Source organism: Pongo pygmaeus, chromosome 2 (genome assembly GCF_028885625.2).
Source record: "Pongo pygmaeus isolate AG05252 chromosome 2, NHGRI_mPonPyg2-v2.0_pri, whole genome shotgun sequence".
NCBI lineage: Eukaryota > Metazoa > Chordata > Mammalia > Primates > Hominidae > Pongo > Pongo pygmaeus.
This window is the reverse complement of record NC_085930.1, coordinates 195,840,980-195,973,615: the sequence shown is the minus strand read 5'-3', so window position 1 is coordinate 195,973,615 and position 132,636 is coordinate 195,840,980. Positions and strand designations below refer to the sequence as shown.

At 42.6% G+C, this 132,636-nt stretch overlaps 3 protein-coding genes and 1 long non-coding RNA gene across 6 annotated transcripts; 1 reads left to right on the top strand and 3 right to left on the bottom strand.

Annotated features, from left to right (window-relative positions):
• Positions 1-13,613: 13,613 nt before the first annotated feature.
• On the bottom strand, positions 13,614-40,575 carry KNG1 (kininogen 1). 3 transcript variants are annotated; one of them, XM_054480035.2, is made up of 11 exons: positions 40,197-40,575; positions 37,712-37,822; positions 35,419-35,503; positions 32,378-32,550; positions 30,291-30,398; positions 25,937-26,021; positions 24,892-25,064; positions 18,349-18,456; positions 18,143-18,229; positions 15,970-16,047; positions 13,614-13,863 (listed from the first exon to the last, which is right to left on the bottom strand). In XM_054480035.2, the coding sequence occupies exons 1-11, from the start codon at positions 40,389-40,391 to the stop codon at positions 13,783-13,785; spliced, it is 1,284 nt and encodes a 427-aa protein (XP_054336010.1). In that variant the 5' UTR covers positions 40,392-40,575; the 3' UTR covers positions 13,614-13,782. The 3 variants fall into 3 exon arrangements, with proteins under 3 accessions (XP_054336010.1, XP_054336009.1, XP_054336008.1); XM_054480034.2 differs by having other exon boundaries at positions 15,750-16,047; positions 40,197-40,527; XM_054480033.2 differs by lacking the exon at positions 13,614-13,863 and having other exon boundaries at positions 14,273-16,047.
• Positions 40,576-80,496: 39,921 nt separating this feature from the next.
• Positions 80,497-92,691, bottom strand: HRG (histidine rich glycoprotein). The gene is made up of 7 exons (XM_054480032.1): positions 92,457-92,691; positions 89,585-89,701; positions 88,609-88,699; positions 86,826-86,992; positions 85,752-85,832; positions 83,478-83,579; positions 80,497-81,664 (listed from the first exon to the last, which is right to left on the bottom strand). The coding sequence occupies exons 1-7, from the start codon at positions 92,637-92,639 to the stop codon at positions 80,846-80,848; spliced, it is 1,560 nt and encodes a 519-aa protein (XP_054336007.1). The 5' UTR covers positions 92,640-92,691; the 3' UTR covers positions 80,497-80,845.
• A 348-nt stretch (positions 92,692-93,039) lies between these two features.
• Positions 93,040-116,530, top strand: LOC134739209 (uncharacterized). The gene is made up of 3 exons (XR_010125799.1): positions 93,040-93,095; positions 115,910-116,084; positions 116,416-116,530. It is a non-coding gene; the product is annotated as an uncharacterized LOC134739209 (long non-coding RNA).
• Positions 105,258-118,099, bottom strand: FETUB (fetuin B). The gene is made up of 7 exons (XM_054480031.2): positions 117,359-118,099; positions 116,899-117,009; positions 115,480-115,567; positions 113,122-113,291; positions 111,630-111,731; positions 106,712-106,795; positions 105,258-105,750 (listed from the first exon to the last, which is right to left on the bottom strand). The coding sequence occupies exons 1-7, from the start codon at positions 117,581-117,583 to the stop codon at positions 105,382-105,384; spliced, it is 1,149 nt and encodes a 382-aa protein (XP_054336006.1). The 5' UTR covers positions 117,584-118,099; the 3' UTR covers positions 105,258-105,381.
• Between the last annotated feature and the right edge of the window lie 14,537 nt (positions 118,100-132,636).

Here is a 132,636-nt window from a genome sequence, read left to right as displayed (position 1 = left end):
CATTTGTCTCATGTGAGCAGAGCGATGACTTTGAGTTCAGCCTGTACTTTGTCCACAGAGAATTTCCTGGTGGGCAGATTGTGAGGGAGGTATGTAGCTTTTTAAACTCTTTGTAGCTATCTTATTTAGGAATAGAATGGGAGGCAGGTTTGCCCTACGCAGTTCCCAGCTTGACTTTGATTTTGGGGAGATTTATTTTCCTTCCAGACTACCTAAGGGTTGAATTGGCTTTAGTAATCTAGGGGCTTCATTAAAAAAAAAAAAAAAATATATATATATATATATATATATGAGACAGAGTTTCGCTTTGTTGCCCAAGCTGAAGTGCAGTGGCACAATCTCGGCTCACTGCAACCTTTGCCTCCCAGGTTCAAGCAATTGTCCTGCCTCAGCCTCCCGAGTAGCTGGGATTACAGGTATGTGCCATCACACCCGGCTAATTTTTGTATTTTTAGTAGAGACGGGGTTTCACCATGGTGGCCAGGCTGGTCTCAAACTCCTGATCTCAAGTGATTCACCCTCCTTGGCCTCCCAAAGTGCTGGGATTACAGGCATGAGTCACTGTGCCTGGCCTAAAAAATACTTTTTATTTTGGAATAACTGTAAGTTTGCAGAAAAATTGCCAGGTAGTACACAGAGTTTCTCCATATTCCTTTCACCCATGTTCCCTCACTGTTAACATCTCAGAGTTTAGTTTCTCCTAGGGGTTTAGAGTTTGAATTTTTTTACCTCTGTGTTACCCCAAACTCTAATATGAGAACTTATCGAAACGTGTACAAGCCCAGTGATGTTCCAAGACTCTCGGCAGAAGTCAACAGAGAACAGACGTGCCAAGACTCTTTCTCACAATGAATTCTCTCAGGAAAAAGCAAGCCCTGCTACTGATGAACTTATACTGCAGACATACATGGAAACGACTTACCATGCCTGCGAGTCACCAACAACAAACAGCCGTGTTCATGGTCGTGAATTTCGGATTATGGAAAGACTATCTAAAAGAGAACACGAAATGAGCACATTTAAAATGACTAAAATACGCCGGGCACAGTGGCTCATGCCTGTAATCCCAGCACTTTGGGAGGCTGAGGCAGGAGGATTTCTTGAGCTCAGGAGTTCGAGACCAGCCTGAGCAATACAGCAAAAACCCCATCTCGATTAAAAAAAAAAAAAAAGACGAAGACAGACGAATTGAATCCCTAAAATAATAATAGCATACTACACAAAAAAGAAAAATTGGGCCAGGCGCAGTGGCTCATGCCTATAATCCCAACATCTTGGGAGGCCAAGGCGGGCAGATCACCTGAGGTTGGGCGTTCAAGACCAGCCTGACCAACATGGAGAAACCCCATCTCTACTAAAAATACAAAATTAGCCAGGTGTGGTGGCACATGCCGGTAATTGCAGCTACTCAGGAGGCTGAGGCAGGAGAATCGCTTGAACCCGGGAGGCAGAGCTTGCAGTGAGCCAAGATAGCGCCACTGCACTCCAGCCTGGGGGACAGAGGGAGACTCCGTCTAAAAAAAAAAGAAAACTCTTAGATAAACTGAAATTACACAGAAACCCTGTAAGAACAAGAAAAAGAAAGGAGGGAAATGCATTCATCAAGAAGAGAAACACATTCTCCCAGTGGTCACGGGCTTCCCATTAAGACCTTCACCTGCGCGTTTATCCTCTGGGAGGCAGCAGTTCCCTGCAAAGGACGAAAGCTAAACTTGGGAAGGGGGTTCTGCGTGGAGTCCCTCCATTTCCTATTTTACTAGCAACGAGGAAAATCACTCTACCAGCGCTCCAAGTTCACAAAGAATCCTTACTCACTCGAACAAGATTAAAAATGTAAGTTGAATCACCTCTCAAATGTAGAAACACCTTTTCAGAGAGTAAACACTGTTGGTTCCTCTTGAGTCAGCTACTAATGACTCACAGGTGAGTCTCCACCTATTTTATGGATACACACTTCATGACGGCAGCCACAGGACAGCACAATAATAGCAATGACAAATACCATACTGACTGACTTTTCTTACCCACTGCAGTTTTCCGGCAGTGCGTCATTATTAAAAGGTATTCACATATTTATAATTATAAAATAATTTATAGGAGTCAAATCTAAAGACTTAAAAAAGATTGCAATATATATCAAGTGAAAAATAGAGATTACATATTGTATTTACAGCCTGATTCTGTTTTTGGAATACATGCATACACTTGGAGAAAACATTTCTGGAAAGTCATAACCAAAATTTCTTTTTAATTTAGTTTTTAAATTTAAAAATTTTTTTCTTTTTTTTTGAGATGGAGTTTCACTCTTGGTGCCCAGGCTGGAGTGCAATGGCATGATCTCCGCTCACTGCAACCTCTGCCTTCCGGGTTCAAACGATTCTCATGCCTCTGCCTCCTGAGTAGCTGGGATTATAGGCGCTCACCCACCACACCCAGCTAATTTTTGTATTTTTAGTAGAAACGGGGTTTCACCATGTCGGCCAGGCTGGTCTTGAACTCCTGACCTCAGTTGATCCACATGCCTCAGCCTCCCAAAGTGCTGGGATTACAGGCGTGAGCCACCACGCCTGGCCTTATTTATTTATTTATTTATTTAAATTAGTGGTGAGGTCTCACTGTGTTGCCCAGGCTGGTGTTGAACTCTTGAGCTCAAGCGATCCTCTCACCTCAGCCTCCCAAAGTGCTAGGATTATAGCCATGAGCCACCACACCCAGCCCAAAATTTCAACAGTAGTTTCCTTTGGCCAGTGAGATTACAATAGTTTTTATTTCCTTCTTTGCGTTATTCTGTATTTTCTAAATTTTTCACATTAAACACTAAAGTATATAATATAAACTAGCATATGAAAAGAAAGAATACACATATCAGGAAACTTGGAGAAAAATTAATCATGGATTTTAACACTTAAATGAATAAATATGGATAGCCTCCGCCCTACATTTTCCTGGCGCTTATCTGTGCATATTTATAGAGCATGATAACTAGCATAAAGTTGTTTTCGGACGGATAAGATTTCAGGACCAAGCAGTAGATGTTCGAAAAAGAACTAAATGCTGTAAATGAGCATACGCTCATTATTCTTTCAGGGCAACTCTGAGCAAATGTCAGTGCTCCTATTTTTCTCCTTTTCCTCTTGGTCCCGTGTTAGGTTTCTACAAATAAAGCAGCCGTCAGGTTCTAGATTGCCTCATTCTACAATTCTAGGCTCTTGGAGGAAGGCGGGCCACAGTGATTATCTCCTCCTAACCTCCTACCTAGCTCAGAAATCCTTCCTAGTATACCTCTAACTTCCTGCTGCCTCTCCTTCAGCATCTCCAGAAGTGTGGAGCTCAGTATTTAAATGCTTTTCCTCCTTTGCCTGCCTGGAGAACTTCTACTCAACATTCAATATTCAAATCAGGGGCAGTTCAGGGGCAGTGTTTCTGTGAGGCCCATGTGGTGCTGACATCCGATGGTTATAAGCGTGGACTCTGTTGTCAGAGATACCTCGGTTCAATCCCATCTCCCCTACTAACACGTGCTTATATGAATTTTTGTTGTTGTTGTTGTTTTTGTTGTTGTTTTTGAGATGGAGTCTCGCTCTGTCGCCCAGGAGGGAGTGCAGTGGCACGATCTCGGCTCACTGCAACCTCTGCCTCCCAGGTTCAAGCAATTCTCACCCTTTTGAGTAGCTGGGACTACAAGGCACCCGCCATCAGGCCCGGCTAATTTTTTGTATTTTTAGTAGAGACGGGGTTTCACCGTGTTAGCCAGGATGGTCTCGATCTCCTGACCTCGTGATCCGCCCGCCTCGGCCTCCCAAAGTGCTGGGATTACAGGCGTGAGCCACTGCGCCCGGCCTATGATTTTTTTTTTTTTTTTTTTTTTTTTTGAGACGGAGTCTTGCTCTGTCGCCCAGGCTGGAGTGCAGTGGCGTGATCTTGGCTCACTGCAAGCTCCGCCTCCCGGGCTCAAGCGATTCTCCTGCCTCAGCCGCCCAGCTGATTTTTTATATTTTAGTAGAGACGGGGATTTACCGTGTTAGCCAGGATGGTCTCGATCTCCTGACCTCATGATCTGCCCGCCTCGGCCTCCCAAAGTGCTGGGATTACAAGCATGAGCCACTGCGCCTGTGCCTGGGCGTTTTTTTTTTTTTTGAAATAGGGTCTTGCTCTGTCACTCAGGCTAGAGCGCAGTAGTGCAATCAAGGCTCACTATTGCCTCAACCTCCTGGGCTCAAGCAATCTTCTCACTTCAGCCTCCCGAGTAGCTGGGACTACAGGCACACACCTGTACTATATTGTACATCATGCCTGGCTAATTTTTTTTTTTTTTTTTTTTTTTTTATTGAGACAGGGTCTCACTCTGTTGCCCACATCTTAGTGCAGTGACACGCTCTTGGCTCACTGCAACCTCTGCCTCCCAGGCTCAACTGATCCTCCCACCTCAGCCTCCCAAGTAGCTGGGACCACAGGCACGCACCACCATGCCTGGCTAATTTTTTGTGTTTTTTAGTAGAAATAGGTTTAAAAAAAAAAAAAAACTCGACATTTTTTAGTAGAGATGTTGCCCAGGCTTGTCTCGAACTCCTGAGTTCAGACGATCTACCTGCCTTGGCCTCCCAAAGTACTGGGATTACAGGCGTGAGCCACTGCACCCAACCAGCACCTGGCTAGTTGATTTTTTTTTTTTTTTTTTGTAGAGACAGGGTCTCCCTATATTGCCCAGGCTGGTCTTGAACTCCTGAGCTCAAGTGATCCTTCCACCTTGTCCTCCCAAAATACTGGGATTACAGGTGTGACCCACTGTGCTGGCCTTATATGATCTTAGCCAGTTTATCTCACTTCTCTGAGCCTCAGTTTTCTCACCTGTAAAATGGGGTTCATAAATGTCATAATATGTATTAGATCTTCAAGTGGTGTCTGTTACATAGCAAGCAAGCAAATAATATTAACTACTCCTATTTGTCATATCAGTGGTTTCAATGCTGACCTGCACATTAAAATTACCTTTAATAGGTCTGGGCTGATGCTCCTAGCAAGGTATTTTTTAAGGTTAGGCAAGTGATTCCAATGTGTAGCCAGGGTTGAGAACTATTGCACTTGACCAGTAGCCTGAAAGTATGCAACCCAGACCAATAGCAGCAACATCTCCTGGGAAGCTGTCAGAAATACCAATTCTAGGGCCCCACCACAGACCTGCTGAATGAGAAACTCTGAAAATGGGCTCCAGCAATTGGGGTTTTAATAAGTTTTCTTTTTTGAGACAGAGTTTTGCTCTTGTTGCCCAGGCTGGAGTGCAATTCGCAATCTTGGCTTACGGCAACCTCCGGCTCCCAGGTTCAAGCAATTCTCCTACCTCAGCCTATCTAGTAGTTGGAATTATAGGCATGCACCACCACGCCCAGCTAATTTTTGTATTTTTAGTAGAGATGGGATTTCGCCATGTTGGTCAGGCTGGTCTTGAACTCCTGACCTCAGGTAATCCACCTGCCTCAGCCTCCCAAAGTACTGGGATTACAGGCGTGAGCCACCGCACCCAGCTGGTTTTCATAAGTTTTCTAGAAGATTCTGATGGGTGCTAAAATTTGTGAAGAGCTACACTAGGTTGTAAGCTGAGCAAAGGCGTGAACTGTCTGTTTTTTCGTTTTCATTTTTGTTTCTTTTCAGAGACAGGGTCTTGCTCTGTCACCCAGGCTGGAGTGCAGTGGCATAATCATGGCTCATTGCAGCCTTGTACTCCGGAGCTCAAGCAGTCTTCTCTTCTCAGCCTGCTGAGTAGCTAGGAGTATAGGCACATGCCACCACATCTGGGTTTTTTGTTGTTGTTGTTATTTTTTGTAGAGATGGGATCTTGCTATGTTGCCCAGGCTGGTCTTGAACTCCTGCCCTCAAGTGATCCTCCTGCCTTGGCGTCCCAAAGTGCTGGGATTACAGGTGTGAGTCACTGCACCCGGCTTGTGTTGTTAATGCTGCATTCCTAGGGCTAAACGCTGTGTTGTGAACAAATTCAGTTTAACTCAATTCAACTCAAGAAATATTTATTGAGCACTAATTTTTTGTTAGGCATTGTGCCTGGGCCCTGGGAATATGATGCTGTGTGAGATAGGTCTTTGCCCTCTTAGCTTCTTCAAGCTTTTCAGACTTGATTCTTCCTTCTCTATGCTTTCACTGCAGCTTAAACACACCTCTACTATTGGAATTTTTATGCTGATTTATATATTTTTTAATGTGTCTGTGCTTCTCTATAAAGTGTGACATTGAGGGCAGGAACAGCCTTTAATCATTTTCTTTCTTTTTTTTTGAGATAGAGTTTTGCTCAGTTGCCCAGGCCGGAGTACAATGGCGCAATCTCAGCTCACTGCAACCTCTGCCTCCTGGGCCTCCCGGGTTCAAGCGATTCTCCCGCCTCAGCCTCCTGAGTAGCTAGGATTACAGGCACCCGCCATCATGCCCAGCTAATTTTTGTATTTTTAGTAGAGACGGGGTTTCACCATGTTGGCCAGGCTGGTCTTGAACTCCTGACCTCAGGTGATGCACCCACCTTGGCCTCCTAAAGTGCTGGGATTACAGGCATGAGCCACCGCACCTGGTCAGCCTTTAATCATTTTCTTAGAAGATGCTCAGATGCAGTCGCATTCTGGGCCTGGCGGTGCATTTGAAAGCAATAGAATGTGTTCTCCTAATATACCTCTGAAACTGGTCCAATTGTCCCATAGAACTGATATTTATGGCTTCTTTTGAATAAACATAGAAATTGACCCTCCCAGTCTTGAAACTTGAGGAAGTTACATTTGTCTTTTCAGTTTCTTTCTCAGGCATCCAACCATCAGGCCTCCTAGATAGTGTCAATAAACTGAAACTTACCAGATCACTGCATCTAGACAACAAGACATCAGACTCCTCACCTACCATGGTTGCCTAAGTGGCTACCTGCTTCCTGTTGAACAGCTCCTCTTCCTTAACCCCTCCCTAATTCCTGTTTTCCTGTATGTAGTTACATTTCTTCCCTGCTATATAATCCCCTAATTTTAGCCAGTCAGAGAGATGGATTTGAGACTGATCTCCCATCTCTTTGGCTGCAGCACCCAATTAAAGCCTTCTTAACTGGCAACACTCGTGTCAGTGATTGGCTTTCTGTGTGGCAAGCAGCAGAACCTAGACCTAACCCTTGGTGTTTTGGTAACAAATTGATAGGGTGAAAAAAAGGCTGGTGCATCAGTCAAGGTTTCATCAAGAAAGCAGAACCACTGTGAATCCTATGGCATAGGGGACTTATCTAAATCTAATGCCATTGTGGGAGGAGCTAGGAAAATAATGTCCAGGGAAAGGGAGTTGGAGGATCTGAAGAAGGTTACCCATTAGCCTTCCAAAAGCATTGGTGCTCCTGGACAAGTCAGAGCTTTTAGGGAAAACTGGACAGGCACATTTAGCTGCCAAGGGACTGCACAGGGGAGATAGTGGAGAAATCTTTGGAAGGCTCTTGCACTGTTAGGTGTACTATGGCTATAGGTTAGCATGGCCAGCAGTGGAAGAAATGTTGAGTGCCTAGCAGGGGCAAGGGAGAACAGGCTGGAACCCTTCGGCATCCCTGCATCCATCTCTCACTGCAGCTTTTCTTTTTCTTTTTTGTTTTTTTTTTTTTTTTTGAGGTGGAGTCTTGCTCTGTCATCCAGGCTGGAGTGCAGTGGCGCAATCTTGGCTCACTGCAACCTCCGCCTCCTGGGTTCAAGCGATTCTCCTGCCTCAGCCTCCCGAGTAGCTGGGATTACAGGCGCCTGTCACCACGCCTGGCTAATTTTTGTGCTTTTTAGCAGAGACAGGGTTTCGCCATGTTGGCTAGGCTAGTCTCGAACTCCTGACCTCAGGTGATCCATCCATCTCAGCCTCCCAAAGTGCTGGGATTACAGGCATGAGCCACCACGTCGAGCCCTCTCACTGCATGTTACCCCTACGACTTTCAGAGAATAGTGGCTGCTGCTTCGTTTCATCTTCCAAATCTCATACAAATTTCTCCTTTGGTTAACTCTAACCCAGAACTGTGTGGGAAAGGGGCTCCTTAAAAGCATAATTCCTGCTTAGTTGAGTTGGCACAGAGCAAAATGACCCAGCTGGTAAATATCGCTTACCTAAAAAGCTGCTACCTATGTATTTTTTTCTAAGACCTACTATTTTATCCATTTTTTAATGGATGCATTGAATCGTGTTATTTCTACACACTCAGTGTGGTACTGTCTCTAATTGCCATAAAGAGAAAGGCAATTAGAGACCAAAGACTTTTGCTAGAATCGTATTTCTAATTCAGTAGTAGAGACAGAAGTTAAGATTATTTTCAGAGACTAATTTCTTTACTTTCTGTTCTTTTTGATATGATGAGGAGTCTTGTAATTGCAATTTCCCACATGTTTTCCACCAGCTTAGTTCATGAATATCTAAGGATACTACCTTGTTTGTATGGCAAGTGCCACGGATATCAGAGTTAATGAAATGGCTCTAATCATTAGACTTCGATCATTTGAGCCAGGATGTAGTAGTGTTTTACACTTCATTTGTATATTGATTTTGTATGTTTATGTAGCTATTGAAATGTTTTAAATTATGTGCATTTTAAGTCAGTCTGTTACTTTATGAGCTACTAGAAAGTACAGTTTCCTTGTTTGTGTCAATGTCATCATTCCTGTAGGCAACTGGACTGAAAAACGTATTGTCCTCTTTGATTTATTCCTGTCTTTCATTCTTCATACTCAGTAAGTTATTTATGACTTTTTTCTTTTTCTTTTTCTTTCTTTGAGACAGAGTCTCGCTCTGTCGCCCAGGCTGGAGTGCAGTGGTGTGATCTCAGCTCACTGCAACCTCCACCTCCCAGGTTCAAGCAATTCTCCTGCCTCAGCCTCCCAAGTAGCTGGGACTACAGGCGCGTGCCACCACGCCCAGCTAATTTTTGTAATTTTAGTAGAGATGGAGTTTCACTATATTGGTCAGGCTGGTCTCGAACTCCTGACCTCAGGTCAGAAGTGACAGGTGTGAGCCACCGCACCCAGCTGTGATTTATGTCTTTGAAATACTATTCACACCCATCCTGTACTCTCTGTTTACTGGGACAACCCTAGTACGTGTAATACTTACCATCATCCATTCTTCCATCCATCTCTCACAAGTTTCATAACCCTCCTATTTTCAAAAAGATTTGAAAGTGTTAATCAAGTGGAACAATGTAAAACTGGATAACTACGATTAAAAAGAAGGCCGGGTGCGGTGGCTCACTCCTGTATTCCCAGCACTTTAGGAGGCTGAGAAAAAGGGATCACCTGTGCTCAGGAGTTCGAGACTAGCCTGGGCAACACGGTGAAACCCCGTCTCTACTAAAAATACAAAATTTAGCCAGGCATGGTGGCGTGTGCCTGTAGTCCCAGCTACTCGGGAGGCTGAGGCAGGAGAATTACTTGAACCTGGGAGGCAGAGGTTGCAGTGAGCCGAGATTGCACCACTACACTCCAGCATGGGCAACAGAACAAGACTCCATCTCCAAAAAAAAAAAAAAAAAAAAAAAAAAATTAGCCGGGCATGGTGATGCACACTTGTAGTCCCAGCTACTCAGGAGGAAGCTGAAGTGGGAGGACCCCTTGAACCTGGGAGGGAGAAGTTGCAGTGAGCCGAGATCACACCACTGCCCTCCAGCCTGGGTGACAGAGTGAGACCCTGTCTAAAAAAAAAAAAAAAAGATTAAAAAGAGAACAAAGAGGGCCTAAATCAACTGCTGTCACCCTTGGATGCATTAGAATCAATAGAGAATGTTTGAAAAAAAACTGACACCCAGTCTTACTCCTAGAGATTTGGATTCAAATGATTTGGAGCCTCCTTATTCTAATGAGCTGTCAAGATTGAGAACCTGAGGAGGTGGAAATGAGGCAGTAAATATTACCAGCCGCTTGGTCAGAACTGATTACAACATTTGAATCCTGAATGTGGGTGCAAAGCCATAAAGGGCAGTATGCTGTGTTAAACACATCTCATTGTCTGACAAATCATTTTATTTCCCAGAGCTAAACTATAAAAGTAATGTATTATGCATCTCCTAGTAACGTAATCATAGCTACCCTTTATTGTGTGCTCACTATGTGCTAAGCATTCTGCTAGTTACAGGAATTTATCTTATTTATTTATTTGAGATGGAGTCCTGCTCTGTCACCCAGGCTGGAGTGCAGTGGCACGATCTCGGCTCACTGCAGCCTCCGCCTCCCAGCTTGAAGCAATTCTCCTGACTCAGCCTCCCGCGTAGCTGGGATTACAGGCGTCCACCACCACACACCCAGCTAATTTTTGTATTTTTTGGTAAAGACGGGATTTTGCCATGTTGGCCAGGCTGGTTTCGAACTCCTGACCTCAGATGATCCGCCTGCCTCAGCCTCCCAAAATGCTGGGATTACAGGTGTGAGCCACCGTGCCTGGCCAAGAATTTATCTGTTTTAATTCTCATAACACCCCATGAGGTAAGTATATTGTTAAAGTAATATTTTGCATGGGGAAACTGGGACTTTGAGAATTTAAACTGGGAAGTTAAGCAAATTGGCAGTTTTTAGACTCAGGCTGTAACTACAGAACTCTGGTTTTTAACCACCTCACTATACTGCCTCAAATGTGATACACTGGGCAATACCTCAAAGTTTTGCAAGAGACAGAATAGTGTTCAAATGGAGATTCTTATGAAATAAAAGATGAAAGTATTACTTAAATAACTTTTTGTTGTTTTTTTTTGAGATGGAGTATCGCTGTTGTTGCCCAGGCTGGAGTGCAATGGCGCGATCTTGGCTCACCGCAACCTCTGCCTCCCGGGTTCAAGCAATTCTCCTGCCTCAGCCTCCGAGTAGCTGGGATTACAGGCATGTGCCACCACACCTGGATAATTTTATATTTTTAGCAGAGACGAGGTTTCTCCATGTTAGTCAGGCTGGTCTCAAACTCCCAAGCTCAGGTGATCCACCCGCCTCAGCCTCCCAAAGTGCTGAGATTACAGGCGTGAGCCACTATACCCGGCCAACCTTAAATAATTTAACACAGCATTTTTGCAAGATGTTGAAGTGGCATTTTGCCTTTTGATCATCTAACTTAATATAGAGAGAGAGACACTGGGCTTCTGGAAGAGTGAGTTTTTAATATAGCTACTGGATCCTCTCAAATCTTCTCAGAGGAGCCTTGGGAGGTCTGGGCTTTCCCGCAAGGTGAAGGTACAGAGCATGAGCAGAAGGGGAGCATGGGCGTGGGACAGACTGGGGTGAGGCCGAAAAGCATGTGTCTTCCTGTGAGTTAAGTCCTTTGGAACCAGGCTTAGAAGCAGGAAGTGGAGAGTGGAGTAAAAGCCAACAGGGGTCTCCTGTTTGAGGAACTAGGCCTAGACAATGTGAGGAATGTGGGTTGGACTCGACGAGAGGAAATGCCTGCCCTGAAGAGAAGCACAGAGCGATGTAGCTGTGTGGCCCCAGAGCCAGGGCCAGACACCTGGGGTATGACTTTGGCTTGGTAGTTGGGGTTTGTTTATTTATTTATTTATTTGAGGTGGAGTCTTACTGTGTTGCCCAGGCTGGAGTGCAGCAGCATGATCTCGGCTCACTGCAACCTCCACTTCCCGGGTTCAAGCGATTCTTCTGTCTCAGCCTCCCCAGTAGCTGGGATTACAGGCTCCCGCCACCACACCCAGCTAATTTTTTTTTTTTTAATTATTTTTTAGTAGAGACAGGGTTTCGCCATGTTGGCCAGGCTGGTCTCGAACTCCTGACCTCAAGTGATCCGCCTGCCTTGGCCTCCCAAAGTGCTAGGATTACAGACGTGAGCCACCACGCCCGGCTGGTATAGATATTTAAAAAATAAGAAAGTTAGTTTCTGGGTCACAGGAAACTCATGTTTATGTTACCTAACAAAGGCCTGAAGTGGAAATACTTCATGTTGTTGAGCAAACTGAGAGGTATAGGCTTTATATATCAGCCCTGAGTCGTTATTTTTCTGCTAAAACATGATTGTCAGGAAATACCCGGAACAGAACCCTGACTCCATTCTCTTCCCATTCTGATCCACCCTACCCAGAACCTTCAGAATCATCTATCTCAAACTCTCTCTGAGTATGGCAAAGACTGTAGAAGGAACTCTACTGCATATTTCAGCCTAGACTCCCAACTGGGCTACACGCTACCTTTCACAGCTGATCCCTCTACCTTGTCAACTTCTTCCAATCACATTGGTTCACTCACTGTTCCACAAAAGACTGCAGCCTGGATCAAATCTTTGTTCCATATGCTTTCATCTTGACTTACCAATGGGATTGCAAGATCTTTGAGGGAAAGGATTTATGTCTTTTAAAATTTCTTTCTTTTCCTCTCAGGACCTCATGCGAAGCATATGGTAAATAGTTAGTGACTGCTGCTTAACTCAGTTATCCTGACCAATACTCAGAACAGCACCAGCCACAATTAGGTATTTAATAAGGATATTTTGGATTGAGACAAGGATCCTCTCAGAGTCAGACATTATCTTGGCGTGTCTTTTTTTTTTTATTTTAATTTTTTATTTATTGAGTCTCTGTGACTGTAGTTAGTGACTTGGTGTGTCTTTTGTAATGACAACATTAATAATAAAGGCTTCAGATGACATGGTGTAATGGAGTTCAAAAGGTCTAAGTCTGAATGCCAGCCCTGTCACTTATTAACTATATGACCCTGGGCAGGGCGCTGTGAACTACAGTTTCCTTGTAAAAGAATGATGTTCATGGGGGCCTTAGAGTGGTTGTGAGAATGAAGTTATATGCCAAAAGTAAATTATCTAGCAGAGCAAATGGCTGTAATAGGTATTCAATAAATGTTTTTTTTTTTTTTTTGAGACGGAGTTTCATTTTGTCACCCAGGCTGGATTGCAGTGGTGCAATCTCAGCTCACTGCAACCTCCACCTCTCAGGCTCAAGTGATTCTCCTGCCTCAGCCTCTGGAGTAGCTGGGATTACAGGTGTGTGCCACCACGCCCGGCTAATTTTGTATTTTTATTAGACATGGAGTTTCGCCATGTGGCCAGGCTGGTCTTGAACTCCTGACCCCAGGTAATCCACCTACCTCGGCCTCCCAAAGTGCTGGGATTACAGGCGTGAGCCACCATGCCCAGCCCAATAAATGTTTTTATTACAGAAAATTTAAAATCTCCATCACTTTTTATTTTATTGGTTTTCAATTTGCTTCTTTACTGGGATCAGAAAGATAATTTCAAATTGTTTTGGAGGTTGAGTATTTTCTGATAGTGAGAAGTTGGTAGACATTGTATTAACAGAGATGATTTTTAAAATATTTTTGGTAATTAACTGGACCATAAGAAAACAATACTAAACAAGCCAAATTACTCTTAGCTAAGGCTTGGAAATCTGGAGAAAGAGGAAGAAGAGAAGGAGAGAGTCCTTAGATTACTGGTAGAAGCATGACCTTCTAACTCTTCTTTTAGCACCCGTGGTGGTAAGGAAGTCCCGCCTAAGGACTTCTGCCTTGGTTAGAGAATGTTCCAGTGTTGGGTTATGAGCCTCCATGGCAAAGCCACAGCACTGACTCTCTGACCAGCTGGAATTTGCTGCAGGATGGGTAGGGCTGAAAGGAGACCACTGTGAATTAGAGTAAGAACATCAAGGCTGATCTTTATTTCACCCAGAGGCAGAGTGATAAAATGGCATTCTTCTCTATTTAAATTCTATCCCATCTTTCTTCTTGTCCTTCCTCTCAAGGTTGCTGGCAGAGGTGGTTGGGGCTATGTGCCTGGACTGAAGATTCTGCCCATTGGTCAAGAGACCTCCCTCTCAGATGCTGGCTCTGCCCCTGCCTTTGGGGGTCGACCCTTGTACTCGCAGGACCTTAGGTGACTCTGTAAGTATAGTAAAACGCAGTTAATCTGATGTTATCATTCAATCTTTTTTAAAAAGTGGAGCAACCAGTTGACAGGTAAGACTTTTTCCTGACATCTGTGGTTGTTTATTTAAAAGAACAGACAATATTTAAAATGAAAGACAAACTCAGAGGTTCAAATGCATCCAATAAGTTGAAGCAGCAGTGACATACACATCCAAAGATGATTGTAGCTATTTAAAGCCATATCTTGTTTTTCTAGGCAAAAGTACAACATTGGTTATAAAGCATATACCTTCTTTGCACTATAGGGCAATGAAAGACAATCCTATTATTCTGCTTCTCAAAAATCAATGGTCTTCAAAGTCATAGCAAAAAGACTATAAAGTGAGACTAGAGAATAATTTCCTCGTAAAATTTCCGAACAAACTTTGCATCACATTCCATAATATTCCCTTGTCAATTATTTAAGAAGTTTTATTAGCAAGCCTGCTTCTATATTGCTCCCTCTGCTTTTCATCGTTATCATTAAGCTCGGAGCTTCTGTAAACTAAGAATTACTCAATCTAGGCTCAGCAAAAATAAACAGAATACTCCTATATGAAAGCCTGTTGCAAAGAGTAGTTAATGAGTAAGCAGAAATTGTTGACTTATGAGAGACACTCTCACTCAGAAAGGGCAGTGGGAGTACTTATTTGATATAACTAGCCCATTTTGGGAATAGAAAGTCAATTAATTTATGTCCCCCCTTTCCTCCCTTTGGCCAACCTTTCTTTCTTGTTACTTCTCTTTGAAATCTGGAAGTTTTTCTTATTATTTCTTTTTTTTTTTTTTTTTTTTTTGAGACAGAGTCTTGCCCTGTTGCCCAGGCTGGAGCACAGTGGCATGATCTCGGCTCACTGCAACCTCCACCTCCCGGGTTCAAGCAATTCTCCAGCCTCAGCCTTCTTATTATTTCTATTCCATTAATAAGTTCAGCATTTAATCTCTTGACTTCCCTTATTTTCACAAACACTCAAATACCAGGTGTCACAGTTTATTAAGAATGTCAAGAATCTTTGTGTGCAAATTCATGCCATACGTTGTAAGGTACATATTTGTTATCAAAGAAGCCAATTGTGGCGGGCCATAAGGCACATTAGTTTGTCCGTTTACTGTGCTAGTTTAGAAAACTTGGGAAGAAGATTCAGAAAAGATTTAGAATTGTGGCACACAATTTTATGCAGTCCCTGGAGACTGATGCTGTCCCCATTGGGAGTCTCACCACTTCTCTTTAGACTGTTCCAAAGCTGCACGGTTTTTGGTGCATTATATCAGGATATTTTCATCTGGACAATGGAGAGAGGGATATTGATACTTTAATAAAGTATGAAAGAAATACCCATAGCCGCATAAATTAAGAAAGGGCATCAGCAAGATTGAAATAGGATTCTTTCATTTGTGTGGTTGGATTAATTTCACTAACTGACTTCCAGGGGCGTCCAGGACATTTTGGGGAGGTTGTGTCTGGAAAATCTGATATCGGGTTAAATGAAAGGCCATTTGGGTCTATCTGGATATCAGGGATCCAATCATCATCACTCTCTGTGGGAGGCGGTGGTATAGGAGGCATCATAGTTGCAATGAGATCAGAGTCCTGAAAGTCAGAAAAGGTAACTGTTACACCTGGCTGGGCTAGGGAAGGGATGGGGGTTGGCCCTTCTGTCTTCTCTTGTGTCTGTGCAGAAGGTGTAGTGCTATCTTCAGAAGAGCTTGCCAAATGCTCTGTTTTCCAACCATTGTGCTTTCCATTCTTTTTGCCTTTATTTTTATGTTTTCCATGGCCATGACCATGCTTATGCTTATGTCCATGGTCAAGAACATGGCCCCCTTGGTGTTCAAGATCATCATCAAGTTTGAACTTACGTCCATGACCAAGACCATGCTGTTGTTGGTGTCCACGGCCAAGGCCATGTCCTCTTTGGTGCCCATGCCCTTGGTCACCTTCATGTTTATGGCCGAGGCCAAGATTATGTTTTCTTTGTTTTTCATGGCCCCAGTCATGTCTATGAGTATGCCCTTGTTCTTTTCCTGAATCCCGCTCTTCATCTTGTGCAGGTGCCATGGAAGTGTGGGGTGGACTTACAGTTGTTCCTTCTTTTATTTCCCCTATTTGTGATGATCGGAAAGGTGAAAAACCTGGAGGCCTTTTCATCAGTGAGATCTAAACAGAAAATATTAAGATGAATGTATTACTGCAAAAATCATGCTATCGATGAGGGAAAAAAACAGAGATCCGGCAATGCTATCTTAGTTTACAATGGGGGAGGTGTTTGCCAGATTTTAAATACTATATTAACATTCCAGAAAGGATGAATAATTTTTTTTGTCTTTTGATTGATCTTAAAATTTGTGGACATTGATTATTGTTCTTAATAATGCTACAAAATGGCCAGGCATGGTGGCTCATGCCTGTAATCTCAGCACTTTGGAAGACCAAGGCGAGCAGATCACTTGAGGTCAGGAGTTTGAGACCAGCCTGGCCAACATGGTGAAACCCTGTCTCTACTAAAAATACAAAAATTAGCTGGGCGTGGTGGCACATGCCTGTAATCCCAGCTACTCAGGAGGCTGAGGCAGGAGAATCGCTTGAACCCAGGACGTGGAGGTTGCGGTGAGCTGAGATGGCGCCACTGCACTCCAGCCTAGGCGACAGTGACTCTGTCAAAAAAACGAAAACAAAAACAAAACAAAACAAAAAAACAGCCAAACAACAACAAAAAAAACTGTAAAATAAGCTGGAGTGTTTTTGCTTCATCTGGGTGGTTGAACTAGCTAATCTCTAGGGTAGCTTCTAAGCCTATGTTTATGTAAGCACAGTATTTAATTATTGATACTACTGTTATTACCACCATCACTGCTTCTATCCTAAAAGGCCCTAAGTGGCTTTATGAACTGAATATATAGGGAGCATGTATCCATGATCACTTTGTTGTGCTGAAGCACATTAGGACATATTCGCAAGCTTGAAATGCAACCTGAGGACAATGTTTGTGTTACACCATCTACATACCTACACACGACAAAAGACCAAATCAGAAAAGAGGGAGATGAGGCAACTTGCTTCGAATATGTCAATTTGTGGATTAATTCTACCTACACTTTTGCTACCTGTGAGAATGTGTTAATTGGAAGCAATGTTTGGTGATGCAAAGAACATGGTCATTGGAGTCAGGCCAGACCATACTGGTAATCAGCATCGTGATGAAAAGGGTAGACTCTGAATTGACCAAGATTTGAATTCAAGTGCCATCAGCTTCACTTTTCCCTTCTGTAAAATAGAAATAATAACAGCACCTGCCTCACAGAGTTATAAGGAGGACTCGAAAATGTGGGTGAAGCCTTCAGTATAGTGCCCGGGACAGAGGAAGCATTTGATAATGTCATTATTCACTCAGGACCTCAGAGTCTTTCTAATTTTTACTGTCGCATCCTCGACAATAGGGAAAGTGTTACTATCTCCCCGAGTTCTTTTAAGACTTAAAAACGAAAGATGACATCAACGAATGCTTTTCAAACTTGATTCATGCATATGAATCCCCTGGGGATCCTGTTAAAATTCGGTAGCTGTGAAGTAGGGTTTGCGAGTCTGAATTTTTCTTTTCTTTTCTTTTCTTGTTTTTTGAGACAAAGTTTCGCTCTTTGTTGCCCAGGGTGGAGTGCAGTGGTAGGATCTCGGCTCATTGCAACCTCCACCTCCTGGGTTCAAGGGATTCTCCTGCCTGAGCCCCCTGAGGAGCTGGGATTACAGGCGCCACCACACCCGGCTAATGGTTGTATTTTTAGTAGAGATAGGGTTTCACCATGTTGGCCAGGCTAGTCTCAAACTCCTGACCTCAGGTGATCTGCCTGCCTCGGCCTCCCAAAGTGCTGGGATAACAGGCATGAGCCACTGCGCCCAGCCGTGCATTTTTCACATGGTCCTTGCGTGTCAGCAGAATGCAGTGGAGTGCTGTATCTGGCCTCAGGTACGCCTGGCATAGCCAATGTTGCTCCCCCACAGCAGGACTGCAGTGCACTAGGAGAGAGTCTATAGAAGCTTCACTGAGACACTGACAATGTGTGAGAAGTGATCAGGAGGATTGTTACTCTCCTTTCTAGCCATTAAACAGAGATCAGCACAGAAGTGTGAGAGTTACTCCCCATTTAAAAAAGATAGCTCCCCAATTCATTTCAGTAATGGTTCATTTTCAGCCCCCAAATATGGATTTTCAGAATGAGCAGAACTGACCCCACGCTGACTGTAATTAGAATCATACCATTCCCAGTGGTTGACAGTTGACAGTAGGGTAAATTTTTTTCTCCCAGGGTACCACATAAACTTCAGCATTGCAATCTAGGCTTTGCTATCCATGAAAACAAGTCAAAAGAGAGACAGTGTTATTCACGAGATATTTAAACAAATGATTCTAAAAACATCAAATAGGCTTCCAGTGAAAAAGTAGACAGGTGCATGACTACTCACGCCAAGTTTTTTGGTCTCACAGCTTTCGGTCAACTCTTCATTACTTTCCTTGGAACACGTGGTTTCCCTGGCCACGAAGTCAATAAAATATTTCTTGCCAGCCACCACCTGAAAAATTAATTAGTACAAAGTAAACGCTTAAAAATATTTGCATAATAAATCATTTATCTTTAAGAAATGTTAAAGGAGAATCTTGAAATTTTAATTGACCAACTTAGAGAGTTACATACAAAAAAGTACACGTTTGGCATTAAAGCTTGGCATGCATATTTAAAATATTTGGCTATCGGTTGGTCCCATTTCCTTTTCTAAGTGGGGGAAGAAATAAGCAAGCTATAATTTTTTTTTTTTTTTTTGAGACGGAGTTTCGCTCTTGTTGCCCATGCTGGAGTGCAGTGGCACGATCTCGGCTCACTGCAACCTCCGCCTCCTGGATTCAAGCAATTCTCCTGCCTCAGCCTCCTGAGTAGCTGGGATTATAGTTGCCCACCACCACACCTGGCTAATTTTATATTTTTAGTAGAGATGGGGTTTCTCCACGTTGGTCAGCCTGGTCTCGAACTCCCGACCTCAGGTGATCCACCTGCCTCGGCCTCCCAAAGTGCTGGGATTACAGGCATGAGCCACCATGCCTGGCCTATAATTTTTGTTTATTTATGTATTTATTTGAGTTTTATTGTCCAACAGCTGTTAAATTCACTAGTAATTCAAGGGCTCAAGTTGTAATATCTAAGAATCTAACAGGAATAGGAAGAAAAACTTAAAATGTTTTTAAATATGCCTTATTGTCCTGCCAAATCTTGAATTGGTGAAATACTGAGTTAGTACTACTATAGAAATTATGTGGATTAAATTTTGTAATTAGAAAAATTATTTGGGGTTTTTATTGTTCTCTTACTATTTTTAATATTAAGAAATTATTTTAGGCTGGGCGTGGTGGTTCATGCCTGTAATTCCAGCACTTTGGGAGGCTGAGGCAGGTGGATCACTTAAGGCCAGCTGTTCAAGACCAGTCTGACCAATGTGGTGAAACCCCACCTCTACTAAAAATACAAAAATTAGATGGGCTTTGTGATGCACACCTGTAATCCCAGCTATTTGACAGGCTGAGGCAGGGGAGTTACTTGAACCCAGGAGGCGGAGGTTGCAGTGAGCTGAGATCATGCCACTGCACTCCAGCCTGGGTGACAGAGTGAGACTCCGTCTCAAAAAGAAAAAAAAAATTATTTTAATCTCTAGCAATAGTTTTAATCACTACTCAACACTATCTTCCATTAAATATTTTGTGGCCCAATTTCTCAACCAAATTATTTAGTATTAAATCGTAGTATTTAAATGTGTTGGCCGGGAATAGTGGCTCCTGCCTGTAATTCCAGCACCCTGGGGGCCTGAGGCGGGCAGATCACCTGAGGTCAGGGGTTCGAGACCATCCTGGCTAACATATAATGAATCCCTGTCTCTACTAAAAATACTAAAAATTAGCCGGGCATGGTTGCAAGCATCTCTAATCCCGGCTACTTGGGAGGCTGAGGCAGGAGAATCGTTTGAACCTGGGTGGCAGAGGTTAGAGTGAGCCAACATCGTGCCACTACACTCCAGCCTGGGTGACAGAGTGAGACTCTGTTTCGGGAAACAAAACAAAACAAAAACAAACAAACAAAAAAAAAACAACGAAACTAAAACAAATAAATAAATATTCACCAAAACCCAGGATGAGGAAGGCCTTTCTTAGGTGAAAAGCAGAGGAAAGAAATCTAAAGGAAGGGGAAAATATTAAAACTTGGCTAGAGAAAAATGAAAACTGCTTCTGAAAAATCACAATAAGCAAAGTAGAAAGGCAAGCTGGGAAAACTATGATATAGAATCAATATCTGTATGAATATAAAGCCCAACACTAAAAAATGGACAAAAGCCATGAGCAGGTATTTCAGAGAAGAAGTTAAAATGGTCATTAAGCCTAAAAAAAAGTTTAACTTCATTAATAAACAAAAACATGCACATTAAAAAAGCAATGAGACATCATCGTTAGCCTTCCCTGCAGGCAAAGATGAAAACAAAAATTGATGATACGTAGCATTGGCCAGACATAGGAATCAAGCAGCCTCAGTCACTGCTGGTAGGAAGAGAATTCAAATTAAGATCCTCAACTGGTGTCTTTTTTCTTTTATTTTTTGAGACGGAGTCTCACTCTGTCGCCCAGGCTGGAGTTCAGTGACACACACTGCAACCTCCACCTCCTGAGTTCAAGTGATTCTCCTGCCTTAGCGCCCCCAAGTAGCTGAGATTACAAGCAAGTGCTACCACGCCCAGCTAATTTTTGTGTTTTTTTGTAGAGATGAGGTTTCACCATGTTGGCCAGGCTGGTCCCAAACTCCTGACCTCAGGTGATCCGCCCACCTCGGCCCCTACAAACTGCTGGGATTACAGGCATGAGCTACCACGCCTGGCCTCAACTGGTGTCTTACATGCAGGTGATGTGAATGTAAATTGGCATCATTGCAAATATTTGGTGATTCTGGCAATTTGCATCAAGTCTTAGATATATACATATTCTTTGACATTTCTAGGACTTTGTCAAAGGAAAAATTTCTGCATGTGCACACACAGATCTTGGAAGTTTATTCATCTCAGCAGAGGCAGACAGGAGCATCAACAGCCTTGGGGACAGCAGCAGTGGTGGCAGGGCAAAATAAAACTTATATGAAACTGCAATCACTAACGTGTGAAAATGGAAGATTCAGGAAGTGTTTCGTATCTGAAATATGAACCAAGGTGGAATCAACATGCATCCAAACAGGACTAAATGTGCAAACCCAAGGCAAGCTTAAAACTATAAAGTAAATATTTAGCAATTTTGCAAATTGGTCATTTGGAGACTAGCTTTTAGCAAATTCATCATATGTTTAATTGTTTTCCACCAAGGCTGCCTTGGGTGACTATGTTCAAGCAACCAAATTGCTCTCTTTAATGCAAAAATCAGTAAAGATTCATCTCTCTAAAGTAAGTTTGAAATTCTTGCAATATTCAGACTGACTTGGCAACTAACTGATGGGTTACCTCTTTGTGTCCCCCTGGCATCCTATCCTTAATGTAGACATATATGCATAGTAGAATGTTGATTCGTTAATCCACAGAGGAAACTGTAACTACTAAGAAGACTAGATATTCATGCTTGAGAATGAGTGGTTCTGTTTTTGATGGCAAACCTCTGACATACAATACAAGGTGGCCTATTCCTACAACATTCAGGATAAAGAATAAGGGAGCTGGGTGCATTGGTGTGTGCCTATAATCCCAGCTACTTGGGAGGTTGAGATGGGCACATTGCTTGCTCCCAGGAGTTCGAGTCCAGCCTGGGCATCACAGTGAGACCCCCATCTCTCTCTCTCTCTTGCTCTCTCTCTTTTTTTGTTTGCTCTGTTGCCCAAAGGGTCTTGTTCTATCACCTAGGCTGGAGTGCAGTGGCACAATCACAGCTCACTGCAGTCTCGACCTCCCAATCTCAAGCAATCCTCCCACTTCAGCTTCCCAAAGTAGTTGGGACTACAAGCACATACTACCATACCCAGCTAATTTTTTAATTCTTTTTTTTTTTAATTATTTTTTGAGATGGAGTTTCACTCTTGTCACCCAGGCTGGAGTGCAATGGCATGATCTTGGCTCACTGCAACCTCCGCCTCCCAAGTTTAAGTGATTCTCCTGCCTCAGCCTCCCGAGTAGCTGGGATTATAGGCACCCACCACCACTCCCAGCTGATTTTTGTATTTTTAGTAGAGATGGTTTTTCACCATGTTGGTCATGGCTGGTCTCGAACTCCTGACCTCAGGTGATCTACCTGCCTCGGCCTCCCAAAGTGCTGGGATTACAGGCATGAGCCACCATGCCTGGCCTTTAATTCTTTTTTTGTAGAGACAGGGTCTTGCTATGTTGCTCAGGCTGGTCTCGCTCCTGGGCTCAAGTGATCCTCCTGTCTCAGCCTCCCAAAGTACTGGGATCACAGGCATGAGCTACCATGTCTGGCCCCTGTCTCTCTTAAAAAACAACAACGAAAAAAGAATAAAAGAATTTCACAAGAAAGAAAAAATATAAAGTGAGAAGTTAAAGCTGACAAAAGCATGAATAGTATAGATTGGCGTCCCTTTCAAGTAAACCTAACGTGGTCATATGGCAATGAAATCAGAGAGAGAGGGTGGTCGTGTCTGGGATAGAAACAAGTGCTCAAGTAGCAGAGAGATCAAAGTGTCAGTTTTGATTTACTTTAATCTAGTTTGTTTACTTTTTTTCAGTTACAAAAGTAACACAGAAAATTAGAAAGATTAAAGTAGTGTTATTCCATCACCTAAAAATCACCACTATGACTATGAGGCATTCATTTTTTTGTTTGTTTCCAGGTGGAGTCTGACTCTGTCACCCAGGCTGAAGTGCAGTGGCACAATCTTGGCTCACTGCAACCTCCGCCTCCCAGGTCCAAGCCATTCTTGTGCCTTAGCCTCCTGAGTAGCTGGGATTGCAGGTGCGCACCACCACACCCTGCTAATTTTGGAATTTTTGTTAGGTTGGTGCAAAAGTAGTTGTGATTTTGCCATTACTTTGGCAAAAACCACAACTACTTTTGCACCAACCTAATAGTATAGAGGGGGTTTCACCATGTTGCCGAGGCTGGTCTCAAACTCCTGACCTCAAGCAATCCACCCACTTCAGCCTCCTAAAGTGCTGGGATTACAGGCGTGAGCCACGTTTTTTTTTTTTTCACATTATTTTCTGTACTTTAAAATAACACAACTGATAACATCATGTATATTCAATTTTATGCCTCCTTTTTTTCACTGAATATTATAACACAAGATATTCCCCATATCAAGAGCTCCTCACAAAGATACTTTTAAATTGCTGCTTAACACTCTATTCTGAGGATATGCCAGACATGATCTAATCATTCTCATATTAATCATTTTGACAGTTTACTATTTTTGCTGTTATACTTAAAACTACAGTGAATATCGTTGTATATAAAGACTCCTACTTTGGATTCCTAGAAATTCAGTTCTGAGCCAAAAGTATGAACTGTTTAGTGAGAATTTTTTCACCAGATTATGAGGATTATGTTGGCTTGCTAACAATATGGCTCTATTTTGATTATTTATCTTTAGCTTGTATTTAGGGAAGCCAATTTTTAGTCTCTAAAATAGGGGTCTGTCCATAATCACATCAGTCAGAGACTATTGGAGTTGCTAGAAATGTAGGCTCTTCTCTTTTTTTGAGACGGAGTTTTGCTCTTGTTGCCCAGGCTGGAGTGCAATGACACGATCTCGGCTCATTGCAACCTCCGCCTCCCGGGTTCAAGTGATTCTCCTGCCTCAGCCTCCCGAGTAGCTGGGATTACAGGCATGTACCACCACGCCCGGCTAGTTTTGTATTTTTAGTAGAGACGAGGTTTCTCCATGTTGGTCAGGCTGGTCTCGAACTCCCAACCTCAGGTGATCTGCCTGCCTCGGCCTCCCAAAGTGCTGGGATTACAGGCATGAGGCACTCTGCCCGGCAAAATGTAGGCTCTTCTAATACAGTCACTCATTTTACAGATGGGGCCACAAAGGCTTAGAACGTTTGAATGACCACCCAGAGTGATCTGGGATGTGAGCGGCAGATGCTATGGTGGAACTGAGTCTCCTGACTCCCAGAAGACACTCCTGTCAATCTTCTATTGACAGGGCATGAAAGGAGAGATGAATCCCCAGAGGGTACATTTGCAGGAGAGCGGGATCCCAGGCAGAGAGAACAGTGGGTGAAAGACATGGAGGCAAGAAAGTGTGGAGCCTGGGCAATGATGGATTGACTGATATGGCTGAGCCCAAGACATTATGTGATATTATAATGAGAGATGAGTCCAGAAAGACATAGAGTAAGTCTTGCTGGCCCTAGCCCTGAATTTTATTAATTATATCATGGTTGCTATTGTATTTATTTATTTATTTTTTTAGACAGAGTCTCGCTCTGTTGACAGGCTGGAGTGCAGTGGCGTGAAATCGGCTCACTGCAACCTCTGCCTCCCAGGTTCAAGCAATTCTCCTGCCTCAGCCTCTGGAGTTGCTGGGACTACAGGTGTGCACCACCACGCCCGGCTAATTTTTGTATTTTTAGTAGAGACAGGGTTTCACTATGTTGGCCAGGATGGTCTTGATCTCTTGACCTTGTGATCCACCCGCCTTGGCTTCCCAAAGTGCTGGTATTGCAGGTGTGAGCCACCGCGCCCAGCCGCTATTGTATTTATATAGCATTTTAGAGTTTGAAAAAGTGATTTGACATATATTAACTTATTTGATCCTCACCTCAGTCCTTTACATATAGAAAACAGAGAATGTTGTAAAAGACTTGTCCAGGATGAAGCATACAGGGAGATTGGCACTTAATTTACCAAATCTAATGCACCAAATCACATTATCAAATGTATGGTTTCCCAATCCAGAGCCAAGATCAGTGGCAAAATTAGTCAGCAATTTGCACATAGACTATAGTGTTACTGCTTTTGTAGTATAGTTTACACACCTGTACTCTCGCTTTTTTCACATTGTCAATCTTGAAATAGAAAGTTGCGTTATTCTCTGCATTAAGCTTTGTGATGGTGTGAGTCAGTGTCTCCTCCAGCTCTGGGCTGTTGGTGGGTATATCTCTGGGGCAGCCCACGCAAATCTTGGTAGGTGGTTGTACAAAATCCTCCCCTGAAAGGATCAGGTTTTAAGTCAGCATGTACACTGAAGTAGCAGCCTGGCCTAGCATCCCTCCTGCACAAGAACCAGCATCCACATGTATAAGGGGCCACATGGGAGCCCAGGCCCAGTAGTGAGTGGGTGAAGGTTGTCTGTCTGACTTTCACTTCCTGCCTCTCTTCTTTTCCCCTCCTCAGAGCACAGTGTACTTAGGGAAACATTTTCAATAGGAAGGTGAGAGTAACTCAATCAAAACGCTACACTTTTCCTGAATTTTTGCATTTTTGATGGAAACTGTAAAAAGCAATGCTTAATTTAAAGGAGTGACTCTCATGAGAAAAGTTTAAGTGCTGTGGTTCTGATGAATAGGCAGCTTCAGACTACTCATGGAACGCATACAAATGTTTTCCAAGTATGAGAAAAGCACACCCTTGTTATAAGAAACACTGACCTGACCACAAACTCACACTATCTCCATTTCTTCCCATTATAACATGCAGGAAAAAACCACCTTAATTGAAAGGGTTTTGTTCTGAGTGCTTAGAAATAAAATACAGGTCTCTTCAACTTACAACATCTGACTTAAGGACAACTTACAGAGAAGAGAGACCAGATGGCATTGTACCCAAAGGCCAACTTTGCCCAGGGGTCATAAATTTCTCTTCTGTCTTCATAAACCATTCTGACCAGAACAGTCTGAGCTGCAGCACAACTGGGCAGGGAAGGGGTACAGTGTTCTCATCAAGGGGTGCATCTGTGTCTGCAGGTTACACAGACTTTGGAGTACATCACGGGAACCAAAACCCAACTTATAGGAAAAGACCCAGCCAGTTGTCTGGGACCACTATTCCTCTATTGCGGTGCCAACATGTGTTATTCCTTACCTGGATAAATGTCACATTTCTGTGAGAAGGAAGCAATTCGTAGCTGAATATCGATGTATGCATTATCTGTACATTCACCGGTATCCTGGTTTTTCAAAAGCATATAAGTGCTCAGTTAAAAACATTTTTTAGAGTCTTAAAAGTAAACAACTAGTAAAATTGAAAAATAGGACGTGTACTTTCCAAATTATTGCACAGAAAAAAAAGAAAGAAGCAAAACATAGTCTTACTGCAAAAGAGATACTAAGGTAATAGTATCAATAGCATCAACAAATACATGCATATACATAAGCACATGGAAAGCAGGAAGATCTAGTACAGAAATAACAGCCATGTAAGTAAAAAGGTAAATTTCTAAAAAAATAAGGTAAGACTTTCAGACTGTTAAAACACCAAATCAATGTATTACAGTTTCAAGAATCATCTTATAATAAAAACAATGTATAAAGCTTAAAAATAAAAGATGAACAAAGCTACATGAGACAAATATAAACATAGCAGGAACTAGAATATTAGTAATATTGGACAAAGTAAAATTCACGATAACAAAACACTCATTCATAAAGGTAGTAAAAATGATAATTTTATTTTTCAAAAGCATAGACTGGAAGGCATGGAATCAAAATACATAAAGTAGAAAAAAATTACACATGTGAATAGAAATGGATAGAAATAATCATGGTGGGAAAATTTAGTATGCAATTACAAATCTAAGACAGGGCAAGTGAATAAAAAATAAATAAGACCATAGAAGATTTGAATAACATAATAAAGATTTATTTAAATGGTATTTTCATATGTAGCGTATGAAATATGCTTATTTCATAAGTATCATACAAATTTGTATGATATGTAGCATATGAAATATCATAAGTAGCATATGAAATATACTTATTTCATAAGTATCATACAAATTTGTATGTATTTGTGTGTGTATGTATATATATGTGTATATATGTATATATGTATATATGTATATATGTATATATATGTATATATATATGTGTGTATATATATATATTTTTTTGTGATGGAGTCTCTCTTTGTCGCCAAGGCTGGAGTGCAGTGGCGCAATCTCAGCTCACTGCAACCTCTGCCTCCTGGATTCAAGTGATTCTCCTGCCTCAGCCTCCCAAGTATCTGGGATTACAGGCGTGTACCACCACACCCAGCTAATTTTTTTGTATTTTTAGTAGAGATGAGGTTTTGCCATGTTGGCCAGGCTGGTCTCAAACTCCTGATCTCAAGTGATCCACCCACCAAAATGCTGGGATTACAGGCATGAGCTACCGTGCCCGGCCAGTATCATACAAATATTTTTAATTGTTTTTACACCAGGTCACAAAAAGATCCAATAAATTTTACAAAGCAGAAACAAAACAGGGTATATTCTTTCACCTCAGCACCAAAAAGAAAAAATAATCTCTAAAAATTCATAACATGTTTAAACAAACAAAAACAATATACTTGGAAATATAAACATGCTTGCCAATAAAGTTAGGGTCTTTCTTGGATAAGGAAAAAAAACCCAACAAAATAACAGAAATGAGAATTCCATATAATGTTATTAGAACAGCATTCTAAGTTAATTTTTGACTTGACATGATTTCGTAATTTAAAAACAGAGGGAGAAAAATAAATAGAACAAACAAATAGAAAAAACAAATAGAAAGACCTATGCCTAGGTCTCCAGAAGTGAGGGGAAAAAAGAATAATAAACAAACATAGCCAGGTGCTGTGTGATAAGTCACTTTGGAAGGCTGAGGCAGGCGGATCACCTGAGGTTGGGAGTTCGAGACCAGCCTGACCAACATGGAGAAACCTCGTCTCTACTAAAAATACAAAACTAGCCAGGCGTGGTGGCACATGCCTGTAATCCCAGCTACTCGGGAAGCTGAGGCAGGAGAATCACTTGAACCCGGGAGGCGGAGGTTGCAGTGAGCCAAGATCGCGCCATTTTACTCCAGCCTGGGCAACAAGAGCAAAACTCCGTCTCAAAAAAAAAAAAAAAAAAAAAAAAAAAGAAAAGCCTACATTTCTAGCAACTCCAATAATCTCTGACTGAATTTGCCTATTCTAGATGTTTCATATAAGTGGAATCATACAATATTTTGTGTGTGTGTCTGGCTTATTTCACTTAACATAATATTTTCAAGCTTCATCCACATTGTAGCATGTATCAGAATTTCATTCTTTTTAAAGGTTGAACAGTATTTCATTGTATATATATAATAGCACATTTTGTTTATCCATTCACCTGTTGATAGACACTTGGGTTGTTTCGACTTTCTGGCTATTATGAATTTTGCTGCTATAGAAATTCACATATAAGCATGTGTTTGAATATGCGTTTCCAGTTCTTTTGGGAATATACCTAAGAGTGCAACTTCTGGGTCATATAGTAATTCTATAGTTAAGATTTTCAGAAATTGCCAAATTATTTTCTATAATGGCTGCAGCATTTTACAGTCCTACCAGCAATGTACAAAAGTTCTACTTTCTCCATGCCCTTTCTAATACTTGTTATTTTATGAACAAAAAGAGGTTCTTTATATATTCTGCATGTTAAACTCTTATCAGATACATGATTTGCAAATATTTTCTCTCATTCTGCAGGTTGTATTTTTACTCTCTTGATAGTGTCCTTTTTACTTTTTTCTCCAATTATGAAATAAATGCATGCTCAATTAGAAAACTTGGGAAGTATCAAAAACTTCCAAAAAATATAAAGAATCAGAAAAAGCGGCCGGATGCAGTGGCTCACACCTGTAATACCAGTACTCTGGAAGGCCAAGATGGGTGGATCACCTGAGGTCAAGAATTCGAAAACAGCCTGGCCAACATGGCAAAACCCCCATCTATACCAAAAATACAAAAATTAGCCTGGTGTTGCAGTGGGCACCTGTAATCCCAGCTACTCAGGGAAGCTGAGGCATGAGAATTACTTGAACCCGGGAGGCGGAGGTTGCAGTGAGCCGAGATCACACCACTGCACTCCAGCCAAGGTGACAGAGCAAGACCTCTTCTCAAAAGAGAAAAAGCACCCACAATTCCAACTGAAAGTTAACTACATTCTATATTTTGTCATAATTTGTTTTCCATCGCTTTTTGTATTTACATTTATTTTACATATTTAAATAAATCTGTATGTATAATTTTGTATCCTACTTTTTTTGTTTTTTACTTAACATTGTAACCATTTTCCTATGTCACTAAAAACTAAAAATTTTTGACAGCTGTATCATATTCTACTGTATGGATATACTGTAATTTACTTAACCATTCTCTAATGTTGCATAAACTATTTGTTTACAATATTTTTCTATTAAAAAACAACTGACATTAACATCTTATGGTCTGGATTTCCCATATAAACGAATTAGAAGCAGAATTACTAGATCAAAGGACTTGCAGCATTTCCTTGGCTAAAGCACAGTCTTCTGCTCAAATGCAAACATCCCTGGGCACATATCATGTCTTAGCCATCTTAACATTCGCTAGCTACTACTACCTTGAGATACACCATTTTAATATAATTATGGTTCAGATAACAAGATACGATGCTAGAAAGGACCACTAAGGGCTAGAGACTCAGGGTCTGTTTATTAAAGATAAAGGTAGGGAAGGGAAGATGAGAAAACAGAGAAAAGTTTGACATGAAGAATAACCCTGGGTAGAGCAAGGGAACACCATATGGGCATTGAGCACCTGGGGAAGAAAAGGAAATAGGAAAGTGTGGAGACGTAACAAAGATACACTTGGCAGTTCAAGCATTTTGTCTATTCGTAGTCCCTGGTTATACTCTGTAAATACTTATTGCTGGCCAGGCGCGGTGGCTCACCTGAGATCAGGAGTTCTGTAATTCCAGCACTTTAGGAGGCCAAGGCGGGCGGATCACCTGAGGTCAGGAGTTTGAGACCACCCTGGCCAACAAGGTAAAACCCTGTCTCTACTATAAATACAAAAATTAGCTGTGGGTGGTGGTTGGCACCTGTAGTCCTAGCTACTTGGGAGGCTGAGGCAGGAGAATAGCTTGAACCTGGGAGGCGGAGGCTGCAGTGAGATGAGATCGCACCACTGCCTGGGGAACAGATTGAGATCCTGTCTCAAAAAATAAATAAAGTAAAATAAAGTTACAAAAAAATACTTATTGCTAGCTGTGCAGATTCTTTGGCCAGTTAGGTAAGGCAGCTTGACCAGTAATATGAGCTTGAGGCTTCCCACCTGAGTGTGAATGTGAATTGTTGAATGTCATCTAAACTTTTTGTGACGGTCTTCCCACCCAGCTTGATAGTTACCATCAAAATGTAAACAAAATGCTAAGAACTTTATCATTAAATTTTTGCCTACTTACACCATTCCAAAGGGACTTGCAGTCTGGAGTTAAGAACAGAAAATTCTCTTTGGAACAATTCGTTTGCACAATTGAGTAGGTAATTTGAAAGTTCAATCCAGCCACCACCTGAAACAATTTCAGATTGAATATTTAAAGGGCAGTTTAAACATTATTCGCTGTGGGATATGAATGTTATGAGGAGTTTAGAAAACAGTGTGGCAATATAATAAGTGCCCAAGAAATATAAATTATTATTATTACTAGGCAAAAAATGCTGAATAAACATTGAGCACCTTAAGAGTCTCACATCTCTCACACAAACACACACACACACACACACCGCTAGCCATCTGAAAATGACAAGCAATATATATATTTTTCTATTTTTCAGCCAGTTTTGGAACATGGATTTCCTTAAGTAAATCCTAACAATATTTCCTCTGCCAGGCTGCAGAGAGAAATGTTTACTGAATTTCATAAAATAATAATGCCCTTCTAGACGGATAAAGAAAACTTTGGAGGGGCGTGGTCTTTACTGTTGGGTCCTCGGGCTCCCAGGTTACCAAGTAGTAAGATTTCTCCTACTTTATTCTGGGCCTCTCCCACCCTGATAGCTCTATACGGACATAATTGATAATTGAGTAAAGCATGCTCGCATGAAAGCAAGTTGTAAGATTTATTAAATGCAGAGAATGTTACTGACCAAAGGGAATCACTCATAATAAGAGGCTGAAATACGAGAGACCCAGTCAACTATCAGAAAAGTCTGGGAGGGCTGGGCGCGGTGGCTCATGCCTGTAATCCCAGCACTTTGGGAGACCCAGATGGGAGGACCACCTGAGGTCAGGAATTCAAGACCAGCCTGGCCAACATAGGGAAACCTTGTCTCTACCAAAAATACAAAAATTAGCCAGGCGTGGTGGTGGGTGCCTGTAATCCCAGCTACTCGGGATGCTGAGGCAGGAGATCTCTTAAACTTGGGAGGTGGAAGTTGCAGTGAACCAAGATGGCACCACTGCACTCCAGCCTGGGCAACAGAACAAGACTCTATCTCAAAAAAAAAAAAAAAAAAAGAAGAAGAAAAGTCTGGGTGTACTGAATCATTAAGAAGATTTGTAGCTGAGTGCAGTGGTTCAGGCCTGTAATCTCAGCACTTTGGGAGGCCGAGGTGGGAGGATCACTTGAGGTTGGGAGTTTGAGACCAGCCTGGCCAACATGGTGAAACCTCGTCTCTACTAAAAGTACAAAAATTAGCAAGACGTGGTGATGAGCCCTGGTAATCCCAGTTCCTTGGGAGGCTGAGGCAGGAGAATTGCTTGAACCTGGGAGGCAAAGGTTGCAGTGAGCCAAGATTGTGCCACTGCTCCAGTCTAGGGAACAGAGTGAGACTGTCAAAAAAAAAAAAAAAAAATTTACGGATATGTACTTTTTTTTTTTTCTGATGATATGGGAACTCTAACTTAGCGGGTACCCAGAAAGCCATGCCGACCATTTTAGACACAATTTAATATTTTGGAGCTGTGTTTAACTCATGATGGCTAGGTGATAATATAGTTTTCTTAAAATCCTAAGGCCAGGAGATTGAGACCATTCTGGCTAACATGGTGAAACCCCGCCTCTACTAAAAATAATAATAATAAAAAAAATTAGCCAGCATGGTGGTGGGCGCCTGTAGTCCCAGCTACGCAGGAGGCTGAGGCAGGAGAATGGCGTGAACCCAGGAGGCGGAGCTTGCAGTGAGCTGAGATCGCGCCACTGCACTCCAGCCTGGGCAACAGAGCGAGACTCCGTCTCAAAAAAAAAAAAAAAAAAAAAAAAAACACCCTAAGGCCGGTATGACTTTTCCTTTTCACCGTCTCTAGGAAGAGCCTGTAATGACGATTACCCATCTGTTAAAATCAAACATCAAAGGAAGGGGGTCTGATTCGACATCTTTTCTCACTTTACATATTGCACTATCCGACTCACTTCGACTAAGGAGAAAGCTTTTCGCTTCCTGTGCTAGTCACATGAAAACACCACCAGCCATGCAATCATACATTTTAAATGTAAAGATCTAACAAATTTTAGTAATACTGTGCTCCTTAGAGAATTAAAGAACAAACCTGTCTTTGGGCCCGTTTTACTTCATTAAGCGTGAAGAGGGAGGAATGTTGAGTGTTGTTGTTAAAGTACTGAATGCCATGTCTCAGAATGGGCTCCAGGTCTGGGCTCTGCGTTGATACAGGATGCACACAGCCGAGGCAGTCGTACTGGGCTGTCACCACAGGGCCCTCGGCTTAACAAAGAGCAGACAAAAACACAGCATTAATGATCGCAATCAGCATTCGCATACATTGCCCTAAATAAAGAAGAGGCTGGGCATGGTGGCTCATGCCTGTAAACCCAGCACTTTGGGAGGCCAAGGCGGGCAGATTGTCTGAGGTCAGGAGTTCGAGACCAGCCTGGCCAACATGGTGAAACCCCATCTCTCCTAAAAATACAAAATTACAAAATTTAAAATACAAAAATTAGCTGGGTGTGGTAGTCCCAGCTACTCGGGAGGCTGAGGCAGGAGAATCACTCGAACTCAGGAGACAGAGGTTGCAGTGAGCCGAGATCATGCCACTGCACTCCAGCCTGGGCGACAGAGCAAGACTCTGTCTCAAAAGGAAAAAAAAGAAAGAAAGAAAATATTTGCAAACCATGCATCCCACAAGGGACTAACATTCAGCATATACAAGGAATTCAATCAACTCACCAATAAAAAAAACAAGTAATCCCTTTAAAAAGTGGGCAAAGGATCTCAGTAGGCGTTTCTCAAAAGAAGACATACAAATGGCCAACAGGTATGTGAAAAAATGCCCAATATCACTAAGCATTAGGGAAATGCAAATCAAAACCATTATGAGATGAGATATCATCTTACCCCAGTTAGAATGGCTATTATTAAAAAGAGTTTGTATTAAATTACCAAGTAATGTTCATAACAGATAGCCCTAACCTACTGGTCAATAGAGGCAAAGTCCATAAAAAGGGAACGTAGCTGCAGAGTGAGTGGCACATCTGGAAGGACACCCTGGGAGCCTGGACTTCTTCACCCACCGAGCTCTCGCTGCCTGCCATGTAAGCGGCAAACACAGCCAGGAGGATGTGGAGAAAAGGGAACTCTTATGCACTGTTGGTAAGAATGTAAATTAGTACAACCACTATGGAAAATAGTATGGAGATTTCTCAAAAAACAAAAACACCAAATACCATATATCCAGTAGTCCAGCTACTGGGCATCTACCCAGAGGAAAATAAATCAGTCTATCAAAGGGGTACTTCCACTCCCAGGTTTTTCACAGCAGTATTCACAATAGCAAAGATATGAAATCAACTTAAATGTCCATCAAAGGGTGAATGAATAAAGAAAATGTGGGGGACCAGGCGCAGTGGCTCACACCTGTAATCCCAGCACATTGGGAGGCCGAGGAGGGCGAATCACCCGAGGCAAGGAGTTCGAGACCAGCCTGGCCAACATGGTGAAACCCTGTCTCTACTAAAAATACAAAAATTATCTGGGCGTGGTGGTGATGCCCATAATCCCAGCTATTCAGGAGGCTGAGGCTGGAGAATTGCTTGAACCCAGGAGGTTGCAGTGAGCCAAGATCGTGCCACTGCACCCCAGCCTGGGCGACAGTGCGAGACTCTGTCTCAAAATGAAAAAAAAAGAAATTGTGGTATATATTCACAATGAAATAGTATTTGACCGTAAACAAAGAATGAAATCATATCATTTAAAGCCACACGGACAGAACTAGAGGTCGTTAAGTGAAACAACTCAAGCACAGAAAGACAAACTTCACATTGTTCTCACTCATATGTGGAAGCTAAAACAATCACATGGAGATAGAGAAGAGAAGAGAACGACAGATACCAGAGGCTGAGCGGGGTAGGGGGTAGAAGGGGGAAATGGAGAGGTTGGTGAATAGGTACTGAATTATAGTTAGATAGAAGAAATACATTCTAACGTTATATAGCAGACTAGGGTGTCTGTAGTTAGCAACAATATAGTGTATATTTTAAAGTAGCCAGAAGAGAGGACTTGAAATATTACCAATTCGTAGAAATGATAACTATTCCAGGTGATGGATACCCCAAATACCCTGACTTAATCATTACATGTTCAATGCATGTAAAAAACACTCACATGTACCTCATAAATATGTAAAATATTATGTATCAGTAAAAGAAAAAAAAAGAAAAATAAGTTAATACATGCAAGGTGCTTTGAGTCATGGCTGGGACATAAGGACTCAATACATCTTAGCTATTACTTTTATCCTGATTGTTGCTAATATGTTATTATGATTAATATGTTAGTATGTTATTATGATTGTACCTCCAGGCATATCATCTCATTTCAGCCTCACAACAGTCCTGTGAAGTGGGAAGTACTCTTACCTCCCTTTTCTAGACAAGGAAAAGGAGAGCCAAGAAGGCAAGGAACTCTGAAAGATTCCAGGCCAGATCTGCCCTCAAAGCCTATGCGCTCCTCACTCTGGGATGCTGCTTGCAATGGAGGGCAGGTCTTATGTCTTCTGGTCCTTCTACTGAGCTCTTGCACACACCGGGTACAATGCAGCACATGGGAAGAGTTGGGATAGTCCTAAGGGGATGATGGTCACGAGCCTGGCTCAACCTCCAGGCTCTGCCGCTCCACCCAATGCTCCCTAACTCTTTTTTTTTTTACTTTATTTTTAATTTTTTATTATTATACTTTAAGTTTTAGGGTACATGTGCACACAATGTGCAGGTTAGTTACATATGTATACATGTGCCATGCTGGTGTGCTGCACCCATTAACTCGTCATTTAGCATTAGGTATATCTCCTAATGTTATCCCTCCCCTCTCCCCCCACCCCACAACAGTCCCCAGAGCGTGATGTTCCCCTTCCTGTGTCCATGTGTTCTCATTGTTCAATTCCCATCTATGAGTGAGAACATGCGGTGTTTGGTTTTTTGTCCTTGCGACAGTTTACTGAGAATGATGATTAACTCTGCAAATGGCTTTACTACTGCCACCCTCTGGGAGCAAGCAGAGCCTGGTCAAGATCGTGTTCCTGGCTCACAGAAATGGTTAATTTCCCACCAGGGCAGTGCCAGAGGATAAACCAGCCACCTGGAGTCATCCGGCAGGTCTGGGTAGCCACGGAGAATTTCTTGCTGCCCCTCTTCGCCACAGTTGCGGTGCACTCTGCAGTGGCCTACACGGAAAAGAAAGAGACCACTGATCCTGATCTTTCAGATGGGAAACGCTACCTAGTACTGTTGCTAAATATGGCTTTCCTTAACAAGCAAAACAAAACAGCACTTGTGAAGATTTTACCAAAAGAGTTTTGAGACATGAGAATACATTTTTTTAATAGCCTAATGATTACTTTATATAAGCCACTGATATTCATGAGATGCTGGAGGAAAGACAGTGTAAATGGTGAGGTTTTAAAGCTTGAGTCTTTGTTTTGAGCCCTGGAGGTATTTCTTTTTTCTTTTGTTTTCTGTTTTTTTTTTTTTTTTTTTTGAGACAGAGTGTCGCTTTTGTTACCCAGGCTGGAGTGCAACAGTGCAATCTCTCGGTTCACTGCAACCTCTGCCTCCCAGATTCAAGTGATTCTGCTGCCTCAGCCTCCCAAGTAGCTGGGATTACATACACGTGCCACCACACCCAGCTAATTTTGTATTTTTGGTAGAGATGGGGTTTCACTGTGTTGGTCAGGCTGGTCTCGAACTCCTGACCTCAAACGATCCAATCACCTCGGCCTCCCAAAGTGTTACGATTACAGGCATGAGCCACTGCACCTGGCTGAGCCCTGGAGCTATTTCTTTCTAACCAAGATGGACGCAGAGGTCTAGAACCAGCCTGCTAAACACTCCTCTTATCTACCTCTCAACTTCAGTGAGTTAATACTGTTCACATAAACTTCAGTTTAACTTAATAGAAAGAGCAGGGACCTTGGCATCAAAATGTTATTCAGTTCCAGCCTTGTCACTTGCTAGCTGTTACCTCTGTCATGTCCCCTTGACTCTCGGAGTCTCAGTTTACCCATCTTGTAGGAGATGGGACACATCTATCTCTTAGAGTTGTTGTGAACAGTATGTGTGCAAACACACACAAAATGCCTACTAGAGGCCCGCCACACAGCAGGCACTTAAAAATAGGCAGCTGTTTAATTGTTACTGTTGAACAATGTTTTTGTTTTGTTTTGTCTTTTCATTCTTCAGTCATATCCATTGGATTCTAAGTGACAGATACTATTCCATCAGGATAAAGCACACCTCCCTTTGTCCACACAGCCCCTAGAAGCAGGCAGTACAGGGCACAGCAGCTACTTATCCCCACCTTACAGATGAGATGATTGAGAAGGGAGAACTAGCACTGCAAAATCCCAGACTCCTGACTTGGAGTTCAGTACTATTTGGTAACGGCAGATGACTGGCAGTCATCTTTTACGTTCTGACGTAAAAGAAGGGAATCAATCCATGAAAAGAGAGGCTTGCTTCCGAGGCAGATACTGTCTGAAATCTTTCTTAATTAAAGCAAAACAACCATGGCTGGGCGCGGTGGCTCATGCCTGTAATCCCAGCACTTTGGGAGGCCGAGGAGAGTGGTTCACCAGGTCAGGAGATTGAAACCATCCTCGCTAACATGGTGAAACCCCGTCTCTACTAAAAATACAAAAAATTAGCCAGGCGTGGTGGCGGGCGCCTGTAGTCCCAGCTACTCAGGAGGCTGAGGCAGGACGATGGTGTGAACCGGGAAGGCGGAGCTTGCAGTGAGCCGAGATCGCGCCACTGCATTCCAGCCTGGGCAACAGAGCGAGACTCTGGCTCAAAAAAAAAAAAAAAAAAGCAAAACAACCAGCTATGGTGTGCCAGGCCTATATGTTAGGCATTTGGTTAAGATAGCCATTGTTATCAAAGTTATTTGCATAATTCATCTAATTTCATCCTTCAACAACCTGATGAGGTCAATATTATCTCCCATATACAGCAGAGAGTACCAGTTCTGAGAGGTCACAGCTCACCTGCTATTACACAGCTAATGGAAGGCAGAGTCAAGATTTGCACTCAACGTTGTGTAATGGAAGCACCCAAGCCCTCCCCTCGCCAGCTCTTTGGCTTGGCCCAAATGTCGATCTGTTGTCTCTCTGGAGTCTGAGCCACATGTTCTGGCTGGACACTAGAGCCCCCTTCTCATGGAAAGGCTTTCTCCATGTTTAACTGCTGGCTTCTCCATGATTTTTCTATCTATACAAGAACACAGATATAAAGCATCTGACTTTTCTACACATTGGAATGTTTATTTGCATTTCTCATAAGCAGGCTCACCAGTAGTCATCATTTCTGCATCAGTAAAAAAATCTGGTAGGGTCAACAGAGAAAACAGAAGGCCCAAGAATGGCCAATACACTTACTGCTTCTGCAGCATCCTTGTAGTCACAGTCCTGCCAGGTTTTGCCACTTTGAACAGGACAATCCCCCTCCTTGATTTCGTACTTGAAGGAATAAAACGTGTCAGAGCCAACCTGAAAAGCAGCCAAAGATACTTAGGGTTCATCCAACTGACCCAATAGCAAATAATTCTAGTGGGTTCCAGTAAAGTTAGGAATATTGATCTTTGACTTGAGAGGAAAGCATTCACTTAAAATATATTTATATTTCTATCATAAACAGTTATGTGAAAGAATGTTTATAATATACTCACAATGTACTTTTAAAGGTTACAAAGCAGTATGCATAGTATTAGCCCATTTTTGTCAAAACTGGTTTATATATAAATCTATGTCTTTTAAAAGTCTGGAAAGATACACAGCAAGCTGTTAAAATGTTTAAAATGTTTGTCTGTCAGTGGTGAGATTATAATTATCTTTCACATTCTTCTTCAAGCAAACATTTCTTTTTTTTTTTGAGACGGAGTCTCGCTCTGTCGCCGAGGCTGGAGTGCAGTGGCGTGATCTCGGCTCACTGCAAGCTCCGCCTCCCGGGTTCACGCCATTCTCCTGCCTCAGCCTCCTGAGTAGCTGGGACTACAGGCACCCTCCAGCGCACCCGGCTACTTTTTTGTATTTTTTAGTAGAGATTGGGTTTCACCATGGTCTTGATCTCCTGACCTCGTGATCCACCCGCCTCGGCCTTTCAAAATGCTGGGATTACAGGCGTGAGCCACCGCGCCCGGCCCAAGCAAACATTTCTAAGTGGTCTTTTTCCCCTAATGAACATATATGACTTTTACAAATTAGAAAAAGCAAACAAGAAAACCTTAAACAAATGTTAACAGTTATCTCTGTATGGTGGAATTAGTTATGGGCGATTTTAGTACTTTTATTTGGTTTATTTTGTTTCCTACTTTTTCTTTTTTAAACAGCTTTATTGAGATATAATTTATATGCCATAACATTTACCCACTAAAGGCATACAATTTAATGTTTTTTAGTGTATTTACAACCATACCCACAATCTACTGGGTACCACACCACCAATAAACTGTTGCTTGAGATCACCATGAAGCAGAATTTCTCACATGACTGTACTAGATTATGAAAGAAAATGGCTCGATTTTACTTTCAGAAAAAATAACATGTCCACTGTGTTTATTTTCCTTTATCCCCATGTTGTCACATGGCTAGTTTTTTTTTTTTTTCCTGCTAAAGTAACCAATTGCTTGACATTCCCAGAGATATAGTCTTTTATAGTGAAATTTGTTTAAACATACTCTTGAAAGATTGGTATTTCTTTGAACCATGCATCCTGCTAGGATTTGTCTCCTGCTGGAGTGCCTCATTGCAATAATATCAAAAGCTAACTAAAACGTTGCTGTTAAACCCGGTACATTCAGCCATACAGGCTTCTGTCTAATTCCGTAGAATCACATTAACCTCTTTCCTCACTCCTCTTAGATATGCCCCATGAAGTACCCCCTCCCATTTAAGGTTTGGAGTTCTATATTTTTCAGCCTAGGGCCAGAGACCCAGTGAATTCTTTTGCTGCTGTCTAACTAAATTCCTAACTTCTCCCACTCTACTTGGTCCTGTTCAGATTTCTCCATCTACTTTTGTTTCATTTCACCCTAGATTCTACTTCTCTGATCATCCAGGAAACCAATCTGCCTGAGGACGAGTCATACTCTGTCCTCCCACCCCAGGCTAGAGAGTGGTATCTGTCTTTCCACAAGTTGTAAGCTTCTACCTTTGATGATCACATATTTGGTGGTGGTGGTGGTGGTGGTGGGTGGTGGGTGGCGGTGGTGGTGGGTGGTGAGGGGTGGTAGTGGTGGTGGGTGGTGGGTGGTGGTGGGTGGTGGGTGGTGGTAGGTGGTGGTGGGTGGTGGTGGTGGGTGGTGAGGGGTGGTGGTGGGTGGTGGGTGGTGGGTGGTGGTAGGTGGTGGTGGGTGGTGGTGGTGGGTGGTGGGTGATGGTGGTGGGTGGTGGTAGGTGGTGGTGGGTGGTGGGTGGTGGGTGATGGTGGTGGGTGGTGGGTGATGATGGTGGGTGGTGGGTGATGGTGGTAGGTGGTGGTAGTGGGTGGTGGGTGATGGTGGTGGGTGGTGGTGGTGGGTGGTGGGTGGTGGGTGGTGGGTGATGATGGTGGGTGATGATGGTGGGTGGTGGGTGGTGATGGTGGGTGGTGGTGGTGGTGATGATGATGGGTGGTGGTGGGTGGTGGTGGGTGGTGGGTGGTGGGTGATGGTGGTGGGTGGTGGGTGATGGTGGTGGGTGGTGGGTGATGGTGGTGGGTGGTGGTGGGTGGTAGTGGGTGGTGGTGGTGGGTGGTGGTGGGTGGTGGGTGGCGGTTGTGGTTGTGGGTGGTGGTGGTGGTATGTGTGTATGTGTGTGTGAGGCCTGGGCTCCTAGTGATAGTACAAATCCCAAGTGACTTCAAGGTTAAACACAATTCACTCACCGTCTTAGTGACTTCAGTTATGCGGTACAATACAAACTGGTTGTTACTTTGGTTTTGACTGTTATATTTCTTCAGAGCAGCATCCACAGCTTTAAATAAATCCTTATCATTGCAGTCAATTTCCTCGGACTGTGATTCCTGGGTTAAACTTAGTAGCAGCCTGGAGCAGAGGAAAAGGATGGTAATTAGTTTCATGATCTAACAATCTCCCTCTAGGAGCTGTGGGATGGTTTCACCAAGAATCAAGAGCCAACTGGAATACTGAATTTGACAATCTCCAGCCTCTTGTTTCTTCTGTCCTCCTCTCTGCCTCAGCACTCAGGGCACCGGTTGGATTCCTGCTGCCATACGCTAGTTGCCTTGTTCCCAATGGTTAAATGGCTCTGCTGGGTTATCCAAACATATTTACAGCTAGAACATTGCAACACTGGGGTTGTTAACCTGCTTATTTGCATTTGAAAATCACGTGGGAGCACAGTGCATATTTCCAGGTGATTATACAACTTTATGTAGCAAATCAGAGCAGAATCTGATGAAGGAGGGGGAAAAAGTGCCTACTAACTTGGTTATTCCCCTGTGACTTTCGCAAAGCCATTTCTGAAGGTCATTACATGGGTAAACAATGCAAGAATGAGTACAATGTGCAGACATATTTCATACAAAATTTCTTTGCAGGATACCTACCTGCGTAGAAGCAGACTGCTATTAATTCTATTACATGCCTAAGAAGCTCATGCACAGGGGCATCCAGTGAGTTCCAGGAGTCCCATGCAGGACATTCGCACAACTGAAAATAAAATATGGGCGTCCTATCTGCTCTCTGGACAGGCCAGCCTTTCTCTGCTCAACTGCATTAGTTCTGTAAAAGAAAATTGCTCCCAGGGTGGAGATAGAGAAGAAGCATAGGAAGGGACGGGTTGAGCGAAGCCTTGGATTGCCTATGCTTGCTTCTTTCTGGTTTGGTGTTGTTGGTTTGGCACAGAAAAAGATAGCCCCAAATATGGCTCTTTGGCATGCCGAGTACTTTGAACTGAAGGACATTAAAAAGGCTGCAAAAGCAAAGTCTCTTTCTTGCTTTCTCCTGCCTGTCTTTCTCCTGCTCCACTTCTTCTCTCAAGGCAGGTCACAGAAGCTAGAATTTCTCTTCCCCAAGGCAGGTCATAGACCCCTTCTCCCTCAAAACCAGCAATAAAACGTTATTATTCTTATTTTCCTCACATCAACACAGAGTGGGGAAACTATATTACAGAATGGTCCCCACCTGTAGGCCAACATTGGAAAACTACAGTTGATAATCTCAACAGAAGTGTGAGGCTTGATGGTATCAACATCTTTACTCCAGTAAAAACTGGCCGGGCACGGTGGCTCACGCCTATAATCCCAGCATTTTGGGAAGCCGAGGCGAGTGGATCACCTGAGGTCGGGAGTTCGAGACCAGCCTGACCAACATGGAGAAACCCCATCTCCACTAAAAATACAAAATTAGCCGGGCATAGTGGCACATGCCTGTAATCCTAGTTGCTCAGGAAGCTGAGGCAGGAGAATTGCTGGAACCTGGCAGGTGGAGATTGCAGTGAGCTGAGATTGCGCCATTGCACTCCAGCCTGGGCAACAAGAGCAAAACTCTGTCTCAAAAAAAAAAAAAAAAAAAAAAAAAAAAATCGGCCTATTCACTCTGCTCCTTGTTCAGACTTTATTTTTTAAAAAAGTCTATAGAGCCATGTTCATGAGGACAAACCTAATTTTTCTTTTTCTTTCTTTTTTCCTTTTTTGGACACAGGACATAGATGTTTGGACTATTTTCAAGCTTTTTTTTCTGATAAAAAATTATGTAAAGAAAATCTCTGTGCTCACCTATAAAACAGAACAAGGATTTCTTGGAGAGATGTAAAACATGATTTTGCATCTTATTTTATATACACTTATAAATTTCAGGTTAAATTTATTCTTAGATTCTATGCCTAATTTTTTTTTTTTTTTTTTTGAGACAGAGTCTTGCCCTGTGGCCTAGGCTGGGGTGCAGTGGTGCGATCTCAGCTCATTGCACCTCCCGGGTTAAAGCAATTCTTCTGCCTCAGCCTCCCAAGTAGCTGGGATTACAGGGACCTGCCACCACGCCCAGCTAATTTTTGTATTTTTAGTAGAGACGAGGTTTCACCATGTTGCCCAGGCTGGTCTCGAACTCCTGACTTCCAGTGATCTGCCTGCCTTGGCCTCCCAAAGTGCTATAATTACAGATGTGAGCCACCGCACCCAGATGCTATGTCTAATATTAAAAGCTAGCAATGACTAAACCTCAGCACTGGAGTCCTAACTACAAGGAGCATCTTTAAATTCATTCAAGGTTGATTGAACTGGATATGACTTACTTTTCTGCCAAATTGTATTCCTCCCTAATTCTTGGAAAAGTTTTCATACTTTTTGTGTGATACTAGCAATTGCACTCCTTTCCCCAGGAGTGTTGTATCTCTTCCCCTGCTCCTCCCTCACACACACAGACACACACACACCCAGAGCCATAAGAACCAAATAGATTATGTGTGTGCAAATACCACTTAGTCTGGTACTGCTCATAACAAAACCTACTTAGAAAACCAACCTGAGGGTTGAAGACTTCACAGTTTATGACATCATAGGACAAATCTGCTCTGCAGAATCCAAAGACATTCAAAGAAGAGAGAAGCCTGTGTATGTGTGTGTGTGTGTGTGTGTGCGTGCACACACATGGGGAACTGAAGATGCCCAGCCAGAGTTGTGAGCTTCCAGTCATTCAGCAAAGGAAGAAGAGCTTTAGAAAAATCAGAGTAATATGATCAGATCGCCCCACCAGTGGCTCAACACTCTCTCCTCATGTACACTTTGAAGAAAGCACAGGTGGTGAAGGGTCTCATTTCAAGTTGTGGTTTTCTGCCATGGAGGAAAGTGTTGAAAAAAAGGGAACCTGTACAGCATAAAGAATGGGGTTTCACAGATCCTGTCAAGGTAAGTGTCTTCTGGCTCTACCCTAAGTACAAGGGCTACAACTGGCTGGCATTCCTGTGCTCTAGAGGCCCCTAAACCCAGCTGTGAAAGGTGACCTAAGACAGGAGGATGGCTGTCTGCTAGACATGAGCAGGCACCAGCACTGGGCTTCCCCATGAGTGGTGGTGAGGAAAACCACATCATTGCTGCCTTGCCCTTAGGCCACCCCTTCTGCCCTGGGAACCTGAGTTGCCTGTGCTTCAACACTATTCTTCATTCTGCCTTTCACAAAATGTACCACCTAAGTGATAATGTGAATACCATTTCACTGAAAAGATTCAAATGATAGGAATATAAGAAGAATGTGAAAAATCACCCATCCTGCACCCCAGCTTCTTCTCAGAGGTATCACTATCATTCATTTTATATGCTTCTCCTTCTAGCCTTCTATTCACTTCATGGCCTGTATACATTGCAATCTCTTTAACTTTGCATTTTCTTTCTTTCTTTCTTTCTTTCTTTCTTTCTTTCTTTCTTTCTTTCTTTCTTTCTTTCTTTTCTTTCTTTCTTTCTTTCTCTTTCCTTCCTTCCTTCCTTCCCTCCTTTCTTTTTTCTTTCTTTTTCCTTCCTTCCTTCCTTCCCTCCCTCCCTCCCTCCCTCCCTCCCTCCCTCCTTTCTTTCTTTCTTTCTTTCTTTCTTTCTTTCTTTCTTTCTTTTCTTCTTTCTTTCTTTTTCCTGATGGAGTCTCACTCTGTGGCCCAAGCTGGAGTGCAGTCGCATGATCTCGGCTCATTGCAACCTTCACCTCTGGGGCTCAAGCGATTCTTCTGCCTCAGCCTCCCAAGTAGCTGGGATTACAGGTGCGTGCCACCACACCTGGTTAATTGTTTGTATTTTTAGTAGAGACAGGGTTTCACCATGTTGCCCTGGGTGGTCTCAAACTCCTGACCTCAGGCGATCCACCCACCTCGGCCTCCCAAAGTGCTGGGATTACAGGCGTGAGCCATCATGACTGGCCTAACTTTGCATTTTCTAAATGCATGACAAACATCAACCAACTGGCAGTATCTCTCATGTCTATTCCTCATTCTCATTGCCCTAATTTCCACTGCCTGGGTCTGGCCCTCATTCCTGCATACATAAAGTAACTTCCAAGTTCATGTCCCTGTCGCCTGCCTCAGTTTCCCCAGGCACACTGGAGCCTCTCCCACTCACCCACTCTGTATGCTAGCTCTCAGAGGCACCTCTGTGCTGATGCATGCTGTGCTATAACCTGGAGCAGAGTCTGGAATGGGAGTAAGGGTCACTGAATGGAATTCCAAGTTCCAGCACTCCTGTTCTCTGCAACTTGCAGTGCTCCCTCTCTGATACATCAAGAAGGGTACATTGCTTTGTAGTACTCCTGTGGTACTCTGTAGTACTCCTGGTCTGTCCTCCTGATTTCAGTTGTTTCACCAAAGAGGGAGTAGTTTATTTTGGGAGAGAGGAGGGAGGCTTCATGTCTTTCCATAATGTCTATCAGCCACTCAAATCCACTCCAGGTAAGCAAAGAATCGAAGTGAGAACAGTAGCCTTGCTTTGCCTTAAGATGAGCCTACAGGCTCATCTCCCAAATAATGACAGCTCCAGAGCCCACATAGAACTTCTGGAACCCCCCTGCTTATAGTCAATTGTTCCCCAACACCCTTCTTTCTGATTCCCTACCCACCTGGAAGTAGTGGTGCCAGGAATTCACCAGGAATGCCTTTACCCAGACCCTCTTCCTATGCAAATCCTACCCATGCATCACTACAGAGCTGAAGCCTCTTCCCATGCAATCCTAATAGATCCGCCTTCATTACATAGCCCCAGTACGTTTACCACTCCTGTGTTCACCTGAATATTGTTGGGACCCAGAACACAATGTTCCAAACTGTGGTGCCTTGATATGCTGAGTCTTTTGAACTGAAGGAAACCAAAAGGGCCTCAGAAGCAAGATCTGTTTGACTTTCTCCCACTCTACTTTCTCCCTTAAGGTGCTCTCCTTTCTCCCTTAAGGTGCCATAGAAACTAGAATTCTTCTTCCCCTAGGCAGGTCCCAGAAAGTGAAATACCTCTGCCCCCAAACAGCCATAAAACCTAAAATATAGCTCTACCTTCCCCCCGGGTCTTTATATATAATAAAGAAATTCTTATTTTATATATATATATATAAAATAAAGAATATATATTTTATATATATATAAAATAAAGAATATATATTTTATATATATATATATATATAAAAGAAATTCTAGGATATACCCAATCTGATAATAGGTCCTCAGATCCACGTTCCAGAGGGATTGGGCCCTATACCCAGAAGCAAGAATTGCCACACAGAGGGGCCATGGAGAACTCAAACTGAAGGCCTTGCTAGGTTTCCCCTGACCGTCTATTATTATGGGATCTTTCCCTATTAATCCGATCACATTTTATACTGTTGTACAGTCTTCATCGACTTAAGCCTAATAATGAACAGTGTCACTTGTGTGTTTGGGTCTTCATTCTGAAGATTTCCATGCTATAAAAACTTGGATTAAATGAATATGCTATGCTTTCCCTTGTTAACCCTTTTTGTTGTTGTAAGAGTCCCAGCTGTGACCCTTATAAGGGTCACATCTGTAAGGAAAGGCATCACACCTTTTTGCCCCTACGGTGGATATCGTGTTTTGCATTCACAAAGCCTAAGCAAACTTTTAAATAAATTTAGACTATTCAGAGAGAGGAGTTTTAAAGGTAGGTTATAGACATGGGTTTGTCCTTAGCAAATGTATTATCTTCAAGTCTTGCAAACATAAAGTTTGAAGTTTTGTTGTGTTAGGATGTCTAACTTGCCAGTTGATTCTCCCTGGAGTCCCTGGAGAAGGGTCAGTGGGAGCAAATGGGGCCTTTGTAGGGGTGGAGCAGGAACCTGAGCTCGGCAGTAAGTCCAACCTGGATTCCAATCTAGCTCTGCTACTTACCTATGTGATCCCAAGCAAGACAGGGTCGCATAACCTTTCTGAGCCTTAGGTTTCTCACCTGTAAATGGTAGAAAATCATAATATTTTAACAGTGTTTTTGAGAAGTGAATGAGGTAATATTAATATATGTGCAGGGCATGGTGATTAGTTCTTATAAGCTATCTCTAATGCTAGGGAAAGGTGTCTAAGAATCCCTGCCTGACTCAAATAGCTTCGGGTTCATAGTCATGGGACAAGGCAGATTGTAATGGGGAGTTGTGTGGAAAACATGAAGAGTGGAAGAGATTTTGTGAAGTTCTGAGGCAGAGAGGAAGGAAAAGAAGTAGAGATGCGGTAGCTGAACGCTGGGAAGTTGGGGAAATGCATGAGGAAGCACTGTCCAGGGGGAAGTGGACAGGAGTGGTCGAGGCTGACCAGAATGTGTGTTTCCAGTGAAGGCTCACAAACAGGCCAGGCACGGTGGCTCACACCTGTAATCCCAGCACTTTGGGAGGCAGAGGCAGGCGGATCACTTGGGGTCAGGAGTGTGAGACTAGCCTGGCCAACATGGCGAAACCTCACGTCTACTAAAAATACAAAAATTAGCTGGGCATGGTGGCGGGTGCCTGTAATCACAGCTACTTGGGAAGCTGAGGCAGGAGAATCTCTTGAACCCAGGAATGGGGAGGTTGCAGTGAGCCGAGATCACACCACTGCACTCCAGCCTGGGCGACGAGCTGGAAACTCCATCTCAAAACAACAACAACAAAAGAAACAGGCCTGGGCAGTGTCTGCCGGCAATGTCATCAAGAAGACGGCATGTGGCTGTGGCGGAGGCCTCTCGAAGTTCTAATCCCAGTCCCACATTTTCTGACTGTAAGATCCTAAGTAAGTAATTCGACCTCTTTGGTTCTCCTCTTTCTTCCCTAAGAAATAGTGATTGTACAGCCCATTTTCCCTGCCTATGTCCCTTTCCTCCTTGGAGTACAGGCAGACTTCATTTCCCCATCTCCCTTGCATTAGGAGAGGCCATATGACTGAGTTCTAGGCAGTGAAACGTCAGCATGAATCATGCATGCGCCTTCCAGGCCTGGCCCACAGAAACCCCCTTCATGATCCTCCACTCTCTCCCCATGTGGGCTGGATGCAGAGGATCCGAGAGACAATTCTGAGGCCTAGGGGAAGGCAGAGCCACAGACAAAAGGAGCCTGGCACCCCGAATCACCATGTAGATGGCCGCCTGCTGATAACTCGTATTGACCTGTAACATGAGAGAGAAATCACATTCTCCATCATTAGGCCACTGAGTTTGTTTGTTCCAGCAACTGACCTATTTTGATACAATGATATTTTCTGTATAAGGGACTTGTTGGTAAAGATGAAATTACAAAATAGAAAAATCTTCAGAGTCATAATAAATGTTTACTATACCAGGTCATTAAATAAACATTTCTTGAAGCCCTAGTGTTTGGGAGGCGCTTTAGTGAACAAACCAGACAACGTCTGTGCTGTTATACGGATGAAGAAAAAGAGAGAATCGATAAGCATTTCTCTCCTGTAGGACGTAAAGAATGGTTGTGCCACTGACAGCAAGGGTGATGGTAGGAAGTGGGAGAAATTTTCCAGAGAAGAGTGAGGCGATTGGGCTTTAGATATTTGAGGAGACAGTCATATTCCCTCTGTGAACATCACCTGTGAAAGTTTACAGAATATTTGCAAAGATTCATAGGCTTTTTGGCCATGATGACATAAAAAGTCTAGAAAGGCAAGGACACATGGTGTATCGTCTAAAGCCAAGGACACATGGTGTATCGTCTAAAGCCTCTAGTAGAATGTATGCTCTCAGGGTGGGAATGGTTTCTTTCTTTTCTTTTTTTTTTCTTTTTGAGCCGGAGTCTTGCTCTGTCTCCCAGGCTGGAGTGCAGTGGTGCGATCTTGGCTCACTGAAGCTCTGCCTCCCGGGCTCACGTCATTCTGCTGCCTCAGCCTCCCGAGTAGCTGGGACTACAGACGCCTGCCACCACACCTGGCTAATTTTTTATGTTTTTAGTAGAGATGGGGTTTCACTGTGTTAGCCAGGATGGTCTCAATCTCCTGACCTCGTGATCTGCCCACCTCGGCCTCCCAATGTGCTGGGATTACAAGCGTGAGCCACCGCGCCCGGCCCAGGAATGGTTTCTTATCCCATTATTCCCCTGCAGTATCAGGTGTGCATGTGAAGAATGCATTTAATTGAAATGAATTGAGAGCTTCAACTCCTGTGTATTCAAGGTAATATTGTCATTAATTCAAGCAATGTTTATGAAAGTACTTCGTAAATTATTGAACCCTATTCCAGTGCTTCTGCAGGAGGATACATTCTGAGTTATTAACCTCTGTATCTTTTGTCCTCCCTGGTTCTCATCTTTCTCTTCTCCCCATTCAAGCAGCTGACCTGGTGTCCATGCCTCCAGGAGGAATGTTATTCTGCAGGGCCACATTCAGCTGCATCTGCCAGTGTGGCCACACTGGTTGTTTATGGATGGCGGCTGTTCTGATTCGTTGTTTTATCTGGTCTGATTGGTCAGTGCTTGTTTCATATTGGTTATGCAATACTTTGAGTATCACCATTGTAGTTGGAAGGTGTAGAGAATCTGAATTCTTTTTGCTTGTTTCAAATGATTGAGCCCTGATTTGAGAAGGAAAAAGAAAGAAGATTTCAGCATGGAAAAAGAGTCTTCTGGCCCTAAAAATATATAAAGCGAACTTGCCTGAGACTAGAAAGAGAGCCTTTAGCTGAGGAAGAAGATATAAGAAGAGCAGCGGGGCCTGGGGTCTTTGAAGCAGAGGACACCTCTGTCCTGCTTTCTGGGCCTGTAGCCAGGAAAGCAGCAAGAAGCCAGGGAGAGAATTGTCACATGCCTTACCTCAGCAGTCCTGTCCATTGCTAGTTACAGACACTCCTGCATCCACACTTTGCTACAGAAGTAGCAGGTAAACCAGACTCAGAGTGATGTGAACAGAGTAGTGACTATCCCTTAGCAGGGGTGACTGTTGGGCTAATGATCAAGGATCGGACCTCCTTCTGGTGGTCACTACCCAGACAGCTTGGCACTGTGTGAGATTGTAGAACTGTGGCCCAACCTTGTGTGGAAAATAGCAGGGCCGGGCAAGGGTACTCCAAGAAGGACTGGGGCTAAATTTCCCACTAGGCCAGTAGGATGGCAACATGAAATTGAAATAAATTTGTTCAGAACATAAAGTGATATTTCTTTTGAACATGAATTTATGATCATGATTTATGCCAGCAAACTTCTTTGCAATTTATAGCCAGAGGTTTGTTTGCTTCATGATTGAATTTAGAACTTATTTTTCCAAGAGGAAATTTATGTAACTAGAAATAATCACTAGGAGAGAATTTGCATCATTTTTATAATAATAATAATAGTCATCATCATCATCACTATCATCGTCCATCCTTTAAGTACCATACCTTCTTGGTATGCCCAGATATAGCCCAAGCAGTAATAGAAACTGTAGAATTAGAGTCATGAGGGTGATTTGGGGTCCTGTTTGTGCCAGAAGGGGTGTGATGACCTGTTGACCAAGAAGGGGGCAATTGTGAAGGAGCCCTTTTGTTGAAGTGGAGGTCTGTCCGAGTGATCTTTTTCATCTGCGGGAGGTGGGAATCCAAGTTCTTGTGGCTTGTGGGGATGATGATGATCTCTGGACCCATGGGGTTTAAATGGAAGCTTAGCAGTAGGAGAATGCTCATGACCACCAGAGTGAAAAGGATAGCCCAAATGGGAAAAAAGGATAGCCCAAATGGGAAAAAAGGATAGCCCAAATGGGAAAAAAGGATAGCCCAAATGGGAAAAAAGGATAGCCCAAATGGGAAAAAAGAATAGCCCAAATGGGATTTACACCATTGGTGATTCTATATTCCTGGTACAGAACACAGAAAAGTGAATATCATCATGTAACATGCAATGAGAAGTTAGACATTTAACTGGATTTAGATCAATGGCGCCCAGATCTTGGGTTCCACAAATGAATTTGAAAAGTAGAATTTAAAAAAGGGGTCTGAAATTGTCATCTAACCCAGTTGATATTTAAAATATAAACAACTCTCATCTTTCATCATCATTTTACAAAAGGGTCAGAAATACAACTTCAGAGTAAAAGATAGTCCTATAGAAGGATAAATGTTAGATATAAAAAACATTGTTATCAGCCGGATATGGTGGCTCATGCCTGTAATCCCAGCACTTTGGGAAGTCTAGGTGGGCACATCACTTGAGCTCGGGAGTTCGAGACCAGCCTGGGCAACATGGCGAGACCCCATCTCTGTGGAAAAAAAAAAAGAAACATTATTATCCTTATTTTTCTCATTTTAACAGACAGTGGTGAAACTATATTATGGCCTGGAACCCATGTGTGGACCAACGTTGGGGAACTAGTGCCTTATAACTGATTATTATTATTTTTTTTGAGACGGAGTCTCGCTCTGTCGCCCAGGCTGGAGTGCAGTGGCGTGATCTCGGCTTACTGCAAGCTCCGCCTCCTGGATTCACACCATTCTCCTTCCTCAGCCTCCTGAGTAGCTGGGACTACAGGCGTCCACCACCTCACCTGGCTAATTTTTTGTATTTTTAGTAGAGATGGAGTTTCACCCTGTTAGCCAGGATGGTCTGGATCTCCTGACCTCGTGATCTTCCCGCCACGGCCTCCCAAAGTGCTGGGATTACAGGCGTGAGCCACGGCACCTGGCCTTATAATTGATATTCTTGATAGAGGTCTGAGGCTTGATGGTATCGACATCCCTTACTCCCCAAGGCTGAACACTTAACCTCTTCCCCCTCTTCCTTGTTTAGAGTTTAATTTTTAAAAATATCTATAGAGTCATGTTCATGGTGACAACCCTGCTCTTTGTTTCTCTTTCTTTCTTTTTTTAATTTGGGATGTGGATGTTTGGAGTATTTTCAGTTTTGTTTCTGATATAAAAAATTCCATGAAGCAAATCTTTGTACTCATGTAAAAAATAGAACTAAGATTTCTGGGACAGATGTAAAATATAGTTTTGCATCTTATTTATATACATTTATATAATAAATTTGAGGCTAATTTATTCTCCTTAGATTCTGTGCCTAATAATAAAAGCTAGGAATGACTAAGTCTCAGCACTGGAGTCCTGACTGCAAGGAGCATTTTCAAATTCATTCAAGGTTGATTGAATTGGACATGATTTTACTTTTCTTCCAAATCTTGTTTCTCCCCAATTCTTGGAAAAGTATTGTACTTTTTGTGTGATAATAGCAATTGCACTCCTTTCCCCAGTATGGGGCATGCTATCTCTTGTCTTTCTCTTTCTCTCTCTTTCACACACAATCTCTCTTACAGAGCCATAAGAACCAATTACACTATGTGTGTGCAAATGTCACTTAGTCTGGCACTGCTCATGACAAAGTTTGCTTAGACAACCCACCTGAGGGTTGAAGACTTTGCAGATTACGACAAGATCTTTTGGGCTTTTCAAGTCCAAGGCTCCTGCATCATAGGACAAATATACTCTGCAGACTCCATAGACTTTCAAAGGAGAGATAAACCTGTTAGTGTGTGTGTGTGTATGTGTGGTGTATATGTGCACACATGGGGAAGTGAAGATGCCCAACCAGAGGTGTGAACTTCCAGACATTCAGGAAAGGAAGAAGAGCTTTAGAAAAAATAAGAGTAATATGATTAGATATCCCCACCAGTTGTTCAGCAATCTTTCCTTGTCAACACTTTGGGGAAAGTGCAGGTGGTGAAGGGTATCACTCAAGTTGCTGTGGTTTTCTTCATGAGCAGGCACCAGCACTGGGCTTCCCCATGGGTGGTGGTGAGGAAAACCACATCATTGCTGCCTTGCCTTTAGGCCAACCCTTCTGCCCTGGAGACCTGAGTTGCCTGTGCCTAGAAACAATGAAGAATGGTATTGAAGAGGGATTTTTGCAACTTCGGCTAGTCCCTTGGAGGAAAGTGTTGGACAGGAGGGAACCCATATAGCATAAAGATGGGTTTTCATGGACACTGTCAAGGCAAGTGTCTGCTGGCTCTACCGTAAACACAAGGGCTTCAACTGGCTGGCACTCCTGTGCTCCAGAGGCCCCTAACCCCAGCTGTGAAAGATCGACTAGGACAAGAGAACGGCTGTCTGCTAGAAGAAACTGCTAAGCATTGAGGTTCTGAGTACCGTTTGGGAATTGGAGAGACCTGTGTTAATCCTGGCTTCTCCATTTCCTAGTTGTGAGTTTGGGAAAGTTACACAAAATTTCTGAAAGCCAGCCGTTGTAAAATGGGTATAATAATATGTACTCACAGGTGTAGGAAGGCTCTATTATTATTATTATCATTATTATTATTATTACTGAGACAGAATCTCACTCTGTCATCGAGGCTGGAGTGCAGTGGTGAGATCTCAGTTCACTGCAACCTCCGCCTCCTGGGTTCAAGCGATTATCCCACCTCAGCCTCCCAAGTTCCTGGGACTACAGGAGCCTGCCACCACGCCCTGCTGATTTTTGTATTTTTTGGTAGAGGCAGGGTTTCACCATGTTGGCCAGGCTGGTCTTGAACTCCTGCCTCAAGTAATCCGCCTGCCTCTGCCTCCCAAAGTGCCAGGATTACAGACATCACGCCTGGCATTGGAGGGCTCAGTTAAATGAGAGTATGCTGTAAAATGCTTAGCCCCGAGCCTCTTCTCCAGCTTCCATGGTTCACCACGGGGCTTACATTACCCACACCAAACTCATGAAGAGTTAGTTGGGGATGGGGATAGGGGAAGGAGGTGTCTTTTCTGGTGGCCACTAAGCAGAATTCTACAACTGGTTCAGGCTGAAAATTTCCACAACCTGAAAAGGAACTAATATATGATTCCTTCCTTCCAGCAACGAATGATATGTTGTCAAACCTCAGAAAAATCCTCAATGTGAAATCAGAATTAAAATTGTGTGTCCTAAAACTTTCTAGATAATTGCCCTTTGGTAAGTGTTTAAAACTCTAGGCCACCTTTTCCCAAGGAAATGGAGGCAGACACTTGCTTTTCCTTGTCAGTGGCATTATCTTGAGGTTCTGAAATGGCAGTAGTATATGTGACAGTGTTTTGTAAACTGTAGGTCACCATGCAAATACCAGTTATTATTAGCAATAATTTCCTGCAGGTACATGGGTATCAGTTTGTAAATAATCAGGTGAAAAATCTCACAGGACTATACATGAAAAGAAATGGATTTTAATCTCAGCTTGGTTGTGAATGTCGGCAAGACCCTTCATTAGTTGAGCATCAGTTACCTCCTCATTTATCAAATGGGATTTTTGTGGGTGTCAATCAGTTGGAATGAATAAAAATACTTGCTGTGTAGGGTCTTAATAAAAGCTGGTTATAAACATAGGAAAAAAGCTCAATATCACTAATCATTAGAGAAATGCAAATCAAAACCACAATGAGATACCATCTCATGCCAGTCAGAATGGCAATTATTAAAAAGTCAAGAAATAACAGATGCTGGCAAGGTTGTGGAGAAATAGGAACACTTTTACACTGTTGGTGGGCATGTAAATTAGTTCCACCATTGTGGAAGACAGTGTGGTGATTCCTCAAAGACCTAGAACCAGAAATACCATTTGACCCAGCAATCCCATTATTGGGTATATATTCAAAGGAATATAAATCCTTCTATTATAAAGATACATACACATATGTTCACTGGAGCACTATTCACAATAGCAAAGACATGGAATCAACCCAAATGCCCATCAGTGATAGACTGGATAAAGAAAATATGGTACATATACACCATGGAATACTATGCAGCCATAGAAAGGAACAAGATTATGTCCTTTGCAGGGACATGGATGGAGCTGGAAGCCATTATCCTCAGCAAACTAACACAGGAACAGAAAACCAAATACCACATGCTCTCACTTATAAGTGGGAGCTGAACAATGAGAACACATGGACAAAGGGTGGGGAACATCACACACTGGGGCCTCTAGGGGGGTGCGGGGGAAGGGAGAGCATCAGGAAAAATAGCTAATGCATGCTGGACTTAATACTTAGGTGATGGGTTGATGGGTAAAGCAGATCACCATGGCACACATTTACCTGTGTAACCTGCATATCCTGCACATGTAGCCAGAACTTAAAATTAAAAAAATAAAAAATAAATAAAAGCTGGTTATTATTTTTAGTGGTCTTTAATCTGATTCATATGATATATGAAATTATATGAAAATTATATGATTTTATAATATATATGATATATACCTAAACTTAAAACTGAGTTTTTTTTTTTTTTAATTCTTTCCTTAGAAGGGAGGAAGCATGATTCACATAACTTCTCTTGCCTCAGGTTTCCCATCTGCAAATGTGATAAAAATAGTATCTATCTCAGTATCTCGGCTGATCACGGTGGCTCACGCCTGTAATCCCAGCACTTTGGGAGGCCGAGGCGGGTGGATCAAAAGGTCAGGAGTTCAAGACCATCCTGGCCAACACGGTGAAACTTCGTCTCTACTAAAAAAAAAAAAAATTAGCTGGGCATGGTGGTGGTGGCACACGCCTATAATCCCAGCTACTCAGGAGGCTGAGGCAGGAGAATTGCTTGAATCCGAGTGGCGGAGGTTGCAGTGAATTGAGATCGGGCCATTGCATCCAGCCTGGGTGACAGAGCAAGACTCCATCTTGGAAAAAAAAAGTATCTATCTTATAGGGTGGTGGGAGGGCTAATAATTTACCATATATGTAAAGCACTTATAAGAATGCCTGGCAGATAATAAGTGCTCTCAAGATAATTTTTTGGCTGAGACATATTTTACACTCACATTGGGATGTCTGGGAAAATGGTGCCTGGAGCAGTTCCTCACAGAGAAGTCCACATAGTAATTGGCTCGTTTCTCTCCTCTCTAGAACAGGTGGGAACAAAACAGTTTCAGGAACAAAACAGTTTTCAGTTTTCAGTGAAAAGGAAAAAATAAAGCAGCAGATACCTACCATCCAACATATTGTAAAGCACTAGGAGGATTCAAAACCACCAATATGTGCATTTTTCTTATGGATTCTGCCCTCTAAAAATATATAGCACCTAAGTGATAAGGTGAATACCATTTCATTGAAAAGGCTCAAATAATACGAACACAATGAAGCAGGGTGTGAAAAAAAAACACACTTCCTGCACCCCAACTTCTACTTTTCAGAGATTTCACTCATTCAGTTCATGTGTTTTTCCTTCTAGACTTTTCCTAGATATGTACCACATATACAAGTAGACCTAAGTAATTAATATAAATGGGTTAATTTTCTGAATATTGTTCTGTAACCTTTTCCCATAACAATATGTCTTGAAACTCTTTCAAATGCACATGAGTTCAAACATTCTTTGAGCAACTTCACTGTCTTCATTTCTTTACTTGTATGCAGCACAATTGATTTAGTGTTGCATTTTCTGAATGCATGACAAACATCAACCAGCTGCTCTGAAAACAGTTCTGGGTGGGAGCAATTGAGTCCCTGTAGAGTGAGCAGGGAACTGTCTAATTCCAGCCACACCACTGGGTGCGGTGAAGTAGTTTCTCTGAGCCTCAGTTTTCTATCATAGTGCAAGGAGGTTAATATTGGATGATTTGTAATGACACAACCCTCATACGCTCTTGTCTTTCTCTATTTCCTCTTTGGATTGTCCTTCCTTTCTAACAGATATTCACTGCCCCCACACCCTCCAAAAAATTAAAAGACTTGCAGGAGAGCAGTTCTTCCAGGAGAGCAGTATCTGCTGCCTGACTCTTATTCCTCCAAATGCTACAATGGAGGCCTCAGATGAAAAGGCAGCTGGTCCAGTGAGGCAGGTGGAGAGGGGGTGTCGTTCAGTTCCTGCTGCCGGGTTGGAGCCTGGGCCCTCAGACTCCAGCTGGATATTAGTGGAGACTCAACACTCTTGCAGTTCTCTGGACTTGGTCCACTCTGAAAGAGAGAAAGTCATCATTCTCTCCTTTGTACTTCGCAAGGGCTTTGTTGGCTTGTTTTCTGTAGAGCTCGGTATCCTTGAGGGAATCTAAGAGGATGGGACTATCCTTGGTATTGGCCAATGCTGAAGAGACTAGAGAAAGAAGATGGCAGTGTCTCAGTTAAGATTTGAAAATGGCAATGGGGGCTCAGTGGAAGGAAGGACAATAACTTTCATTTTACAGATGGACAGATGGAAGTTTGGGGAATGTAAGTGACTTCTTCACGATGTATCAGTCAACCAGCAACAGAGCTGAACTGCTGATCCTTCCTTCCTTTCCTGTGATGCCCGAGTCTCAGTTGTTACCCCTACTCATGATGCCTCCACCACTGCCACTCATCAAGTGCTAATATTTTTAAAAAGTCCTCCTGTGTTTGCCAAGGAGGAAGAGATATTATCAACATAAAGGTTTGCGCAGAGAGCAGAGAAGATACAGTTCGACCTTTCTTTAAGGCAACCTCCTTCAGCAGTAGCTTGCCTACTGAATTTTTATATATAGAATCATGGTGAAATTTGCCATTAAACAAATTCTGTGATAATTCTTTTTGAATAAGTAAAGAAAAAGAGCATGGAAATTAGTGTCAACACTGTTAGTATAGAGTCCTATCTTCATTGCGCCTTGGCTGTGTTCCCAAGGGCAAGTCATTAAACCTCTTCCAGTCACAATTATTTTATCTCTTAAGTTGACAGTATCATAATCTATATTTTATTGCCTTGTTGAGACATTAAACGAGATAACAGGTATCATTGCTTTGTAAACTGTAGAGTAATTAATGGCATTTAAATGTTGACATCAATACTTACTGAGTGCTAAGAATAATCTGCAAAGTGTGCTACATAGAGCATGTTATTTAATTCTAACAAGAATTCAAAAAGCTAATGATGTTGCTATCTTATTTTACAAGTGATAAAAGTTTAAAAAGTTTGAGTTAACTTCTGCCTTGTGTAATTTTACATAACTCCTAAGTAATGAGGTTCAGATTCAAAATAAAGCAAGTCTGGCTCCAGAGCCTATTTCTCTGTGATGCTACCCTACCTGTCATAAGTCTCTATTTTTATGTCTTGAATTCCTTTAGAGGAAGGTGTACCAGTACCAGTGGAACCTGTCTCCCTTCTGTTCTCTGGAGGGTGAGTAATGAAGTCCATGAGGGCAGGGATCCTTTCTTTCATGTACATCATGGCATTATGAGATGAATACCACTGTATGATTGAATTTATATTAATCAAGAATTAATTGGCAATTTAACAGATTACCACACCACAACTTGTGGTGCAGTCAAAGTTACTCTGAGATCCTGAGATTCATGGGAATGTCTTGTAGCCATTACCTTACATTGTCTGATCACCGGTAAGAAAGAGGCTCTTGAGGCCGGGCGTAGTGGCTCACACCTGTAATTCCAGCACTTTGGGAGGCCAAGGTGGGCAGATCAGTGGAGGTCAGGAGTTTGAGACCAGCCTGGCCAACATGGTGAAACCCCGTCTCTACTAAAAATACAAAAATTAGCAAGGTATGGTGGCATGGCCTGTAATCCCAGTTACTCTGGGGGCTGAGGCAGGAGAATTGATTGAGCCCAGGAGGTAGAGGTTGCAGTGAGCTGACATTGGACCACTGCACTCCAGCTGGGGCGACATAGCAAAACTCCATCTCCAAAAAATCTAAAATTAAAAAAAAAACAAAAGAGGCTCTTGAGGCCTTGCTGAGTCATTGTGTCCTGCCTTCCTCAGGTCAGATGTGAGAGAGCAAAAAGAAGCAACAACCTCCTACTGTCCATTTAAAATGCATTTGGGGTTTCCTTCATCAAAGCTTGTCTCAAAACCTGCATTTTTCTTAGTCAGTCTGTGTGCTGCATCCTGTTGGCACCAAAAATTCTCAGGAGAACCAACGAGAAACTATTTAAAGCATCATGGCCATACCCCGAACATTTTCAAGGGAAAAAGTGGTGAAACTCCTAGGAGTGTGAACCTCTCATTTTCTGGAAATGAAATCTTGAATCTTTGCTTATTCATCTTCATGTTCTCCAGCTGTGTCAGAGAGCCTGGCATTTGAGTACCCACTTCCCACATGCACAATGAAACCCTCTTCCTCAGTGTATGTGCAAGGCACAGAAGCAGACCCGAGCCCTCACACATCCCCTCATAATTCGCAACATATCCCTTGGGCCATTCCTGAAAATAGGACCAGTGTTCATAGGACACAATTACAAGTTCATAGATTCTTTTTTTTTTTTTTGGCTGAAAAGATATCATCAATCTTTTATTTAACGAAGCACTCCCCTTCATTTTGAAGGAAATGATAAATTCAAATTGGAACTTCCTTCTCAAGAAGTGATAAAATAATGTAATATTGATTTAACATACAACCTTCAATAAAAATAAAGTTTATACAATTCACTGGGAAATAAAATGCATGTGGAATTTTATCCTGCTTGTTAACATAATTCTTCATGAATCACAAGTATTATAGCCAAGAACAAAACAACCTAATGAAAAGCTGAATGAATCAGTTTATGGTTACTCTGATTTAAAAAACATTTCACAAGTAAGAGGTAGCTTTCCAAACAAATCCATTTGATGACCATGATCACAACTAGATTTTATTTTAATTTATAAAACAAAAAATGGCTAGACAAGCACATGCTATCAAGAGTCTTCAACCTAGTGGATTCCATTTCATTAAGAAAAAAAAAGAAAACAAGTAGTCCTTAAATTTTCTTAGCTCTGTATAGCATACGTTATATAAAATTAAAGTTTTGCTTCCAAAAATATGTTTCCATGTGGTTGTGGTGTTGTCCAGCACTATTAGGGCCAAAGCACCAAAGACATGAGAAGTTTAACCACTGACTTGTCATTTTTCATAAAAACTAAACGTTTCCTTATAGGTCTGGAGCAAAATCTTCTAGGCATTTTAGTGCTAAAAGTCATTTTAAATTAAGTGTGAAATAAAAGCTACAAAAAGTATGAGTTCTTTCAATACAAAAAGCTGTGTAACTGAAGTTGTGGGCTCCTTTGATATATATAAGCAGTTTCAGTAAAATATTTGCTCAGGTAAGGAAATAGAATTTGTCTGCTGTCATTTAGCATATGTTCCAGTCCATGTCCTGCTTATACCTGCCAGAGCTTCTAAAGAACATTAGAACATTAGAATCTAAAGAACATTAGAATTGATATTTCTAAAGTCTTATTCCTGCTCCCTCTGTCAGATTCTTATACTCATAGACAGTCAGGAGCAGAAGGCCTTAGAGTCCGTGAACTCCAAACCCCTCTTCCTATTTTACAATAAAAAACACTGACGTGAAGGGGTGTTATTAGGTGATTTGCCCAAGGACTCACAGCTGGTCATACTGTTTCATGGGCTCACAGCCCTCCTGAGGTATCTCAAACTGGGTTCCCAGGAATGACTCTCAATAGTATTATTCAAGGTCAGTATCATCTTCATGAATCTCAACGCAAAAGCTGCCCTTTCTCTTCTGCTGTGTTAGCTCAGTCATTGGCTGCCCTGAGTGAGCAGAGTAGATGGAAAGTAAAAACGATAAGAGCATGGCAAAGGTGCCCTGTCACTTAGCATATCAGATGGATGTCTGAAAACAGCTGGCTCACAGTCATTCCAGTGTTTCCTGGATAGGACCGAATAGTCAGATTCTTGCACATCTAAGACTAATACACTGTGATGGTTAGTACTGAGTGTGAACTTGAATGGATTGAAGGATGTAAAGTATTGATCCTGGGTGTGTCTGTGAGGCTGTTGCCAAAGGAGATTAACATTTGAGTTAGTGGGCTGGGGAAGGCAGACCCACCCTTAGTCTGGTGGGCACAATCTAATCAGCTGCCAGCGAATATAAAGCAGGCAGAAAAACGTGAAAAGGCAAGACTGGCCTAGCCTCCCAGCCTATGTCTTCCTCCCTTGCTGGATGCTTCTGCCCTGGAACATTGGACTCCAAATTCTTCCATTTTGAAACCTGGACTGGCTCTCCTTGCTCCTCAGGCTTGCAGACAGCCTATTGTGGGATCTTGTGATTGTGTAAGTTAATATTTAATAAACTCCTATATATATATATCCTATTAGTTCTTTCCCTCTAGAGAACACTGACTAATAAAACACAGCTGTAGTTTCCTGAAAAATGCCAAAAGCAATACGTGAATAGCATGCAGCAGTCCAGAGGTTTTTTTCTTTTTTTTAAATAGAAGTAATATCTACCTTTATATCTTACACGGAATTCTCACTGCTCTCCACATCTTTACAGATGTCCTACCTTTATGTCATTTGATGCGTTAATTTGAATAAATAGCTTCAATGAGTTATTTCCAAATCTTCTTTTTATGTGGTCATGATGTTTCTTCTGCCCCTGAGCTTTAAGAAGCTATCACTAAATGGCAGTGGTGGTTTGGTGGAGGTGTTGAAGTGTTGAAGGGACACGCTGAGAAGTATAAGTGATGACAGCCACATCAAGGCCTCCAGTCTGTACTTGTAGTTGTGTCCTGTTGCCCAGGTCTATTCCTGAACACGAATTTCCTGCTTTGATGTCACTTTGTCCAAAGCTAAATCCCCTCTCTTCTCTTACAAACCAGCTGCCTCTCAATATGTAATTAGTGGTGCCACTGACAAAGACTTCCCTTGTCTTTGTCAGTGGCACCACCAATTACATATTGCCTTAGACTCAGGGGTAAAACATGTAGACCTACCAGATGTCTTACTTGACCTTGCTTTTGTTATCCAGTACCAGGCCCTGAATGGTCTTTCTTGACAATGTCTCTCTTGTCTATTCCTCATTCTCATTGCTCTAATACCCACTGCCCAGGTCTGGCCTTCATTCTCTCACAGCTGCATACATAAAATAGCTTCCTAGTTCATGTCCCTGTCTTTTGCCTCAGTTTCCCCAGGCACACTGAGTCCTCTCCACACCCACCCACTCTCTACGCTAGCTCTTAGAGATAGCTCTGTGCTGATGTATCCTGTGCCTTAACATGTGACAATGAGCCTGGAATGGGACTAATGGTCACTGACTTACTGGTTGAATCCTAAATTCCTGCACATGTGTTTTCTACAATCTACAGTGCCCCCGTCTCTGATACTTTAAGAAGGGTAGAAGGGTGAATTGCTCTGCTTGTCCTCTAGTACTCCTGGTCCGTCCTCCCGATTTCAATTGTCCCACCAAAAGGGAGGGTAGCTTATTTTGGGATAGAAGAGGGAGGCTTCAGTTCTCTCCATAATGTCCATCAACCCCTCAAATCCACTTCAGGTAGGCAAGTAATCTAAAAGTGAAGACAGTAAGCTTGCTTTCCCTGAAGATAAGCCCAGTCTCTCCTCCCATCTGGTGGCATCTCCAGAGCCGACATAGATGCAGCCCCTCTGTGTATATTCAATGGCTCCCTAGCACCCTTCTTCCTGATTCTCTACCCATCTAGAAGTGGTGTGCCATGAATTCACCAGGAATGCCTTTATGCAGACTCTCTTCCTATGCAAATCCTTCCCATGCATCACTACCCAGCTGAAGCCTCCTCCCACACAATCCTAATAGATCCTCCTTCATTAAATTGCCCCAGTACATTTACCATTCCTGTGTTCACTTGAATATTTTAGGGCTCAGAACAGGATACCCCACAGTATGGTGCCTTGGGTGCTGAGCCCATTGAACTGAAAGAAACCAAAAGGAAGCCAAATCTGGCCTCAGAGGCAAGATCTGTCTGACCTGCTCCCACTCTTTGTTCTCCTACTCTCCTGCCTCCCCCAAGGCAAGCCATAGAAATGAGAATTCCTCTTCCCACAGGCGGGTCACAGAAAAGGGAATCCCTCTACCCCAAAGCAGTCATAAAACCTAAAATATGACTCTCACCTTTCATCCAGGCCTTTCTGTGTAGGAGCTGGCCATAAAATAAATTCTCTAACCTACTCTGTCTGATAGCAGGTCCTAAGATCTGCATGACAGATGGGTCCGGCTCCACACCTGGGCGCAGGAAATGCCACACAGAGGGGCCATGGAGAACTGCAACGGAAGGCCTACGGAGTTTCCCTGATAGTCTATTACTATTGGATCTTTTCTTTTTCGTTGGATCACGCTGCTGTCTAGTCTTCATGGAATCTAAGCTTAGCAATGGACAGTTGTCCCTTGGGTCTTTGAGCCTTCATTCTGAAGGCTCTCATGTTATGGAAACTTGGATTAAATAAATATGCTCTGCTTTCTCTTGCTCACTTGTCGTTTGTTGTAGGTAAGTCAGCTGTGACCCTGAGGATGGGTGAGGAAAGGCATTGCACCTTTTGCCCCTACAGTGGATATAGTGTTCTGCATTCACCAAGCCTAAGCAAACTTTTTCATAAAGTTAGACTATATGGAGAGAGGAGTTTTAAAGGTAGGTTAGAGACGTGTGTTTTCCTGTAGTAAATGTGTGTCTTCAAGTTTTACAAACATAGAGGTTGACTTTTTGTTGTTGTTAGGATCTCCAACTTGCTAATTGATTCTCCCTAGAGTCCCTGGAGAAGGGTCAGTGAGAGTCAATGGGGCCCTTGTAGGGGTGGGGTAGGAACATAAGCTTGGCAGTAAGTCCAACCTGGATTCCAATCTAGCTCTGCTACTTACCTATGTGATCCCAAGCAAGACAGGGTCACATAACCTTTCTGAGTCTTAGGTTTGTCACCTGTAAGTGGTGGAAAATCATGATATCATAACAGGGTAATTTTTAGAAGTGAATGAGGTAATATATGTGCAGGACCTGGTGATTAGTTTTTATAAACTACCTCTAATGCTAGGGAAAGGTGTCTAAGAATCCCTGCCTGACTCAAATAGCTTTGGGTTCATAGTCATGGGAGAAAGTAGATTGTAATGGTGAAATGTGTGGAAAACATGTAGAGTGGAAGAGATTTTATGAAGTTCTGAGCAGAGAGGAAGGAAGAGAAGTAGAGATGCAGAAGCTGAACCCTGGGAGGATGGGGAAATGCATGAGGGAGCACTGTCCAGGGGGAAGTAGACAGGAGTGGTCAAGGCTGACCAGAATGTTTGTTTCCAGAGAAGGCTCACAAACAGGCTGGGCGTGGTGGCTCACACCTGTAATCCCAGCACTTTGGGAGGCAGAGGCAGGAGGATCACTTGGGGTCAGGAGTGTGAGACTACCCTGGCCAACATGGTGAAACCCCATGTCTACTAAAAATACAAAAATTAGCTGGGCATGGTGGTGGGTGCCTGTAATCGCAGCTACTCAGGAAGCTGAGGCAGAAGAATCTCTTGAACCCAGGAGAGGGAGGTTGCAGTGAGCCGAGATTGCACCACTGCACTCCAGCCTGGGCGACAAGGGCGAAACTCCATCTCTTCAACAACAACAAAAGCAACAGGCCTGGGCAGCGTCTACCAGCAGTGTCATCAAGAAGACAGCATGTGGCTGTGGCAGAGGCTAATCAAGGTTCTAATCCCAGTCCCACATTTTCTGACTGTAAGATCCTAAGCAAGTAATTTAACCTCTTTGGTTCTCCTCTTTCTTCCCTAAGACATGGTGATTGTACAGCTCATTTTCCCTTCCTATGTCCCTTTCCTCCTTGGAGTACAGGCAGACTTCATTTCCCCATCTCCCTTGCATTAGGTGTGGCCATATGACTGAGTTCTAGGCAGTGAAACGTCAGCATGAATCATGCATGCGCCTTCCAGGCCTGGCCCACAGAAACCCCCTTCATGATCCTCCACTCTCTCCCCATGTGGGCTGGATGCAGAGGATCTGAGAGACAATTCTGAGGCCTAGGGGAAGGCAGAGCTACAGACAAAAGGAGCCTGGCACCCCGAATCACTATGTAGATGGCCGCCTGCTGGTAACCCATATTGACCTGTAACATGACAGAGAAATCACATTCTCCATCATTAGGCCCCTGAGTCTGTTTGTTCCAGCAACTGACCTATTTTGATACAATGATGTTTTCTGTATAAGAGACTTTTTAGTAAACATGAAATTACAAAACAGAAAAATCTTCAGAGTCACAATAAATGTTTACTGTACCAGCTCATTAAACAAACATTTTTTGTATCCCTAGTATGTGGGAGTCACCTTAATGAACAAAGCAAAGTCTGTGCTGTCATAGAATTTATTGGGGATAAAGAAAAAGAGAGAATCAATAAATATTTCTAGCCTGTAGGATTTAAAGAATAGTTGTGCCACTGACAGCAAAGGTGATGGTAAGAAGTGGGACAAATTTTCTAGGGAAGAGCGAGGAGTTTGGGCTTTAGACATTTGAAGAGACACTCCTATTATATTCTGTCTGTGAACATCACCTGTGAAAGTTTATGGAATAATTGCAAACAAGATACATAGACTTTTTAGCCATGATGACATAAAATGTATAGAAAAACAATGATCCATAGTGTTTTGTGCAAAACCTCTAGTATAGAACATATGCTCCTAGCGCAGGAATGGTTTCTTATCCATGGATAAGTTTGGGTGTGCATGGGAAGAATGCACTTAATTGAAATGAATTGAGAACTTCAACTCCTCTGCATTCCAGGTAATATTGTCATTAACTCAAGCAATGTTTATGAAAGTACTTTGTAAATTTTTAAACTCTACTCCATTGCTTGCGTGGGAGGATATATTCTGAGTTATTCACCTCTGTATCTTTTGTCCTCCCTGGGTCTCACCTTTTTCTCCTCCCCAGGACTCACCTTTCTCTCTTCCTCATTCAAGCAGCTGACCTGGTGTCCATGCCTCCAGGGGGAATGTGATTCTGCAGGGCCACATTCAGCTGCATCTGCCGGTGTGGCGACACTGGTTGTTTATGGATGGCGGCTGTTCTGATCGATTGTTGTTTCTGGTCTGATTGGTCAGTGCTTGTTTCATATTGGTTATGCAATACTTTGAATATCACCATTGCAGTTGGAAGGTACAGAGAATCTGAATTCTTTTAGCTTGTTTCAAATGATCGAGCCCTGAGTTGAGACAGAAAAAGAAAGAAGATTATGCAGTGAAAAAAAGAGTCTTCTGGCCCTATAAATAAATAAAGTGAACTTACCTGAGACTAGAAAGAGAGTCCTTAGCTGAGGGAGAAGATATAAGAAGAACAGTGGGGTGAGGGGTCTCTGAGGCAGAGGACACCTCTGCCCTGCTTTCTGGGCATGCAGCCAGGAAGGCTGCAAGATCCCAGGGAGAGAGTAGCCATGTGCCACACCTTGGCAGTCATGTCCATTGCTAGGGTACAGACACTCCTGCATTTACAGTTTGCTACAGAAGTAGCAGATAAACTGGATTCAAAGAGTGATGTGAACAGGGTCCTGACTATCCCTCAGCAGGGACGACTGTTGGACCAATGATCAAGGATCTGACCTCCTGATTCCACTACCTGAACAGCTTGGCAACTGTGTGAGATCCTAGAACTGTGGCCCAACTGTGGAAAGTAGCAGGGCAGAGCAAGGGAACTCCAAGGACTGGGGTTAAATTTCCTGTTAGCCCAATAGGATGGCAACCTGAGATAGAAATTAATTTGTTCTGAACATAAAGTGACATTTCTTGTGCACCTGAATTTATGGTCATGATTCATGCTAGCAAGCTTCTTTGCAATTTATAGCCAGAGGTTTGTTTGCTTCATGATTGAATTTAACTTACTTTTCCTAAAGGAAATTTAGATGACTAGAAACAATCACTAGGAGAGAATTTAGGTCACTTTAATAATAATAATAGTTTAAGCACCATATTTTCTTGCTATGCCCAGGTATAGCCCAAGCGGTAACAGAGACTCTAGAATTAGCATTAAGTCCAGGAAAGAAGGAAATTCTGAGGGGTATAGATTTCCTAAAGTGATATAGTGGTGAGTGACAGAATTGACTACTAATTGGCAGCACTGAGCTCTTTCCTCTCCTTTCCATTTGTTCTATTATCTCAGGTCATGACCTCCCCCATCCATATTTTGCTTCATCCTGAGTATGCAAGTAAGGTGAAAGGAACAGTGATTTTCATGAGTGTTGGTAATTTAATTTATGATTCTAATTCAAACTATTATACATTTTTCCCCATCAAAAGAATTGCATTTTGTTTGGGAAATGTATGTCCAAAAGCCTTGAATGCTTCTGGAAACTCACTCTTGAACTTCCCTGGACATGATTCAGAGACAGATTGAGGGAGGTCAGAATGTCTGGCTTTAGAGGGTTGTTATCATGCAGCAATGGGAAGCTGGGAAAATTGGCTCCAGGAAGTGGTAGCACCTCACCTTTCCTTATGGGAGGGAGTCCGTACACAGATCCAGTTTGCAATGGAAGGCACAGTGTCCTTTACCTTGACTTCGTCCTTCTGAGTGCCCAGGTGGTGGGCCATGGCAATGGCAATGGTGACCTTGGGGACCTTGGCTATAGGGTGGTGGGTTACAGGGTCCATCATCAAAGAAATCACGGCCATGGTGGTGTTGTGCATAGGAACAGTGTCCTTGGAGATGGTGTCCATGGGGATGATGGTCATGAGCATGAAGCTCACTGGAGTTATGATTATGGGAGTAACTTTGGGTTCCAATCGTGCTAGAAGAAACATGGTTGTATCTGGACCCTGAGGGGCAATAGTGGAGGGGCCCCGCCCTTGAAGTGGTTAATGTCCGAGTCAACTTTTTCATCTGCTGGAACTGGGCATCATGTTCATGTGGCTTCTCAGGATGACGATGATCTCTGGATCCTTGGGGCTTATATGGAGGCTTGCCATCAGAGAATGTTCACACCCACCAGGACGGAGGGGATAGGCCAAACGGGGTTGCATGCAATTGATGATCGTACATGTCTGATGAAGGACACAGAAAAATAAATATTATCATGTAACACACAAAGAGAAGCTAGACTTTCAACTTCTAAGAGAAGTTAGACGTTGGATTTAGACCAATGGCACTCAGATTTTGGATTCCACAAATGAATTTGAAAAGTAGGATAAAAAAAGGGTTCTAAGTTGTTATCTAGCCCAATTGATATTTAAAATATAAACAACAACTATCACCTGCCACCATCACTGTTTGACAAAATGAGTGATAAAAGATAACAAAGGTGAGGAAAACCATAGAAACCTCAGAAGCACCATGTGACAGTAAAGAATAGTCCTTAGATGGAATAAATGCTAGATACAAAAATATTACAGGAGGGAGTCAGTACACAGATCCAGTTTGTCTGCAATGTCTGAAAATCCTTGTTTTTCCATTTCAATACAGAGTGGCAAAAGTATATTATGTAATGTCAACCATCTGTAGCCCAACACTGGAAAACTGGAAAACTGGTGATTTATAGCTAATATTTTCGACAGAGGTCTGAGGATGTTGATGGTATCAACATTTCTTACTCCTCAAGGCTGAACACTTAACCTCTTCCATCTCCTCCTTGTTCAGAGTTTAATGTTTAAAAATCTGTGGAGCCATGTTCATAGTGACTTTCCTGCCCTTTCTTTCTTTTCTTTTCTTTTCTTTTTTTTTTTTTAAACTTGGGACATAAATATTTGAATTATTTTCAGTTTTGTTTCTGATATAAAAAATTCCATGAAGCAAATCTTTGTACTCACGTAAAAAATAGAACTAAGGTTTCTGGGACAGATGTAAAATATAGTTTTGCATCTTATTTTATATACATTTATATAATAAATTTGAGCCTAATTTATTCCCCTTACATTCTGTGCCTAATAATAAAAGCTAGGAATGACTAAGTCTCAGTGCTGGAGTCCTGACTACAAGGAGCATTTTCAAATTCATTCAGGTTGATTGAATTGAACATGATTTTACTTTTGTGCCAAATCTTATTTCTCCCTAATTCTTGGAAAAGTTTTTATACTATTGGTGTGATATTAGCATTTGCACTCCTTTCTAAATATTGTTCTGTAACCTTTCCCATAACAGTATGTCTTGAAACTCTTTCAAATGCACATGAGTTCAAACATTCTTTGAGCAACTTCACTGTCCTCCTTTCTTATATGCCTCACGATCGATTTAGTGTTGCATTTTCTGAATGCATGGCAAACATCAACAAGCTGCTCTGAAAACAGCTCTGGGTGGGAGCACTCGAGTCCTTGTAGAGTGAGCGAGGAACTGTCTAATTCCAGCCACACCACTGGGTGTGGTGAGGTAGTTTCTCTGAGCCTCAGTTTTCTATCATAGTGCAAGGAGGTTAATATCGGATGATTTGTAATGACACAACCCTCATATGCTCTTGTCTTTCTCTATTTCCTCTTTGGATTGTCCTTCCTCTCTAACAGATATACACTGCCCCCACACCCTCCAAAAAATGTAAAAAAATTGCAGGAGAGCAGTTCTTCCAAGAGAGCAGTACCTGCTGCCTGACTTTTATTCCTCCGAATGCTACAATGGGGGCCTCAGATGAAAAGGCAGCTGGTCCAGTGAGGCAGGTGGAGAGGGGGTGCCATTCAGTTCCTGCTGCCAGGTTGGAGCCTGGGCCCTCAGACTCCAGCTGGATATTAGTGCAGACTCAACACTTTTGCAGTTCTCTGGACTTGGTCCACTCTGAAAGAGGGAAAGTCATCATTCTCTCCTTTGTACTTCGCAAGGGCTTTGTTGGCTTGTTTTCTGTAGAGCTCGGTATCCTTGAGGGAATCTAAGAGGACGGGACTATCCTTGGTATTGGCCAATGCTGAAGAGACTAGAGAAAGAAGATGGCAGTGTCGCAGTTAAGGTTTGAAAATGGCAGTGGGGGCTCAGTGGAAGGAAGGACAATAACTTTCATTTTACAGATGGACAAATGGAAGGTTGGGGGATGTAAGTGACTTCTTCAAGATGAATCAGCCAACCAGCAACAGAGCTGAACTGCTGATCCTTCCTTCCTTTCCTGTGATGTCCGAGTCTCAGTTGTTACCCCTACTCATGATGCCTCCACCACTGCCACTCATCAAGTGCTAATATTTTAAAGAAGTCCTCCTGTGTTTTTAAAAAGGGAGGAGGCATCGTTAACATAAAATTTTGCCCAGAGAGAGGAGAAGATACAGAATCTTTCTTTAAAACAACCTCCTATAGCAGTAGCTTGCCTATTGAATTTTTGGGTATAGAATCATAGTGAAATTTGTCATTAAAAATTCTGTGATAATTATTTTTTTAAAAAGTTAAAAAAAAAAAGGAGTATGGAAATTAGTGTCAACACTGTTAGTATAGAGTCTTATCTTCATTGCACCTTGGCTGTGTTCCTGAGGGCAAGTCATTAAACCTCTTCCAATCACAATTACTTATTTCGTAAGTTGACGGTATCATAATCTATATTTTATTACCTTGTTGGGAGATTAAATGAGATAACAGGTATCATTGCTTTGTAAACTGTAGAGTAATTCATGGCATTTAAACATTGATGTCAGTATTTATTGAGTGCTAAGAATAATCTGCAAAGTGTGCTACATGGAGCATCTTATTCAATTCTAACAAGAATCCTGAAAGCTAATGCTGTTACTATCCTCATTTTACAAGTGATAAAAGGTTAAAAAGTTTAAGTAACTGCCCTCTTGTGTAATCTTACACAGCTACTAAGTGATGAGATTCATATTCAAACTAAAGCAAGTCTGACCAAGCCTATGTCTCTGTAATGATGTCTGTAATGATGTTCTCCTACCTCTCATAAATCTCTCTTTTTTTTTTTTTTTTTTTTTGAGATGGAGTTTCGCTCTTATTGCCCAAGTTGGAGTGCAATGGTGCGATCTTGGCTCACCATAACCTCTGCCTCCCGGGTTCAAGCAATTCTCCTGCCTCAGCCTCCCGAGTAGCTGGCATTACAGACATGCACCACCACGCCTGGCTAATTTTGTATTTTTAGTAGAGACGGGATTTCTCCATGTTGGTCAGGCTGGTCTCGAACTCCCGACCTCAGGTGATCTGCCAGCCTTGGCCTCCCAAAGTGTTGGGAGTACAGGCATGAGCCAGCGCGTCCGGCCGAATCTCTAATTTTATGTACTGAATTTTCTTAAAGGAAGGTGTACCAGTACCAGGGAAACCTGTCTCCCTTCTACCATCTGAAGAGTGAGTAATGGAGTCCAGGAGGGCAGGGACCCTTTCTTTTGTGTACATTATGGCATTATGTGATGAATACCACAGTATGATTGAATTTGTATTAATCAAGAATTAATTAGCAATTTGACAAATTACCATACCAGAACTTGTGGTGCAGTTAAAGTCAATCACTCTGAGATCCTGAGATTCATGGGAATGTTTTGTAGCTATTACCTTACATTGTCCAATCACCTGTAAGAAAGAGGCTCTTGAGGCTTTGCTGAGTCATTGCATCCTGCCTTCCTCGGGTCAGATATGAGAGAGCAAAAAGAAGCAACATCCTCCTACTGTCCATTTAAAATGCATTTGGGGTTTCCTTCGTCAAAGCTTGTCTCAAAACCTGCGTTTTCTTAGTCAGTTTCTGTGTGCTACTTCCTGTTGGCACCAAAAATCCTCAGGAGAACCAGAGAGAAACTATTTAAAGCATCATGGCCATACCCCAAACATTTTCAAGGGAAAAAGTGGTGAAATTCCTAGGATTGTGAACCTCTCATTTTCTGGAAATGAAGTCTTGAATATTTGCTTGTTCATCTTCATGTTCTCCACTTGTGTCAGAGAGCCTGGCATTTGAGTACCCACCTCCCACACACACAGTGAAACCCTCTTCCTCAGTGTATGAGGAAAGCACAGAAGCAGACCCGAGTCCTCACATGTCCCCTCAGAATTCGCAACATGTCGCTTTGACCATTCCTGAAAATAGAACCAGTGTTCCTAGGACACAATTATAAGTTCATAGATTCTTATACTCATAGATGATCAGGAGCGGAAGGCCTTAGAGTCCATGAACTCCAAACCCCTCTTCTTATTTTACAATAAAAAACCCTGACGAGGAGGGATGTTATTAGGTGATTTGCCCGAGGACTCACAGCTGGTCATGCTTTTTGATGGGACCACAGCCCTGCTGAGGTATCTTGAACTGGGTTCCCAAGAACAACTCTCAAGGGTATCACTCAAAGTCAACATCATCTTCATGAATCTCAAGGGAAAAGTTGCCCTTTCTCTTCCGCTATGTTCACCCAGGCATTGGCTGCCCCAAGTGAATGGAGTAGACGGAAAGTAAGAATGAATAGAACAGTGCGATGGTGCCCTATTTACTTAGCATATCAGATGAACTCCTGGAAACAGCAGGCTCACAGTCATTCCAGTGTTTCCTGGATAGGACCTGGCAGTCAGATTCTTGAACATCTAAGGCTAAATAATACACAGTTGCATTTTCCTGAGGAATGCAAAAAGCAACACATGAGTAGCATGTGGCAGTCCAGTTTTCTTCTTTTCTTTTTTTTTTCCTTTATCTTTTTCTTTTTCTTTCTTTTTTTCTTTTTTTTTTTTTTTTTTGAGACAGAGTCTCACTTTGTCGCCAGACTGGAGTGCAATGGCGCAATCTCAGCTCATTGCAACCTCCACCTCCTGGGTTCAAGCGATTCTTGTGCCTCAATCTCCCAAGTAGCTGGGATTACAAGCACGTGCCAACACTCCTAGCTAATTTTTGTATTTTTTAGTAGAGATAGGTTTTCACCATGTTGGCCAGGATGGTCTCGATCTCCTGACCTCATGATCTGCCCGCCTTGGCCTCCCAATTCTTTTTTTTTTTTTTTAATAAAGGTAATGTCTATGTTTATATCTTACACAGAATTCTCACTGCTGTCCACATCTTTCAGATGTCCTACCTTTGTGTCATTTGATGTGTTAATTTGAATAAATAGCTTCCATGAGTTATTTCCAAATCTTCTTTTTATGTGGTCATGATGTTTCTTCTGCCCTTGAGCTTTAAGAAGTTATCACTAAATGGCAGTGGTGGTTTGGTGGAAGTGTTGAAGGGACACATTGAGAAGTATAAGTGATGACGGCCTCATCAGGGCCTCCAGTTTGTTCTTGCAGTTGTGTCCTCTCACCCTGGTCTATCACTGATCACAGATTTCCTGCTTTGATGTCACCTTGCCCAAAGCTAAATCCTCTCTCTTCTCTTACAAACCAGCTGCCTCTCCACTTCCCTTGTCTTTGTCAGTGGCACCACTAACAACATATTTCCTTAGACTCTGGGTTAAAAAGTGTAAACCTATAAGATGTCTTCCTTGTCCTTGCTTTTGCTATCCAGTACCAGGCCCTTTATAGACTTCTTGGCAATGTCTCTCTTGTCTATTCTTCATGTTCATTGCCCTGAATCCCACTGCCTGTGTCTGGCCCTCATTCTCTCACACCTGCATACATAAAATAGCTTCCTAGTTCATTTCCCTGTCTCTTGACTCAGTTTCCCCAGGCACATTGGGTCCCCTACCCACCTACCCACTCTCTATGCTAGCTCTCAGAAGCAGCTCTGTGTTGATGCATCCCGTGCCCTAATATGTGTCCACGAGCCTGGAATGGGACTAATGGTCACTGACTTACTGGTTGAATCCTAAACTCCTGCACTCTTGTTTTCTACAACCTTCAATACCCCCCTCTCTGATACTTTAAGGAGGGTAGAAGGGTGAATTGCTCTGCTTGTCCTCTGTAGTACTCCTGGTCTATCCTCCTGATTTCAATTGTTCTACCAAAGGGAGGGTAGCTTATTTTGGGATGGAGGAGGGAGGCTTCAGTTCTCTCCATAATGTCCATCAGCCCCTCAAATCCACTTCAGGTAGGCAAATAATCTAAGTGAAGACAGTAAGCTTGCTTTGCCTGAAGATAAGTCCACAGTCTCTCCTCCCATGTGATGGCAGCTCCAGAGCCCACATAGACCTTCTGTAATCCCTCTGTGTATATTCAATGGCTTGTAACAACCCTCTTCCTGATTCCTTGCCCTCCTAGAAGTGGTGTGCCATGAATTCACCAGAAATGCCTTTACCCAGATCCTCTTCCTATTGCATTTCCCACCATGCATCACTGCCTGGCTGATATGGTTTGATTCTGTCCCCACTCAAATCTCATCTTGAATTCTTATGTGTTATGGGAGGAACCAGGTGGGAGGTGATTGAATCATGGGGGCTCTCTTTCCCATGCTGTTCTTATGATAGTGAATAAGTCTCATGAGATCTGATGGTTTTCAAAAGGGAAGTTTCCCTGCACAAGCTCTCTTCTTTTGTCTGCCACCATGTGAGACGTGCCCTTCACCTTCCACTATCACTGTGAGTTCTCCCCAGCCACGTGTAACTGTAAGTTCAATAAGCCTCTTTAATTTTGTAAATTGCCCAGTCTCAGGTATGTCTTTATCAGCAGCATGAAAACAGATCAATACAGTAAATTGGTACTAGTAGAGTGGGGCACTGCTGAAAAGATACCCAAAAATGTGGAAGTTACCTTAGTACTGGGTAACAGGCAGAGGTTGGAACAGTTTGGAGGGCTCAGAAGAAAACAGAAAAATGTGGGAAAGTTTGAACCTTCCTAGAGACTTGTTGAATGGCTTTGCCCAAAATGCTGATAGCGATATGGACAGTAAAGTCCAGGCTGAGGTGGTCTCAGATGGAAATGAGGAACTTGTTGGTAACTGGAGCAAAGGTGACTGTTGTTAGGTTTTAGCAAAGAGACTGGTGGCATTTTTCCCCTGCCCTAGAGATTTGTGGAACTTTGAACTTGAGAGAGACGATCTAGGGCATCGGATAGAAGAAATTTCTTTTTTTAAAATTTTTATTTTACTTTAAGTTCTGGGATTCATGGGCAGAATGTGCAGGTTTGTTACATAGGTATACATGTGCCATGGTGGTTTGCTGTACCGATCAACCTGTCACCTAGGTTTTAAGCCCCACATGCATTAGTTATTTGTCCTAATGCTCTCCCTCCCCGTGCCTCCCACCTCCCAGTAGGCCCCACGGTGTGATGTTCCCCACCCTGTGTCCATGTGTTCTCATTGTTCAACTTACATTCATGAGTGAGAACATGCGGTGTTTGGTTTTCTGTTCTTGTGTTAGTTTGCTGAGAATGATGGGTTCTGGTGAAAGAAATTTCTAAGCAGCAAAGCATTCAAGAGGTGACTTGAGTGCTGTCAAAGGCATTTGGTTTTTTTTTTTTTTCACATGGAGTTTTGCTCTTGTCACCCAGGCTGGAGTGCAATGGCATGATCTCTGCTCACTGCAACCTCTGCCTCCTGGGTTCAGGTAATTTTCCAGCCTCAGCCTCTGGTGTAGCTGGGATTGCAGGCACCTGCCACTGCTCCCAGATCATTTTTGTATTTTTAGTAGAGACGGGGTTTCACCATGTTGGCCAGGCTACTCTCAAACTCCTGACCTCTGGTGATCCACCCGCCTCAGCCTCTCAAAGTGCTGGGATTACAGGCATGAGCCACTGTGCCTGGCCAGCATTTAGTTCTATAAGGGAAGCAGAGCATGAAAGTTTGGAAAATTTGCAGCTTGACAATGCAATAGAGAAGAAAATTCCATTTTCTGAGGAGAAATCCAAGCCGGCTGCAGAGCCGAATGTTAATCCCCAAGAAAATGCGGAAAATGTCTCCAGGGCATTTCAAAGGGCTTCACAGCAGCCCCTCCCATCACAGATCTGGAGGCCTAGCAGGATAAAGTGTTTTCCTGGGTCAGGCCCAGGGTCCCCGTGCTGTGTGCAGCCTAGGGACTTGATACCATGCATCCAAGCCACTCTGGCTATTGCTGAAAGGGGGCCAATGTAGAGCTTGGGCTGTGGTGTCAGACGGTGGAAGCCTCAAACCTTGGAAGCTTCCATGTGATGTTGAGCCTGCAAGTGCACAGAAGTCAAGAATTGGGGTTTGGGAACTGCAATCTAGATTTCAGACGATGTAAGGAAATGCCTGGATGTCCAGGCAGAAGTTTGCTGCAGGGGTGGGGCTCTCATGGAGAACCTCTTCTAGGGCAATGCAGAAGGGAAATATGGGGTCAGAGCCCCCACACAGAGTCCCTACTGGGACACCACTTAGTGGAGCTGCGAGAAGAGAGCCACCATCCTAAAGACCCCAGAATGGTAGATCCACTGACAGCTTGCACCGTGTGGCTGGAAAAACCACAGACACTCAATGCCAGCCCATGAAAGCAGCTGGGAGGGATGTTGTACCCTGCAAAGCCACAGGGGCAGAGCTGCCCAAGACCATGGGAACCTACCTCTTGCATCAGCGTGACCTGGATGTGAGATATGGAGTCAAAGATCATGGAGCTTTAAGATCTGACTGCCCTGTTGGATTTTGGACTCGCATGGTGCCTGTAGCCCCTTTGTTTTGGCCAATCTCTCCCATTTGGAATGAGTGTATTTACCCAATGCCTGTAACCCCATTGTATCTAGGAAGTAACTAACTTACTTTTGATTTTACAGGCTCATAGGCAGAAGGGACTTGCCGTGTCTCAGATGAGACTTTGGACCTTGAACTTTTGAGTTGATGCTGAAGTAAGTTAAGACTTTGGGGGACTGTTGGGAAGGCATGATTTGTTTTGAAATGTGATCACATGAGATTTGAGGAAAGCCAGGCGCAGAATGATATGGTTTGGTTCTGTTTCAACCCACATCTCATCTTGAATTCCCATGTGTTGTGGAAGGGACCCAGTGGGAGGTGATTGAATCATGGAGGCAGGCCTTTCCTGTGCTATCCTCATGATAGTGAATAAGTCTCATGAGATATGACGGTTTTAAAAAGGGGAGTTTCCCTGCACAAACTCTCTTCTCTTGTCTGCTGTCATGTGAGGCATGCCTTTCACCTTCCGCCATGATTGTGAGGTCTCTCTAGCCATGTGGAACTGTAAGTCAATAAACCTCTTCCTTCTGTAAATTGCCCAGTCACAGATATGTCTTTATCAGCAGCGTGAAAACAGACTAATACATTGGCTGAAGGCTTCTCCCATGCAATCCTACTAGATCTCCCTTCATTAGATGGTTCCAGTACATTTACCACTCCTGTGTTCACTTGAATATTTTAGGGCTCAAAAAAGGATACCCCACAGTATGGTGCCTTGGCATGCTGAGCCCATTGAACTGAAGGAAACCAAAAGGACCTCAGAGGCAAGATCTGTCTGACCTGCTCCCACTCTTTGTTCTCCTACTCTCCTTTCTCTCCCAAGGCAAGCCATAGAAACTAGAATTCCTCTTCCCACAGGCAGGTCAGAGAAAAAGGAATCCCTCTGCCCCAAAGCAGCCATAAAACCTAAAATATGACTCTCACCTATCATCCGGGACTTTCTGTGTAGGAGCTGGCCATAAAATAAATTCTCTAATCTACTCTGTCTGCTAGTAGGTCCTAAGATCTGCATGACAATTGGGTCCTGCACCGTAAGTGGGAGCAAGAAATGCCACAGAGGGGCCGTGGAGAACTCCAACTGAAGGCCTTGTGGGGTTTCCTTGATAGTCTATTACTATCAGATCTTTTCTTTTTTGTTGGATCACGCTGCTGTCCAGTCTTCATGGAATCTAAGCTTAGCAATGGACAGTTGTCCCTTGGGTCTTTGGGCCTTCATTCTGAAGGCTCTCATGTTATGGAAACTTGGATTGAATAAATAAATATGCTCTGCTTTCTCTTGCCTACCTGTCGTTTGTTGTAGGTAAGTCAGCTGTGGCCCTGAGGATGGGTGAGGAAGGGCGTTGCACCTTTTGCCCCTACAGTGGATATGGTGTTTTGCATTCACCAAGCCTAAGCAAACTTTTTCATAGTGTTAGACTATTTGGAGAGAGGAATTTTAAAGGTAGGTTAGAGACATGTGTTTTCCTGTAGTAAACGTGTGTCTTCAAGTCTTACAAACATAAAAGATTGAAGTTTTGTTGCTGTTAGGATCGCTTGCCAATCTAATTTGCCAACTGATTCTCCCTGGAGAAGAAGGGGCAGTGGGAGCCAATGGGGCTATTGTAGGGGTGGGGCAGGAACATGAACTTGGCAGTAAGTCCAACCTGGATTCTAACAGAACTCTGCTACTTACCTATGTGATCCCAAGGAAGACAGGGTCACATAAAGTTTCTGAGGCTTAGGTTTCTCACCTGCAATAGGTGGAAAATCATGATATCTTAACAGGGTGTTTTTGAGGAGTGAATGAGGTAATTATTCACTCCTGTGCAGGACCTGGTGATTAGTTCTTATAAACTATCTCTAATACTAGGGAAAGGTGTCTAAGAATCCCTGCCTGACTCAAATAGGTTCAAGTGCATAGTCACAGAAGAAGGCAGATTTTAATGGGGAGTTGTGTGGAAAATATGAAAAATGGAAGAGATTTTGTGAAGTTCTTAGGTTGAGAGAAAGGAGGAGAAACAGAAATGTGGAAGCTGAACACTGGGAGGATGAAGAAATGCATAAGGGAGCACTGTCCAGGGGGAAGTAGACCAGAATGGTAGTGGCTGACCAGCAAGTGTTTCCAGTGAAGACTCAGAAACAGGCCTGGGCACCATCACCGGCAGTGTCATCAAGAAGACGGCATGTGGCTGTGGCAGAGGCCAATCAAGGTTCTAATTCCAGTCCCACATTTACTGACTGCAAGATCCTAAGCAAGTAATTCAACCTCTTTGGTTCTCTTCTTTCCCTAAGAAATGGTTGATTGCACAGCCTATTTTCCCTACCTATGTCCGTTTCCTCCTTGGAGTACAGGCAGACTTCATTTCCCCATCTCCCTTGCATTAGGTGTGGCCATATGACTGAGTTCTAGCCAGTGAAATGTGAACATAAATCATACATGCGCCTTCCAGGCCTGGCCCACAGAAACCACCTTCATGATCCTCCACTCTCTCCCCATGTGGGCTGGATGCAGAGGATCCAAGGGACAATTCTGAGGTCAAGGGGAGAGCAGAGCCCCCAGACAAAAGGAGCCTGGAACCCTGAATCACCATTTGGATGGCCATCTGCTGAGAACCCATGTTGACCTGTAACATGAGAGAGAAATCAAATTCTCCATCATTAGGCCACTGAGTTTGTTCCAGCAACTGGCCTATTCTGATACAGTGATATTTTCTGCATGAGAGAGCTGTTGGTAAAGATTAAATTACAAAATATATTAAACAACTTAATTTTAATTTTTATTATTTATTTATTTATTTGGAGACAGAGTCTTTCTCTGTTGCCCAAGTTGAAGTGCGGTCATGGGATCTTGGCTCACTGCAACCTCTGCCTCCCGGGTTCAAGTATTTCTCCCACCTCAGCCTCCTGAGTAGCTGAGACTACAGGCGTGAGCCACCATGCCCAGGTAATTTTTGTATTTTTTGGTAGAGATGGGGTTTCACCATGTTGGCCAGTTATCCACCTGTTTCAGCCTCCCAAAGTGCTGGGATTATAGGCGTGAGCCACTGTGATCGGCCGTATCTTCAGACTCATAGTAAATGTTTAATGTACCTGCTTATTATACAAACATCTCTTAAACCCTTATTGTGTGGCAAGTGCTTTAATGAACAAAGCAAACAAAGTGTTTTCTGTTATAGCATAAATTGGGGATGAAGAAAAAGGGAAAATCAATAAATATTTCTAGCCTGAAGGATTTTAAGAATGGTATTGCCACTGACAGATGTTAGGAAGTGGGAGAGCTTTTCTGGAGAAGAATGAGGAGTTTGGGCTTTAGACATTTGAAGAGGCATTAATTATGTTGCTTCTGTGAACATCACCTTTGAAAGTTTATGAAATATTTGTAAACAAATATTGACACACTTTTTAGCTGGGATGACATAAGAAGCCTAGAAAAGCAGCCGGGCGCGGTGGCTCACGCCTGTAATCCCAGCACTTTGGCAGGCTGAGGCAGGTGGATCATGAAGTCAGGAGTTCGAGACCAGCCTGGCCAATATGGTGAAACCCTGTCTCTACTAAAAATACAAAAATTAGCCAGGTGTGGTGGCACAAGCCTGTAGTCCCAGCTGCTCGAGAGGCTGAGGCGGGGGAATCACTTGAACCCAGGAGGTGGAGGTTGCAGTGAGCTGAGATCGCGCCACTGTACCCCAGCCTGGGCGACAGAGCAAGACTCTGTGAAAACAAACAAACAAAAAGAAGTCTAGAAAAGCATGATGTATTGTCTAAAACCTCTAGTAGAACGTACCGTCCCAGGGTGGGAATGGTTTCTTATCCCATTATTCCCTTGCAGTGTCGGGTGTGCATAGGAAGAATGCACTTAACTGAAGTAAACTGAGAGCTTCAACTCCTCTGTATTCCAAGGAATATTTTCATTAACTCAAGCAAAGTTTATGAAAGTACTTTGTAAATTATTGGACCCTACTCCAGTGCTTCTGTGGGAGGATACATTCTGAGTTATTAACCTCTGTATCTTTTGCCCTCCATGGGTCTCACCTTTCTCCTCTCCCTGTTCAAGCAGCTGACCTGGTGTCCATGCCTCCAGGAGGAATGTCATTCTGCAGGGCCACATTCAGCTGCACCTGCCAGTGTGGTCACGCTGGTTGTTTATGGATGGCAACTGTTCTGATAGGTTGTTGTTTCTGGTCTGATTGGTCAGTGCTTGGGTCATGTTGATTATGAAATACTTTGAGTATCACTATTGTAGTTGGAAGAGAGACAGAATCTGAATTCTTTTAGTTTGTTTCAAATGATTGAGTCCTGATTTGAGGAGGAAAAAGAAAGAGGAGTACAGTGTGGAAAAAGTCTTCTGGCCCTAAAAATAAATAAAGTGAAGTTACCTGAGACTAGCAAGAGAGTCCTTAGCTGAGGGAGAAGGTATAAGGAGAAGAGTGAGGTAAGGGGTCTCTGAGGCAGAGGAGACCTCTGCCCTGCTTTCTGGGCATGCAGCTGGGAAGACAGCAAGATCCCAGGGAGAGAGTAGCCGTATGCCATACCTTGGCAGTCATGTCCATTGCTAGTGTACAGACATTCCTACACCCCCAGTTTTCTACAGAAGTAGCAGATAAATCAGACTGAAAGAGTGATGTGAACAGGGTTGTGACTATCCCTGAGCATGACAGCTATCACTCATGATGATGATCATTGGACCAACAGTCACCCTGGCTGAGGGATAGTCACTATCCTGCTTCCTACCACCTGGACAGCTTGGCACTGTGTGAGATTCTAGAACTGTGGCCCAACTTTGTGTGGAAAGTAGCAGGGCAGGAAAAGGGGACTCCAAGAAGGACTGGGGTTAAATTTCCCACTAGGCCAGTAGGATGGCATCCTCAAATAGAAATTAATTTGTTCTGAGCATAAAGTGACATTTCTTGTGCACATTTCATGATTCATGCTAGCAAGCTTCTTTGCAATTTATAGCCAGAGGTTTGTTTGCTTCATGACTGAATGTAGAACTTATTTTTCCAAAAGAAAATTTAGATGCCTAGTAATAATCATTAGGAGAGAATTTAGGTCACTTTAATAATAATAAATAGGGGGAGGGTGGGAAGCAGGAGAGCATTTGGAAAAAGAACTAGAGCATGCTGGGCTTAATACCTAGGTGATGGGTTGATAGGTGCAGCAAAGCACCATGGCATGCTTTTACCTATATAACTAACCTGCACACCCTGCACATGTGCCCTGGAACTTAGAAAATAAAATGAAATAAATGATAACAATAGTTTCAATACCATACTTTATTGGTATGCCCAGGTATAGCTCAAGCAGTAACAGAGACTCTAGAATTAGAGTTAAGTCCAGGAAAGAAGGAGATTCTGAGTGGCATAGATTTGCCTCAAGTGATGTAGTGGTGAGTGACAGAATTAACTACTAATTGGCAGCACTGAGTTCTTTCCTCTCCTTTCCATTTGATCTCTCTTCTCAGGCCATCTCTTTTCCCATTCACATTTTGCTGCATCTTCAGTATGAAAGTAAGTCAAAAAGAACTGTAATTTTCACAATTACTGGTCATTTTATGTATGATTCTAATTCAATGTATTCATTTTCCTCTTCAAAGGAATCACGTTTTATTTCGGAAATGTATGTGTAAAAAACGTGGAAACTTGTGGAAACTCACTCTTGAACTTCCCTGGACATGATTCAGAGACTGATTGAGGAAAGGGCTGAATGTCTGGTTTTCGAGGGTGTTTGTGGTGCGGCAATGGGAAGCTGGGAAAATTGGCTTCAGGAAGTGGCAGCACCTCACCTTTCCTTAGAGGAGGGAGTCGGTACACAGATCCAATTTGTCTGCAATGGAAGGGACGGGGTCCTTTACCTGGGCCTCGCCTTCTTAAGTGCCCAGGTGGTGGGCCGTGGCCATGGCAACAGTGACTTTGGTTATGGGGTGGTGGGTCACAAGGTCCATAGTCTTGGAAATCATGGCAGTGGGGATGGTGTCCATGGGGATGGTGTCCATGGGGGTGGTGTCCATGAGGGTGGTGTCCATGGGGGTGGTGTCCATGGGGATGCTGTCTATGGGTATCATGTTCATGAGGATGGTGTACATGGGGCCGGTGTCCATGGGGATGTTGTTCATGGGAATGATGCTTATGGGGATGAAGGTCACTGGAATTATTATTATGAGAATGTCTTTGGGCCCCATTTGTGCCAAAAGTGGCATGTTGACAACTTGAGCAGGACATGGGCAATAGTGGAGGAGGGCCGTGTGAGTGATCTCTTTCATCTGGAGGAGGTGGGGGTCCACGTTCATGTGGCTTGTGGGGATGATGATGATCTCTGAATCCATGGGGCTTGAATGGAGGCTTGGTGGTAGAAGAATGCTCATGCCCACCCCCGTGGAAGGGATGTCCCAAATGAGGCGGTACACCATAGATGTTCTCATGTTCCTGGAAAAGGTCACAGAAAAGTGCCTATCATCATGTAACATAAAAGAAGATGTTAGATACTTGACTTGATTTACACCAGTGGCTCCCAGATCATAGATTCCACAAATCAATTTAAAAAGTATTATGAAAAAAGATTCTCAAATCGTTATCTAGCCCAGTTGATATTTAAAATATAAACAACTATCATTTACCACCATCATTGTTTCACAAAAGAAACGATTTTTTTTCTGAGACTGAGTCTCGCTCTGTCACCCAGTCTGGAGTGCAGTGGTACAATCTCTGCTCATTGCAACGTCCACCTCTCAGGTTCAAGCAATTCTCCTGCCTCAGCCTCCCAAGTAGCTGGGACTACATGCCCAAGCCACCATGCCCACCTAATTTTTTTTTTCTTTTTTTGAGACAGAGTCTCACTCTTTTGCCCAGGCTCCTAATTTTTGTATTTTTAGTGAGACAGTTTTCACCATGTTGAACTGCTTGTTTCAAGTAATCCACCCATCTCAGCCTCCCAAAGTGCTGGGATTACAGGCATAAGCCACCACGCCCAGCCTGGCATGAAATTTTGATTAAAAAAAAAAAAAAGAGCCAGAAACACAATATCAGAGTAAAGGATTGTCCTTTAGATGGATAAATGTTAGATATAAAAAACTTCATTATCCTCATTTTTTTTTTCATTTTCACTACACAGAGTGGTGAAACAATATTATGACCTGGTACCCATCTGTAGACCAACACTGGAAAACTAGTGCCTTATAACTGATATTCTTAACTGAGGCTTGATGGTATCAACATCCCTTACTCCTAAAGGCTGAACACTTGACCTCTTCTCTCTCTTCCTTGTTCAGAGTTTAATTTTTAAAAAATAGCTACAGAGGCCGGGCGTGGTGGCTCACGTCTGTAATCCCAGAACTTTGGGAGGCTGAGGCAGGCGGATCACCTGAGGTCGGGAGTTCGAGACCAACCTGACCAACATGGAGAAACCCCTTCTCTACTAAAAATGCAAAATTAGCCAGGCATGGTGGCACATGCCTGTAATCCCAACTACTCAGGAGGCTGAGGCAGGAGAATCACTTGAACCCAGGAGACAGAGGTTGCGGTGAGCCGAGATGGCACCATTGTACTCCAGCTTGGGCAATAAGAGCAAAACTCCTTCTCAAAAAAAAAAAAAAAAAAAGACAGAGCCACGTTCATGGTGACAATCCTGCCCTTTGTTCCTTTTTCTTTTTTTTAAACTTGGGATTGGATGTTTGGATTATTTTAAGTTTTGTTTCCAATATGAAAAATTTCATAAAGAAAATCTTCATACTTATGTAAAAAATAGACCAAAGATTTCCGAGACAGTTGCACAATATGGTTTTGCATCTTATTTTATATACATTTACATAATAAATTTGAGGCTGATTTATTCCCCTTAGATTCTGTGCCCAATAATATAAGCTTAGGAATGACTAAGTCTCAGCACTAGAGTCCCGACTACAAGGAGCATTTTCAAATTCCTTCAAGTTTGGTTGAATTGGACATGATTTTAATTTTCTGCCAATTGTTACCCCTCTCCAATTCTTGGAAAAGTTTTCATACTTTTTGTGTAATCTGGCAATCGCACTCCTTTCCCCAGTTGTGGGATACTCTCTGTATCTTTTTTCTTGCATGTTTGTCTGTCTCTCTCTTTCTGTCTCTCTCTGTCTCTGTCTCTCTCTCTCTCTCTCTCTCACACACACACACACACACATAGAGCTTTAGGAACCAACAACACTATTTGTGTACATATGTCACTTAATCTGGCACTGCCATGACAAAGTCTGCTTAGATAACCCACCTGAGGGTCGAAGATTTTGCAGTTTATGACAAGGTTTTTCGGGCTTTCCAAGTCCAAGGCTTCTACATCATAAAACAAATCTGCTCTGCAGAATCCAAAGACCTGCAAAGGAATGAGGAGCTGTCCAGGTGTTGTGAAGATGACCAGCCAGAGTTAGCTTCCAGACATTCAGAAAAGGAAGAAGTGCTTTAGAAAAATCAGGGTAATATGATCAGATATTCCCACCAGTCGTTCAGCAATCTTTCCTTGTTAACACTTTGGGGAAAGTGCAGGTGGTGAAGGGTATCACTCAAGTTGCTGTGGTTTTTTTCATGAGCAGGCACCAGCACTGGGCTTCCCCATGGGTGGTGGTGAGGAAAAACCACATCATTGCTGCCTTGCCTTTAGGCCAACCCTTCTGCCCTGGAGATCTGAGTTGCCTGTGCCTAGGACAATGAGGAATGGTGTCAAAGAGGGATTTTTGCAACTTCAGCTGGTCCCTTGGAGGAAAATGTTGGACAGGAGGGCATCTGTATAGCATGAAGATGGGTTTTCATGGACATTGTCAAGGCAAGTGTCTGCTGACTCCACCCAGGTACAAGGGCTACAGTTGGCTGGCACTCCTGTGCTCCAGATGCTCCTAAACCCACCTGTGAAAGATCGACTAGGACAAGAGGATGGCTGTCTGCTAGAAGAAATTGCTAAGCATTGAGGTTCTGAGTACAGTTTGGGAATCAGAGAGACCTATGTTAATCCTGGCTTCTCCATTTCCTAGTTGTCTGAGTTTGGGAAAGTTACAAAAGATTTCTGAAAGTCAGCCATTGTAAAATGGGGATAATACTATGTACTCACAGGCTGTGGGAGGGATTAATTAAATGAGAGGATGCTGTAAAACACTTACCCCTGAGCCTCCTCTTCAGCTCTGGGTTTACATTATCCACACCAAGATCATGAAGGGTTTGCTAGCCATAGGAGTAGGGGAGGGAGGTGTCTTTTCTGGCGGCCACTAAGAAGGATTCTAGACCTGGCTCAGTGTGGATATTAGAACAGCTAACAAAGGTACTAATGGATGGTTTCTCCCTTTTGACCAGGGAGAATGTGTTGTTAAACCTCAGAAAAATCCTGGATTTGGCATCATAATTAAAATTCCATTTCCTAACACTCTCTAGCTAAGTGCCCTTAGGTAAGTGGTTTTAATTTTAGGTCCCCTTGTCACAGGGAAATGTAGGCAGATACTTGCTTTTCCTTGTCAGCAGGATTTTCATGAGGCTCTGACCTGGCAATAACAGATGTGGAGGTGTTTCTTTAACTGTAGGTCACCATGCAAATGCCAGGTGGTATTAATAATGACTTCCGGCAGGTACATGGGAATCTATTTGTAAATGATTCGAGGAAAAATCCCACTGGACTTTCTATGAGAATAACTAAGTTTTAATCTCAGCTTGGTTGTGAACATCGGCAAGACCTTTCCTTTGCTGAGCTTCAGTTACCTCCTCATTTGTCAAGTGGGATACCTGTGAGTGTGATGATGTGGAATTAATAATACCACTTGGTGTAGGGTCTTAGTACGAGTTGCTATAGTTCTAACTAAGCCTTTAATCCTAATGAGTTAGAAACTTAGTTTTAAGTTTAGGTATATATCATGTATATTATAAAATCATGTACTTATGGTTTGCTTATGTGCTCTGTGCCTCAGTTTCCCTATCTGTTAATTTGGGATAAAAATAGTATCTATCTCATATGGTAGTGTGAGGGTTAATAAGTTATCATAGGCCGGGCATGGTGGCTCACGCCTGTAATCCCAGCACTTTGAGAGGCCGAAGTGGGTGGATTACCTGAGGTCAGGAGTTTGAGAGCAACCTGACCAACATGGTGAAACCCCATCTCTACTAAGAATGCAAAAATTAGCCGGGCGTGGTGGTGCATGCCTGTAATCCCAGTTACTCAGGAGGCTGAGGCAGGAGAATCACCTGAACCCGGGAGGCGGAGGTTGCAGTGAGCCGACACCGTGCCATTGCACCCCAACCTGGGCAACAAGAGCGAAACTCCATCTCAAAAACAAAACAAAACAATAAGTTATCCGATGTGTAAATCATGTAGAAGAGTGCCTGGCAGGTGCTAAGTGCTTCCCAGATGATACTTTGTATTTCACAGACATTTCTTCCTCCTTCTCCTCCTCCCCATTTTCTCCTTCTCCTTCCTCTTCTCCTTCTTCTCCTTCTCCTTCTCCTTCTTCTTCTCTTTCTTTTTTCTCTGTGACTCTAGTCAACGATCACAGACATTTCTTATACTCACATTGGGGTGTCTGGGGAAATGGTGTCTGGAGCAGTTCCGCACAGAGAAGTCCACGAAGTAACCGGTTCCTTCCCCTCCTCTCTAGAACAGATGGGATCAAAATGGTTTCAAGAACAGAGAAAGAAAAAGGAAAAGAAAAGCAGTAGATAACTACCATTCAATATTTTTTAAGGCAGTATGAGAATTCAAAATCACCAGTATGTGTCATTTTTTAAAACGGTTTCTGCCTTTTAAAAATGTGTCACCTAAGTGATAAGGTGAATACCATTGCACTGAAAATGTTCAAATAATAAATTCATGATGAAGTAGAGTGTGAAAAATCACCCCTCCTGCACTCCAGCTTCTTCCCAGAGTTTTCATTCTCATTTATTTGATGTGTTTCCTCTTCGAGTGTTTTCCTAGATGTGTTACACATACACAGGTAGATCTAAGTGTTTCTTATAAAAGGGTCCGTAGTCTAAGTCCTGTTCTATAACCTGCATTTTCCTGTACCAATATGTTTTCAAACTCCAGTGTGCATGAGTCCAAACATTCTTTGAGCAACTGCATGGTACTCATTTCCTCACTTGTATGCAACACAATCTATTTAACGCTGCATTTTCTGAATGCATAGCAAATGTCAACCAGTTGCTCTACAAGACAGCTCTGGGTGAAAGCACTTGGGTCCTTGCAGAGAGAGCAGGGAACCGTCTAACTATAGGCACATTACTGGGTGTGGTGAGGTAGTTTCTCTGAACTTCAGTTTTCCATCATAGTACAAGAAGGTTAGTATTGGATGATTTTGTAATGACACAACCCTCATATGTTCTTTCTTTCCCTGTTTCCTCTTTAGATTTTCTCCCTCTCTGTCAGACATCCAGTCCCCTACCCACCCTTTAAAAATAAAAGTGTTTGAGGAAGTCAATTTTTTGGTATTTTTTTAATACCTGCTGCCTGTCTTTTATGGCCCCAAAAGTGACAAATTAAAAGGCAGCTGATCAACTGAGGCAGGTGGAGAGGGTGTGCCGTTCAGTTCCTGCTGCCAGGTTGGAGTCTGGGCCTTCAGACTCCAGCTGAACCTTAGTGGAGACTCACCACTCTTGCAACTCTCTCGATTCGGTCCACTCTGAAAGAGGCAAAGTCATCATTCTCCTCTTTGTACTTCCCAAGGGCTTTGTCGGCTTGTTTTCTGTAGCGCTCAGTATCCTCAAAGAAATCTATGAGGACCGGACTATCTTTGGTATTGGCCAGTGCTGAAGAGACTGGAGAAAGAAGATAGCAGTGTCACAGTAAAGGGCTGGAAATGTTAATGGTGGCTTTGTGGCAAGAATGACAATAACTTTCATTTTAAGGATGGGCAAATTGAGGGTTGGAAGAGCTAAGTAACTGCTTCAAGATCAATCAGCCATTTGGCAACTGAACTAAACTGCTGATTCTTCCTTCGAGTCTTTCTGATCCCCATGTCTATGTTGTGACCCCTACTCATGATGCTTTCACCAGTACCACTGATAAAGTGCTAACATATATATATATAAATATGACAACTACGACATTTGTTAATATATAAATATATGTTACCTATTATATAATATCTATTATATATTTATATATTATATAATATATTGTATGTTTTTATATTATATAATATATCATATATTTATGTATTAATATGATATATATATATATTAACATATATATTAAATAATAGAGATGGGGTTGAGTCACATTGCCCAGGCTAGTCTCAAACTCCTGGGCTCAAGCAACCCTCTGGCCTCAACCTCCCAAAGTGCTGGGATTATAGATGTGAGCCACTGCCCTAGGCCACTAATATTTTAATAAGTTCTTCCTGTTGTTGCCAAGGAGGAAGACAGAGCATTAACATAGAATTTTGCCCAGAGAGAGGAAAAGATACAGATCATCCTTTATTCAATGCAAACTCCTGTAGCAGTAGCTTGCATTTTTGTATATAATATCATATTTGGACTTGCTATTTTAAAAAGGAAACCTGTGATAATTCTTTTTGAAAATGTAAATTAAAAGGGTATGGAGGCCGGGCATGGTGGTTCACACCTGTAATCCCAGCACTTTGGGAGGTCAAGGTGGGCAGATCACCTGAGGTCAAGAATTTGAGGCCAGCCTGACCAACATGGAGAAACTCCATCTCTACTAAAAATACAAAATTAGTTGGATGTGGTGGCATATGCCTGTAATCCTAGCTACTTGGGAGGCTGAGACAGGAGAATTGCTTGAACCCGGGAGGCAGAGGTTGCAGTGAGCCAAGATCACACTATTGCACTCCAGCCTGGGTAACAAGAGCGACACTCTGTCTCAAAAATAAAAATAAGTAAATAAATAAGCTATGGAATTTAGAGTTAATACTTCTGGGATAGTGTCACATCTTCACAATATCTTGGCTTTGTTCTCAAGGCCAAGTCATTTAACCTCTTTGAGAGTCAATGAGTCAATTATTTTGTCTTAAATAGAAAGTGTCATAATCTTTACTTCATAGTCCCAAGACTTTACTTCCTCCCAAGACTATACATACAACTGGCAGATGATGACTCAAGCTAAAGCAAGTCTGACTCCAAAGCCTATATCTATAATGATGCTAACCTACCTCTCCTAAATCTCTATTTTTATGTGTTGAATTTCTTTAAAAGAAGGTGTACCAGTACCAGGGAAACTTGTCTCCCTTCTATTCTCTGGAGAATGAATAATAATGGAGTCTATGAAGGCTTTTCTTTCATGTACATCATAGATGTACATGAATACATCTGAATATATATGAATACATATGTACATAGATGAGACAAATACCACTGTATGATTGAATTTGTATTAATCAAGAATTAATTAGCAATTTAACAGATTACCATACCAGAACTTGTAGTGCAGTTAAAGTCAATCACTCTGAGGTACTGAGATTCATGGGAATGTCTTGTAGCTATTACCTTACATTGTCCGATCACCTGTAAGAAAGAGGCTCTTGAGGACTTGCTGAGTCATTGCATCCTGCCTTCCTCAGGTCGGATATGAAAGAGCAAAAAGGTGATGCAACACCCTCCTACTGGTCATTTAAAACACATTTCTTTCATCAAAGCTTGTCTCAAACCCTGCATTTTCTTAGTCAGTTTCTGTGTGCTGCATCCTGTTGGCACTCAAAATCCTCAGGAGAACCAGTGAGAAACTATTTAAAGCATCATGGCCATGCCCCAAACATTTTCAAGGGAAAAAGTGGTGAAAGTCCCAGGAGTGTGAACCTCTCATTTTCTAGAAATGAAATCTTGAATCTCTGCTTATTCATCTTCATGTTCTCCACCTGCGTCAGAGAGCCTGGCATTTGAGTACCCACCTCCCACATGCAAAGCCAGATCTTATTCCTCAGCATATATCCTAGGTGCTGAACAAGACCCAATTCCTCACTGCAAGTAATTCCTTCAGCTGTTCCTGAAAATAGGACCATTGTTCATAGGACACAATTACAAGTTCATAGATTCTCATACCTGTAAACTGTCAAGAGTGGAAGGCCCTTAGAGTCCATGAATTCCTAAACCCACTTCTTATTTCACAGTCAAAAAACACCAAAGTGGAGGGATGTTATTAGATGATTTGCCCAAGGACTCACAGCTGGTTATGCTCTTTGATGGGACCACATGCCCTGCTGAGTTGTCTTGAACTGGGTTCCCAGGAAAGACTCGCAAGAGTATTGCTCAAGGTTAACATCATCTTTATGAATCTCAAGGCAAAAGCTGCCCTTTCTCTTCTACTGTGTTAGCCCAGGCATTGTCTGAGTGAACAGAGTAGATGGAAAATAAGAATGATAAGAGCAGAGGGAAGGTGCCCTCTTTACTTACTATTTCAGATGGACGTCTGGAATCAGGTGGCTCACAGTCATTCCAGTATTTCCTGGATAGGACCGAACAGTCAGATTCTCGCACATCTAAGGCTAAGTAATACACAGTTGTATTTTCCTGAGGAATGCCAAAAGCAACATGTGAGTAGCACATGGAAACCTAGCGGGTTTATTTATTTATTTATTTATTAAAGCTATATATTTATTACTTAAACAGAATTCCTGTTCCTCTCACTGTCTTTGCAGATGCCCTACCTTTGTGTCATTTGATCTATTGATTCCAATACATAGCTTCAATGAGTTATTTCCAAATCTTTTTAAGTGGTCCTGATTTGTCTTCTGACCATAAACTTTAAGAAGCTATCACTAAATGGCAGTGGTGGTTTAGTGGAGGCGTCATCACCTATACACGCCTAGAAGTATAAGTCATGACGACCTCATCAGGGCCTCCAATCTGTCCTTGTAGTTGTGTCCTCTTGCTCCCCTCTATTACTAATCATGGGATTTTCTGCTTTGATGTCGCTTTGCCCAAAGCTAAATCCTTTCTCTTGTCTTACAAACCAGCTGCCCTCTCCAATTCCCTTGTCTTTGTCAGTGGCACCACTAACAACATATTGCCTTAGAATCTGGGGTAAAACATGTAAACCTACGAGATGTCTTACTTGTCCTTGCTTTTGCTATCCATTACCAGGCCCTGAACGGTTTTTCTTGGCAACGTCTCTCATGTCTATTCCTCAGTCTCATTGCCCTGTCTCCCACTACCCAGGTCTGACCCTTGTTCTTTCATTCCTGAACACATAAATAGCTTTCTACTTCATGTCCCTGTCTCTTGCCTCAGGTTCCCCAGGCACATCAGGACCCCTCCCCATCCACCCGCTTTCTACGCTAGCTCTCAGAGGTAGCTCTGTGCTGATGCATCCTACACCCTAACGTGTCAACGAGCCTGGCATGGGACTAATGGTCACTGAGTTACTGGTTGAATCCTAAACTTCTGCACACCTGTTCTCTGCAACCCACAGTGTGTCCCTCTGTGATACTTTCAGAAGGGTAAATTGTCCTCTGTAGTACTCCTTGTCTGGCCTCCCTAATTTCAGTTTTTCCATCAGAGGGAGAGTAGGTTATTTGGGGAGCTTAGAGGCAGGCTTCATGTCTCTCTATAATGTCTATCAGCTCCTCTAGTCCAGTTTAGGTAGGCGTGTAATCTAAGTGAAGACAATAAGCTTGTTTCACCTCAAGACAAGGCCACAGGCTTGGCTCCCACCTGATGCCTGCTCCAGAGCCCACATGGAACTTCTGGAACCCACCTGTTTATATTCAATGGCTCCCTAACACCCTTCTTCCTGATTCCATACCCACCTAGAAGTGGTGGTGCCAGGAATTCACCAGGAACACATTTACCCAGACCTGTTCAAATCCTACCCATGCGTCATTACACAGCAGAAGCCTCTTCCCATCCAGTCTTACTAGATCTCCCCTCATTAAACTGCTCCAGTACATTTACCACTCCTTTGGTCACTTGGCTGTTGTTGGGGCTCAGAACATGGTACCTCAAAGTATGGTACTTTGGCATGCTGAGTCCTTTGAACTGAAGGAAATGGGAAGGGCCTCAGAAGCCAGATCTGTCTGACCTTCTGCCCTTTGTTCTCCTACTCTGCTTTCGCCCCCAACGCAAGCCATAGAAACTAAAATTTATCTTCTCCAGGGCAGGTCACAGACGGTAGAATCCCTCTCCCTGAAAGCATCCATAAATCCTAAAATATGAATCTAACCTTCCCCCTGCATCTTTCTTTGTAGGAGCTGGCCATGAAGAAATTCTCTGACCTACTCTGTTTGGTAGTAGGTCCTCAGATCCGCATTCCAAAGGGATCCTGTCCCATACTTGGGAGCAAGAAATGTCACACAGAGAGGCCATGAAGAACTCAAACAGAGAGGCCTGGCTGGGTCCTTCTTTCAGTCTATGATTCTTAGATTACAGCCTTTTGTCCCATCACACTTCTGTATTCTGCACAGCCTTAGTGGATTCTAAGTATGCAAGTGGCCAGTTTCTTTGGATATCTGAGTCTTCATTTATGAAGACTCCAGTGTCAGGTAAACCTTGGATTAAGTAAATTTGTATGTTTTCTTCTATTTTTTTTTTTTTTTTTTTTTTGAGATGGAGTCTAGCTCTGTTACCCGGGCTGGAGTGCAGTGGCGCGATCTCAACTCACTGCAACCTCTGCCTCCCGAGTTCAAGTGATTCTTCTGCCTCAGCCTCCTAAGTAGCTGGGATTACAGGCGCATGCCACCATGACCAGCTAGTTTTTGTATTTTTAGTAGAGACGGGGTTTCACCATGTTGGCCAGGCTGGTCTTGAACTCCTGACCTCATGATCCGCCCGCCTTGGCCTCCCAAAGTGCTGGGATTACAGGCGTGAGCCACCGTGCCTGGCCTTGTCTACCAGTTTTATTTCAGGCTCAGTTAGGAGCCTTAGGAAGGTTGAGAAAACTTTTCCTTCTCTCTAGTTTATCCTAGTAACTTACACTGTTTGCCTGTATGTGCCAGCATATTATTATTTCCTGGAGGCCAAGACCCATAGTTTGTTCTAATGTTTCTCTGGCAGTAACTGGGCTCAGCAGCATTAATGTTTCTCTGGCATGTAACTGGGCTCAGCATAAATGCTTATACGTACCCACAAATCGAATCATAGTTGAGGGCACACTAATAACAAATGTTAGTTTGAAGGAAAAAAGAACAATTTAGAGCAGCCACAGAAGCCAAACAAAAAACTCTGACCAAAGCCATTCATTGTGCAAAGCAGTAAGCCTAGGGGGTAGAGTCACATTTGCCCCCGTGCATAATCTCCCAACTCAGCTCTGCCATTGGCAATTCCTCACCACTCTGTCCAAGTGGGCATCAGCAATCCGCAGCAATTGGAAAAGGTAGCCATCCCGTCGCCTTTTATTGATCAGGTCTAGAGCTTTCTCAGCCTCCGGCTCAACAGCACTGCAGTCAGTGGGACTCACGGCACACGAATACTGCAGTGTGATCAAAAGCAGTGCTGCAATGAGCGCCTTCATTTTGTTAAACCATCCCTTGCTATGATCTGCCACTGCAGAGAATTTTATACAGACTTTCTGAAACACATGCAATTGATTAAACAAAACCTTGATACATTTTTGTTGTGTAACTGGGGGTGTTCACCTTGACCCTGGGTTCAAATAACCATCAACAAGCTGTAAATGATTAGTGGGTCCTGGGGACAGAAAGTTGAGAAATGCTGCTGATGAGTGGGTGGAACTGTGATCTGCACAAATCTGGATTTTTCTAGTAGATAGCAGATCTAAAGTACGTCTTTGAACATAAGCAGTGCCTATGTTGGTGTAGGGGGTGGGGCTAGGGATAATTTTCCTCCGTCTGCCTGTCTGTCTCAGCTGGAAATCTCCATCATCAGTCAGTGGACTGATGGATCATGGCACTAAAACTCCTCAGTAGAAGGCAGCTGCATTATCTAAGGGAGGGAACATGTTAAACAAGTACCATTATAAAAGGAAGTGACTTCAGGTAAAATAGAATAATGAAGAGGCTATCGTTTTGAAGTCAGATCTGAATTTCTAACCTGGCTCTATTACTTTCTTACTGTGTAATGCTGGGTAAGCAACAAAACTTCTCTGATAATTAGTTTCTTCATTTATGAAATATGGATTGATACTTCTTGCCAGGCTTGTGTGATAATTAAATAAGAAAACAGGCTGGGCACGGTGGCTCATGCCTGTAATCCCAGCACTTTGGGAGGCCGAGGCGGGCTGATCATAAGATCAGGAGATTGAGACCAGCCTGGCCAACATGGTGAAACCCTGTCTCTACTAAAAATACAAAAAATTAGCTGGGCATGGTGGCGGGTGCCTGTAATGCCAGCTACTTGGGAGGCTGAGGCAGGAGAATCACTTGAACCCGGGAGGCGGAGATTGCAGTGAGCTGAGATCGCACCACTGCACTCCAGCTCGGGTGACAGTGTGAGATTCCATCTAAAAAAAAAGAAAGAAAAAAAGAAAGCAACCAATATAATTCTTGGCATAGAGTAGATGCTGAATAAGTGATGCTATTTATTATTATTAGTGTGCCTGTGAAGAAGTTGGGGATACCTCATGCCATCCCAATTCCCTGCAAAAAGAATTGGTTCACGTGGAAGAGGATGGTGGTGAGAGTAAGAGTCAAATAGTTGGATGCCTGTCCCACTGTGAGAAGGGATGAGCATTGGGGGACTGGGCTATGATACAGCTGATCCCCTACCTTCACCCTTCAGAAGAAACCCATATACCTATATGCAACCCTCAGATCAGCAGAGCCAGCAGCATCAGAAGGGACCAGAGGGAATCAGCCTAGGTTCCGTCCTCACTGCCAACAAAGAGCCAGTTAGGCAGCATCTCCATTCCTCCCTGTTCTGTCTACAGTGAGTGTCTGTGAGAGTCTGCAGTAATGTCTCTCAGACTTGGCTTCATGTTAGAAACACCCCAGGAGCTTTAAAAAGTCCTGATGTCAAGGACTCCCTGCAGGACAATTTAGTCAGAATCTCTGGGAGTGGACTTTGGTATTGGTAGTTTTAAAACTCCTAGGTAATCCAGTGTGTGCAGTCAAGGTTGAGAATCACTGGAATTCTAGAGTGAACTGAAGAGAGGGAAAGGATTTGAAGACAGAAAGAAAAGGGAGGTATATGAAAAGTAGATCTCATTTCCACAAGTCACAGGGTTAATGAGTGCAACATGTTTTGAATAATGTTTGCAACTGAACTTTTAATGTCAGTAACCCTGATTTTTAAATACCTAATGGGACCAGTCCAGTGTAACGGAGAATGACAGGAATGTATGAAATCTGGTCAAGGTGTTAAGAGGCTCCAACCCAGTGGGGAAGGGGAAAGCTATTGGTTAAAACAAAAACTGTTTTGGGTTTTTGTTATTATGAGTTGAGCTCCTTAATGAAGTTTTTCTATTATGGCTGTATTGGCTGCACCCTAAATGGGGTGTCCTGGGTGAACCAAATATTGGTGTAGGGAAAGGAATGGGAATGTTGAGGGAATGGGAAGAGGCATCAAGAGCAGGAATATAATTTTCCTACAGTACTGTTCTGCTGACACTAAGGAGTACCTCAGGGAGTCATGCATCCTCTTCCTCTTGCTTTATTGAATCTTAAAGAGCAATACAGTATTAATGATGCCATTCTAGCAACTGGAGCAGCTTCACGGGAGAGAGCACATTAAGGGTGCTGGGATGGTAATGGTGGGGAGGAAGCTGGATGGTAGTAAGAGAGACATTCTGTCCTGAGAACTGTGATCCAGGAAGTGATATTTGGCTTTGGGGATGGTTCCTATTAGCATGATGGGAACTAGAGAGTAGCCTCAGATGGAAGTGCTGACTTTACACAGATGGTATCTTTCATGCGCGTCCGTGTGAAGAGACCACCAAACAGGCTTTGTGTGAGCAATAAAGCTTTTAATCACCTGGGTGCAGGCGGGCTGAGTCCGAAAAGAGAGTCAGTGAAGGTAGATAGGGGTGGGGCCGTTTTACAGGATTTGGGTAGGTAAAAGAAAAAGGGGGGTTGTTCTCTGGCAGGCAGGAGTAGGGGGTCACAAGGTGCTCAGTGGGGGAGCTTTTGAGACAGGATGAGCCAGAAGAAGGAATTTCACAAGATAATGCCATCAGTTAAGGCAGGAACAGACCATTTTCATTTCTTTTGTGGTGGAATGTCATCAGTTAAGGTAGGAACCGGCCATCTGAATGTGTACGTTCAGGTCACAGGGGATATGATGGCTTAGCTTGGGCTCAGAGGCCTGACATTCCTGTCTTCTTGTATTAATAAGAAAAATAAAACGAAATAGTGGTAAAGTGTTGCAACAGCGAAAATTTTGGGGGATGGTATAGAGAGATAATGGGCGATGTTTCTCAGGGCTGCTTCGAGCAGGATTAGGGGTGGCGTGGGAATTTAGAGTGGGAGAGATTAAGCTGAAGGAAGATTTTGCGGTAAGCGGTGATATTGTGGGACTGTTAGAAGAAACATTTGTCATTTAGAATTATTGGTGATGGCCTGGATACGGTTTTGTATGAATTGAGAAACTAAACAGAATAAGAGAAGGAGAAAAACAGGTATTAAAGGTCTAAGAATTGGGAGGACTTAGGACATCTAATTAGAGAGTGCCTAAGGAGATTCAGCATAGTCCTGCCAGCAAAGATTATTTATTTACTTCAAGAGTTAAGAGTGGCAGTTTGGGGATAGCAGCAGGAGATATCAGCTATGATGGCTTGGAGAAACAGTGTAAACTGGCAGTGTAAACAAGAGCAGGGCATGTATGAGTAGTTGAGAACAGTGAATAGGAGTATGACTAGACAGAAGATAGTAGGGATGACAAGTTTTTTGGGGCAGAGTCTAAGTTGGTCTGGTGTCTGGAATGAGACTGGGGCTTAATAAAAAGGAGCATCTATACAGGAGCTTAAATGGGCTGTACCTTGTAGCATTCTGAGGACAGGCCTGAATTCTGAGAAAAGAAAGAGGTAAAAGTATTTCTAGCCCCTTTTAAGTTGGTGGCTGAGCTTGGTGAGGTGTGTTTTTAAAAGACTATTAGTCCGTTCTACTTTTCCTGAAGACTGAAGACTGTAAGGGATATAAAGGTTTCACTGAATACTAAGAGCCTGAAAAACTACTTGGCCGATTTGACTAATAAAGGCCGGTCTGCTATCAGACTGTATAGAGGTGGGAAGGCCAAACCGAGTAATTGTGTCTGACAGAAGGGAAGAAATGACTGTGGTGGCCTACTCAGACCCTGTGGGAAAGGCCTCTACCTATCCAGTGTGGGAAAGTCCTCTGTCTATCCAGTGAAAGTGTCTACCTAGACCAAGAGGTATTTTAGTCTCCTGACTTGGGGCATGTTGAGTAAAGCTAATTTGCCAGTCCTGGGCGGGGGCAAATCTCTGAGCTTGATGTGTAGGGAAGGGAAGGGGCCTGAATAATCCCTGAGGAGTAGTAGAATAGCAGATGGAACACTGAGAAGTTATTTCCTTGAGGACAGATTTCCACGATGGAAAGGAAATTAGAGGTTCTAAGAGGCGGGATAGTGGCTTGTACTATAGCATAGCTTGCCTTTGCTGGTGTGTGGTGATTAGGCCTGGTGGAACTACCATCAATAAATCAAGTGTGATCAGGGTGAGGAACAGGAAAGAAGGAAATATGGGGAAATGGGGTGAATGTCAGGTGGATCACAGAGATACAGTCATGGGGGTCAGGTGTGGTATCAGGAATAACGTGGGAGCCTGGATTGAAGTTCGGGTCAGGAACAATGGTAATTGTGGGACTTAACAAAGAGTGAGTACGGCTGAAGAAGCCAGGGAGCAGAAAGTATATGCGTCAGGTATGAGGAAGAAAATAGATTTTGGAAGTTATGAGAAATGTAGAGAGTGAGTTGAGCATAGTTTGTGATTTTTAGGGCCTCTAAAAGTATTAAAGCAGCAGCAGCCACTGCACGCAGACATGAGGGCTAGGCTAAAACAGTAAGATCAAGTTGTTTGGACAGAAAGCTGTAGGGTGCGGTCCTGGCTCTTGTGTAAGAATTCTGACCGCACTAACCATGCCTAGGAGGAAAGGAGTTGTTGTTTTGTAAGGGATTGAGGTTTGGGAGATTAATCGGACACAATCAGCAGGGAGAGCACGTGTGTTTTTATGAGAATTATGCCGAGATAGGTAACAGATGAGGATGAAATTTGGGCTTGACTGAAGTAATGGGAGCTCTCTGTGAAGCCTTGCGGCAGTACAGCCCAGGCAATTGGCTGAGCCTAATGGGTGTCAGGGTCAGTCTAAGTGAAAGCGAAGAGAGGCTGGGATGAAGGGTGCAAAGGAATAGTAAAGAAAGCATGTTTGGGATCTTGAACAGAATAATGGGTTGTAGTGGGAGGTATTGAGGATAGGAGAGTATATGGGTTTGGCACCATGGGGTGGATAGGCAAAACAATTTAGTTGATAAGGTGCAGATTCTAAACTAACCTGTAAACCTTGTCTGGTTTTAGGACAGGTAAAATGGGGGAATGGTAAGAAGAGTTTATAGGCTTTAAAAGGCCATGCTGTAACAGGCGAGTGATGGCTTTAATCTTTTCAAAGCATGCTGTGGGATGGGATATTGGCATTGAGCGGGGTAAGAGTGATTAGGTTTTAATGGGATGGTAAGGGGTGCATGATCAGTCGCTAAGGAGGGAGTAGAGGTGTCTTATATTTGTGGGTTAAGGTGGGGAGATACAAGGGGAGGATGTGAAGGAGGCTTTGAACTGGGGGAAAAGGCGGCAATGAGGTGTGGCTGTAGCCTAGGAATAGTCAGGGAAGCAGATAATTTAGTTAAAGTGTCTCGGCCTAATAAGGGAACTGGGCAGGTGGGGATAACTAAAAAGGAGTGCTTAAAAGAGTATTGTCTAAGTTGGCACCAGAGTTGGGGAGTTTTAAGAGGTTTAGAAGCCTGGCTGTCAATACCTACAACAGTTATGGAGGCAAGGGAAATAGGCCTTTGAAAAGAAGGTAATGTGGAGTGGGTAGCCTCCGTATTGATTAAGAAGGGGACGGACTTACTTTCTACTGTGAGAGTTAATTCAAGCTTGGCATCCATGATGGTCTATGGGGCTTCCGAGGCGATCAGGCAGCATCAGTCTTCAGCCGCTAAGCCGAAAAAATGTGAGAAGGAGTCAGTCAGACAGCCTTGGGCCAGAGTTCCAGGGGCTCTGGGAGTAGCTGACAGGTGAGTTGAACAGTCTGATTTTCAGTGGGGTCCTACACAGATGGGATACAGCTTAGGAGGAATCCTGGGCTGTAGGCATTCCTTGGCCTGGTGGCTAGATTTCTGGCACTTAAAGCAAGATCCTGATGGAGGAAGTCTTGTAGGAATGCTTGACTGCTGCAGCTGAGGCATGTGCGGCTGAGGCATTTTGAAGTTCTTGTATGCTGGAGGTGTGGCTGGGTTTTGTCTCATAGCAGAGGCAGGTAATTGTAACTCAGAAACGCATTGCTGTCTGGATGCTTCTTCTCTATTATTGTACACCTTGAAGGCAAGGTTGATTAATTCTTGTTGTGGGGTTTGAGGGCTAGATTTTTGAAGTTTTTTCTTAATGTCAGGAGTGGATTGGGTGATAAAATGCATATTAAGAATAAGGCGGCCTTCTGGCCTTTCTAGGTCTAGGGCGGTATAGCATCTAAGGGTTGCTGCTAAGTGGGCCATGAACTGGGCTGGGTTTTCGTCTTTACCTTGGGTAGTCTCTTTAAGCTTGTCATAATTAACAGCTTTGTAAGCTGCCTTTTTAAGCCTTTCAACTAGGCAGGAAATCATGTAATCTTGCCTAGCTATACCTGGGGAATTTGCCTGATAGTTCCATTGGGGATCTTCTCGGGGAACTGCTCTAATGCCTTCCTGGAGGTCTGGCTTGTGAAGCTGATGGTTATCAGCGTGAGATTGGGCTAGAGAAAAAACTCTTTCCTGTTCATCTGGGAAGAAGGTAGAAGTCAGGATGACATTTAAGTCACTCCAGGTTAAATTGTAGGACAGAGTTAGATATTGGAATTCCTGTATATATTTAGTGGGGTCTGATGAGAAAGAACCTAAACACTGACTGATCTGAGAGAGGTCTGATAGAGAAAAAAGTACACGTACCTTGACTATGTCTTCAGGTCCAGCCACTTCTCTAAGAGGAAATTGTTGGGCAGGTGGTCGCGGAACTAAACTGTAAGCTGGACCCGGTGTGAGGAGAGGAGGTGGTAGAAGGATTATAGGGTGGAGGAGTGGAGGCTGAGGAGGAATTGGGACTTAGCTCGGCCTGGTGACGAGCAGCCTGGGGAGGAGGAGAAAGGTCAGATGGGTCTGTAGAAAAGGAAGACTGGAAAGACTCAGCGACGCTTGGGGTTGGGACTGAGGGGACAGGTGGGAGGGAAAGAAGGAAGATTTGGGATGAGTTGCATTGGGAACAGAGACTAGGGAAGGACCGACGTGCAAAAGAATGCCTGGACATCAGGCACCTCAGACTATTTGCCTGTTTTATGACAAGAATTATTTAGATCTTATAGGATGGAAAAATTGAAAGTGTCGTTTTCCGGCTATTTGCAACTACTGTCAAGTTTGTATTGGGGTCAAGCGGCATTGCAGAAGAAAATAAGATGCTTAGATTTTAGGTCAGGTGAGAGTTGAAGAGGTTTTAAGTTCTTAAGAACACAGGCTAAGGGAGAAGAAGGAGGAATGGAAGGTGGAAGCTTGCCCATAGTGAAGGAGGCAAGCCCAGAGAAAAGAGAGTAGAGACATGGAGAAGGGGTGGGGGATTCTTGCCCTCCAGAAAAGCAGAGAAGGGGTCAGGGCACGGAAATAGGGAGTGGGGCGCAGAGATAAGAGGTCAGGGCACGGAAATAAGGGATGGGGTGCAGAGATAAGAGGTCGGGGTTCCTGCCCCTCCCCTAGAAAAGCGGGACTTGCCGCTAAGGGTGAAGGACGAAGGCAGGTGTCCTTGCATGGTCTGACACCTCTGAAACCTGAGTGAATAATCAGAGAGGCATCCCCGCAATGATTAAACACCAAGGGAAGGCTGCCTTCCTTAGTCCATGACTGGCGCCAGAGTTTTGGGTCTATGGATAAAACGTGTCTCCTTTGTCTCTACCAGAAAATGAAAGGAACTGAAATTAAGAGAAGGGAGAGATTGAAGTGTGGCGCCAAGATTAAATGGAGAAAGAGGTCGAGGGATAGTGAGGGAGGTTGGAGAAGAGAGTAAAAAGAGGCCGCTCACAGCATTTGAAATTGGTGAGATGTTTCTTGGGCTGGTCGGTCTGAGGACCTGAGGTCGTAGGTGGATCTTTCTCATGGAGCAAAGAGCAGGAGGACAGGGGATTGATCTCCCAAGGGAGGTCCCCCGATCTGAGTCACGGCACCAAATTTCATGCGTGTCCGTGTGAAGAGACCACCAAACAGGCTTTGTGTGAGCAATAAAGCTTTTAATCACTTGGGTGCAGGCTGGCTGAGTCTGAAAAGAGAGTCAGCGAAGGGAGATGGGGTGGGGCCTTTTTATAGGATTTGGGTAGGTAAAGGAAAAAGGGGGGTTGTTCTCTGGCAGGCAGGAGTAGGGGTCACAAGGTGCTCAGTGGGGGAGTTTTTGAGCCAGGATGAGCCAGGAGAAGGAATTTCACAAGATAATGCTATCAGTTAAGGCAGGAACAGGCCATTTTCATTTCTTTTGTGGTGGAATGTCATCAGTTAAGGCAGGAACCAGCCATCTGGATGTGTACGTGCAGGTCACAGGGGATATGATGGCTTAGCTTAGGCTCAGAGGCCTGACAGTATCTGGGCAGACTGGGCAGGTAGAATCTTCATCTTCACCTTTTCTTTTTTTTCTTTCTTTCTTTTTTTTTTGAGACAAAGCCTTGCCAGCTTTGTTGCCTAGGTTGGTGTATAGTGATGCCATCTCAGCTCACTGCTGCAACCTCCACCTCCCAGGTTCAAGCAATTCTTCTGTCTCAGCCTCCTGAGTACTGGGACTACAGGTGCCCACCACCACGCCTGGCTAAAATTTGTATTTTTAGTAGAGACAAGGTTTCACCATATTGGTCAGGCTGATCTCGAACTCCTGACCGCAGGTGATCCACCCGCCTCGGCCTCCCATAGTGGTGTGATTATAGGAATGAGCCACTGCGCCCTGCCGTCTTCACATTTTCATTCCGCATTTATGTTATTTCTGTGTGTCCTGGCCATTTTATCAGAAAAAAGAGTTAGCTAACAGAATTTTTATTCTTTAAACCTTTTTGACTTATAATAGAACACATGCTCTTTGCAAAAAATGTGGAAAATACAAAAAGCATAAAGAAAATTCACCTCTAATTCTACAACCATAAGGAAAACCAACTATTTATAATGCATAATTGCTTCATACACTTTTTGCTATTTGAATATATGTAATATATATGTTTTGCATCATTAGAATTATTCTGTACATACAGGTGTTTCTTTCCCTCCACTGTAGTTGAGTATGTATTTACTTATAACCTCTATTTTTTTCAGGTACTAATAGAAACCATATAAGCTTTATAAATGTTTTTGTGCTTTTATATGATTTTAAAATTTTGAGTTATTTTAAGTATACAATTTTTAGATATAAACACAATCCCTGCACAAAGTAAAAAAGCAAACAATATTTTAGAATATTGTAAAATAAAAATTAAGTCTCTTTCCTCCATTCTTCACCTCCCAAACTCTTTCCCAAGAGGACTTTTAACAATCCCTTGTTATATATGGCTTAAATATTGTATTTTCCCTTAAGGTTGTACCATTAGGACTTTCTCAGATCATTAAATATTCTTCAGAAAGATTATTTTTGAGATTACATAATATTGGATGTTATATATGTGTTAATGTATTCAACATTCCCCAATTTTTGGCCATGTATATTGTTTCCAATTATTTGTTCTTATAAGTAATGCTACAGTGGACCTCTTCGTAAATCTCTGACTATGTCCTTGAGAATCACTAGAATTGTTTTGCCTAAGTTTGTTGCTTCCCAATTTTAGCAATTATGAGCAGATCTGCTGTGAATATCCATGTGTGGGTTTTTGTATGGACATAAGTTTTCAGATCATTTGGGTAAATACCAAGGAGTGTGACTACTGGATCATATGATAAGAGTATGTTAAGTTTTGAAAGTAACTGCCAAACTGTCTTCCAAAGTGGCAGTACCATTTGCATTCCCAGCAGCAATGAATGAGAAGTTCCTTTTGCTCCATATCCTTGCTACCATTTAGTATTGTCAGTGTTCTGGATTTTGGCCATTCTGACAGATATATAGTGATATCTCATTGTTATAATTTGCATTTCTTTGGTGACATATGAAGTTCACTGAAGTTCAGCATTTCAGATGTTCACTTACCATTTTTTTGTTTTGGTAAGGTTTAAATCTTTTGCCCATTTTTATTTTTATTTTTTTAACTTCTATTTTAAGTTAATGGGTACATGTGCACATTTGTTATATAGGTAAACTCATGTCACAGGGGTTTGTAGTACAGATTATTTGTCAGGCAAGTACTAAGCCTACTACCAAACAGTCATTTTCTTCTGATCCTCTCCCTCTTCCCACCCTCCACCCTCGAGTAGGCGCCAGTGTGTGTTGTTTCCCTCTATGTGTCCATGTGTTCTCATTATTTAGCTCCCACTTATAAGTGAGAGCATGCGGTATTTGGTTTTCTGTTCCTGCATGAGTTTGCTAAGGATAATAACCTTCAGCTCCATCCATGTTCCTGCGAAAGACACGATCTCATTTTTTTTTTAAATGTTTTGCCCATTTTTAAATTGGGTTGTTCATTTTCCTATTGTTGAATATGTTCATTTTAAACATTCAGCTGAGGTAACTCTTAATATTATATAACTAGAAATACTCAGCTCCTGAAATTTTGTTGTAGAAGATTAGTGTTAGCAATTTGCAAACTACTGATGACTTGAACACAAGAGCCTCAGATCAGTAATAAATGCAGCATTTTGCAGCTATTGACAAGGATGCAGATTAGCTTGTCTGCATGGAGTCTGCAGAGTAAGAAAAAAAGATCAAGGACTGAAAGCCAGAGAAACAGCATCTAAGAGATGAGCGAGAGAAGAGGAGCCCAAGGTAGGATATGAGGGGGAGTGGTCAAAAAGGTAGAAGAAAAACCTGGAGGCTGTGGGACAAAATCGCCTTGAAAAAGTCTGAAGAGCAAGCAAAGTCAGCATTGCCAGATGCTTGAAAGTGTAAGTAAAAGTGAACATAATTTTTTTTTTATTTAAAATAAAAGATTGTTAGGGAACACCAAGTCAGTGGGTTATGTGAAAAGATATGGATTCACATTACGGTGACCTAAGGAATGAAGAGGTGGTGGGGAAGTGGCAAGCATGGGAACAATCTAGTTTTTCACGAATTAAGCCATGGAAAGAGAAAGGAGGTGGTAGATAGAAGGAGAAACAAAGTCTGAGGCCATTCCCCATCCTTTAACAGTAGAGAAGGGCCTTATAGAACACCCCTTGGGAAACCCCAGTTGAGGCTCCTAATGGTTTCTCTCTGTTTGCCTCAGGGCCATCATTTGACTTTCTCTGCCTGGCCTTGTCTCCCAGGCTGACTCCACGAAATTGAATGACCCAGGCTCTGCCTGCTGGCTAGTTTACCATCGAGTTCAAACAGCCATTGGGAGGAGATTGGAAGGAAGCAGGAAGGGAGGGAGAGGGGAGGGTGCTTATTCCCTGCTCCTTCTCGCTCCAGCACCGGGTTCTGCAGGGGCTGCATCCCTCCACCAGGGTGGCTCCTGCAGGGTGGCTTCCCCACAGGATAGTTCCAACAGAGCGGGGAAGCCAGCCTCTCCTGCTCCTGCTCAGCCTCGGTGGCAAAGGCTCCCTGCTGATGCTGCTGTCCAGGTGCCTCAGCATCCCTTGGCCTTCCCTTCGCCTGAGCCACAAGCCTTCACTAAAGGTCCCTTCACTGAAGTCCTTTTCTTTTTTTGAGACGAAGTCTAGCTCTGTTACCCATGCTGGTGGCATACAGTGGCATTATCTCAGCTCACTGCAGCCTCCACCTCCCAGGTTCAAGCGATTCTCCTGCCTCAGCCTCCCGAGTAGCTGGGATTATAAATATGTACCACCATGCCCGGCTAATTTTTGTATTTTTGGTAGAGACAGGGTTTCACTATGTTGGCCAGGCTGGTCTCGAACTCCTGACCTCCAGTGATCTGCCCGCCTCAGCCTCCCAAAGTGCTGGAATTACAGGCGTGAGCCAGTGCGCTGAGCCAACTGAAGTCTTTTTAGTTGAGCCACCTGAGTACAATTCTGCTTCTTTCAGACCCTGCCCAACAGGGTGTAAGACCCCACATGACACCCCCACATAATCACTTCCTTCTTATGAGAAGCAGATAAGAGGAACAGAGTGTGAATATTGTCTACTTCTCTTATGCAAATTATGCCGAGGCCTGTGTGCCTCTTCTAACAGCCACCAGGGTAGAGGACAATAGCTGCATCTGTAAATTATCTGTCAAAATGTCCAAAGTCTTATCTGCCGTGCATGTGTGCATGTGCACATATGTATTACTGAATGAGGGGAAATTGGTCCTGCAGTGTTTGAAAGAAGGAAAACGTAGACTGCAATTGAATGCTGTGATGGGCCCTCCTCTAACTGTCATAAAGAAATTATAACAGTGATGAGAACTGTCACGGTCTGCTGCTCCCACCGTGTCTAGCACAGGCCACATGTGCACTTCTCTTCTATGTGCCCCCAGCTCTACGTGAATTACCCCACTGTTGAGACCTGGAGACTTCCAGACAGATGAAAAGAGGTAGGGGGTTGGAAATGGTATGGGCCCTATGCAGCTAATACCTGTCCTGGAATTAAAGGGAATTTAGGGACTGAAACTGTGCTGGGCATTAGTTGCTCATGCCTCCTGGTGTTAGGGAAAGTATCTTTACTCGTGCAATGCTTTCATGCTGAGATTTCAGCACATATATACTGCTGAAAAGATAAGTATCTTTATAAGTGAGTGGCTGAAGACATAAGAGGGGCATCTCTCCATGGTATGAGACTGCTCAATTTAGGAGGGGATGCAGCCCAGGGTACAAGGCAGTGTACAGGGTAGAGTGCAGCCCAAGCCGAGGGCTCAGTCTCGTTATTTCCCATCCCAGTCAACATGCTGAGACCAAGAAGAGTCAAAAAGGCGTCCTTCATTAGCCACGCTACGTGTGCACGCTCTGTCTCTGTCCATCGTCCCCCTCACCTCCCATCTCATTCGGCGCACCATACCCCTACAGAAGACTCTGTGTGATTCTCACGGCGGAAGGACAAGAGGGCTGGCATTCTGGACTGGCCCTGGGCACTCAGCAGTGCGTGCTTTTTCTTTGGGGAAAGGCAGGACAACCAGCTTCTCCTCCATAGGCTCCAGGAAGAGGAAGGAAAGATCCAGGGTTTCTCCCTGGGGATTCGTGGTTAGGTCCAGATGCACAGGAAAGGCCTCCTGAGGGCCCTTTTCCTGGGAATTTTTATCATCCAAGTCAGGAAGATATTGGACAGATCCTCTTGGCCCAGCTTTGGAGCGGGAGTCTGTAGGGGGTGTGTTTTTCTGCTGGGATTCTTCCACCTTGGGAAGGTTTGTAGGTTTCTGGTTAACAGCAGAGTTTTCACTTCCAGTGGCTGGAGCCTGGAATGAGAACATTTTTGAATGCAGAGTTCCACAGGGAAGGTCCGCCCATGCCTAGTACCAGCCTAAGCTGATTTGTGCCTTTCTGTTGGAACATTTCAAAGGGAGACTAGGTAGAGGGATGGGCCTCCTGGTGAAAGGGTTAAAAAACAAAACAGATAAGGGCCAGGGGGAACCAGGACCTGTAGAAGCTTGACTGTGAGACTGTGAGTCTCACAATTTCAGAGCTGAATAATGGCCCAGAGAGGTTCAATGACTCACTCGAAGTCTCCAGCAAGCTATCTTTCTGTTCCCAGTAGTGGAAGCAGCAGGTGCCTTTCCTTGCTTGTTTATTCTGCACCAGGCCTTGTACCGCACCCTTCATTCAGGTCCTTTCATTTGCTTCTCACAGGGATCTGAATGATGCAGTGTTGCAATCCCATTTTATAAATGAGGCAACCAAAACTCAAACAGGTAAGTATGTGCCTGTTACACAGCTCACAGGTACCAGAGCAAAACTGGATCCCAAGTGTCCTGTTTCAACTGCCTCAAATATACCAGGCACAAATATACCTCAAATATAAACTGCCTCTCAAATATACCCGGCTACCTTATAATAAGTGCACAATAAACACTTCTGGAAAGGGATTGAATATTTTCATGGAAATAACTTCTCCCTGTGGCTTGAGGTAAGGTTTCTTTGGGACACTGAATTTAATGTCTCAGAGGCTTGAATCACATCCAAGCCAGCAGTTCCCTGTTTCTGAATTTGTCTTGCTTATTCTGCAGGACCATATTGTGACTGAAACAAGGCATAACAGGTCTTTGACTAGCTATCCTGTGGGTGTGGCCTCAGGGTAGCCTGCAGAAAGTGGTGAGCAAGGTGGTTGGGAAAATCAAAGGAGGGGGTAAGGTAGTGGCAGGTAACTATCGATAATCTGCTCTTCTTCACAGAAAGACAGGCAATTAGATTGAAAAATACCTGTGATTCAAAGAAGTCACAAGTCACAGAGACGAACTTTTCCCAGTGTGTTCGAGTCAGAGAACCTTTGCAAAGACCAACAGGCTAAAAGAGAAAATACAGTGTCATATGAGTACTACCAGTGATCACAGATGGAAATCAACTAGCTTTCTACTTGTGTAGATACACAGCCAATCAACATTTTTATGCTTCTACTATGTAACAGGTAGACTCTGAGTCAATTCTTTCTAGATCACCCCTACTAAGAAATCATCCAAATTAGGCTAAATTGCCTCCAATAATAAGAAACTCAGTATTTCTTGAGGAATGAAACTCTGTTTATTAAAAAAAATTCTTTGTGTTGAGTGGAAAGTTATGTCTATACAACTTCTACCTCTTGGCCTTAGTTCTACCCTTGGGTCAATTAGAAAACGTGTTTTCATCTTTTATGTAGCAGCCCTTTAAGTGTGTTCCACCTGAGATTTCTCTTCTCAGACAAAACCACTCTCAGCTCCTTAAATTTCTCTTTACTTAAAAGTAAAGTAGCTTTATTTCCTTATTACAAATGTAATAGTTAGAATATAGATAAACAAAAGAAAATAAAGACCTGTAAATTGCATGAAATATATTTGTTACCTGTAGTGATTTGATTTCTTTTCTTCCTATGCATATACATTTTTCTTCTACAAAATAGAGTCATATTATATATATATATTACTTTATTTTGTCACTTAACAATATATTATAAAAACCCTCTTATGGCATTGAATGATCTTCTAGGGTTTTTAAAATAATGGCTACCTAGTATTCCTCTGTGATGTTTAACAAGCTCTCTTTTGTTGGACGGCTAGATTGAATCTAATTTTTCTATTGTTTAAACATCGAAGTTATATCTTTTCATGTATTCCTAGTTACTTCCTTAGGATAAATTCCTAGAAGAGGAATTTTAGAGTCATACCGTATGTACATTTTCAAGCATAAATAGAATGTTATAATAAAATGTTGCCTCAATTTCTAAAGAAGAGCTCTTAAGTATATCCACATAAAATTTACTAAATTTGTCTAAAAATAAACTAAAAATGGAACTACCATTTGATCCAGCAATCCCACAACTGGTTATCTACCCCCCCACCCCTGCCAAAAAAGCAACTACTATAAGAAAAAGACAACTGCGCTTGTATATTTATCACAGCACTATTCATAATAGCAAATATGTGAAGCCGATGTTGTGTCCATCAATGGATGGTTAGATTAAAAGGTGATGTGCATGTGTGTGTGTGTGCGCACACACACACACCCATGGAATACCACTCAGCTATAAAAAAGAATAATATCATGTCTGTTGCATCAACATGGATGGAACTGGAGGCCGTTATTCTAAGTGAAATGACTCAGAAACAGAAAGCCAAAAACCACATGTTCTCACTTAAAAGTGGAAGCTAAAGAAAGGGTATACATGGACAAAAAGTGGAGTAACAGACACTGAAGACTCCAAAAGGTGGGAGGGTGGTGAGGGATGAAATACCATCCTGAGCTGGGTGCGGTGGCTCACGCCTGTAATCCCACCACTTTTGGAGGCTGAGGCAGGAGGATCACTTGAGGTCAGGAGTTCGAGACCAGCCTGGTCAACAGGGTGAAACTCTGTCTCTACCAAAAATACAAAAATTAGCCAGGTGAGGTGGCAGGTGCCTGTAGTCCCAGCTACTTGGGAGGTTGAGGCAGGAGAATCGCTTGAACCCAGGAGATGGAGGTTTGCAGTAAGCTGAGATTGCGCCACTGCACTCCAGCCTGGGCGACAGAGCAAAATTCTGTCTCAAAAAAGAAAACAAAAACAAAAACAAAACACCCTGAATACAACGTACACTATTTGGGTGATGGATACACTAAAAGCCCAGACTTCACCGCTATGCAATATATTAATGTAAGAAAACTGCACTTGTATCCCTAAATCTACAAAAAGAAAAAAAGTGTCTAAACAGATTGCCTAAATATCACTCTGTCACTCAGCTCCAGAGCATATTAAAAAAAGACTAGAAATTCCTTAAAGTGGGAAAAGCTATTAAAGTATGAACTGTCTGGGGAATGGTGCTTCAGCCTTTTCCTTCTTTTCATCACCAAGTCACAAAGAGGAGGGGCTCTCAGAGAACCTTCTGGAGAAACTGCAGTTACTTGCATCAAGGAGATCTGGCCACTCCCACCCTAGCTAGGATTTGCTGAGCTACCAAAGTTCATAGGCCTACCTGGCGCTGACACCAGAGTGGATCACAAAGGGACTTTATGAGTGTGCTGAACATGTGAGCCCTAGAGGCTGGGAACACATGTGGCATCCAGATTTAAAAGGGAGAAGTAAAAAGCTATCTATTTTCAGGTGACATGATCATATAGAAAATCCTAAGAAATCCACTAGCAAACTATTAGAACTAATAAATGAGTTCATCAAGGTTATAGGATATAAGATCAATATAAAAAATCAATTGTCTTTCTACACACTTTCAATGAACAATCCAAAAATGAAATTAAGAAGACAGTTTCATTACATTAGCATCAAAGAGAACAAAATATTCGAAGAGTAAATTGACCAAAATAAATGAAAGTTTTGTACACTGAAAACTACAAAACTTTGTTGAAAGAAATTAAATGAGTTCTAAACAAATGGAAAGATACCACATATTCATGGAACTGAAAACTTAATATTGTTAAGATGACAGTAATTTCGACGTTGATGTACAGATTCAATGCAATCAAATGTATCAAATTTCCAACTGCCTTTTTAAAAATAGAAATTGACAAACTGGTCCTAAAATCAGCATGAGAATTCAAGGCATCCAGGATACCCAAAGCAATCTTGAACAAGAAGGACAAAATAAGAGGACTTAAATGTTCCAATCTCAAAACTTACTACAAAGCTATGTAGTATTCAAGACAGTGTTATACCGGTATAAGCTTAGAAGTGTAGATCAATGGAATAAAATTGAGATTAAAGAAATAAACTCTTACATTTATGGTCAATTGATCTTCAAGAAGCATGCCAAGACAACTACATGGGGGAAAGAATAGTCTTTTTAACAAATAGTGCTGGAAACATTGGATGTTCACATGCAAAAGAATGAAGTCGAACTCCCTGCCTCACACCGTGTACAAAAACTCAAAATGTGTCATAGGCCTACATATAGGGGCTTATTTCTTTACTTTCAATTTTATTCCATTGATCTACATATCATTCTTATACCACCAAGACACTGTCTTAAACACTGTAGCTTTGTAGTAAGTTTTGAGTTTGGGAAGTATGTCTTCTTATTTTGTTGTTGTTGTTGTTGAAGATTATTTTGGCATTCTGGATCCCGTGCATTTTTACACATGTAAATTTTGGTGATTATGGATTAGGCAATGGTTTCTTAGACATGACATTAAAAGCACATTCAAAATAAGAAAAAATATATATAAATAGAACTTCATCAAAATTTAAAACTTCTGTATTTCAAAGAACGTTGTCAAGAAAGTGAATAGACAACCCAGAGAATGAGAGAAAAATACTTAAAAATATATATCTGATAAGGACATTGTATCTAGAATATGTAAAGACTCTTATTATTCAACAATGAAAAGATAAGCAATTGGATTTTAGGTGGGCAAATGATTTGTGTAGACATTTTTCCAAAGAAAACGTACTAATGGATAATAAACACATTAAAAGATGCTCAGCATCATTAGTTATTAGGAAAATGCAAATAAAAATCATGATGAGGTATCAATTCATGCCCAGTAGGATGGCTATAACCAAAAGAAAGATCATAATAGGTGTTGGCAAAGATGTGGAGAAATTGAAACCCTCATACATTGCTGATGGGATTGCAAAACTGATGCATTCACAGTGGAAAACAGTATAGCAGTGAAAGGGTTAAACACGGAGCGTTTTTTGTTGTTGTTGTTTTTCATATGACAAAAACTCCACTCTGAGGTATATACTCAAGAGAAATGGAAACATATGTGTACATAAAAACTTGCACACTTGCTCATAGCAGGAAACAACTCAAATGTTTATCAACTGATAGATGGATAAACAATAAACAATATCTATGCAATAAAATATTATTTGCTAAGGAAGAGGTAAAACTACGTCTATTTATAGATGGAGAAGCTTTGAGAACACAATGCTAAGTGAAAGAAGCCAGACACAAAAGACCATATGCTGTATGATTCTATTTATATGAAATGTCCAGAATAGGCAAAGCCATAGAAACAGAAAGTAGGTAAGTGGTTTCCAGGGGCTTGGTAAGGTGGCAATGGGGAATGACTGTTAGTGGGCATGAGGTTTCTTCTGAGGCTGATGAAAATATCCTAAAATAAGAAAGTGGTGATGGTGGCACAACTCTGTGAACATACTAAAAACTACTGAACTGTACACCTTAAATGGATGAATTTTACAACATATGAATTATTTCTTAATAAAGCTGTTACTGTAAGTAAATGAGAGGAAAAGTATTTTGGTGCATTTTGCCCAGTTGCACTCCAACACATCGTGCCAAGTTAAATTCCCACCAGGTGTGTTCCAGATGGCTTCAAGGCACACTTTCCTTGGATGCCTCTTTGAATGAAGGCCTATTTGACTTTGTCCTTCTTAAAGAGTGGTCCAAGGAATGGAACACCATGCTGTATTACAAACGTAACTGGATTGTGTTAGACTGAAGCAGGGCCATTACCCATCACTGAAATGTCTATATTTTACAGCTCTATATAATCACTTTTGCAACTACTGATGAAAATTGCACTTACAATTGAATGCAGTCTGGATCTGTCTAATCTCTAACTAGTCAGATGCTCCTTGAGGGGAAGAAAAGCATCTCATGCCTTATGACACCTCATATGTAATTTATGCTCCACAAACACTTAGAGATGATCTGTGAACACTCAAATTATGAAGACATTCAGAAAAACTCACCACAGAGTCGGAGGACTGAAGTGAACAGCTGCTGGCCTGGGATTTGGTACATGGTGATTCTTTAATTAAGTATTCCACAAAGTAAGAAGGGCCAACCACCCACTGTTATGAGACAAGAGTTGAGACATAAAAATCAAACATTTCTGCCTGGGGAAAAGACTCAGGTTTGGCACCATTATATCTACAGAAACAATATGTCACCAGAGGCATTGTCAAGGCACATATCTGTTGTTCCACAAATCCCCACACTGATCAAACCATGTACCATGATTTAATTATTAAGAAAACATAATCTCACACCTTTCTTCTCTTCTTTAAGATTTGAGGCCTGGCATGGTGGCTTACACCTGTAATCCCAGCACTTTGGGAGGCCAAGGCGGGCAGATCATGAGGTCAGGAGATCAAGACCATCCTGGCCAACATAGTGAAACCCCATCTCTACTAAAAATACAAAAATTAGCCGGGCATGGTGGCGCATGCCTGTAATCCCAGCTACTCGAGAGGCGGAGGCAGGAGAATCCCTTGAACCAGGGAGTTGGAGGTTGCAGTGAGCCGAGATCGCGCCACAGCACTCTAGCTTAGCGACAGAGTGAGACTCTGTCTCAAAAAAAAAAAAAAAAAAAAAAAAAAAAAAGATTTGAATGGGCCCTAAACACGTTCTTTTGATTTGTTTATTTTTCCTTATGTAGAATTGTCTTTTAGATTTTTCTGCTTATGAAAGAAATATCAGGCCAGGTATAGTGGTTCATGCCTGTAATCCCGGCACTTTGGGAGGCCAAGGCGGGTGGATTGTTTTGAGTCCAGGAGTTCGAGACCAGCCTTTGCAACATAGTGAGACCCAATCTCTACAAAAAATACAAAATTAGCCAGGTGTGGTGGTATGCACCTGGAGTCTCAGCTACTTGAGAGGCTGAGGTAGGAGGACTGCTTGAGTCCACCCTGGGTGACAGAGTGTCTCTGTCTCAAAAAATAAAAAGAAAGAAAGAAATAGAGAGAGAGAGAGAAAAAAAGGAGTGTCTCTGTCTCAAAAAATAAAAAGAAAGAATGAAATAGAGAAAGAAGGAAAGAAATCAACATAATCTAAATACAAATGAGCCTTCATTTTCCCTAATCCATAAAATTCAACACCCACTCTGGTCTTAGAGTAAAAGTTATGTTGTAAAATGGTCCATGATCAGTCACATTTGAGAATACAGCAGTAAGTGGTGAACGTATGGATAATCCCCCAAGGAGACTAGGAGTTCATTTCTCTTCTTGCCTTAAGGTTAGGGAAGCAAAATCAAGCCGCCTGACTCTTGTAGAAATGCCATGGAATCACTTAGAAAGTGAAACATGATACAATGGGCATCAGATCTATCAAAGTGGGGAAAGTAGAGAAAGGTATTTTGGTTCTAATCAAAATGAGTGCCTTAACATTCTCCTCCTAGCTTAGGAACCTACAGCAACAGTTATGAGACACACTGTGTAACTGGCTTGAGCAGTTTAGCCTTACCTGGCTAGAAGCCCTGGTGACTTTGAAGAGAGAATACTGCTTGAACGTGTTCTCATTGTTGTATTTCGCAAGAGAGTCGGTGGCAGCCTCCAGCACTTGGCGATTGGAAGAGTCAGTGGGTATGGAGCTTGGGCAGTCAGGGCACGTCATGTAAATCTTTTTTTTTGAAACTGTTGATGCCAATAACAAAAGTTTTTAAATATTATTAATTTTCAATAAATCATATGACTGCAAAGAGGCAAGAATGGAGCGAGGAAGACATTTTCTGGAATAGAAGTTAGCTGTCAGCAGTGTTTTCTGTAATGACCATGTATTACTTTCACAATTAAAAAAGAGACCAAAGCAAAGCAAAGTTTTCACCTCACACACATTTACTCTGAGAATTTTGTTCAAAGACATGTAATATAGCATATTAAAATAGGACCTTTTCCTCCAACTAGTTCACTATCTTTCCTCATTATTGACCCTGTAAAGTAGACTGAGTGTCTTCAGAGGTTGGGATTTCATTACCGCAATATCTTATTTACCTTTCAGTTCCTAACACCGAACATCATATCTGATACATAGGAAGTGCTTAGTAAATGCTTGTAGAATGAATGGATAAGTGAATGGCATAGTAGAAGGCGGAACCGCACCCTGTTTTTGTTAGAAATGCAAGTGAGATCTGTCAAAGGATACAAAATTACAGCTAGATAAGGGGATAAATTCTAGTGTTCTAGACCAATGTAGGATGACTACAGTTAACAATAAGATAAAATTTCAAATAGCTAGAAGAAGGATATTGAATGTTCTCAACACGAGGAAGTGATAAAGGTTTGAGATGATGGATATACTAATAACCTAATCCGATCACAATACAGTATATATACGGAAATATCACTATATATGCCATAAATAGGTACAACTATTATTTATCAATAAAAAATAAGACTAAATATTTTTTTAAGAAGAAAAATGCAAGTGAGTCAGAAAACAAAATGGGTAAAGTCACTGTGTGACTGGGTAGAATGATCACATTAAGTACAGTCAGATTTCTGTTTGGGAGGAGCTGAGGGCAGTAAGCCTAGTGTGAAAGTCAAGGTACAGAATTTATCTTGAAGCTGCTTTTGCAGAGCAAACACATTGTTTTTAGAAATTTTGTGTTTATCTGCTTGCACTTGGGGACTGGTGGAGATAATGGGGGATTTCCAGCCACAGCTTGTCACTCCTGAATAATCACCACCTGTCACTTCCTGACCTCCCGTAGCTCTGATACCTATGACTTCCATTTAAGTCCTGAGACTGTTTACTACTTGCTGTTCGGTGAATCTTGCCTTCACAACCAGGAACCTTAAAGTGTGCCTAACAAAATGCTTGCTCGCTTGCCTTGTTATTCAAAGCAACCAGCAGCATTCTTATCTCCTGGAGCTTGTTAGAGATGCAGGATCTCAGGTCCTGACCAAGACCTATGGAATCAGAATCTACACTTGCACAGGATCCACCAGGGGAGCGACATGCACATAGTTGTTCGACAGGGGACCAAATTCTGTTTTCCCGCACTGTGGATGCTCTCTTTCCAAAGACCTTCCCTTGAGAAAAGGAAGGTCCCAAATGAATGCATGTGCATATTTCAAGTGTCATTAAGTTTCAGCCTCATTTCTAGTCCAATTATTTACTTAACAACATTACTGACACCTTCTACTTGATGGGAACTGAGGAAGGGTGCAGCAGGAGGAAGAAAGGAGAAACTATTCTACATGATATAAGATATGCGACCCTCAAATCAAGGCAGTGCATTTTGTGTTCCCTGAGTAGTTTAGACAAAGTTTTATAGGAATGCAGATTACAAAAGCACCATTCCTTTCTAGAATAGAGAACACTGTGGAAGAAGTGGTGGTGATCCTTAAAGAATAGGTGTGTTCCAAGGTCAGAGGTCATCACGGGAGGGCATGCTCAGCAGAGGGAGAGGCACAAGCAAGACACAGAGACTGGAAAGTGCAGTGCATGTTCAGAAAACAGTGTGGCATCCAGTAGAATGGAGTGAAGAGTTGGTGTAGTCTGGGAAATAATGGCAGAGATAGCAAGAAAGGAAGCCTGAGGGAACAGTCATAGAAATTATACCATTTATGTCAGACTGAAAATGTAAGATCTGATGCAGCATATAAATGTAGAGGTAGTTTAGTAAGATTAATCATGGGAAGAGGAGCAGTATAGGATGAATTTCAGTAAGGAGGTAAGTACTGGAAATATTAAGAAACTGGCATTAAGAATAAACAGAAAATAAGAATGAGAGACACCCTATACATTCTTGGCAAAGCCCTGGTTAAGTATTCTTTTCCATCCTTTATTGAAACTAACAAAATCGTAGTGATTTCTTACCTGGGCGAAGAGTACAGTTATAAGCAGCTAAATAGAGAACTCTACTTGGGTTGTTCATATAAAATATTGCTTTGCATTGACCATAAACCTGAAACCAACAAATACATTTTATGACATAGCGAATGCAACTATGAGCTTTTAAAATACCTCCAAAATTAAAGTCAGACATTTTCTTTTAAAGTAGTTAGAAACTTAAGATCAAATTCTGTGGTTTTGGCTGGGAGGAACTGCAGTTGATGATCAAACTGTTTAACCTTTCCCTAGGACACAGCTAGAATATGTTTCCCAGCCTCCCCAACAGGTGTGACTGTGTATAATTGAGTTCTAACCACAGGAAGGTGAGCAGAAGTGAGGGGTAACCATTTCCAGATCTGGCTCATAAGGGTCTCCCACGTTCTCACTGTCCTCTATGCTCTTTCTCTGTGCACAGCTTGATGCAGATGAGCAGGTAGCCATGGAAGTCATGAGCTGAGGCTGCAGAGTCTAGAGCCAGAGCGTGGAATAAACTTGGGTCTCAAATCACCCCTGGAGCAAAGCCCCCATCTAATCAGGAACTTCTACTTTCAACTTTACATGCATGAGAAATGAACTTCTATCATGTTAGAGTGAGTATACAGTTTTTGTGTCTGTGTTTTAGTAGCTAGTGTCACCATAAGAAATATAATTCACAACAGGATACTCACTTTTCAAAATCAAGTTGGGTACAGTTTGACCAATTGGCTACATGATTAGGAAAAATATCTTGATCAAATCGTTGTCTTCTAAACACTTATATCACTATTCTGCACTCACATTGTAAAGTTTTATATCAATTAATGAAAATTATCCCAGGATAATTAAGAATGAAATGAAATGGATTATCTATTTTCAAGTCTCTTCTATGATCATCTTTAGAAGATTAATTCTGAGGCCCTTTATTATGCTGTGTGGTTTCAGGAAATCCTTACACGGCGCCCTTGAGAGCTTTCATACCGCAAGTTATCCATTTTCCTCCCCTCAAACCTGGCATCGGTGTTTATTAAAACAAAGCAAAATAAAACAAATAGACAAAGCTCTACCTCCATCACTTCTGCAGTCTACATTAACCCCACATCCAGAATATTCATACCTCAGGTCTTCTTCTCACAATTTAAACACTGGTTCAGAGCCTAATAGAAGGTCTTGGAGGTAAAAACACAACTTGGGGCAACTTTTCCATTCTGTTCTGCATGACTGCAATGGGACTTCTCAGAAACCCCTCTCATGAGTTAAACTTTGTTCTGTCTAGAGCATTAGAATAAGCTCATGGGCACCTGCCAGGAGATTATAAAGTGGGCCATTTAAAAGATGGCAGATATTGAGCACCCTTGACCCTGTAGAAAGAGTGTACCTACTTGCTTTCCCTAGGGCCCTTAATGGTTTATAAAAACAAGCACTCACCGATTCAAAAAATATCCTCATTCCACAGTCTTGCCATGCCTTCTTACTGAGCACATGGCAGTCAGTCTCTAGCACATCCAGTGTGAGATAGAACAGAGATCCCAGGCCATCCTGTGGGAAGGGGTAGAGAAATGCAACACATTTCACAGGAAGCAGAAACCCAGAAAGACCACCACACACAAAAAAAACCCTGCTTTATGGGAAAGCCAAAGAATGTTTGTGAAGATGCCCCGTAAACCATTAAATCTGACACAAGTGTCAGAGTAGGATCACTGTTAACACTTGTTTTTACTAACAATGAGTGCGTTGTCGCTGACCCTGGCAGAGGAGAACACAGAGTTCTCGGCAGGGCTTCCAATACGGAAAACATCTGCCAGGGTGTCTCTGAGTTCCCTCACCCTGGCCAGTCTCTCCAGCTTGCCCACATCCCTGCCCCAGAGTGGGGACCGTCACTACTTGCCTGTCTGTATTCCTGGGCATCGTTCACTCGGTTGAGTCTCAGCACATAGCCGTCCTTTCTGTCTTTGTTAATGTCCCGCAGGGCAAAGCCTGCAACTGCCAGCACATCTGAGTCATCGCAGCCCCGGGAGAGCAGAGCCGAGGGGTTGAGGGCCAGCTGGGGCAGAGACATTGCTCCGCAGCACAGGACTAGGGTGCAGAGTGCCAGGGGAAGGAGCAGACCCATTTTGTGGAGAACATGGGTCAGTTTGTGGAGCTGCAGGGACTGGCTGGCTTGTGAGGCTCTTTAAGGCAGACTTGAGCAGTTTTGTTACAATTGGAAGGGCTAACCAAGTTCACCTTGAATTCCGAACTTGGATTTTCCTAAGTCAGTACTTTGGATAGCATTTGCCAATGATTCTAACCTTAGACCCTTGAGCAACCTCATATCCACCTGTACATACAAACGAATTCAAGTTTCCCAACTGTTTCCCGAGAAATCATAACATTTGTTCAAGGCTCTTATGATTAGATTCTGAATTGCAGGTCCCCTCTTGAATAGGAATATGGAGGACTGTCCCATTCTCCCTGTCTCCCCTAGCACCTTTGCTGTGGAGGTCTCCTTGGCCACTCTAATATTTATCTCACTTCCCAGTGGTGCTTGGTGAATTCAGACTTCCTGGCTGACACTCTGTGTGCAAAGCCCTTGTTAGATCAGGGAGGTGGTTGAACCCCACAGTCATCTGCCAGAAGCACAGTTGAGATTCCTTAAGCACTTTGGCCATCTGGGTGGAAAATGTTCTACTTATCATCATTTAAGTTATTTTTAAACAATGACTTTTAAGGGGAAAAAGTCAAAGAGATATAAAAAGTTTTCACATCATATTTCAAGCCTATTCTTCCTTTTATGCATATGTATGGAAGCAAACTCATTAAGAGACTGAAACCCCATACTCTTGCTAAAAGAAAGATACTGAAGGGCAGGTGGGTGGCAACACATTGGTTGGGACTCTTGCCTTCTTTTTTTTTTTTTTTTTTTTTTAGCTTCTATTTGTGGTTCAGAAAGGTTCTACTTATTGGGACCATACAAAAGACAATTATCTTTTAAAAACTTTGTATTTCAACAAAAAACACATATCAGCAGTAGTTTGTCATGAGAGAAAAGAGACAAAATGGGAAAGAAGCCTCTAGAAGACGTTATCATGAAGGGCATTCTATAAAGCCCTAGTCCATGAGGTGAGTAACCACCCCCTAACTCTCCCTACTCCTAGCCCTTTCTTCCTTCCTATCCCTGTCCAAGGATTCTGCATTCAAATAAGTTTAGGAACTGCTGAATCCTTCTGTGTGCTTGCTGGTGCACAGTGGTGGCTATTGTGTAATCCTGATAGTTACTTGTAACTCAACAAGCACTTATTGAGCAACTCCACAAATGCCAGGAACTGAGATAAGATTCTGGGGGAATCAAGGGTTAATAAAACTTTTAAGATTAATAAGATACAGTCTGTTATAGTTTGAATATGTCCCCAAAGTTCACATGTTGGAAACTTAACCCCAATGTAACACTGTTGAGAGTTGGGGCCCTTAAGAGGTGATTAGTTCATGAGGGCTCCACCCTCGTGAATGGAATATGCCATTATCTCGAAAGTGAGTTCCTGATGAAAGGATGTGTTTGGTCCCCTTCTCTCTTCCTTTCACCTATGTGATGCCTTCCACCATGTTATGATGTAGCATGAAGGCTCTCACCAGGTATAGCCCCTCGGTCTTAGACTTCCCAGCCCCCAAAACCATGAGCCAAAGTAAGTTCTGTTCATTATAAATTCCCTGGTCTCTGATATTCTGTTATAACTACACAAAACTAACCGAGGCACAGCCCTAATTAATCTCTGGAGAGAAATAGTTTTTGAGGATTGATTGAAAAACCCAAATCTAAAGATCCCAGCTCCCTGGATGTGGGCTGTAGGCATTGTTTTCAAATAGGAACGATACTAAGAAAATGTGTACGGAAACCAGACATTCACATTCTGGGGCACAACAAAGGTTTAGCTTCAGCTAGTGAGGAGACAAACATTCATTGAGCTTGAGCTATGTACAGAAAGAGGTTGAGAAGGATGTAGGGCCTGAGGACACAGAACAAAGAGGAGGAGAATGGTCTGGGACCTGAGGAATATATTAGACTTATATAGGTGAAGGCCATGAGTGCAACTAAAATAAAAGGCAGGACTCAAACAGATAAAAAGATCCAATAACATGGAACTTGTGCACCACCACTTATGCACCTGGGTTTCAACCCAGTCTCAAACAACCTGAGCTGGCCTTCTCCCAGGCTGTGGAGTATGGGAGCCCTGCGAGAGGAAGCAGGGGAAGAGTCCAGCCTTTGGCGTCAGGCAGTCTTGGGTTTAAATTCCACCTCTTCCACTGCACGGTAAGAGGGCCTGTGACACTGGGTGTGCCACACAGCATTTTGTTTCCTTATTCATAAAACAATGGCACTCCCAGCATATGTATACATGCACAGTTGCACCTGCCTGTAGAAAGAGAATACAGTTCCTCTCTCCCTAGAAGCCCAACCCAGGTACACTTGTGTTTGGTTCCCATCACATATGGGAACAACTTTAGTATCAGCATGGAAGTTAAATTTCAGCACAGGAGTGAAGAACAAGGCTGTGGAAATAGATCAATCTAGGCTTTGTCGAATCCAGTGCTGTCTAATAGAAATACAATGCAAGTTACATATTTAATTTTAAAATTTCTGGTATCTGCATTCAAAAAGTAAAAAGAAACAGATGATATTAATTTTAACAATATTTTGCTTAACCTATTAATCCAAAATATTATAATTTCAATATGTGATTAACATAAAAATTATGAAAGGCACAGTTTACATTCTTTGTTTCACACTATGGCATGCCCCAATCTGGAGTAGCCACATTTAAGATGCTCAAGAGTTGCATGTGGGTACCTTATCAGACAGCCCAGGTCTAGCTCTTGGGAGCCTCAGGCTCCTCCCATGTAAAAAGGAAGGTAGCAGGATTCTCCATCTCCTGAGGTTGCAATACGGACTTATCACAGGGGAAGTATGCAAAGGTGCTTAGCACAGCCCTGGTGCACAGGACGTCCAGAGACAACGTCCAAGGACAGCTGTCAGTGCTGTGACTGTACCCTGCGGTCCTCACTTTGTCTCCCACAGTGCAGATTCTTATGTGACTCTGCCAGTGGCCTTTTTCTGGTTACACTTGAATGGATGCATCGCCAGGTGAACCAGGTTGGGAGAAACAAGGCTGATTTTCCTTGAGTGAGGAGGGAGGCTCAGGGCTTCCTGGCCTGCCCACCTCCTGACACAGGTGTGATCGAGGGCAGTGACTTAGGATTATGGATTTGAGAACAGGGAGAGATCAGACAGGTGAGACATTGTTGGCTGCAGAGCTGAGAGAGACACAGCACACATGATTAGGCGTCTGGGGAATTAGAAATCTAGGTACCAAGTCTTGGCCTAAGGGGATGGGGTGTGTACTTAGCAAAACTGGATGGCAGCCATGGCTCCAAAATACCAGGCGGGTGCTGCCTGGTTCATGATGGTCTCTGCAGCTAGTTGCTGTGTTTCTCTCTCTCTTCCCTTTCCTCCTTTTATTTTTCCTTCCTTCCACAAACACTGAATGAACATCTACTCCATTCACTGCCAAGGCCCAGCACTATATATGAAACTGATATGTCTCAGTGTGTGCCCAGCCCTGTGCTAAACACTCTGTGTTCCTTCTCTCATGTAAGCCCATGACCAACCGAGGCCTGTAGGTACCACTATTATTCCCATTGTACAGATAAGGAGGCTGAGGAACAGAAAGGTTACATTGCCTGACTGAGGTCTTATAGCCAGGGTTTGCATCCAATCTATATGGCTTCAGAGAAGAAGGCATGGTTCTTGCCCTCAAGGAGTGGATGCTAGGAACGCACCAAGGGGAGAAACTAGTTCTACTGGGGAAGTCAAGACAGGCTTCCTAGAGGGGGTAACATTCACTCTGGAGCTTGAAGGAAGAACAGAGTATGCCTGAGGCACAAGGCAGGGAGTGTATTTAACAGAGCGTTCACTTTTCCTGCAGGAGCTGTAAAGGCGAAAATTGTAAATCACATCATTTACTTTCTATGTCCTTGCAACTTTCGCAGCTGTCTCCTCTGTCATTGGGATAGTATTTGCTGCTCCCAAACCACCTGCTAGCCTCAGGGCTACCTTGTGGCAGTTTGTCCTTGACTCCTTCCTGAAGTATCCTATGTTTGGAATCTCCCTCTTCCTCTTATCAGCCATATTTAGACAATGTGTGGAAAAAAATCAAAATGTTTAGAGAACACTTTTCAGAATCAAAAATATTCTTAGGGCAAATCTGCCTTATAGCATCAAAAGTGGGATTTCCTCCACAAATCCCTATGGCGGTATGGCTAAGAGCACAGGGGTTCAAATCCCAGCTCCACCATTCATTAGGTCTGTGCAAGGATGGGTTTCTCACATTCTCTGAGGCTACGGCTAATCCACAGGATGGACATGAAGACCAAGGGAGATTTTATACACTAAGTGCCTGGCATGCAGTTTGCCCTTAGTACCTCACCAAAGAAATTCTAAAAGATAAGAAGGGGGCAGGTAGGATCTTCAAGCCGTATCTCATACTCACAGTTGTGCTGGTTTATGAAAAGATGTCAAGGATGCTGTAGGCGCAGTCCTCTCAGGGAAGCAGCTCCCGAGCCAGGGCCTCAGCTTTGCCAGTCACGCTTTCAGGGTTCCTGAGGACCCAGAGTTGTTCAGGCCTGGGGGTGAGTACACTGACCCTATGCACAAGCAACTGATATATAAGCCAGAAGTCGGTTTGTTAATTTGTACTGGAGACAGATGCCTCTCCTAGTGGCTCTCCAGCAGGGCTGGACAAATGCTGACAAGTTCTTCCTCTCTGATTGTCCTTCTATATCTTGCAAACAGATTGCATCGTCACTTCAGAACACCTGGTAACAATACAGGTGGTTAGCTGGATTCCAGTGCCAGGCATACACCCTGAATCCTGAATTGAAGGCAGGGTGATAGGCAGAAGGCTAAGCTTTAATTAGGTAGAGTCTTTTTTCTCAGGAGCTGCCCTACACTTTGCACAGACCTGGGCTCTTCCCAGATTACCTCATCAACATCTTTACAAGCCAACACAGAGAGTGCAGCCACTCTGTAGATGGACTGCTTCACTCAGTGCTGCTGGTTGTTAGGGCTGTCACTCCCAATGGGTAGTTTTATTGCCAAATTCCATCATAAGCAGTACTACCCATACCCTGACCAAAGAAGGAAAGGGGAATTAACACGACCACCTGCCTACTGTATGCCAGGTACTGTGCTAAATGTGAGGTACGTACATTTCATCCTATGAGGCTTTGTTGGGAGGTATCTTCATCCCATTTGACCATCGTGTCACCTCAAAGCATGTATCCTTTCAAATACCCCACAGTGATAACATCTGCCAGATTAACAGAGCCAGGATCTGATGGCAAACCATATCCTCATGGAGAGGTCACGGCTCTGGCACTCTTTCTCTCAGTGGAAACTCAGCTATGATTCAGTTGCTTCTTTCCTAGATTTGTCCTGAATATTGGAGATTTTTAAAGTTCTGATGAAGAAATAAAAGTATATGGGTACAAAAATTAACTCAGATGGATGAAAGATTTAAATGTAAGACCTCAAACTATAAAAATCTTAAAAGAAAACCTAGGAAATACCCTTTTAAATGTCAGCCTTGGCAAAGGATTTTTGGCTGTCCCCAAAAGCAATTACAACAAAAACAAAAATTGATAAGTGGAACCTAATTAAACTAAAGAGATTCTGCACAGCAAAAGAAACTACCAACAGAGTAAACAGACAACCTAAAGATAGTGAGAAAATATTCACAAGCTATGCATATGACAATATGCAAAATATGCATATTCTAATACCCAGAATCTGCAGGGAATGTAAATCAACCAACAAAAGTGAGCAACCCCATTAAAAAGTGGGCAAAGTATATGAGCAGACTCTTCTCAAAAGAGGACATACAAGCAGCCAAGAAAACGTGAAAAAGTACTCATCACTACTAATCATCAGAGAAATGCAAATCAAAACCACATTGAGATACCATCTCCCACCAGTCACAACGACTATTATTAAAAAGTCAAGTCCAGGAGCAGTGGCTCATACCTGTAATCCCAGCACTTTGGGAGGCCGAGGTGGGCAGATCACGAGGTCAGGAGTTTGAGACCAGCCTGACCAACATGGTGAAACCTCATGTCTACTAAAAATACAAAAATTAGCTGGTCGGGTGCAGGCCTGTAATCCCAGCTACTCAGGAGGCTGAGGCAGAAGAATTGCTTGAACCCAGGAGGCGGAGGTTGCAGTGAGCCAAGATTGCTCCATTGCACTCCAGCCTGGGCCACAGAGCGAGACTCTGTCTCAAAAAAAAAAAAAAAAAAAAAAAAGTCAAAAAACAACAGATGCCAGTGAGGCTGCGGAGAAAAGGGAATGCTTATACACTATTGGTGGGAATGTAAATTAGTTCAGCCACTGTGGAAAGCAGCTTGGAGATTTGGAAAAGAACTTAAAACAGAACTGTCATTTGACCCAGCAATCCCCTTACTGGGTATGTACCTAAACAAAAATAAATCATTCTACCAAAAAGTCATATGCATTTGTATGTTCATTGCCACACTATTCACAGTAGCAAAGACATGGAAACAACCCCGGTGCCCATCAATGGTGGATTGTGTAAAGAAAATGTGGTACATATACACCATGGAATACTACACAGCCATAAAAAAGAATGAAATCTTGTCCTTTGCAGCAACATGGATGCAGCTGAGGGCCATAATTCTAAGTGAATTAACACAGGAACAGAAGACCAAATGCCACATGTTCTCACTTACAAGTGGGAACTAAACATTGAGTACACGTGGACATAAACTTGGGAAGAGTAGACACTGTGAACTACTAGAGTGGGGAGGATGGGAGAGGGTATGGGTTGAAAAACTACCTATTAGGTACTACACTCATTACCTAGGTAGAGTATACCCATGTGCCAAACTGCACAGGTACCTCCTGTATCTAAAATAAATAAATGTTTTAAAAATAAAACTCAATAAAAACATCAACAACTTTTTTTTTAAAGTATATGGGGGCTGGGCACAGTGGTTCACACCTGTAATCCCAGCACTTTGGGAGGCCGAGGTGAGAGGATTGCTTGAGCCCAGGAGTTTGAGACTAGCCGGAGAAATATAGGGAGAACCCATCTCTACAACAATTTTAAGATTACCAGATGTGGTGGCCTGTGCCTGTGGTCCCAACTACTCAGGAGGCTGAGGTGGGAGGATTGCTTAAGTCCAGGAGGCAGAGGTTACAGTGAGCCAAGATCATACCACTGCTCTCCAGGCTGGGTGATAGGGCGAGACTCTGTCTCAACAACAAAAGAAGTATATGGGGACAGCCAAAATTGAATGGAGCAAGGAGGAGGTATGTTCAATGGCGATCTCGTCAAATCCTATTGAAGGAAGGTATATCCAGTAATAATTAAAAGAGAATTCTAAATATGAGTAAAAGAAAAAATTACTCAAAATTTCCAATACTATGCTCAGAGTATTTCTTTAATTTTGACTTTTGGAATCATGTTAGCGTTTTATATATTTAAAACAAAATCAATTGAGCAAAGATAGGGGAATGGAAACTAAAAGACAAACAGAAACAAATGAGCCTAACTGTGTTTCAAATGAATACTAGACACAATGAAAGGGGAAAAAGAAAACTAATCCAAGTAACTTTTGGACACAATTCTTTGATTACAGTCGCCCTCCATATTTGTAAGTTCCATATCCTTGGATTCTACCAATGAAAATACTTGAAAAAAACAAAAAATATATATAACAATACAAATCATTAAAAAGCAGTATAGTGTAACAACTACTTATATAGCATTCACATTGTATTTGACATTATAAGTAATCTAGAGATGATTTAAAGTATATGGAAGGATGTCATAAGTTATATGCAAATACTATGCCATTTTATATAAGGGACTTGAGCATTCCTGGATTTTGGTATCCTTTGGGGTCCTGGAACCAATCCCCCACAGATACCATGGGACAATTGTATATATCATCAGTCTAAAAAACAACAACAACAAAAAGAAATGGAACCAAATCTTGGAATCTACTTAGTAGGTTTGTTTTTCCATAGTGGAATGGGTGTAGCAATTCCTAAAACTGTTTATGTGTATTGTAATCTTGAGCAAATTAATACTGTTGTTTGAAAACCAGGATTCTCACTGTGAGAGAGAGTGAGAATGAGAGAAGACAAGAAACTCTGGGATCTTGGATTGGTACTAGAGGTAGCAGAATGAAGTCATAATTTTACATGAACCCATATGAAATTACTGTCCTTTCTAACTTTGTTCACTGAGAAGCCCTAGAAGCAAGAATATTTCAGTACCAATAAGCCCACCTAGTATCAGAACTTGGTTTCTAAATCTGATTCCCCATTAAAAGCAACCAAAACTCCTTGAAGAAATGGCTGATTCCAGGAAAAGGGAGAGTATAAGTTGATCCTGTGCAGAAAGTGAGGAAGGACTCAAAGAATGATAAGTCCATGTAAAAAGAAACCACTTGAAGAGAATCCATTGTGAAATCTAGGACAAGCTGAGCATCAAAACAAATAATGATAGTAGTGAATTACAATCCACTGAACAAAATAGCAAACCATGAGTCCATGCTGATACCAAGTGAATAAGAAAGAAGGAAAACTGTTTGCTTACGATAAAATGCCAATTGCTAAACATAGAAGAGATGATAGTTAGAAAAATCACCATTTTGCAATCATCATTGTAATAACAAATCCAGGCAAGAATCATCAATATATGTTAAAACTAGGGAGTAAATATTTGAAATGGGAGAGGTTATCTACATAGTCTCTGAGTATCTCCCCAGAGATTACTTAATAACTGTAAAGGGAGAAATTATAATTATATACCAAAGGAACCTGGAAGACATCACCTTAACCAAATAATCAAAATCAACATCACCAATAACAAGCCAGACATATACCATGTGTTTCCTGATGCGATGCACTGAGAAGGACACAACATCACTTTTATGGTATTCCAAAGGGGACAGGTAACCTACACTAATCACGAGGAAAGACGAGACAAACCCAAATGAAGGGCATTCTGCAAGACAACTAGCTTGTACTCTTCCAAAATGTCAATTCATGAGAGATAAAGGCTGGAGAAATGTTCTAGATTAAAGGAGACTAAAGAGACTACGTAACTAAATGAATAGGTGATCAGTTTGATTCTGGATTGGCTCTTGAGATAAGAAGTAAAAATTCCTCTAAAGAACATCATGGGACAGTTGGCAGATTTTGTATATGGAATGCAAATTATGTAATAATGTACACATGTTAAATTCTGTGAATTTGATAACTATATGGTGATTATGTAAGAGAAAGTTAGACCCTGAGATACTTAGGGATAAAGAGAAAAGTGCATGATATCTGCAACTCATCAAAGAATCATAAAGTGTTAAGAGATTGAAGGGTCCCTAGAGAGTCAGTAGGCCAAACCCTACTTTCTTGAAATGATGTAACCAAAATCCTGAGAAATTGAATTTTGCCTAAGACCACACATCCAGCCAGGAGTTAAGCCCAAGACTCTCTGGCCAGGTGTTTACAGTGAGTGCATGATATTGGTTGTTGTTGTTCATCATGGGTCAATACTCGGACAAATACATTGTTATCCATTAACCACAAGCCAATATACACCCCCGCAGCTTCGACCCAGCTTCCACTAATGCAAAGGTCCCTGACCTCTGGTGGGCTTACATCAGAGGACAATGACCCTGGGAACTGATTTATTTTCACCCTTCTCAGTGCTGACCATGGCCTCAGAGGTGGGTGCTCTCAGGAGAGCCCTCTGCTGTGTGCTGTAGTGGAAAGGGCTGGAGCTTATAGTTGGGTAGACCCGCTAGATGAGATCTGTTACTAGCCGTGTGACTTCAGGCACAACTACCATTTATTTTCTCTGGCACTCAGTTTCCTCATCAGTAAAAATGGAGACAACATGCATATTTATGGGACTAAATGAGATCATGTATGTGATATATGCCCACCCAACAGTAAGTCTTGGTAATTGGTCATTGTTTTCTTCTTTCTTTTGGTCCAAAAGTATTTATGACTATGAATGGAGCTGGGTGGAGGGCTTGGAGAACTCAATACAAGTTATTTAAACTTTTTTTCTCATTAGAAGAATATTACCAAAGTGATATGCACCTTATAGAAAATTAAAAAGCAAATAAAAAGACAAAAATATTTGACCATACTGTTAATAGTTGATGGATGTCCTTCCAGACTTTCCTGTATGCATATATCACAAGCATTTTTATACAAAAATACTGTAGTAGTATACTTACTATATAGTAACTTGCCTTTAAAATCCAACAATAGATCCTGAGCATCGTGACATATAAAATAACCCATTTCTGCAATTTAATTTTTAATTATTGCACAATAGTCTGTTGACAGGTGAGTCAGTTCTTCAAGCCAACTGTCTTTGATAGACAGGTAGATTGTTTCCAATTCTCTGCTATTATAAACAATGTTGCAATTAACATTGTTGTGAGTAGATCTTTGTTCATATCCTTAATAATTTGCTTAGTACAAATGCCTCAAATGGAATCACTGGGTCAAGGGCAATTCTTAATGTTAAAGCTTCTGATGTAATTTGCCATATTAGGCCTGGTACAATGGTTCATGCCAGTGCTTTGGGAGCCCAAGGTGGGTGGATCACTTGAGGCCAGGAGTTTAAGACCAGCCTGGGCACCACAGCAATACCTCATTTCCATAAAAAATGTTTTAAAAATTAGCTGAGCTTGACGGCATGTATCTATGGTTCCAGCTACTCAGAGGCTGAGGTGGTAGGATCACTTGAGCCCAGGAGTTTGAGCACTTAGTGAGCTATCATTGTGCCACTGCACTCCAGCCTGGGTGACAGAGCAAGACAGTGTCTCAAAAAAAAATTAATAATTATAATAATTTGCCATGTTGCTCTCCAGAAATATTATAACAATAGCCTTCACACCAGCAGTGGATAAAGCATTAGGAAATGATCTTCATTTGAATGTTCCAAGCACAGTAAACAAAAACTTATCTTGAAAGAGTAGAGAGGCCAGGAGAGGTGGCTCACGCCTGTAATCCCAGCACTTCGGGAGGCCGAGGTGGGCATGTCATGAGGTCAGGAGTTTGAGACCAGTCTGGTCAATATGGTGAAACCATGTCCTTACTAAAAATACAAAAATTAGCTGTGTGTGGTGGCGCGTGCCTGTAGTCACAGCTACTCGGTAGGCTGAGGCAGGAGAATCGCTTGAACCTGCGAGGTGGAGATTGCAGTGAACCGAGATCATGCCACTGCCCTCCAGCCTGGGCAACAGAGTGAGAGTCCATCTCAAAAAAAAAATTATAAAATAAAATAAATTTTAAAAAAGCAGAGAGAGGCTGTGAGGCTTGACTTTCTGGGCTCCTCCATGGACTGGTGGATCAGGAGTTTAGGGGGTAAGAAGAAAGTTCCTTCATTCAAGTAATGTCGTAAGTTCTTCTCCAGTGAGTGAAGTAACTGCTCTGTGATAGGCACTATGCCAGATGTTGGGGATAAAAAAATTAAAAAGCTAACTGGGCACAGTGGCTCATGCTTGTAATCCCAGCACTTTGTGGGGCTGAGTTGGGAGGACTGTTTTAACCCAGGAGTTCTAGGTCAGCCTGGGCAAAATAGCAAGATCCCATCTCTTAAAAAAAATTTAAAAATTGGCCAGGCATGATGGCATGCACCTGTAGACCCAGCTACTCGGGAGGCTGAGGCAGGAGTATCACTTGAGCACAGGATGTCAAAGCTGCAGTGGGCCGTGATTGTGCCACTGCACTCCAGCCTGGTGACAGAGCGAGACCTTGTCTCAAAAAGATAATAAATAAATATAAATAAATAAGTGCCTAGTTTTCAATCCTCTGCATTGTAACAATTGAAGAATCCTTTGCTCAAGTGTAAGATAACAGACACCACAGGGCTGCCAAGGACCGGTCAGTGACAACAGGGAGGACAGCCTACCTGATGAGAACAGGGCAACACTCTTTGAAATGAAATCTCGCACGATATTTGAGATATCTGGCTTGTAATGTAAAATTTGTGACAATTCTTGCCTTCTATATGTTTTAGCAGGTAACAACATAATTGTTCAAGTGTTCTTTTCTGGAGTTAAGATAGTTAATTTTGAGTAAACCAGGCTCCAAATATTATGGGTAAATTTTTTCTACTGTAATTCTTTATAGCTTGAGATTATGTGTGCGCACGTGTGTGTGTGCGTGCGTGTGTGTGTTGTGAGAGAGAGAGAGAACTAGAAAGTGGGAGGGAAGAGGTGAGAAGAGGCATGGCGAGGGAATGACAAGATTAAGGGCAGAATAGTAGTCAGGCAAAAGCCTGAGAGTCTTCTGCGCTGTAATGATTTGCATAGCATACTAAAAGTACTGGGGAATCACTGAAGGTTTTAAGAACTAGATTCTCAGAAAGATCATTCCAGGTAGCAGCGATGAAAGGCCCCAGCTTCTGCAGGATACCCTTATCACCAAGGCCATAGGCAACAAAAACAGATGTGGGTGACGGTCCATCCTCGTAGGGTCTCAGCTCATGCTTGTGGGTTCCAATCTGCTGTCAATTCCCCCTACTTCATATCCATCTTCTCTTTCTGAACACCTGTCCTGTGGACTTCAGGCTCCAGCATCAGATACAGAGACAGGCTTACAGGGACTGTTTATCCAGCCCCCACAATTGCATAAGCCAGTTCCCTATAATACCTCCCCGGTTATGCTAAACCTGGCTGAACCCTGAGTGGTACAGTTATGAGTGAGAAAAGCCTGTCAGAGGAGACACTGCTGAAAAGATGGAAGTGACAGTGGGAACAGAGAGAAAGGACTGGATCCGAGATATAATGAGGATGTAGGAAATCAAATAAAATATGGCAGCAAGAAAGGGTGAGGGATCAAGAATGACTCCAGAGTTTTTAGGTTATTTGACCGAGTCAAAGAGTTGAGCTACCATTACAGGAATAGAGCAGATTTGGAAGGGGGAGGGGATGGGGACCTGAGTTTGAGGCTGTTAAATTTGAAGAATCTGAGCAATCTCTAAGTGGAGACTCATAATATGTGTTGGATGTATGGACTCAAGGTTTAAAGGGGATGAGCAAGATCATCATTAGCCAGAGGTGGAGGCTAAAATCTTGGGAGAGGGTGAGATCATTCTGGGAGGGCAGGTAAGGCAATGAGATTAGAATGAGGTGGAGCTCTGAGAAAACTAATATTTAAGGAGGAAGCAGAGGAAGATGAGCTAAAAGAAAAAGAGTCTGAGATTGAAAGGCTGCAGAGAAGAAAGACAGCTCCATAGACCAGGAAGAATTGCATTCAAAAAGGAAAGGCGTGGTCAGAGGGTCAGATGCCATGGAGAGCTTGAATAAAAAAGGGCTAAACATGTATCCATTTGATCCAGAAGTTCCCCCGTGATCTTTGTTGGTAGCAGTTTCAGAGGAGTGGTGGAGATAGAAGCCAGATTACTGTGAAAAAAAAAAATGAATAGGAGTTCAGGAAGTGGAGACAAGCAAGTATAGACCATTGTTTATAAAAGCTTGTTGAAGGAAAACAAACATTAAAGAGAAGAATACAAGGTTGAGGAAAGACCTTTAAAAAAATAAATAGAAGGCCAGGAGCAGTGGCTCATGCCTGTAATCCCAGCAGTTTGGGAGGCCAAGGCAGGCAGATCATTTGAGGTCAGGAGTTGAAGACCAGCCTGGCCAACATGGCTAAAACCCATCTCTACTAAAAATACAAAAAAACCCCACAAAAATTAGCTGGGTGTGGTGGTGTACACCTGTAATCCAAGCTACTTGGGAGGCTGAGACAGGAGAATCGCTTGAACCCAGGAGACAGAGGTTGCAGTGAGCTGAGATGGCACCACTGCACTCCAGACTGGGCAACAGAGTGAGACTCTGTCTCAAAATAAAAAATAAGCTGGGTGTGGTGGCTCACACCTGTAATCATAGCACTTTGGGAGGCTGAGGTGGGTGGATTCGCTGAGCTCAGGAGTTCGAGACCAGCCTGGGCACACGGTGAAACCCCATTTCTACTAAAATACAAAAAACTAGCTGGGCATGGTGGTGCGTGCCTATAATTCCAGCTACTAGGGAGGCTGAGGCAGGAGAATTGCTTGAACCAGGGAGGTAGAGGCTGCAATGAGCCGAGATCACACCATTGCACTCCAGCCTGGGCAACAGAGCGAGACTCTCAAAAAATAAAATAAAATAAAATATATTTTTTGAGATGGAGTCTAGACAGAATAAACTGAAGTTACAAGGGTGGATAAGATTACCAATGGGAACATATAAAGTGAGAAAAATAAAGGTGAAAATCTCAGGAACCCTAACATTTTAGAGGCAACTGGAGGAGATGGAGGCAGAAAGAGTTCCAAGTAGGAGGTAGGCAATAACATCAAACATTGGAGAGAGACCAAATAGCATAAGAAGGAAAAACAAATTACTGGGTCAATGGTTTTGACAATAAGAAGATCAACAATGACCTTTGCCAGAATAACCTTACTACACTGGTGTGAATATGAACCAAAGTATAATGGATTGAGATGTGATGAAGAGATAATAAGTTATCTCTTAATAACTAAGACAGTTATACATTGGTATTTTGGGGGGAGAGAAATGATAAGGCCAAGTGATAGCAAAGGTTCAGTGAGATGGGCACACTCAGGTTTTGGAAGTGCAGATCGGCAAAATCTGTCTGTAAAGCACTTCGACAATACATGTCAAGAGTTGTAAGATATTCATATTATTTTGGAATATTAGTAATATTTCTGAGACTCTACCTTTGAAAGTATTCACACATATAGGAAAGATTTTATGCATAATAATATTTATTGATATGCCATTTACAAGCATGAAAAAGTGTCCATCTAAATGTCCAACAACAGGAGAATGGTTAAGTAAACTTCCATTTAGGTAACAGTGAAAAGGAGGCTTAACATGACTAACTCCATTTTTCTCCCAATCTCCCTGCAACTCCATCCAAAATGTTATCTTTTAGGTTAACTGCTTTTGCTTATCTCTGTACACAGGCCAACCTAACTATGGGAGGCATTTAGTTTGCAGTTTAACTTTTTTTTTTTTTTTTGAGGCTGAATTTCGCTCTTGTTGCCCTGGCTGCAGTGCAATGGCATGATCTCGGTTCAC

What these genes read in the sequence shown, in the direction of transcription:
- FETUB (XM_054480031.2), bottom strand. Translation starts at nt 117,583, where the DNA reads ATGGGTCTGCTCCTTCCCCTGGCACTCTGCACCCTAGTCCTGTGCTGC. An exon ending in TTCAGTCCTCCGACTCTGTG is followed by an intron (nt 106,796 to 111,629) that starts GTGAGTTTTTCT and finishes TTTCTCTTTTAG; the next exon opens with CCTGTTGGTCTTTGCAAAGG. An exon ending in GTGACTTCTTTGAATCACAG is followed by an intron (nt 105,751 to 106,711) that starts GTATTTTTCAAT and finishes TTCTCATTCCAG; the next exon opens with GCTCCAGCCACTGGAAGTGA.
- KNG1 (XM_054480033.2), bottom strand. Translation starts at nt 40,391, where the DNA reads ATGAAACTAATTACCATCCTTTTCCTCTGCTCCAGGCTGCTACTAAGT. An exon ending in GCAAGTCCCTTTGGAATGGT is followed by an intron (nt 26,022 to 30,290) that starts GTAAGTAGGCAA and finishes TTGAAAAACCAG; the next exon opens with GATACCGGTGAATGTACAGA. An exon ending in ACTGTCAACCACTGGGAATG is followed by an intron (nt 16,048 to 18,142) that starts GTATGATTCTAA and finishes TTTTCTGTTTAG; the next exon opens with ATCTCACTGATGAAAAGGCC.
- HRG (XM_054480032.1), bottom strand. Translation starts at nt 92,639, where the DNA reads ATGAAGGCGCTCATTGCAGCACTGCTTTTGATCACACTGCAGTATTCG. An exon ending in CCAGACGTCCATCTGAAATA is followed by an intron (nt 88,700 to 89,584) that starts GTAAGTAAAGAG and finishes TCTTTCTTACAG; the next exon opens with GTGATCGGACAATGTAAGGT. An exon ending in GCAAAATCTTCGACCCTCAG is followed by an intron (nt 81,665 to 83,477) that starts GTGGGTTATCTA and finishes GACCTTTTCCAG; the next exon opens with GAACATGAGAACATCTATGG.